This window comes from Rhinoderma darwinii, chromosome 1 (assembly GCF_050947455.1).
Source record: "Rhinoderma darwinii isolate aRhiDar2 chromosome 1, aRhiDar2.hap1, whole genome shotgun sequence".
Taxonomy (NCBI): domain Eukaryota; kingdom Metazoa; phylum Chordata; class Amphibia; order Anura; family Rhinodermatidae; genus Rhinoderma; species Rhinoderma darwinii.
The window spans coordinates 651,243,786-651,345,834 of record NC_134687.1 but is presented as its reverse complement, the minus strand read 5'-3'; the positions used below and the strand labels follow the sequence as shown (position 1 = coordinate 651,345,834).

The 102,049-nt window shown below is 43.1% G+C and overlaps 1 protein-coding gene and 1 pseudogene across 1 annotated transcript; both read right to left on the bottom strand.

Moving 5' to 3' along the window:
* Positions 1 to 19,005: 19,005 nt before the first annotated feature.
* LOC142677720 (uncharacterized) lies at positions 19,006 to 74,155 on the bottom strand (annotated as a pseudogene).
* Positions 74,156 to 76,220: 2,065 nt separating this feature from the next.
* On the bottom strand, positions 76,221 to 79,023 carry LOC142699697 (oocyte zinc finger protein XlCOF29-like). The gene is made up of 3 exons (XM_075848076.1): positions 78,613 to 79,023; positions 76,921 to 77,084; positions 76,221 to 76,454 (listed from the first exon to the last, which is right to left on the bottom strand). Exons 2-3 carry the CDS (start codon positions 76,996 to 76,998, stop codon positions 76,221 to 76,223), a joined length of 312 nt encoding a protein of 103 aa, XP_075704191.1. The 5' UTR covers positions 76,999 to 77,084; positions 78,613 to 79,023.
* Between the last annotated feature and the right edge of the window lie 23,026 nt (positions 79,024 to 102,049).

Here is a 102,049-nt window from a genome sequence, read left to right as displayed (position 1 = left end):
GGATCAATGAAGGAAAAGTATTGTGGGTAAAAGGAAGAAATGAAGAGCCTGGTTTTCTTACAAAGCAGAGAAGCTGAATTGTCACCATGAACATCGCATATTATTACTGTTTTTTAAAAAAATTCCCCCGCACTGCAGGAGAATCCAGAGTCACCGTACAGATGCCCCATGGGAATATTTGTATTTTTTAACATATATGGACATATCAAAATTTGATCTTCATTCAAATAATATAAAATGCTGGCCGTGATGGAATACAACAAAAAAGGAACTTTTCAATAATTTATTAAAATTAAAATTCACAGATGTTTTATCAGAGAAGGCAATATCATAAGTATATTTATCACTACCTGAAAGACCTAAAATTAGAATAAGCTGCTCCAGTTTTAATACAAATGATTAGAACTTTGTTTTGATATATTCACACACTGCAGATTTGTAGCAGAAAGTTTTGCAACTGAAATTCTGAGTGGTTATTTTTTCTGCAGTATGCACATGGATTCTACAAGCTCCATCCACATGAATGGGACAGTTGCATACATTTCTGTAACAAAACGGCTGTAGGTGAATATATACTTAGGCTGGAGACCCACATGCAGCTTAAGGTGCAGGGTTTTATTTATTTATTTATTTTTTTCCTAGCCAAAGTCAGAAGTGGATCTAGCTGGAAGGAAAAGTAGAAGTCCTTTATTTATATTTCCCATTTATTTTTAATACATTCTCGGCTTTGGCTAAAAACAACCTGCATGTGTGATTCCATCTTCAGAGAGGATCCAGGAGGAACGTGTCTTATTTAAACCTCTGACATTTGGTTTACCCTTTGTTGATGAAATGTGTGTTGAGATCCATAGTGCTGTGGGGCCTTCAGAAAGGTTTTAGATGTTTATAATTCAGGAAAGGGAAGGTCGTCAAACTATTAGATGTCAATCATTCCACTGTCCAGAAAACCATCTACATGTAGAGATTTCAGACAACTGCCAGTTGGTCCCGGCCAGTCTGTCTAGGTAAGATCAGCCTGAGAGCAGAATGCTACAAGAAGTCTCTCTGATAAATATTATGTAGTTCGTCAGAAATTCTTGTTCAGTATATACTAGGAGGACCACGATACTTCTACAAGTAATGTTAGTTTATATAAATCTTTGTGATCATTGTGGTAAAAGATACAGGAAATATGAACAGGAAAATCTAGAATAATTGCAGCAATTTACAAGAAAAGATACATTCCTACGTATACAGCTGTCATTCCCTCTCACTGCTGGAAGTCATGTTGAAGGTACAGGACCCCTCCCCCAGGTCTCTGAGTGTCCGTCTGTCAGTATCAGTTTGGAGTATCGTTTCAAGTCTGTCCCTATGTGTCATATGTACCCAAAAATACAGGCCTGTCTTAAACATCTATGTAGCTTTTGTGTCTACATATACAGAAGTTTACAAATGGCATACTCATGCACTTCTTCAACCCTCTTAGTGCACTGAAATATCTATGTGTTCAATTGTCAATGTCAGCTTATTGTATATTTAGTTCTTTTATATTGAATATCAATTGTGAATATTAGCAAAGTGATTAACACGGAATGTGAAGGTGCCCTATATTGTAACACTCATATTTAACATTTCCCCCTTTTGCGGAGATACATCAGTTGGAACCCTCAAAATATACAGATTTATCATCAGACCAGATTTGTCATTGGGTCTTCAGTCTTTTTTTTATTTCTGAATATTATTAAATGTCCTTTGCTCAAATAAATTGAATGCCCGTATGTGAATCACTACTTTATGATGTAACTCAATGTTCTAGTAAATAGTGATCGGATACCCATACAAAGTAGATTTTTAATTAAACCTTATATAAAATGATGGAATTTTCTTCTCCTTATTGTCTGGTTCCATTGAAGATTTGGTACTTATGTTGTTGACTCGTTCACAATAGAATAATCTATCATAACTTGTCAGCATAAACACAGTCTTTAGATTGTAGAACGATAGTCCATATGTTGAAGACATAGATTTAAAATCCATAGTCCAGAGTCCATATGTTGAAGACATAGATATAAAATCCAAGTCCGTAAACCATGCAGCAATGCACATTCTTCACCTTGCAAAGTCTTGGACGATCAATCCTTGAAAGGAATGTTGATGGATTAGGCTGCGCAGCCCTTCAAGTGTTTCCATCATCGAGTTTTCATAATGAAGTCATAGTCCAAATCACGTTGATATAAAAGCAAAGACCATGGATTAAATATATATCACTTCTGGGTTTCCTGAATACAGACTTCCCCCTATTCCAGGAATTCCATTCCTGGTCTGCCTAGTACGAAAGCCTTCCAGGCCCTTCCCAGAGGCGGGCCATAAAAGGCTTCCGGTACCGACGGCAAGATTGTGCTGACTCAGAAGCTGAGCCCGTGTCATCACCGGCGGGTGTCCACTGTATGTTACAGCTGACATTCTTCTGTAACGCAGGGACCTGAGCTAGCTCCGATGCCTGCCATTAACCCCTTAGATGAAGCAATCGCTGCGTCTTAGTGGTTTGTAGCAAATCGGCAGCCCTGCCATGCGATCACAGGGCTGCGGACTGCTGCTATGGCAACAGGAGGCCTAACAATGGCTGCCTGGTCTTCCTTCTGAACCCTACACTGTGCCCAAACAACAGTTTACTTCCACATATATGGCATCGCCATACCCGGGAGAACCCTTGTAATGATGGGGTAGGGAGACAGACAGGTGAGCCCTAATCTACCCGCCACTCAGTCCCTGCCTACTTGCACGACCCGTCCTAGGCGACGGCGTACAACTGGGCGACGGTCCCTATGCTTAATACGTGCACGACAGACAAACAGACAAGGGTACACAGAAGCTAAGGGAAAAGGGGCAGTTGCCCACGGCAACACCGTGAGCAACAAGGGAAGTGAACGAGCCGAGTCAAACCAGGAGTGTACGAGGTACCAAACGCAGAGCAGGAGCGTAGTCAGTAAAGCCAGGGTCAAAATGAAGCAGAGGTCAATAGTAAAAGCTGGAATAGCAGAGCCAGGAAACAAGATAGAATCACAGGCAAAGACAAGAAGCAAATGAAGGTATACATAGACCGAGGGCAGAAACTAGAACCGCCTGGCCAGGCTGTGACAGGTTCTCCCACTCCTCAGCCTACCAGCCTGAGTGGTAGCAGATCGAGTCACTCTATCAGACATAGGAGCAGATGCAGACTGATTAACCACGGGCGTCGATACAGAAGCTGTGTCTGGCAGATCCTTTACAACCCTTTTAACAATTTTTTGTTGTTTGTGTCTCCAGTGGCACAAGCTGGGCACAACATATTTGCCGCTGAAAAAGCTTATCTAGGGAAAAATTTTAATTTTTACTTTGCACCATCGGCAGCACATTTATTTATGAAAAAGACCTGTGGGGTGAAAATGCTCACTACACCCCTTAATAAATGCCTAGAGGGGTGCCGTTTCCAAAATGGGGTCACTTAGGCCTTTATTTTGCACTTGCACTCCTGAGCCCTGTCAAATATCCAGGCAAAAGATAAGTGCCCCATGTAGGGTGATTCTAAAACCGAGAAACACAGCATAATAATTAGGGAGCGGTCTTGTTATGGTGGCACAAGCTGGGCACCACATATTGGCATATCTATGGAAAAAATACAATTTTCACTCTGCAACATTGAGTGCACACTAATAAGGAATCAATCCAGCACAATCTGTGCTCCAAAAGCTAAATGGCGCTCCTTCTCTTCTGAGCCCTGCCGTGTGCCCAAACAGCAGTTTACGACCACATATTTTCGTACCCTGGAGTTGTTATTTATGGAAATTGTTATGTATTTTCTTAGCTAAAACGACATCTTCATTTTCACATCCAAATTCAAATAAAATCTATGAAACACCTGAGAGGTCAAAATGCTCACTACACCCCTAGATGAATTCCTTGTGGGGTGTAGTTTCCAAAATGTTTTTTTTGGGGGGGGGGGTGGGTGTTTCCTTTGTGTTGGCATCACAGGACCTCTTTAAACCTGACATGTTGCCTAAAACATAATCAAATAAAAAGAAGGCTGCAAAATCCTCTAGGTGCTCCTTTGTCCGCCTTTGATCCTAAATGGAGTCACTTTTTCAGCATTTTCAATTTTTTGGTCCCCTAGCGGCTTTGCAAATGCGACATGGCCTCTGCAAACCATTCCTGCTAAATTTGAGCTCCAAAAGCCAAATGCCGCTCTTTCCCTTCTAAGCCCTGCCGTCAATGTTCCCTCTAAGTCTCGGCAGCTCCTGAGCAGGGCAGTTAGGGAGCAGGGTGAGTCTCCATCAATGATGGGCGATCTGATGACCAAAACTAATATCCCCAGTAAACGCTAATATATCATGCTACATAAGAGAAAAAGAAAACTTATGTTAAATTAGTTATAAATTACTTTTTTAAGTACTATAATATTACAAGTCCAGCAGTAAAATAGACATTTATGAACACCAATTATAGGCATCCTCATTACACCACTATAGATAGCGCCACACAGACCCCTCGTAGACAGCTCCACACACAGCCTCCAGTAGATAGCGCCACACAGCCCCCTGTAGACAGTGCCACTCTCATCCTCCAGTAGATAGGGCCACACAGCCCCAGGTAGTTACTACCCCATGTTGATACTGTATATGCTGCCACACAGACCCCCACTTGTATACTCCCACAGCCCCCACTTGTATATACTGCCACACAGCCCCCCTTGTATATACTGCAACACAACCCCCTCTTGTTTATAGTGCCACACAGCCGCCTTGTATATACTGCCACACAGACCCCCCCTTGTATATACTGCCAGACAGATCCCCATATATACTGCCACACAGCCCCCCTTGTATATACTGCCACACAGCCCCCCTTGTATATACTGCGACACAGCCCCCTTGTATATACTGCCAGACAGACCCCCGTATATACTGTGTGAGGGTTTAGCATCACGAGAGGTTGGTACAGCGGTTTCTTTGTAGCCAGAGACAGGGACACCGTGCATTAAAGTTCATAACAGGGCTTTGCCTGTGTTTTATTCTTGTCAAAGAAACAGCCTCTTGTACAACAAGGCAAAATACTAAATAAATCCTGCTCGTCTGAGCACTAACTAAACAAGATAATATCTAACTATACCAAGTGCCTTCCTACCAAGCACTGGACACAAAGTAACACAGGTCTCTACTCACATAGAATACAGGCTACTCCAGACGTAGTAGTCTCCGGTCTGAGTCAGGAGTGAGACTCACACACACTGTGTCTGCACCTTTTTGTACACAGGCTGCAGGTGCAGCTAATTGAGCAGCAGCCTTGTCCTACAAACAGAGATGGACTAGGTATTGGGGAACCCGCCCTGCTCTTCCCCAATCCAACTTCAGGCCCTTTTTCCGGCTTTTCCTTAAGCCGAGATTGGAAAGCTAGAGCTTTCTTTTGCAAAAAATACTCATTCCCTGGAGCCTAGGATACATATGACAGGATTCTAGGGGAAATGTACCTTGCCTCAATGACTTTACCTGTCACTGTCTCACATACCCTCTTCCTCTGTTCGAGCCCGTGGGATCGGACACATTTAGCTACAAGGCAGTGTGTCCTAGACAAAGCGTCAGCATTGCCCTGCAGTTTTCCTGCTCTGTGTTCCACAGTTTATTTGAAGTTCTGCAAAGTAAGAAACCACCGTGTAACTCTTGAATTTCTCTCTTTAGCTTGAAACATCCACGTAAGAGGAGAGTGGTCTGTAACCAACCTGAACCGACGACCCAATAAATAATATCTCAGGGACTGAAGTGCCCACTTAATTGCCAAGCACTCCCGTTCAACTATGCTATAGTTTTTCTCAGCCGGGGTAAGTTTTCTGCTCAAATAGGTCACAGGATGTTCCTCACCACCCACCTCTTGTGACAGAACTGCTCCGAGCCCCACATCAGAAGCATCAGTTTGGACAACAAACTCCTTTTTGAAGTCAGGAGTGACTAAGACTGGTTGCTTACACAGGGCCAGTTTCAACTCTTGAAAGGCACTTTCAGCCTTCGTGTCCCACTTGACCATGACAGACTTACTTCCCTTGGTAAGATCCGTCAGGGGCGCTGCTGTGCTGGCAAAGTTTGGAATGAACCTGCGGTAATAACCCACAATTCCTAGAAAAGCTCTGACCTGCTTTTTGGTTGAGGGCTGGGGCCAGTTTTGGATAGCCTCAACTTTGTTGACCTGTGGCTTTATCACCCCTCTCCCAATTATGTACCCCAGATACCGTGCTTCCTCCAAGCCTAAGGAACATTTCTTTGGGTTTGCTGTTAACCCCGCGGCTCTGAGGGAGTTTAGTACTGCTTGTACTTTTGGTAAGTGGCTTTCCCAGTCATCACTAAAGATTATAATGTCGTCCAGATATGCCGAAGCATACCGACGATGGGGTTGAGGACTATGTCCATTAACCTTTGAAAGGTCGCTGGAGCCCCATGTAGCCCAAATGGTAAACAAATATATTGAAACAGACCATTCGGGGTGATGAACGCAATTTTCTCTTTGGCGCCCTCCGTGAGGGGTACTTGCCAATAGCCTTTGGTTAAATCAAGTGTTGAAAAATACCTTGAATGGCCCAGTCTCTCTATTAACTCGTCAACTCTTGGCATTGGGTATGCGTCAAACTTTGACATCTCATTTAACTTGCGGAAGTCGTTACAGAAACGTAATGACCCATCTGGTTTCGGAATCAATACAATGGGACTTGACCATTCACTTTTTGACTCTTCAATAATCCCAAGGTCTAGCATTTTCTTGACCTCCTCAGATATGGCTTGTCTACAAGCTTCAGGGACTCTGTAGGGTTTCAAGTGGACCCGAACCTGAGGCTCGGTCACAATGTCATGTTTTATTATACTAGTCTGTCCTGGCAGTTCTGAAAACACGTCTGTGTTTCTCTGCACAAACTCTTTTGTCTCCTGTTTCTGTGGCTTTGCGAGGGATTCAGACACATACACATCTGGGTTAAGACTATAGGGGGTACTTACTGCCACGAGGTTCTCTCTTTCTTTCCATGGCTTAATTAAGTTTACATGGTATAACTGCACTGTCTTCCTTTTACCTGGTTGGTAAACTTTATAATTTACATCCCCCACCTTTTCAAATATCTCATACGGCCCTTGCCATCTAGCAAGAAATTTTCTTTCTACGGTTGGCACTAAGACCAACACTCGATCACCAGAGTTAAAATTTCTAACTTTAGCAGTTCGGTTATGCACCCTGCTCTGAGCATCCTGAGCTTGCTCCAAGTGTTCCTTAACTATCGGCATGACTGCAGCGATTCGGTCTTGCATCAACGTGACATGCTCAATTACAGTCCTATAAGGTGTGGACTCTTGCTCCCAGGTTTCGTTGGCTATGTCCAGGAGACCACGGGGTTGTCTGCCGTATGCAAGTTCAAAAGGAGAAAACCCTGTGGATGATTGAGGAACTTCACGTACAGCGAACATCAAATAGGGCAGAAGACAGTCCCAATCCTTCCCATCTTTACTAACCACCTTCCTCAACATGCCTTTTAATGTCTTATTGAATCTTTCGACAAGACCATGAGTTTGAGGGTGATATATAGAGGTACGCAGGTGTTTAATTTTCAGCAGTTTACATAATTCCTTGGTGATTTTGGACATAAAGGGAGTTCCTTGATCGGTAAGGATTTCCTTAGGTAAACCAGTACGGGAAAACATGTAAAACAACTCTCTTGCAATGGCTTTTGAAGAGGAATTTCACAAAGGGACTTCCTCAGGGTAGCGTGTGGCATAGTCCAACACCAGTAGGATATATTGATGTCCTCTAGAGGATTTGACTAAAGGGCCGACCAGATGCATGGCAATTCTTTCAAAAGGGATCCCAATGATAGGCAAAGGCACCAGCGGACTCCTAAAATGTGGCATAGGAGCCGTTATCTGACATTCCGGGCAGGACTCGCAATATCTCTGAACTTCCGTATATACCCCCGGCCAGAAGAATCGTTGTAAGATACGCTCTCTGGTCTTTTCGCAACCTAGATGTCCACCCAGCACGTGTTTATGAGCCAGGTCCAACACCGTTCTACGATACGGTTGGGGTATCACCAGCTGTTCAACAACCTCCCCACGTACGTTATCTATCCGATACAGCAAATCCTGGTTAACCACCATGTGTGGAAACACCTTATCAGCCCCTGGATGTTGAGGCACTCCATTTAATACCTTAGTATTTTCCCTGGCTTTTACCAATGTGGGATCGCTAAGTTGAGCGGTCCCAAAATTGTTACATGATACATTTAACTCTGGTATCTCAGAAATTTCCTCCTGCTCATCTGTTTCACCAGCAAAAACAGCCAGAGGAAATTTATCAGGCTCAGTGGTCACCCCTACTGCTGGCACCTCAGCATCCTCGTTAAAGGGCTCTGGGCTAATCACAGCGCACACATTAATACCATCATTAACATTTACAGTGGAGGTTACATCTTTCTTCCTCCACAAGTCCCAGAACACTGGGAAGTCTCTCCCCAGGATCACACTGTTAATCAGGGACTTGACCACACCCACTTCATGGCAAGCGGTTCCACGAGAAGTCTCTAGAGTGACCAAAGCGGTGGGGTATTCTTTAGTGTCCCCATGAATGCACAGGACCCCTATACTATGTCCGCTGAATGTTCCAGGGTCTATCAGGCTGGCATGCACCAGGGTAGCCAGACTCCCAGAATACAGCAAGGCACTCACAGTACACCCTTCCACTTTTACGACACACATTTGTTGTTCAGTCTCGTAAACCGTCTCAGCAGAACAAACAGGACGTGCAAACAAGGATATTCGCCTTGCTGCATCACACTCTATTGGCTCAGTAGTCAGGGGACAATTGGCAGCAATATGCCCAGGTTCATAACACCGCCAGCACTGTATGCGGCCCCGGTCCCCAACTTGAGACCCTGGTCTGGCCTTCAGTGTCTCTCTGGGATTTCTTCCCTCCGTCTGCTCCCCTTCTGAGCCACCTCCCTTAAAGACATTTCTCACCCCTCTAGTAAATGGAACAGTCTTACCGGGTGCTCCGCACGATTTGCTGTTCCTGGGGTTAGAACATCCAGGCGGTACTTCTTGGAGTAGATCCTGAGTAGCTCTGTACCTTTCAATCAGGTTCACCAGCTGTTCCGCATCTGTAGGATCTCCTTGACCGACCCAACGCTGAACCTTCGGTGGTAAGAAGCGGATGTATTTGTCAAGTACCACTCTCTCCACGATCTGCGCAGGGGTTGATTCATCTGGCTGTAGCCATTTCCTTGCAAGATGGACAAGATCATACATTTGTGATCGCGAAGGTAGGTGTTCCACGAAAGTCCAGTTGTGCACCCGTCGAGCACGCACATTCATATTAACACCCAGACGGGCAAGGATCTCACCCTTCAGCTTTTAGTAATCCTTGGCATCCTGCTCATTGAGATCAAAGTACGCCTTTTGCGGCTCTCCGGTTAGGAAAGGTGCCACCACTGCTGCCCACTGATCTGAAGATAACTTTTCTCGTTCTGCCACTCGCTCAAACACCATGAGAAAGGCCTCAACGTCGTCGGTGGGTGTCATCTTCTACAGAGATGTCTGTACCGCTGCACGAGTGGTTTGGCGCAAACCATGAGGCCCCGCTGACCTCTCCACTGAGGCATGAATTTGGTCTTACAAATGGCGATTAATTTGCTGCTGTTCTTTTAAGGCCAGTCTGTGGGCTTCACCCAGCTGAATATTGGTTTCAGCCTGTGCACGCATGGCTTCCTCATGCACCATTCGCTGAGTTGCACTGGCTACTTGCAAAGCTGAGCTTATCTTCCCCTAGTTGATATTAGCCTGAATCAGCTGTTTAAGTATTTCATCCATTTTAACAGTCTCTTTTTCTAGCCCTGTTGCCGCTTTCACCCAAGACATACACTTCCAAGCACTCTCGGGGAGAAAAAAAAAATTGTGTTGTTGCCCCTAGCAACGATTTTCCGCTTGGAGCAGCAAAAGTCCTTTTAAATAGGTGTATGTCTCTTTAAGACCGTGCCCGCATCGGCCACCATATGTGAGGGTTTAGCATCAGGAGAGGTTGGTACAGCGGTTTCTTTGTAGCCAGAGACAGGGACACCGTGCATTAAAGTTCATAACAGGGCTTTGCCTGTGTTTTATTCTTGTCAAAGAAACAGCCTCTTGTACAACAAGGCAAAATACAAAATAAATCCTGCTCGTCTGAGCACTAACTAAACAAGATAATATCTAACTATACCAAGTGCCTTCCTACCAGGCACTGGACACAAAGTAACACAGGTCTTTACTCACATAGAATACAGGCTACTCCAGACTTAGGCGGGATTCACACGACCGGATCCCGCCCGAGCCCAAGTATCGGCCGGTAAAATCGGCCATTTTGCCGGGCCGGTTTGCATAAAGTTTTGCATCCGTTCCGGGCCGGGCAGATCTGGACAGTGACATCAGCGGCAACTCCTGAAGGGGAATCCCCATGTGTTCAGGGATTCCGCTTCAGGAGTTTCCCCTGATGTCACTGCCCAGATATGGACAGAGACATCAAGCGCTCTGTCCAGGAGCAGAATCCCCGAAAACACGGGGGTTCCGCTCCTTCAAGGAGCTAAAGTGGGGCTAGCACATAGCAGAGCGGGGAGATACCTCCCTGCTCTGCTATAGTGGCGTCGTTACAGTAGTAGCAGCCGCACCAGCAGCTGCTAGCGGCGCCATGGAAGGTGTCGCCGGGCCAGGGCGCTTTTAAAACAAGCAGGGGAAGGGAGCCAGCACAGTGCTCCCTCCACCTGCTGTACACCCCGGCCCTGCCACACAGTGTACAGCGTCCAGCCATTCGTCCGAATGGCATAAACTCCTCCTCCTCACATGCACTCTGCGCTGTGAGGAGGAGGAGATAGAGCGCAAGCGACGGAAAACCCGGCCATCACTCGGGACACATTCCGGTGATGGCCGTGTATTACCCGGCCCCATAGACTTCTATGGGAGCCGGGCGGCCGGGTAGCCGGCCGAAAATAGAGCATGTCCTATTTTTTGACGGCCGGTTTTCCCGGCCGTCAAAAAATCGGTCATGTGAATAGCCCCATTAGGGGTCTATTATTCCTAATGCAGCCGGGTGCCGGCCGATTTATGAACGGCCGGCACCCGGCCGGGAAACCCTGTCGTGTGAATGAGGCCTTAGTAGTCTCCGGTCTGAGTCAGGGGTGAGACTCACACACACTGTGTCTGCACCTTTTTATACACAGGCTGCAGGTGCAGCTAATTGAGCAGCAGCCTTGTCCTACAAACAGAGATGGACTAGGGATTGGGGAACCCGCCCTGCTCTTCCCCAATCCAACTCCAGGCCCTTTTTCCGGCTTTTCCTTAAGCCGAGATTGGAAAGCTAGAGCTTTCTATTGCAAAAAATACTCATTCCCTGGAGCCTAGGATACATATGACAGGATTCTAGGGGAAATGTACCTTCCCTCAATGACTTTACCTGTCACTGTCTCACAACTGCCACACAACACTTGTATATACTGCCACACAGACCCTTGTATATACTGCCACACAGACACTTGTATATACTGCCAGACAGACCCCAGTATATACTGCCACCCAGCCGCCACCCGCTTTGTATATACTGCCACAGCTCCTCCTTGTATATACTGCCACACAGACCCCTGTATATACTGCCACACAGACCCCTCTCTTGTATATTCTGCCACACAGCTTTCCCAGCATTCCAGCAGTAAAATATATATGCACCAATTATAAGCATCCATGAAAGAATCCATCTCTTGCACCACTGTCCCTATGGACAGCGCCACACAGACCCCTGTAGACAACGCCACACACAGCACCCAGTAGATAGCGCAACACAGACCCCTGTAGACAGTGCCGCAAACAGCCTCCTGTAGATAGTGCCACACAGCCCCATGTAGATACTACCCCATGTTGATACTGTATATACTGCCACACAAACCCCAACTTGTATATACTGCCACACAGACCCCCGTATATACTGCCACACAGCCCCCTCTCTTGTATATATTGCCACACAGCTCCCCCCCATACAGTGAAGGAAATAAGTATTTGATCCCTTGCTGATTTTGCAAGTTTGCCCACTGTCAAAGTCATGAACAGTCTAGAATTTTTAGGCTAGGTTAATTTTACCAGTGAGAGATAGATTATATATATAAAAAAAAAAAAAGAAAATCACATAGTCAAAATTATATATATTTATTTGCATTGTGCACAGAGAAATAAGTATTTGATCCCCCTACCAACCATTAAGAGTTCAGCCTCCTCCAGACCAGTTACACGCTCCAAATCAACTTGGTGCCTGCATTAAAGACAGCTGTCTTACATGGTCACCTGTATAAAAGACTCCTGTCCACAGACTCAATTAATCAGTCTGACTCTAACCTCTACAACATGGGCAAGACCAAAGAGCTTTCTAAGGATGTCAGGGACAAGATCATAGACCTGCACAAGGCTGGAATGGGCTACAAAACCATAAGTAAGACGCTGGGTGAGAAGGAGACAACTGTTGGTGCAATAGTAAGAAAATGGAAGACATACAAAATGACCGTCAATCGACATCGATCTGGGGCTCCATGCAAAATCTCACCTCATGGGGTATCCTTGATCCTGAGGAAGGTGAGAGCTCAGCCGAAAACTACATGGGGGGAACTTGTTAATGATCTCAAGGCAGCTGAGACCACAGTCACCAAGAAAACCATTGGTAACACATTACGCCGTAATGGATTAAAATTCTGCAGTGCCCGCAAGTCCCCCTGCTCAAGAAGGCACATGTACAGGCCCGTCTGAAGTTTTCAAATGAACATCTGGATGATTCTGAGAGTGATTGGGAGAAGGTGCTGTGGTCAGATGAGACTAAAATTGAGCTCTTTGGCATTAACTCAACTCGCCATGTTTGGAGGAAGAGAAATGCTGCCTATGACCCAAAGAACACCGTCCCCACTGTCAAGCATGGAGGTGGAAATATTATGTTTTGGGGGTGTTTCTCTGCTACGGGCACAGAACTACTTCACCGCATCAATGGGAGAATGGATGGAGCCATGTACCGCCAAATCCTGAGTGACAACCTCCTTCCCTCCGCCAGGACATTAAAAATGGCTTGTGGCTGGGTCTTCCAGCACGACAATGACCCGAAACATACAGCCAAGGCAACAAAGGAGTGGCTCAAAAAGAAGCACATTAAGGTCATGGAGTGGCCTAGCCAGTCTCCAGACCTTAATCCCATCGAAAACTTATGGAGGGAGCTGAAGATCCGAGTTGCCAAGCGACAGCCTCGAAATCTTAATGATTTACAGATAATATGCAAAGAGGAGTGGGCCAAAATTCCATCTAACATGTGTGCAAACCTCATCATCAACTAACAAAAACGTCTGACTGCTGTGCTTGCCAACAAGGGTTTTGCCACCAAGTATTAAGTCTTGTTTGCCAAAGGGATCAAATACTTATTTCTCTGTGCACAATGCAAATAAATATATATAATTTTGACAATGTGATTTTCTTTTTTGTTTTTTATATAATCTATCTCTCACTGGTAAAGTTAACCTAGCCTAAAAATTCTAGACTGTTCATGTCTTTGACAGTGGGCAAACTTACAAAATCAGCAAGGGATCAAATACTTATTTCCTTCACTGTATATATAGTGCTACACAGCAATCCCCCATGTATATAGTGCCACATAGCTCCCCCCAAAAAAAATAATATTCTACTTACCATGCCCCGTTTCTGCGACGAATGGAGCGCTGCACTGCCTTGTGGGTGGGAAGCATGCGCACATCGGCGTGATGCAGTGACATCATCACGCGGCCTGCGCATGGATACTTCCCAGAGCCTTATAGGCTGCAGCCCTAATGTGGCCTGCAGCGTATAATATTCATTTGTATCTGAGTCCTGAGGGTCGCAAATACAAGTGAATGTGGCTGCCGCTAGCACCGGGGCCCCTCCGGTGCTATCGACAACACTGTATCCGCCCGCCGCTCGTGAAAGTGCGCGGGCTTTAAAAATTAGTGAGCGGTCGGACTGTGGAAGGTGCACGGCTGCGCACCTTATAGGGAAAACTGCCTGCCATGTGTCCAAATAGCTGTTTATGACCACATGTGGGATATTGTTTTACTCGGGAGAAATTGCTCTACAAATCTTGTGGTGCTTTTTCTCCTTTAGTCCTTGTGAAAATAAGAAAAAATTAGCTAAACCCACATTTTCTTGAAAAAAATGTTGATTTTCATTTTCACGGGCTACTTCCATTAATTTCTGCAAAAAAAACTGTGGAGTCAAAATGCTCACTATATGCCTGAATAATTTACAGAAAGTTATCAGTCAGTTAAAGATGGCTACATCCGTATAACCACATGTGGGGTATTGTTTTAATTGGGAGAAATTGCTTTTCAATTGTGGCGGTGCTTTTTTCCTTTAGTTCTTGTGGAAACTTGAAAAAATTAGCTAAACCTACATTTTATTTTAAAAAATGTAGATTTAAATTTTCACTGCATACTTTCAATAATCTCTGCAATAAACCTGTGCAGTTAAAATGCTCACTATACTCCTGATAATTTCTTTGAGGGCTGTCGTTTTCCAAATGGGGTCACTTTTGGGGGATTTCCACTGTTTTCGCACCGCAAGAGCTCTTCAAAGCTGACATGGTGCCTAAAATATATTCTAATAAAAAGGAGGCCCAAAATCCACTAGGTGCTCCTTTGCTTCTGAGGCCTGTGCATCAGTCCATAAACACACTAGGGCCACCTGTGGGATATTTCCTAAAACTGCAGAATTTTGAGTAGCGTTTCTCTGGTAAAACTCTCTGTGTTAAAACAAAAAAAATGGATTAAACATGAATTTCTGCAAAAAAAAATAATGAAATGTGTAAATTTCACCTCTACTTTGCTTTAATTCCTGTGAAACGTCTAAAGGGTAAATAAACGTTCTAAATGCTGTTTTGAATACTTTGAGGGGTGAAGTTTTTAAAATGAGGTGACTTATTGGGGGTTTCTAATATATAAGGCCCTCAAAGCCACTTCACAACTCAACTGGTCCCTTAAAAAATGGCCTTTAGAAATTTTATTGAAAATGTGAGAAATTGCAACTAAAGTTCTAAGCCTTGTATTGTCCAAGAAAAATAAGAGGATGTTCAAAAAATGATGCTAATCTAAAGTAGACATATGTGGATGTTAATTAGCAACAATTTTGTGTGGTATAACTGCATGTCTTACAAGTAAATACATTAAAATTAAGAAAAATTCAAATTTTTGCAATTTTTCGCTAAATTTCAGTGTTTTTCAGTTAAATACTGAATGTATCGAGCAAATTTTGCCAGTAACATAAAGTCCAATGTGTCACGAGAAACCAATCTCAGAATCGCATGGATAGGTAAAAGTATTCCGAAGTTATTACCACATAAAGTGAAACATGGCAGATTTGAAATATGAGACTCTGTCAGGAAGGTCAAAAGTGACCAAAGCGGGAAAGGGTTAATGTAGATAAATGTAAAGTTATGCATTTGGGTACCAACAATCTGCATGCATCATATGTCCTAGGGGGAGCTATACTTGGAGAGTCACTTGTTGATAAGGATCTGGGTGTACTTGTAAATCATAAACAAAATAAAAGCATTCAATGTCAATTAGCTGCTTCAAAGGCCAGCAATATATTGTCGTGTATTAAAAGAGGCATGGACTCGCGGGACAGGGATATAATATTACCACTTTACAAAGCATTAGTGCGGCCTCATCTAGAATATGCAGCTCAGTTCTGGGTTCCAATTCATAGAAAGGATGCCCTAGAGTTGGAAAAAATACAAAAAAGAGCAACGAAGCTAATAAGGGGCATGGAGAATCTGAGGAAAGAGTAAAATAATTAAATCTACTTAGTCTTGAAAAGAGACGTCATGATTCATTTGTATAAATATTTGAATGGCACATACAAAAAATATGGTGAAATCCTGTTCCATGTAAAACCCCCTCAAAAAACAAGGGGGCACTCCTTCCGTCTGGAGAAAAAAAGGTTCAACCTGCAAAGCAACAAGCCTTCTTTACTGTGAAAACTGTGAATCTATTGAATAGTCATCACAGGAGCCGTCACAGCAGGGACAGTAGATGGCATTAAAAAAGGCTTATATTTCCAGGAACAAAAAAAATATCAGATCCTATGTGAATGTGTAGAATTTGTGTTTCATCCCTTCCTTTTTCCCCATCCTTTGGTTGAACTTGATGGACATGTGTCTTTTTTCAACCGTACTAACTATGTAACACTGTAATAGGCTAAATAAGGTGAATGTGTTGAATGCACTCATCCTGTGTAGCGCCGTTCTGTTAATTTTTTTTCCCTTATTACTATTTTTTATTTTTACCCTGGAACTGGATGGGAAGATTTCAGTAGTTCCTCCAAACCTTTATGACTTCAAGATATCTTTGGACAATTCTCTTCACATTTACAGTGTAGAATTTCTTTTTATTTTTTGTTCATGGCTTCAGACAGAAGAATCTTAACATAATCTCTACATTCCTGTGCAAATATGAAACAACCTTTAGGTCTTATTTTCGGGACAAATGTCTACAGGGAACTTGGCCTCAGGACATCTGGTTAAGATCTTCAAATTACCAGGATTTGAGAGCGGTCTGAAAAACTCTAAAATTGGCCTTTTCTACAATTAAGACATCACTATGTCAAGATTCTGTCAGACAATACTATTTATGCCATCTGGGCCAAGGAAAATCTGTCCCTCTTATCAGTCCATCTAAAATGACCAGAAAACATGGTTGCGGACCTTCTAAGCCGGAAAAATCTACATCTGAGGCCTTAAACGAATCCTTTTTTTTAGGAAAAGGGATCTAGTTTATGCCCATTCACGGTCACCTCTCAATTCATTCTCGCCATGATGCAGAAGCCTACTCAGGTTAGGGGAACCCTGTTTTTTACATATGTGCGGGGCCCCCACGAGACGGGACCGGCATCTACCAGACGTTTATGGCACATCCTATTTTGGAAATACACCTTTATTCTGCAGCATTCCCACATTGCAGCTTCCTACTTCTCTATGATTACGAGGTGACATGACACCATGCCTTGTCTCCAAGGGAGCCAATGCTCACCATGTGATGTGACATCACTGCCTTGTAAACAGACAGACAGATAACCCCTTTTAGGTACATTGATAAAACCCAATTCAACAAACACCAGAAATAAAATCATTGTGAGAATCAATCACTTTATTAAAAAATAAAATTCTAACAACACAACGTTACACATAAGGTTTAGTGTAAGATGATGGGAGATCATTGTGTGGCTGTGTCAGGATGGGAACAGTAGTTCATGTAAAACCTGCTCTGTGGATGGTAACACAACTATAATGTTTTCTCATGTGTAAGGTAAAACACTAATGTTGTTTTAGTCTTTGGCTGGATTCACACGAGGTCATTACGTCCGTAATTGACGGACGTATTTCGGCCGCAAGTCCTGGACCGAACACAGTGCAGGGAGCCGGGCTCCTAGCATCATACTTATGTACGATGCTAGGAGTCCCTGCCTCGCTGCCGGACCACTGTCCAGTACGGGACAGTTGTCCGGCAGCGAGGCAGGGACTCCTAGCATCGTACATAAGTATGATGCTAGGAGCCCGGCTCCCTGCACTGTGTTCGGTCCAGGACTTGCGGCCGAAATACGTCCGTCAATTACGGACGTAATGAGCTTGTGTGAATCCAGCCTTACTCACAATCATTCTCCTACCCATCCGACTACAGTCACGTAAAGACACCCCATGTAATATATTTTTTTTTACATCTGTTGACATGTGTATCAATATTTAATCTTCATTCATACAGTATAAAAAGATAAAACAAAAAATCATAAATTGAATTTGCAATAATTTTTTAACAAAAAAAAAACACCTCACAGATATGCCACTTCCTTGTACGGCTCAAATACCTGGTACTGCCCCTCTGGCAAAAACAACCTCCAGCAGGTGTTTTTTCTTTAATAAGGCCTCATTCACACTTGCGTATTTTGGTCAGTATTTTGCATCAGTATTTGTAAGCCAAAACTGGGAGCGGAACAAATACTGATGCAAAATACTGTATAAAATTTGCAAATGTGAATGAGGCTTTACAGGCTACTAGTCTCTTATATGGGAGATTTTGTTTCCTACTCTTTCATGTGGAGCATGCACAACCAGTTTTACATCTCCCCCAGCATCTTGATGGTAATTAGTACTAGGCTTTCACTTGAGTATTCAAGAATCCTCCATTTCTTTTTTTGGGCATTCCTTGGTGGGTTTACTGGTATTGCATTGTTACTAAGTCTACTTTAGGGCTTATTTAGACGAATGTGTAATACGTCCGTGCAACGCGCGTGATTTTCACGCGTGTCGCACGGACCTATGCTTGTCTATGGGGAAGTGCAGACTGTCAGTGATTTTTGCGCGAGTCCGCTGCGTAAAACTCACGACAGGTCCTATATTTCTGCGTATTTCGCGCATCACGTACCCATTGAAGTCAATGGGTGCGTGAAAATCACGCAACAGCAGTCAAAAGTATGTTTGCAAACAGAAAAGCACTGCGTGCTTTTCTGTTTACAAACATCTAAACGGAGTGTCATAATGATGGTGGCAGCGCGAAAAGCACGCAGCCGCCCATCCTATGTGATGACACACGGAGCTGTTAAGTGCCTGTTCCAGAAGTCATGTTAGGGTATGTGCACACACACTAATTACGTCCGTAATTGACGGACGTATTTCGGCCGCAAGTCCCGGACCGAACACAGTGCAGGGAGCCGGGCTCCTAGCATCATACTTATGTACGATGCTAGGAGTCTCTGCCTCGCTGCAGGACAACTGTCCCGTACTGAAAACATGATTACAGTACGGGACAGTTGTCCTGCAGCGAGGCAGAGACTCCTAGCATCGTACATAAGTATGATGCTAGGAGCCCGGCTCCCTGCACTGTTCGGTCCGGGACTTGCGGCCGAAATACGTCCGTCAATTACGGACGTAATTAGTGTGTGTGCACATACCCTTATTTGCCTAGGTGTTCACGAGCAAATTGCAGTCTTGCCCTGTTTTTTCTGGATAGCTAAGGTTTTGTTTTTTTGGCACACCCCCAAGTAGTTTTCATTTTGAAGCCTTTTTTTGCAATGGAAGACATCAAGAGTGGCAAAATCTGCAGTAGATCTTTAAAGAAATTCTGGGGTTCTCAGAAACTTCTCTCAGCATCTTTTGTTCTGCTCTCAGGCTGATCTTACTGAGACAGACTGGCCTTGACCATTTGGCAGTTGTCGGAAATCTCCACATGTAGATGGTTTTCTGGACAGTCGAATGATTGACATCTAATAGTTTGGCCATCTTCCCTTTCCTGAATCATAGACATCGATAACCTTTCTAAAGGCCTCAGAGCGCTCTGGATCTCGGCATGGTGATACCACACATTTCAATAACAAAGGGTAAACCAAACGTCCGAGGTTTAAATTAGACACTTTTCTCCTAGATCCTCTCTGAAGGACTTTTACACATGCCGATATTCGGCACGTGCAGAGAGCGCCGATCAACGAGACATCATTGATCAGCACTCGTTTGCTCCTGTCACAGGGAGCTATGTATGGGGACGAGCGGTTGTTACTCCAATCGCTTGTCCCCATAAATTATCACGCCGGCAGCACGTCTCCGTTTAGACAGGGAGATGTGCTGCCGACAACGATAATATTTTACTTTTTTAAAACTATACGATCAGTAGATGATCGAGCGTTTGTTCGTTCATCTGCTGATCGCTGCCCTGTTTACACAGGGCAATTATCGGGAACGAATACTCTATGAACGCTTGTCTGCCAGATAATCGCCCAGTGTAAAAGGGCCTTAAGGCTGGAATCACACATTCAGTATTTTTAGCCAAAGCCAAGAGTGTATTAAAAGGAAATGGGAAATATAAATGAAGCACTTCTGGCTTTGAGGTGCAGTTTTTGATGCACTTATTTTTAGGTAAACTGCATGTGTGATTCCAGTTTTGGTTCAAAGATGTAGGTGGCTGTCCCAATCATCTGTATGGGGCTTTCAGAATCCGTGTGCATGCTGCAGAAAAAGCCCCACTCAGAAGTATGGAATGATTTTGACATTTCTGCTACAAATCTGCCGCAAGTAAATATACCCTGATGATAAGACCAAACAAAGCAGCAGCCACAACCATACCCACATAGGTGACGAATGGACACGAGATTTAGATAGTAAATATTGTAGTATTAGCGCAAAATTCTCGTGTGGCCAAACGCTACCATATAAGGGTGTGAATTTCGGGCTGCGGGTATCAACTGTGTATTAGAGCTGACGCCCGGGTATAATGACAGTGATCGCGCTGTTCCTGGCTGTTTAACTCCTCAAATTCTGCGGTCAATACAGGCCCCCATGTCTGCCTTCACTCTGCCTATGTAAAGCCCTGCCTGTGGCATGGCTTAAAAGAAGCATGTAAAAATGACAATAGACTGCAATACGTTAGTATTCAATACGTTAGTATTGCAGTGTATTGCACCAGTTATCGAACGATCGCTGGTTCAAGTCCCCTAGGGCGACTAAAAAAATGTGTAAAAAAAGTTGAATAAAGATTTTATTAGTGGAAAAAAAAATTTCCTATTTTTTCTCTAAAGAAATGCTAAAATAATTTAAAAAGTTAACATAACTGGTATCGCCGTGTCCGTAAAAGCCCGAACTATTACCATATGGTGCTAATTAACCTTCTTGATGAATACTGTAAAAAACTAATTTTTTTAAAACGCCCACACCTTAACTACCCAAAAATATAGAATAAAAAGTCATCAAAAAGCTGCAAGTACCCCAAAATGGTACCAATAAAAACTACAGCTCGCCCCGAAAACATAAGCTCCTACACGGCTCAATCGACGAAACAAAATAAAAAAAAAGTGATGACCCTCAGAATAAAACAAAATATATATTTTTTAAATATTTTTTTTTTTTAAAACAAATTTAGTATCACCGTAATCATTTCAACCCATAGAATAAAGTGAACATGTCCTTTTTACGGCCCAATGAACGCCGAAATAATGAAACACACAAAGAGATGGCACAATCACAGATTTTTTTTTCATTTCATCCCACAAATATGTTTTTGAATACATTGAATGGTGCCATGAAAAACTACAACTTGTCCCTGCAAAAAACAAGTCATCAAAATCTTTTGTGACCAGTGAGGTATCTGTCTCCTCTCGAACTCATAATTCTGCAATATTTTGATGTCAATTCTCAAATATACAATTTTTTTTAGCTTGTTCAAAATCAGCCATACCTTTCTACATCTCAAACTCTTATCAGCAGACAATTGTTAGTTTACCCTTTATTCTCTTATTACAGATTGTATATGTATACCTTGTAACTCCTTATGCTCCTCCCTTCCTTTCTGTACTCTCTTTCCATACCATTCTCTTCCTATGTTTTAAAAGAAAAACTTAAATAAAGAATATATATAAAAAAAACAAGTCCTCATACGGATAGGTCGACGAAAAATTAAAAAAAGTTTGGGCTTTTAGAACGAAGGGAGGAAAAAACTAAAATGAAAAAACTAAAATGAAAAAAGTAAAATTGGCCATGTCATTAAAGAGGATCTGTCACTAGTTTAGTAATGCCCAATCTCCTATCTGATCTAATAGGTGCTGTCATACGGACCATGCTAGTGAAAATTGTGTCCCAAAAAGTTTATTTTAAAAGTTATGAGCTTTTTTTCTAGATATGTAAATGAGGCTTTATTAGAAAAGTGGGTATCAACATAGCAATTATCCTGAGGTGGAGCTGCCTAACAGCCTCTGACACTGTCCTATCAGCATGGAGCTGCTTTACACACAGTGTGAGAGACTGAGGCTGGAGGGAAGGAGAATCACATAAAACAGCCATATCTCGGGTTGTGAACAGCTGTTCTGGGGCATATGAAAGAGAAGATTCTAATCTTCTATATAACACCAGGATCGCAGTTCTAGCTGTGAAACAACCGGAGATATCGTCAGTTGAACACACAGTCAGTTATAGAAGCTGTATACTATATGATTACGCTGTGTTACTGGGCAGGGAAGGAGGAGAAGCTGTATGCTGATTGGACAGCGTTATACAGAAAACATTACACCGCCCGGAATGAAAAGATTCACCTCCTATTTGAAGAAAAAAAAAATCACACTGTAGTTATAAGCATCATAGCACCTATTAGATTAGTTAGGAAATAGGGAATGAATAAACTGGTGACAGCCTCTTTAAGGGGTTAAGGTAGTGATAAATACATTATGTAAAAAAAAACCTGAATTTTTATTTTATTCAACTGTAAAGTTAAATTTAGTGTTTTTTATTTTTATTTGGTTCAATTCCATAATTTTCATCTGTTTATACTGTTTTAATGAAAGTCAAATATAAAATGTCGATATATTTCAAAAAACAAAAAGTTTACATTGTCCTTACGGTCAGTCTGGATTCTCCTGCAGTGTGGGGGAATTTATGAATACAGTAATAAGGAGCAAGGTTCATGGTAACAATTCAGCTTCTTCTTTGTAAGTAAACAAGGCTCTTCTTTTCTTCCTTATATCCACAATATTTTTCCATCATGGATCCCGGTCACATTTGACCCATAATTTGAGTGTTTGGCAGATCCAGGCTAATTCCACCCAAAAAAAAAATGAACAAACACTCTTATTGGCTGTTTAATGTCTGTGAATAATCTGATGTGTTTAAAATCTTTTTCTGCTCTTATAGCATTTCCCACACTCTAAATGAGAATATGGTTTCTACTCTGAGGAGTTCCAAAATTTGATTTCTTTCTAAAAAATCTTCCACATAAAGAAAATCAAAATGGCTTCTCTCCTGTGTAGTTTCTCTGATGAGCCCTAAGTTTGCATTTATTCTTATAACATTTCCTACATTCTGAACATGAATACGGCTTCTCTCCTGTGTAACTTCTCTCATGTGTAACAAGACGTGATTTATGTGCAAAACATTTCCCACATTCTGAACATGAATACGGCTTCTCTCCTGTGTGAGTCCTCTCATGTGTAACTAGATTTGATTTATCTGTAAAACATTTCCCACATTCTGAACATGAATACGGCTTCTCTCCTGTGTGAATTCTCTCATGTCTAGCAAGACTTGATTTATCTGTAAAACATTTCCCACATTCTGAACATGAATATGGTTTCTCTCCTGTGTGAATTCTCTCATGTATAACAAGATGTGATTTGTCTGTAAAACATTTCCCACATTCTGAACATGAATACGGCTTCTCCCCGGTGTGACTTCTCTCATGTATAACAAGATGTGATTTATCTGTAAAACATTTCAAACATTCTGAACATGAATATGGCTTCTCTCTTTCGTGAATTCTCTCATGTCTAACAAGACTTGATTTATCTGTAAAACATTTCCCACATTCCGAACATGAATATGGTTTCTCTCCTGTGTGAATTCTCTCATGTGTAACAAAATGCGATTTATGTGCAAAACATTTCCCACATTCTGAACATGAATACGGCTTCACGCCTGTGTGACTTCTCTCATGTATAACAAGATGTGATTTATCTGTAAAACATTTCCCACATTCTGAACATGAATATGGCTTCTCTCCTGTGTGAATTCTCTCATGTCTAACAAGAAGTTTTTTATGTGCAAAACATTTTCCACATTCTGAACATGAATACGGCTTCTCTCCTGTTTGAATTCTTCTGTTTGTACAAAGACCTGAGTTTTTTGTGACCCGTTTACCACATTTAAATCTTTTACCCGCTTTCTGAGCTGTACTTGGGGTAACAATCTGTGATTGGTCAGGAGACTGCTCCTCGTGATTTGGGGAATTATATGATAAATCTGTACTGTGAAGTCCTGGATGTACATTAAGGGTAATGAGGTTTTCTCCTGAAGACTGCTGCATGATATCTTCATCTTCTACTTTATCATTTATCGAGAACATGAAATTTCCCTCAGACTTCTTACTGGGATTTTCTGTTAGGATTAAAAATGCAATTTATGATTTTGTTTCAAAACACATAAGTTGACAAACTCATAACATTTATATCAGGCTGGAAACACACATGCAGTGATCTGAGCCAAAGCCAGAAGGGGGATCAAGCAAGACGTAGAAGTTTTAGCCGTGCCTTTTGAATCCACTCCTGGTTTCAGCTCAAAAACCTGCCTCAAAAACTATATGTATGATTCTAGCCTTATAAACGCTTTGTTTAACACTACACCCAGTCCTCCACTTTTATAAAATTGACTTGATAATTTTTTTTTTTGAAAAGCAGGAACTTTGTCTGGCAATGAAGCCGGTCTTCTGCCAACACATTTGGCCCTTCAATACTAATTTGACATACAACTTAACTTAATAATGCTACAGACAATCTAATCTTGGCCACAGTCTACATTTAAGAAGATAATATGTCATGACACAAAGCACACATCTCAGGCTAAATTCATGGACATGACAATGAGGTCTGAATATCCTAATGGCTGATCAGTCACCAGATTTCAATTTTATAGAAGTACTTTAGGATGTAGTGGAATAGACAGAGTGAGGTTATCAATCAGAATCTGTAATAAAGGTTTACAGTACATTGTAATATCATTACACTTAGGGTCTGTTCACATCAGTGTTACCCTTCCGCTGAGGGTTTCCGTCGCTATAACCCCTTAATGGAAAGGCAAACAGAAACCCCCGCATCACCTCTGATCACAATGGTGACGGAAACGTTGCTAAAGGTGTCAGTTTGTCACCGTTGTGACAGGGTTCCCTTGTTTTGAGATACTCAATAGTGCAGTCAACTCAGGCTGTTCCAAGAGGGAAAAAAGGTCCTATCAAGTACTAATAAGGTGGACCTGATGAAGTGGCCTCATTCTAGTTTTAGCCATGTGATAATTTAATAGCAAATTATTGTTCTTTTCCTCTGCCGACCTATTTTTATTTGGTCTTTGTGATATATTTAACTCTGATGGAGCGGAAGAGGCGTATATGTGAAACTCTGCTGGACTTTTCAAACGTTCTTGCAGACATTGGTGTGGACCACCAGGATGTTTATAGTCTATGGGAAGTCAGCAACTGGATAAAATAGGTGCTTCCTAATAATCTGTTAGGTTCTGGGGTTTTTAATCCAATATAAAAAAAAAACGAAAAAAAACAACACACCACATCTTTAACTGGTTGCCGACACAGGACGAGAATTCTCGTCCTGTGTGATAGCCGTCTGTGCGCGCGATCGAGAGCGGGGCAACGGCTGTAATACACAGCCACGGCCCCGCTCTGACAGCGGAGAGGAGAGAAACATCTTCTCTCCGCCGTTAACCCTTTGAACGCCGCGATGAAAGCTGATCGCGGCGTTCAAGGAGAGGGGGCTGCACTTTGATCGCGTCACAGAAGATAACTGTGACGCGATCAAAGCCCACAACTCATATGGCCAGACAGCCCAGGGTCCATTGAAGGACCCCAGGGCTGTCTGAACATATTTCTTGTTGTTAGGGCATACTGAGGTATGCCCTAACAACTGCCTGTGTACAATCAGTACACAGGCTAATGTACGGGCATATAGATCTATGCCAGTACATTACAGTTACAAAATAAAAATCAAAATGATAAATCCCATTATGGGATTAAAAAAAAAGTTAAATGAATGTAAAAAAAATTTTTTTATGATAAATAAATAAAAAGTAAAAAAAATACACAGAAACACATTTTTTTAAATAATAAATAAACTTTTTAAAATATAAGTCCCAAAACATGAAATATAGACATATTTGGTATCGCCACGACCGTAACAACCTGTACAACAAATGTTTAACATTATTTATGATGATCGGTGTATGGTGTAAAAAAAAAAAATATTAAAACCGCTGCAGAACTGCTTTTTTTCTGCATTTTCGCCAAAATAAAAAATTTATAGAAATTAAACGATAATGTATTTGTACCAAAAAAAATTAAAAAGAGTTATGAGCGTTGAGATGCAAAGAGGGAAATCTAAAAAAATTGCTCTGTCCTCAAGGCCAAAATTGGCCGTGTCTTTAAGGGGTTAAACCAACCCACTTGAAAATTTCTTAAAATGTACCAAAATTTGGACGACTTTTCATAATAATCTGCCATATATGCGTGCAGGAGAAATATCACTATTTCTCATTACATGACTTGTATATGGCATTCGTTTAGCAGTCTTCCCTCTGCAAGTTATAACTATAATTTTCAGTTTTCCCTGAGGTAGTGGGTGGAGCCTAACTGCTATCATGTCTTGTATGCACTGGACACACAGAGCAGAGAGCCATCGTGGTCCACTATCTCTCTGTAGCACACCCTTAGAAGCTGCAGCAGCATGGAGGATATTATACAGCAGTAAGGAGCAGTGCAGCGGAAAATCCAGCACTGGGGTGAAATATAAAACTCTTACCAGCAGCCTATGTCTCCTCTCTCTGTTTCTTCTACCCCTCCCCCTTCAAACACTTCTATTGGCAACAGTGTTTATGTCTTTATGCTCCTGCTTCCCCTAGCCTCTCCATAGACTTCGATAAGCAGCAGCGTCCATGTGTCTCTCACCCAGTGGCCCTAACTTCACATAAAAGTTTAGAGGATAAAACGTCGAAATTTTAACCATAAGTAAATGACAAAGTTGATATGTATCAGGTATACTATTAGATTACCATAAGTTGTTTGAAAAGTTAGTGTCCATATAAAGCAGACGTTCCAAAATAGCTATTTAGTGAACAGTAGATTACAGCGGAGATCTGATTGCTTGTTATTGAAGCCTAAGGTACTACAGAAATTTCCTGAAGACAACATGTCCGTTTGTGACTTGTGCGCAGAGTTGTCATGGGGATCTTGTGTGTTTTCTAATAGTTTCTCAATTCTTATCCCCAGACTCATATTAAAAGGGGTTTTCCAGGGACGTAAAATTTTTGGACTAATACGAGAGAAGCGTTAAAGGGAGGTATGGGGCACGCTCATGGGCTGAGCGCGCTCCATACTCAGCGGGTGTCTGTTGTGCAATACGCATTTTGATTACACCAATTTAACCCCTTAGATGCTGTGCTCAATTGTGACCCGCATAGAAAACCGGAGTAAATTGCAAAACGCATACGTATTTTTTTAAAGCATTTTTTGGGTGTGGTTTCAACTGCAACTCAACCGCAATGTCTCCATACACCCCAAGACTACAAGGATATTTAAAGACCTTGTTTTAGTGCGATTCGCTGCATATCACGGCCCACACTTCATTGCAACGAGAGGGACCAGAGTTAAGTCCGATCCCACTCGTTTAACCCTTAGATGCTACATTCAATAGAGACATCTAACCCGTTAGAAAAAGGGGGAAGGGGACCCCTTCACCACCTCTCCCCATCCGCGATGCCGATGGTTGTCATAGCAGCCTAGGGGCCTAATGAGGTCTGCCATCTTTCTGCTCTTTGGCAGGGCTTAAATAGTAGGCGGTAAAAAACACAGTCGATCAGACGATCGGCAAAACCCCTAGGGAGACTACTAAAAAGAAATAAAACACAGCAAAATAAAGTCTTCAAAATACTCAGTTTTTTTTTTTAAAGTAGTAAAATATATATATATATATATATATATATATATATATATATATAATATATATATATATATATATAAAAAAAAGATATCAATTTATTATCACCGTAATCGTATTGTCCCATAGACTAAAGAGAACATGTTGTTTTTACCGCACGGTGAACAAAACATTTTTTCCAGTTTCCCAGTTGTACTATTATTTGGTTCAATAAATGGGGCCGTTCAAACTACAACGCCACAAAATCAAGCCCTCATACGGCTATATCGGCGGAAAATTAAAGTTATGGCCGGGTGGGGAGAAAAATCAAATAAAAAACTGAAAAATGGCTGCAGCGGGAAGGGGTTAAGATATATCGAAGGTATAACAGGCATTACAACATGGGGCCTTCAACCCCTTAATGACAAGGCATAAAAAGGCCTTAATGACCAGATATATATTTTTTTCATTTTTGCCTCGCATTAAAAATTCTTCCGCATAAAACAAGGCCTCATACACATACGGTGTATGAAGCCTTATATAATGCGGGAGAATTTTAAATATTTTTTTTGCGAGTTTTCGTGGTTGAAAAAAGTTACAAGTTACCTAATTTATTTTTGCAGCTAAAATATATGAAAAAGCGATTTTCAGCACGCTTTGTTTTGTTTATTTTTTATCCCATTCACCTAATATGTGTAGTTTTTTTATTTTTATGTAATGTCGGGGCAATAAAATGTATCTTATGATGCTAAATAAATACTTTTTTTAACATTTGATTGTTTTAAATATTTATTAATACGCAGAGCAACACAAACCAGAGGAGCAGAGGGATTTCCTCCACTCGTCTTTGCAATGGGGTTAGGCAAGTATGTATATTAATGTTTTTATTAGGCATTATTGGTGCTGTATGAGAATATTATACTGTGTGGGGGCAGCTATGGGGGCATTATATTGTGTGAGGGGTGGTGTCGGGGGATGTATTATATACAGCTGGCTAAGGGGATCTATATCCAATGGCGTGGCATGCAAAAGGAGATGTGGCCTAAAAATTGTCCATTAACCGTAATTGCGGTTACATGTTCATATAATCGTGATTTTGATTTAAATCATAATCGCCCAACCATAGCTGGCGCTCCTCAAAATCTGATACAAAGCCTAGTGCATGACAGGAGTCATATAACACCTTGTAGAGAACTTCTATGTGCAGTCACAGCTTCCTCTGGTCCTGCACTATGTATAACACATTGTCTGAAGTGTTACTGTAATGTAGAACTAAGGAGGAACTCCACCTCCCAATTCACTTTCTACATTCATTATTACTGACCTGTGGTAACACTTCCTGGAATTTCCTCCTCCACTTCACTGTTACACGGGTGATCGCCCCTCACCCGCTCTTCTTCTTCTTCATCCTCCACTTTATTATTAGTCAGATCTTCCCCCTGATTTCACATATGTAACAATTCAGTACAATACAGCAGAGAGTGCGAAGAATCTAACAGATCAACATACGAAACGACCAAAATCTATGACCACATCTATGACCGCAGGACCAAAAAGCTCCACACCCCCCCCCCTATATAGATCTGGTATAGGGCTCAGCTTCATCTACCTGATGATTCTCTGGGACATTGTGATTTTCCTCTGGACAGTCCTGGGAATACAGAGTACTGGGACATCTCTCTGGTGGATTTATCCTAATGGATCCATCTGTAGGAGACACAAAGTGACTGAATACATGACTACTGTATATCGGTCTATATATCAGACACCTCTCTTCACTTCTATGTTTACTGATCAGAGCCGAAATTACAAAGTTGAGGTTCTCACTACCGGTGTCGAGGTCCCTGTGCCTTGAAAGCCGCAGGCTTAAAGTTGAGACCAGAGTAGATGGTCGGGTGTCAATGGCTCCCTGCACTGCCGTAGTATAAAATTGTTTCCTTGACCTGAGGAAAAACAAGTCCGATCCATGGAGGCCGCACCTCACAACTTACAGGACTTGGAGGATATTCTGCTAAGGTCATGGGACTAGATACCACAGGAACCTTCAGAGGTCTTGTGGAGTCCATGACTCGATGGGTCAGAGAGTTAGACACATGAAGCCGAGGACGGTACACCTCGCTTTACTGCGCTCGTACAGTGTATTGCTCTTGGCTTCATTTGTACCAAAGGACACTTTTTTATAATCTGTCTGGTGAGTGGATCGCTCTGGATTTATTGGAAGTATACAGGAAACGTAAGGATTTAACGTGATGTGTAGAGACAAAGTTGTGGAGCTCCTACATTACATGTCAATGTACACACGTGTATATGTACTGCACATGACGCTATTAAGACTTCAACATGGCCGCCAGTCCAGCCTGTGCCCACAGTAATGCCAAACACATATCTGTCTCTTCTCACCTTGTGATGTGCGCGGCCGGTAGTTCTCCATCATGAACTCCTCGTACAGATCCTTGTGTCCTTCTAGATACTCCCACTCCTCCATGGAGAAATAGACCGTGACATCCTGACACCTTATAGGAACCTGACACACACAATGATACAGTCATCACCCAGACACCTCCAGTGCTGTTACTGTAGAATTTCCCAGCATTCCCAGCAGTGTCACCTCTCCAGTCAGCAGCTCAGTCATCTTGTAGATCAGTTCTAAGATCTTCTTCTCATGTATCCGGGAGTGAGGGGGAGGCTCTGTAATGGGGCTCTGACTACTGCTCCATCCTCCTGACTCATGGATGATGGGAGTTATACAGTCACCCAATGTCTTCTTCACTATTTTGTACTCCTGTGTATAAAGAGACAAGGCATAAAAAGGCCTTAATGACCAGATATATATTTTTTCATTTTTGCCTCGCATTAAAAATTCTTCCGCATAAAACAAGGCCTCATACACATACGGTGTATGAAGCCTTATATAATGCGGGAGAATTTTAAATATTTTTTTTGCGAGTTTTCGTGGTTGAAAAAAGTTACAAGTTACCTAATTTATTTTTGCAGCTAAAATATATGAAAAAGCGATTTTCAGCACGCTTTGTTTTGTTTATTTTTTATCCCATTCACCTAATATGTGTAGTTTTTTTATTTTTATGTAATGTCGGGGCAATAAAATGTATCTTATGATGCTAAATAAATACTTTTTTTAACATTTGATTTTTTTAAATATTTATTAATACGCAGAGCAACACAAACCAGAGGAGCAGAGGGATTTCCTCCACTCGTCTTTGCAATGGGGTTAGGCAAGTATGTATATTAATGTTTTTATTAGGCATTATTGGTGCTGTATGAGAATATTATACTGTGTGGGGGCAGCTATGGGGGCATTATATTGTGTGAGGGGCGGTGTCGGGGGATGTATTATATACAGCTGGCTAAGGGGATCTATATCCAATGGCATGGCATGCAAAAGGGGATGTGGCCTAAAAATTGTCCATTAACCGTAATTGCGGTTACATGTTCATATAATCGTGATTTTGATTTAAATCATAATCGCCCAACCATAGCTCATGGATGATGGGAGTCATACAGTCACCCAATGTCTTCTTCACTATTTTGTACTCCTGTGTATAAAGAGAGACACTTAGAGAACTGAACACAGTAATCTCCCCTCAGTAGCAAGAGGGAGATTGTGACCCCGCTGTATAGAGTTCTAGTGACCCCACATCTGTAATACTGGAGACCTCACCTACAAAAAGACATTGAGGAAATAGAACGAGGCCAAAACTAAAAAGGAAATAATATTGGGGGGACTAGATGGACCATGTTCTCTCCTCCTGCCATCATCTTCTATGTTTCTATATAGATGTCATCCTGATCCTCCTGGTTACTTGTCATTCTCATTGCTCTACAACATTACTATTGCTGCAGTGGTGACATGACACATAACTGGCCATATTGGTGGCTGATCTTCAGCTTTTCTGCTGTGGGCTTCTTGACGTCACTTGGAAGGTCTGGACGTTGTTATACAGGACACTGGATTCTTCCTATTACTTCCTATCATGTATTGTCCCTTCCCTATGTGTGACTTGTTCTATAATGTAGAAAAGTTTACCTCTCCGCTCAACATGTAGATGATCTCCAAGGTGAAGTCTAATATTCTTCTGCTCATCTCATCCCTGTCCTTGTCCATCCTTGGTGGGTCATTCAGGAGAAGGAACGTTGTGGAGGAGAAGATGAGAAAACTGCAGGAACTGGAGGATCTAGTACTGCAAACGTCTTTATGAAGAAAGGAGAAGATGGAAATCATACAGACGACAACATCATGTGTGACACACAGAACCTCACTTATTGATCATTGAGAGAAACATCTTCTCAGAGCCGTCACCACATGGAATAAAGGGGTATTCCCAACACGGACATTTCTCCCCAGGATATCCCAGAAATGTCTGATAGATGCGGCTCCACCTCTGGCCGTGCTCGCCTGTTTCTGGAACTCCTATACAAGTGAATGGAGAGAGTCGTGCACACGTGTGGTCACCTCTTCATTCATTCTCCACCTGGATGTAGTCATCACCTCACCAGGCGAGTCGGGGGTCCCCTGTTCTCCACATAGAGACAACCTGACACATGGTGGATACTGGGGAGACATTGCTCACATCTCACAAGACATGGTACAGTTTGTCCCACAAAAAACATCCATCCCCCACTCCGTTCCATCGACTGAAAAATAAAAAAAAAGTCCTGGCTCTGAGAATTTGGTGACACAAAACATTTTTTTTTTAAGAATTACGTTTTTTCTTTGTAAATGTCGCACATCATGAAAAACGATAGAAATTTGCTATCTCCGTAATCGTATTAACGGAAGAATAAAGTTATCAGGATGTTTTTACCCAAAAAAAATACATTGGAGGAAATCACAGATTTTCAAATCTTCCCCCACATAGAAGTTTTGAGGTTGCAGTGACATTATGTGATACTTTATAGGACGTCCTGAAAATCTACAACTCGTCCCGCAGAATCTAACCCTCACACCGCTGAACTGTCAGAAAAGCAAGACAGTTATAGATCTGAGAAGACAGGGAGGGGAGGGAATAGAAACTGTCCTGGTGGTTAAGGGGTTAACCTGCGGTGCGGATTATAAGCACGCAGGATATCGGATTTATACCGTGGATTCGCTGCGCATTTGTTGCAGAATTTCCCCATTAAGTTCAATGGGAAAGTCTAGTTCCGCGAAAAAAACGACATTGTTCCCAGAATCCTCTGCGGCTCCACCGCGTGTTCACAGCAACGCTGCAGGTTACATATATATATATATATATATATATATATATATATAAATATATATATAAAAAAGAAGGCATCAAGTGACCCCTGCAGCCAATCACAGGCTGGAGAGGTTACGTCATTATAGCGGTCACCTAGACACAGCCGGAAGAGCAGGGTCATGTTGCTATGGTAACGATGGGAGAGGTGAGGATCGGCCTTGTTGTATTTCTGTAGTAGATATTCGGGAGGATTATACGTCCACCATTTGGGGTGAATATTCGGGGAGATTTCCTTGCGTGTTGTGGGTCGTATTCGCTACGTGTGAACATTCCCTTAAACCGCACGGTGAACGACATTAACAAGAATTGTATCAAAGTCAGTGAATAAGTTGTATGTAGTGAATATTATGTCATTACAAAATACGACTCGTCCCACAAAACATCCGACCACTACAAAGACCAGAAATAACAACTTACCCCAAAGAGATGGGCAATGGAGGGGTTAAATCCTGGCTAGGAGTCCAGTGGGCGGGGTCACTCAATGATTGACAGCTCTCTGTATACACTCATACCGGGGTGACTGATAACAGAGAGAACACCCGACCAGCGCTGCTCTCTACCTCATACATGGAAATAGATGAAGGACCTGTGATGACGTCAACACCACGTGACAAGGGCAGGAGGGACGGAGCTTATCAGTGGAGAGACGTGGTGGATGAAGGACATGTAACAATATAAAGATCACGTGACCGCTGCATCTGGGGGCGGAGCTTAGAAGTGCAAAGAATGAGAGATGTATGAAGGACATATGATGATCACGTGACATGAGGGGGAATGGGGATCATGTGACCAGTGCAGGGGTGATCGGAGCTAAGCAGTGCAAAATATAAAGGGTTGTGGCTAAAGGACCTGTGATGACGTCACCACCATGTGATCAATGCGGATGGGGCGGACCTGTAATGTGGATCAAGTAACATAACAGGCTGGTCTATGTGAGGGGGCGGGGCTCCTGTGCTGTGCGGAAAAATGATGATGATGATCACGTGACGTTATAGCCCATAACAACAGTCCGGACATGCTGGGAGTTGTAGTTCTCTCCTCTTGTACCTCCTCCCTGTAATGTCCGCTATCACATAATAACAGTCGAGAAATGCTGGGAGTTGTAGACCTCACCATGTATACCTCCTCCCCGTATTGTCCTCTGATATCCCATAACAGCCTAGACATGCTGGGAGTTGTAGTTCTCTCCTCTTATACCCCTCCCTGTAATGTCCTCTAATATCCCATAATACCAGCCCGGACATGCTGGGAGTTGTAGTCCTCTCCTCTTATAACCCCTCCCTGTAATGTCCTCTGATATCCCATAACAACAGTCTGGACATGCTGGGGGTTGTAGTCTTCTCCACTTATATTCCTCCCTGTAATTTCCTCTGATATTCCATAACAGGCTGGACATGCTGGGAGCTGTAGTCCTCTCCTCTTATACCTCCTCCCTGTAATGATATTACATAATAACAGTCTGGACATGCTGGGAGTTGAAGTCCTCTCCTCTTATACCCTTGCCTGTAATGTCCTCTGATATCATATAATTACAGTCTGTACATGCTAGGAGTGGTAGTTATCTCTTATACCTCCTCATGTAATGTCCTCTGATATCACATAACAACAGTCTGGGCATGCTGGGAGTTGTAGTCCTCTACTCTTATACCCCTCCCTGTAATGTCCTCTAATATGCCATATTACCAGCCCGGACATGCTGGGAGTTGTAGTCTTCTCCTCTTATACCCCCTCCCTGTAATGTCCTCTGATATCCCATAATACCAACCCGGACATGCTGGGAGTTGTAGTCCTCTCCTCTAACACCTTGTTAGGAAAGTTTTATAAATGTATGTATCGGAAACTAAAATGTGTATTGAGCTATACAAGTTTCTCTGCAAAAGATTTTTCTGCTGACAAAGTGTTTAATATGTTATCAAGTAGACGGGGTGAGCAGCTGAATTCGTTTAGAGAGACAAGTGAAGTGTTTACGCAAGTGTCGAGGTCGAATAAAGAGATAAGAAAGCGGTCTAAGGACTGGTTGGAACAAGGGTTATCCCATGTATAAAAACCATGATACTCAAGAAAGCAGCAGACATTTGCTGATGGATTTTTGATCTACCTGTTACAATGTCTCCTTATCGATAAGAATAAAGACGCGCCATTTTTATTCAGATAACTCCTCGAATCTATTTGATAAGAACGAAAATTCTTCTATCATTTGGTCCTTCGAAGCTGGGAATCCAACATCTCCTGCCCCTCCTCTTCCCGACGACTGCTTACCGTGCACGGGGTGAGTTATTCTATGAGCTCACTAAAAGAAAGACCTCCAGCTGGGTTGGAGTGACAGGTTCTAAAAGAACGTAAAGAGAGGAATTGAGGATTCGAGTTTTCATCTGAATAAAGGTAATATAATTTTGTTTATATATGTTTTTATTATTTTTCATATTTCGATGTTATAAAGTTATGAGATAAAAAAATCAAAAAAAAACCTAAGGTGGATCTTAGGTACTAAGACTGGATCTTAGTGGGGGGCGTGGCTTAGCGGCGTATGTGAGTGGACGCATAAACCGGAGCTCCCGCTGCCGATATCCTGCAGAACATCCTGGGACTCAATTCGCCTACCGGAGACATACCTGTGGAGAGAGGGGAAACTGAGGCGATCAGGGAGATGCAATTCTGGACTCATCGGAGGCTGTAATGACACGGTCCAAGAGATCTAAAGCGGCAGAGGACGGTGAGCTGGGGGCGCAAGATGGCGCTGACATGTGCTCATATGCAGTGAGCAGAGATGTGAGAGGGGCGGCGGAATCTCGGCTGGAGCGCTTTGCCAGGAAGACCCCTGTGAAAGGTGCTGAGAGTGAAAGGATGGCAGAAGGAGGGAAGGAGCAGGCTGGCCACTCAGGATCAAGATTTGAGCCGTTGCGAGCGCAAATGGAGGCAGAAGAGGAGGAGGAGAACGGGGAGAATGTTTCGGACGACTCAGGAGGAGGATTAGATCGGGGCGCACGGACCCTGGACAAATCGGGCCCAACGCTGGTAGATGTCTTTTCGGCGGTAAGCCTGAGCAATACCACACTAGCTAAACTTACCTGCCAAGTGGGGGGAATTAAGGAAGATTTATCCATAATACGCCATGATCTGCAGAAAGTGTCGGAACGTACGACAGCGGTGGAGGGCCGAGTCAGTGAATTAGAAGACAGAATACTACCCATGAGAAGGGATGTAAATGCTGTGGATGTTACGTATCTTTTATCCAAAACCGACGATTTGGAGAACCGTTTACGTCGAAACAATGTAAGAATGGTGGGAATACCTGAAAAAGTTGAGGGGTCTAATCCAGACGCCTTCTTCGAAAAATGGCTATTGGAGGTTTTTGGCAAAGAATCTCTGACCCCATTGTTTGCGGTGGAAAGAGCTCATAGAGTGCCCACGCGACCGGGCCCGCCTGGAAGGCCACCACGACCTGTGCTAGTGAAATTGCTTCATTATGAGGACAGAGATGTGATCCTTCGACAGGCCCGGGAAAGGCAAGACATAAGAGTGAACGGGGTCAAAGTGTCGTTCTATCCGGATTTCTCTGCAGAGATACAGAAACGGAGGATGCAATTTCTGGACATTAAAAGACGACTGAGGAATCTTCGAGTTCAGTACTCCATGTTGTATCCTGCTAAACTTCGGGTGGCGGCGTTGGGATCCGTACAGTTCTTCGAAAACCCGAAAGATGCGTTACGATGGCTGGACAGTCACGAGGTTCGCCTACGGCATGATCCGGAGGAAGCGGCGGTGTGATCAGCAGGTGGATGGATGAAGTTGGGACTCTGCTATGGCGGGAGGAAGATGAATCGCACAGGAGAATAAGCCACTGTTTTCTACATTTGTATGATGGGTTTTTTGTTGAGATGATGTCTATATATCATTGTTGGCGGGAGGAGAGGAAAAATGCTGTCAGTTCAAGGGCAGAATTGGATATAGGAGTCATAAAAATGCTACTTGTTTATTGAGGAGAAGGTGGCGGGAGGTTCTTGGTTTTTAAGGTTAAATTGTGGAAACGGATGGATTTCTACAATGTGAATGGGAAGCTGTATGGTCATAGTGGTGAAGTTTTCTTCATCAGCCCGGGCCCTCTGAGGAGGGTATGTTTATGGAAAGCTGAGTGGGATAGGGTGGTGGGAGGGGGGATGTTTGGGAGGGACAGGGAGTTTGAAACGCAGTACGCTCTGATTGTCACTGGGAGTAACGGAAATAGCCACTGTCAAATGCAAGAAATGTTCAGATGGGGGGTAGGGTAAATCTTCTGTCCTGGAATGTGAGAGGTATGGGGGAGGTAACTAAAAGGCGAGCTATCTTTGACTACCTGAAGGGGCAGTCTGCTGGGGTGATGGGCTTACAGGAAACTCATCTTACTACTGACACGGTGCAACAGGCGCATAGGGTTTGGATCCGGCACAGCTTCCATTCCTTTCATTCTACATACTCAAGGGGGGTTAGTCTCCTGATCCATAGGGATGTACCGTTTAGCTGTATAGATTCCTTTAAAGATAGGGAAGGTAGATATGTTGGGGTGCATTGTAAAGTGTTTAACTGGGAATGTATAATTGTGGTGTTATATGTGCCTCCCCCGTACTCTGTGGGTCCGATAAGAGAGGTGCTGGAGAAACTGGCTGGGTGGCCTATGATACCGACTATATTGATGGGAGACTTCAACAACATAATGAATAAAGGGTGGGATAAATTTCCAAAAGGGGGGGGGTGGGGGATGTCGCCCGACGAGATTTGGAAAGTACATGATGGAAGTTGGGTTTACGGATATTTGGCGGGCAAAATGGCCCTCTACTACGCAATACTCGTGTGTATCATCTACATATGGATCATTATCCCGAATAGACCTAATGTTTAATAATGGAATGGGGATGGAATGTGTGGAAGGGGTGGAATACTTACCACGATCACTGTCTGATCACTCTCCGATGCTACTTAAGATCCGAACATGTTCGCAGATGGGGGGTTTGAGAATGCACTGGAGGTTAAATCCGTTCTGGATACGATTGGTGGGAGAGGAGATAATAAATATGAGTCTGCGAGAATACTTTGAGTTCAATAAGGGTACGGTCCCTACGGATATTTTATGGGATGCTATGAAGGCCAATATAAGGGGAGTGTATATACGGGAGATCACGCTCATTAAAACTAAGTCACGACAAGTGGGTCAACATCTGATAGATAGGGTCACAGTAACAGAGGAGAGTCACGTCACTAATAATACTGCGGAAACACTAGCCCAATGGAAGGTTGCTCAAAAATTGCTTAGGGAACATCAGCTGGAACAAGCAGCTAATAAAAGATTGTTTTTACAACAAAAATACTATGAGGAGGGCGAAATGGCGGGCAGACTGTTAGCGAATATTGCACGGCCGACGCGGGAGAGTGCATTCATTCACCAGTTACAGACAGCAAATGGGACTCTGGTTGGAGAAACAGGGGATATATTAGGGGTGTTGACATCATTTTACACAGAACTGTATCGCACTAAGGTGGACTATTCGGAGGATCTGCTGTCAGAATATCTGGCAGAAATAACATGGGTTACTCTGGGGGAGGAGGAGAGAGAGGGGTTGGAGGAGTCAATTACTTTAGAGGAAATACAGGAAGCGGTAAGTTCTATGGCAAATGAAAAGGCTCCAGGGATAGATGGTATACCCACTGAATTGTATAAAACATATGGAGGGACGGTTTTGCCGGAGTTACTGGAGGTGTTCCAGGATAGTTTCGCCAGGGGGCGCTTACCGCAGACGATGTACGAAGCCGCTATAGTCGTAATTCCCAAAGATGGGAAAGACCGGACGCAACATGACTCTTACAGACCGATATCTCTGTTAACCACAGACATTAAAATTTTAGCTAAAATACTGGCTAATAGGTTGTCGCGAGTAGTGACTAAAATTGTGGGGATGGATCAGTCGGGATTCATGCCATCGCGCTCTACAGCAGTTAATCTACGTAGACTTTTCTTGAATTTCCAGACAGATGCTCCGGATGTGCGGTGTAGAGCAGTGCTGTCTTTGGATGCCGCCAAGGCGTTTGATAGTGTGGAATGGGGGTATCTGTGGGCTGTCTTGGAGCGGATCGGCTTTGGAAGGAAATTTATAAAATGGGTACAATTATTATATAAGGAACCGGTAGCTAGGATTAGAGCAAATGGAAGAATGTCAGACTCTTTCAGGCTAGAGAGGGGGACACGACAGGGATGCCCACTTTCGCCGCTGCTATTTGCGCTGGCAATTGAACCCCTAGCAAATATGGTAAGACAACATCCGGGGATAGAAGGGTTTCGTTGTGGGGAGCTGGAGGAGCGCATAGCATTATATGCGGACGATATCTTGATGTTCCTGGGAGATAGATTATTCATTGCCAGTGATAATGAATGTATTGGAGCGGTTTGGTAGATTTTCAGGGCTAAAAATTAATTGGAATAAGTCGGTGTTGTTGCCACTCCAGCCAGTGGATACGCCGTTGGTGATTGGAGGAATTGAGGTACCGTGTGTACAGAAATTTAAGTACCTGGGAATTACGATATCGGCGAGGGTGCAGGACTTTATTGAGTTGAATGTGATACCATTATTGAACAAATTAACGGATAAGACCAAAGTATGGCTGGGGTTACCGCTGTCAGCGCTGGGTCGAGCAAATCTCATCAAAATGATTCTGATGCCCCAGGTTCTTTATGTGGTGCATAATGCCCCAGTGTGGTTGCCTAAATACTGGTTCAGGAGAATACATAATTTGTTTAGGGACTTGGTGTGGAAAAGAGGGATCCCCAGGATAAAAATGGAAAAGCTACAACTACCAGTGGAACAGGGAGGGTTAGCTATCCCGAATGCATGGATATATTATCTAGCGGCTCAACTACAACACTTTAAGGGCTGGAAGAATAGGGAGGAGTTGGATTCTAGTGGGAAACTGGTGTACTATTTGGGTCAGAGAACGGATGTACTAGAGGCCATGGAATCTCATAAATTAAGGAGGGAGGCGAGAGGGAAACCGACTTTGCTATTAATACATAGAGTTTGGTGGGAAAGTAAGGAATTATTGGGGGTTACAGGATGCTCCAATTATATGCTTTTATGGGACAATCCATATCTATGGGAATTTAATAGTCTGGAAGGATTTCAGGATTGGGAACAAGCAGGGATCAGATATGTACACCAGTTGTATGACGGAGGTACTCTTAAAGAGGCTCTGTCACCAGATTTTGCAACCCCTATCTGCTATTGCAGCAGATCGGCGCTGCAATGTAGATTACAGTAACGTTTTTATTTTTAAAAAACGAGCATTTTTGGCCAAGTTATAACCATTTTTGTATTTATGCAAATGAGGTTTGCAAAAGTACAACTGGGCGTGTTGAAAAGTAAAAGTACAACTGGGCGTGTATTATGTGCGTACATCGGGGCGTTTTTACTTCTTTTACTAGCTGGGCGTTCTGACGAGAAGTATCATCCACTTCTCTTCACAACGCCCAGCTTCTGGCAGTGCAGACACAGCCGTGTTCTCGAGAGATCACGCTGTGACGTCACTCACAGGTCCTGCATCGTGTCAGACGAGCGAGGACACATCGGCACCAGAGGCTACAGATGATTCTGCAGCAGCATCGGCGTTTGCAGGTAAGTCGATGTAGCTACTTACCTGCTGATGCAGAATCAACTGTAGCCTCTGGTGCCGATGTGTCCTCGCTCGTCTGACACTATGCAGGACCTGTGAGTGACGTCACAGCATGATCTCTCGAGAACACGGCTGTGTCTGCACTGCCAGAAGCTGGGCATTCTGAAGAGAAGTGGATGATACTTCTCGTCAGAACGCCCAGCTAGTAAAAGTAGTAAAAACGCCCCGATGTACACACATAATACACGCCCACTTGGACTTTTACTTTAAACACACCCACTTGGACTTTTGCAAGCCTCATTTGCATAAATACAAAAATGGTCATAACTTGGCCAAAAATGCTCGTTTTTAAAAAATAAAAACGTTACTGTAATCTACATTGCAGCGCCTATCTGCTGCAATAGCAGATAGGGGTTGCAAAATCTGGTGACAGAGCCTCTTTAAGCTCTTTGCTCAAATACAGGAGGAGTTTGGACTCTCACACCGGCTGTTCTACCAATATCTTCAGTTAAGGCATGCGGCGCAGGCTCAAGAGAGACTGGTGGACTTGAGCTGTTCCACCATGGGAGGGATGGAGCAGGTACTGGGGGCAAAAGACACTAAAGGGATTATTTCGGTGCTATATAGTACGCTACTCTCCAGATTCCTAGGAGATCCACTGGTGGAGATCAGACGTAAATGGGAAGAGGATGTAGGGACTATAGTGGATGAAGAATGGGAGGAGATACTTGGATCATCTAAAATACTCTCTATTAGTGTAGCACACAGGAGGTCACAACTTTTTCTATTACATACGGTGTATAGGACGCCTAAGGTGCTATGGCAAATGCGACTTAGATCAACTAAGGAGTGTCCCAGGTGTATGTTTGATGGGGCGGACATAAAACATGTTTTGGAGCTGCCCGCTGCTAGATGGCTATTGGAAGGAAGTTAAAGGAATGGTGTCTAGAGTATATGGTAGAGATTTCCCACTGGAACCTAAAATCTTTTTACTGGGCTGTATTGGGGAGGAAGGAGGGGATGGAGTGGAATTACTGTCTATTAAAAAGGTTTTGTATCACGCTAGGAAACTAATTGCAAAATATTGGCTGCAGGCGGATCCCCCGGAGGTGTCTGAGCTGGTTGGATATGTTAACCACACAGTATCACTGGAACATCGGATATATCTGAAAAGAGGGGCAATTCATAAGCATGAGAAACAATGGGGTAAATGGGTACACGCCTATGGTAATGCAGCTCACTAGATGAGATTTGGAGGGGGGCTGACACACGTATATGGTCAAGGTATGGTGGAATATCTGTTTACTATGCAGGAAGCATGAAGGAGGAGGAGTGGTTTGACGAATCAGGAAAAAAAGGGGGTACTGCGGGGGGGGGGGGGGGGGGAGTTAAGTTGATAGGGGAAGGGAGGGGGACGCATGTGGAGATGCAACCAAAGATGCTGTATACATGTCATAATGTACTTGAAGGGCTTTCGCATTAATCAAGAGATGCTATGTTATTTCTTTCAGTTATTTATTGTCGGAAATGTAAAGGCTGTATAACAGATGTTGTATTATCAATAAAAACTTGTTTGATTTAAAAAAAAGACTGGGTCTTAGTTATATTAAGCACAGGTCTTAATATAAAAACCTGAGAATAACGATTATTGAGGTTAGAAGTCCATAGTCTATGTGAGAAGGATACAGGTAATCAATAACTCTGTGCAGCACGTAAAAGATAAAGTACTTGGAGATTTGGAGGATCTCCCATAGATTAAAAGGAATGTGTCGCTAGTTAAACAGTTAGTGTATGAATGCTTAAACACTGTCCAAATTTTTTTAATTTTTTCACGAGTCAGGAAATATTATAAATTAGATTCTAATTTATAACATTTCCCAGTGCTGGTCACTAGATGGAGCAATTCCCAAAATTGCAGCATTGCATGTAATAAAGCAACCACATTGCTTTATGCTGCAAAATTTGGGAATACTCACTCGCTCTAGTGAGCTCACAGAATCCCCCCTCCTTTCTCCTGGCTAGTGGCAGGAGAAAGGAGGGGATTGAACGGTCAAACCTCCTACACTGTGTGTCGCCATTTTTTGAGCTAACACAGTGTAGTAGGTTTACATACAGTAGTAATCACACACTAAAACACGTACATACACAGACCTAACTTACCTGACCCCGTACGCTATAGTGGATGGAACGGCTCCCGTTCGAATTCTCTATGGGGATATGGGTGCCGTATTCCATCACTGTATGTGTCGTTAATCGACACATACAGGGATGGCAAAAAAAATGGCAGCCCCCATAGAGAAGAAAAAGTTAAAAAATATAAAAAAGTAAAACACAAAACACACACATAAATAAAAGATTTTATAATAAAACACTAAATGCAAATTGATATCAAATTTTTTTTTTTTCGTGACGCTTGTCCTTTAAAGGAACAGTGTCATCACAATTTTTTTTTTAATATGTTAAAGATGTTACTGCTTTATTAAAAACGTTTATATTTATTTGTGTGTTTGTGTTTTACTTTTTCTTATTTTTACACTTTTTCTTCCCTATGGGGGCTGCCATTTTTTTTTCCATTTCTGTATGTGTCGATTAACGACACATACAGACATGGAGTACGGCAGCCACAGTCCCATAGGGACTGCGAACGGGTCCCGTCCCGTCCACTTCTGTGTACGCCGTCTGTGTGGGAACTGCGCATGCGCCGCTCCCACACAGTCCAATTTGAAATGCGCGCCGTCCGGCGCCATTTTCCTGTGGACCGGAAGTCGCGGCCGGACAGTAAGATTACTACTTCCGGTCGCGGCTTCCGGACTTGTGCACTTGGACCAGCGGCAGCAGACGGAGCTGACGGGCCGGAGGGAGCCGCGGCGGCAGGAGCAGGTAAGAGATTTCTATGTATGTTCGTGTTTGTTTACTACTGTATGTAAACCTACTACACTGTGTGTTAGCTCAAAAAAAGGCGACACACAGTGTAGGAGGTTAGACCGTTCAAACCCCTCGTTTATCCCGGCACTAGCCAGGATAAAGGAGGGGGGGATTCTCAGAGCTCACTAGAGCGAGTGTTTTTTTCCCAATTTTGCAGCATAAAGCAATGTGGTTGCTTTACCACATGCAATGCTGCAATTTTGGGAATAGCTCCATCTAGTGACCAGCAATGGGAAATATTATAAATTAGAATCAAATTTATAATATTTCCTGACTCGTGAAAAAAATTAAAAAAATGTGAACAATGTTTAATCACCTACACACTAAATGTTTAATTTAAAAAAAAAAAAAACATGTTTTGCTGGCAACACATTCCCTTTAAGGATTATAGAGTATTACGATTATTTCTTAAAAAAAGAAAAAGTTGAATAAGGAATTGTGTATGGCCAGGTGTTAACTCGTTAATTGGGATACTTTAAATGACAAAGTAAGTGATTACAGGAGGTTACAGAGTAAGTTGATATGAGAGAAGAATTGTTGAAAAGGCTGGCAGCCATAAGATGGTCCTTTGCATGTGATGAATAGAATGGTTTGTGGAAAGTTGAAACAAGAGATGGTTAAAGATTAAACATATATGAGAAGAATACTTACAGAGTAAAATAATAGGATAATAAGCATTGAATGATTGAGATATGAGGGGAACAGCTGCTTGTCTTTGTAAGTGTCTGAATTGTGCTGTGCAGGGTAATGATGTGTATAGGTTTATGCTTCCATGAATGTATGATATGAAACATATATGAGACTCCTTGACTGTGAAGAATGAATGTATGAGGGTTAGGGCTGATTCAGACGAACGTGGCATTTTTGCGCACGCAAAACACGCGGCGTTTTGCCTGCGCAAAAGCCACTTACCTGCTCCGTGAGGCAGCATCATATGATGCGCGGCTGCGTGCTTTTCGCACAGCCGCCATCATTATGATACGCCATTTGGATGTTTGTAAAGAGAAAGGCACGTGGTGCTTTTGTTTTCATTCATCCTTTTGACAGCTGTTGCACGAAACAGGCAGTTCGCACGGAAGTGCTTCCGTGCGACCTGCGTGGTTTTCACGCTCCCATTGACTTCAATGGGTGCGTGATGCGCGAAATACGGCCAGATATTGAACGTCGCGCTTTTTACGCAGCGGACAAACGCTGAGCAAAAAGCACTGACTGTCTGTACCGCCCCATAGACTTATATTGGTCCATGCGAGCCGCGTGAAAACCACGCGGACTGCACGGACGCAATTCACGGTCGTGTGAATCCGCCCTTAAATACATAAAACCCTGTGTGTATAAGGGAGTCCAATTAGGTGTGGTCCTAGGTAAAACTGTTACCAGGACAAATTTGTAAGAAAAATAGTGTTAAAAACACCCAGGAACAATAAGTATATGACAGATCAGCATAATACTTGTAAATATTGGTGAGTGTGTAGGAAAAAATTAACAAATTTAACTTTTTACTAATGTATTAACATGGAGAACGATGACGTGTCTCTGTGGGAGAACAGAAGTGACTGATTCTATTGTGTGAGTTACCAGACAGGGAGTCATAGGAATTCCATCTGTTCAACTAACCATTGTATGTAATAAATTAAAGGACAGGTGTCGCGAAATTTTATTTTTTTTTATATATAAAATTACCTTTTAGTGTGTTATTAAAATACATTTTATTTGTGTTTTACTTTTACCTTACTATGGGGGCTGCCATTTTTTTTTCATCTCTGTATGTGTCGATTAACGACACATACAGAGATGGAATACGGCACATACATCCCCATAGAGAATGCGAACGGGAGCCGTTCCATTCACTATGGTGTACGCCGTCTGTGTGGGAACGGCGCATGCGCCGCTCCCACACAGTCCAAAAGGAAGGTCTGCGGCCGAGCTACATCCGGCGCCATTTTCATGTGGGCCGGAAGCCGCGGCCGGACAGTAAGCGGACTACTTCCGGTCGCGGCTTCCGGATATGCGTTCAGAAGCAAGGACTAGGAGCGGAGGAAGCCATATGATCATAATGATCTAGGCACATGGTAAGAAGTATGCAAAATGTGACATGTAGTACTAAGACTTAGTACGATGATATTGCCTATTAAAGGTGGTCTGACAAGATCCATATTGTGTCCCTGTAGTTTGGGACTTCTGTAGAGAGTGAAATTTGGGGTTATGGAAAAAACCCACCGCAGGGGACAAGGTGTGTGGCATATCCAGAAGGAAGTCGTATAATCATAATGATCTAGGCACATGGTAAGAAAGTATACAAAATGTGGAACGGGTGGAGAACTGTGCTTTCAGCCCCACATTTGGGAGTACTCTAGATATTAAAGTGCTGAAAACTATAGCTCTGTATTGTAAAAATGATGTAGAAAAGAAAATGTATTATAAATGGTTGGATTTAGTTAACACAAATATTAGAGTGATGCTTTTACAGCAAATATAACCGTACATGCTTCACCTATGTATTGTATGTCGCCTAACACGATGATGATGATGATGATCTACTAACCATGATAAGCAGAATGCCAAAGCCTACAACAGGGGAATATATCCAGTTGGTGAGTTACAGCAAGTAAAAGAAGGTTGGATGACTTTTGGTTACACTAATGTAGATATCTCCAATGTGATTAAGTCTAGGTGATTAGAGAAAGCTTTAAATTTGTACTAAATTGTTGGAGTTCAAGAAACAATGAGAAAGGTACCTTTTCTTTCTTTCTTCAATCCAGCTAATTGATTTACGGGAATAGCCGGATGGCTGATGATTATACTTCAAACTGTGTTCCAAATTATCTTGTTTTCCATACTTGGCTATATCGGCTTTCATTTGCTAATACGGCTAATGAACTGAAGTGTAAGGTTGTGTAAAAAGACAGTTTTGTTGTTGTTTTTATGTACCGTATCTATCAGGTTTTAGAGTTATGAATATAGCAGAAATTGAGTTTCATTATAGCATTTTTGGCTCGCTGAAGCTTATAGAGCTAAGAGAAAAGGTGGGGGCTGAGGGCACAGCTGAATGCAGTGTATGAGCATGCTGGAAGGAATGTAGAGAGCTGCTGCTGAATGCAGTGTATGAGCATGTTAGAAGGAAGGTAGAGAGCTGCTGCTGAATGCAGTGTATGAGCATGCTGGAAGGAATGTAGAATGCTGCTGCTGAATGCAGTGTATGAGCATGCTGGAAGGAAGGTAGAGAGCTGCTGCTGAATGCAGTGTATGAGCATGTTAGAAGGAATGTAGAATGCTGCTGCTGAATGCAGTGTATGAGCATGCTGGAAGGAAGGTAGAGAGCTGCTGCTGAATGCAGTGTATGAGCATGTTAGAAGGAATGTAGAGAGCTGCTGCTGAATGCAGTGTATGAGCATGCTGGAAGGAATGTAGAGAGCTGCTGCTGCTGCTCTCGCTCTCTGTTGAAATATTTAACTAACATGGTCTGCATAAATGATAGATTGATAAGTTATCAGGTAATAAACTGATAACTCCCATTGTGTCTCTCTATAATATCCGTTTTTTTCTCTATCCGGTCTCTGGATTGTTAATAATATTTTGCCTTTACACACAGAGACAAATAGTATGTTTGGATGGTGTTTCCTCAGGGTGCAGCACATTCCCCTGATATTGTCATCCGTGCAATGAAAGAGCTGTTGGATAGGTGGTCCCCCAAACACTCCACCACTTGTCTATCGCAATATGTTGATAATTTACTTGTGTTGTATCTCTGTTGATATATTTGCCCAGGAAACGGTCTCATCATTGTTATAATTTTCCCACGTAGGTTTACTGCTATAGAAGACCACCCAGTCCTGCACAACCATCACTATGCCTATGGTTGTAGAGAAAGGAAGGGAAGGGGTGGGATGCCAACAAGAGACAGCCGATGATTATCGGCGCATGCCCAGAGCCACGACCGGAAGCGAGGACTGCCCCACTTCCGCCTCCACATGCTGGAGCGCACATCCGGATACGCGACGCGTAGCGGGATTTCCGGGCATGCGCAGTGCATCACCAGAGACGGAGCGGGGACAGCGTCGCAACCCAGGTCGGATCCGGGCATGCGCACACATCGCACTGACAAGTTTACAGATCAAGTGAGTGAAGTAATGTTCATCTAGATGTAGTATGTCATGTGTATATCAACGATCATTTTTAGAGACATTAAAGGTATGTTAAATTAGAGTGTATGAATGCAAAGATAGAAACATAAAAATATAACGACATAAAGTGGCAGTGTAATGCCCGGAAATCCCGCTACGCGTCGGGTATCCGGATGTGCGCTCCAGCATGTGGAGGCGGAAGTGGCTCTGGGCATGCGTCGATAATCATCGGCTGTCTCTTGTTGAGTCACATAGTATAAAGGGCCCTTAGACACAGGACATAGACACACATCTGCCCCTGAGGAAGCAACACTATTGCGAAATGCGCGTTGGGGCTTTTGTGCTGGAGCACGTATCGGACTACTACCTCAACACAACATGGGTAAGCCTTGTCCAATGCATTCTCTCTCCCAGTAACTATTGTAGTTAGATATATGGAATTTATGTGTTATACTTAGTATGTAGATCTATACAATTATGCCTCTCTATATTGAGGCTATGTTACTTGACTACGTTTTATAAGAGGGATTTCCCTAACATATCTGAGAGATTTTGCTTCTGTGACAATACAGCCAACCCAATCTGTATATTGATAATTCCGATATCTACTTCCTGAAACTTTTTTCTAGAGTCTCGTCCTTTCAATATATTGTATCATATACATATATTTTTTATATAAATGTATTCTTGTATATGTTATTAATAAATTTTGTACGTTTGATATATTTCTCTGGTTACAAGCTCTCTTTCTTCTGTGTTTTTGATATACTTAAAAAGAGTTGCCTATTTGACTACATATGGGAGGTCGGTCTTTGATTTAGACCTAGCCCGTAGCACCAATGCTTTTGGAGTGCATATATTGATTACTATTTATTCTGTGTTGTTCACAGCTGTTGGCTCTTTGCATCAAATGGATTTCAGAGTCCGTGACCAATCATGGCTCGCACAACTTGATGAAATCTTTAAGGAGGACTCTAGTTTGCTTTTAAACGATAGTGGCAGGGACTGTAGGGAAGCTATTAAAAAATTAAGGTCATTACTACACCAAAGAATAAAAATTTGGTGGAATAAAGCCTTCTTAGAGAAATATTTGGCTAAAAAACTCATCCCCCGGGGTTTGAGGGTGCAAGTCTTCCCTTCCTTTGAAATGGATAATGAGGTGTTCAAAAATAAATGGGAGGAACTCTCTGACAACTGTTCTAGAGGTTTCATGGAATTACTTGTTAGCTCCAATCAGACTAGCCTGAGCCAAATTGAGAAAGAAATAGAGGACATTCAAGTGGGGCTTAGGATGGACCTTTCCACCATGGCATTAGATAAATTATCGGATGATCTTGACAAAGATTTTGGTAAATGGGAGAAGGAGATCTTTACGGTGAAAACGGGCAAGTTTCAGAGGGATACCAATGATTACCAGCAAGGGCGTGTGTATAAATGGCATAGAAACAAGGGAAGGTCTGGGAGCATTTCCCACTCCAGATCCTCCCCGGTCTCCTCCCGAAACTCGGCCGATGACCCCCCTAGATTTAGGGAAACTGGAAATATCCCAGAACCTGGGAATAGCCAGAGTACTCAGGGTCCACGATGGCGCTTTGAGCGACAGGCTAAAAGAAAGAACATATCGAATCATCTGCGGGACAAAAAATCAAGGAGTAATCTGGAGGTAATTAACCTTTCCACGCATGCCCTCTCTGATGCCCAACGTGATGTTCTGGGGAAGGGTCTGACATTTTCACCAACCAATGCTTTTAACTTCTTCACAGCCTTGAAAGATTTGCATCTATTCTCGAGAAAACTGGTTCTTAAGAAACTTCATAGCAATACATCTGTTGAGTTCACCAGTGAATTAGAAAGAGAAGCTCTAAAAGCATTGGAAGACCTTTTGCGTGAACAAACTATTGAATCATCAGGTACGTTTCCATCTACAGTTGTGCCTAGATCTACTAAATTTCCCCCTTTGTCACTTTGTCCGCAGATAGAGATCTTCACTAAAATGGTTGTGGATGATTTCAAGAAATTGTCCACATTTAGGACAAATGATAACATATCGAGAGATGAAAGAAATGCCTTTAAGGAACTTCAAACTTGGGAAGATGTTGTTTTTAAAGCCGCTGACAAGGGGGGAAATATAGTAATCTGGCCAACGGTCAAACGGAAAAAGAAGTATTTAGACAACTGCGCGATAGACAGACCTATTTGAAATTATCTTCAAGCCCCCTAGTTCGCTTCTCACAGGAACTACAGACAATCCTTGATATGGCCCTTGAACGAGGAGTTATTCCAAAAAAGATCTATGATGGTTTGATGACTGTTGATCCAAAGGTCCCTACATTATATCTCCTACCAAAGATACACAAAGATCCCATTGACACCCCGGGACGTCCGATCGTGTCCGGGATTAACGGATTATGTGATCCGATATGTAAATTTATCGACTATTATCTAAAAACTTTGGTAAACGATTTACCTTCTTTTGTTAAGGACATGACGGACGTCTTGTGTAGGATCAATGGGATCCAAGTGGAACCAGATATGTATTTAGTTTCAGCTGATGTGGAGTCACTTTATACAAACATCATGATGGAATAGAGGCGGTCCGCTTTTTCCTTGGGACTGGCAACCGGGATGGTTCTTTATGTGATTTGATTTTGGAATTGCTAAAATTTATCCTTAGTCACAACTTTTTTGTGTTCAGGGATTGTTACTATCTGCAACAACAGGGTACAGCTATGGGTGCGGCATGTGCGCCATCCTATGCGAATCTGTTTCTTGGCTTCTGGGAGAGGCAGATTTTTCATGGGGATGGCGCCTGTGCCGCGGACCATGTGCATCTATGGTTACGATACATAGATGATATTTTCTTTATCTGGCAAGGATCGGAGTCTGGGCTGATGAATTTCATGCAGCAATTGAATATAAATCCATATAACATCAGATTGACATATAAATATCACCAACAGAGGATTGAATTTTTGGATATACAAATATTTACTGATGACTCTGGCTTTTTGCACACTGATGTGTATCGCAAACCTATGGCAGTCAATTCTTTGCTGCATGCTTCATCAGCCCACACTCCATCCACCATTAGAGCCATCCCGGTTGGACAATTCCTTAGGATCAGGCGGATCTGTTCATCCAATACCCTATTTGAAAACCAATCCAACGATCTAAAAATTAGATTTAGGGAGAGAGGGTACAGTAATAGAGTGATTAAAACAGGATATGGGAGAGCAAGAAATACACCACGAAATGAGCTCTTGAGACCTAAATTGCATCAATCCAACGATCCAGAAATACGATTTATTTCTACATACAACAGACAATGGAACCAGATGAGGGCAATATTGGATAAACATTGGCCAATCTTAAGATCCGAGCCACAACTAGCTCGGACCTTGCCAGAAAGGCCAATGATGACGGCAAGGAGGGCCAAGAACTTGAGGGACTTTCTAGTCAAAAGCCATTACATACCTCGTCAGGTCTGCCCATTTGGCTCCCGTGGACCAAAAAAGGGTTGCTATCCCTTTGGTGATTGCAAGGCATGTAGCAATATATGTCGAGCGACTAATTTTGCGTCAGCTGATGGACTTAAACAATTTGAGATCAGGGACTATATCTCGTGTAGCAGTACACATGTGGTGTATTATGCCACATGTGGCTGCCAGAAAATTTATATTGGACTCACATCCAGGGAACTAAGAACCCGGACTAGGGAGCATGTACGGGATATTGCTAAAGCAGCTGAAATTGATGACCCTTTGAGTCTCAAAACCCTACCTCGACACTTTAAAAAGTACCACAACTGTAACCCCAAAACTCTGTCGGCATTGATAAAATACACTGTGGCATCAGAGGGGGCAACGTGAAGAAAATTCTGTCACAAAGGGAATGCAAATGGATCGTGATGATCGGATCCATGAAACCTCATGGCCTTAACGAAAACCTGAGCTTCGTCCCATTTCTATAGTCTCGGCCATTCCTTATTTTTAAATTCTTTTAACTTTGTTTCTTGTACTTTGTCTAACTGTCTGCTTTTATTTAGGTTTCCAAAAAATGTTCCTGTATGTCTTTTTGCCCGAAGACTGTGAATGATGTTCCTAATCCTTTCTCTACCATCTAGAATACCCGAATAACAAGAATGCCTAACCCATTGTACTGCATAATATGATCGTGTAATATAGTGACATTTTATGTGGCTAATTCTCTCTAATGTATTGTTTAGTTTGACTTTGTATTCATATATATGACAAGAATGTGGGGAAAGAGCAGACATGTGTCATCTGGACTCCCAAGTGTGTGAGGGTCTAGAAGGTTCTTAGTATTTTCCACTTCAATTTTTGTTACTAAGATTAGTGGACGTATGCATTAAACTTTATACAATGGCCTCTTGTTGACTGTAACTGTTTTAGATATTAATTTGAATCTTTATTGCTATATGTATCATATATCACTTCTCGATTGATTTTTATCAATATATTTTTATTTTTTTACGTTTTCTAATATTCAGCACTAATTATAGGATCGATACATCGGCTTAGAAGAATGTATCTTGTTTTGTCATGAACAATATAAATTTACTGTATAATATGGTCACTTCTTATATCAATAGTCTGCGCTATTGTCTTATTTTTCACGTATTTGTTGTAATACTCTTGTCGAGTTTCTGTCATCTCTGTAAATTGTCTTCTAACCACTATGTATGGTGATCAGTCCGTGAGTGCTGTAGATAACAACTTCCCCATCTAAACTAAGTACCAAGTACAGTAAGACTCTACTTATCTCTTATATTAAATATACATACAAGAAAATCCCTTTTTTACACATATCTCCACTTCACATATTTACTTTGAGTACGGTCAGCTATATGCCCCGCTCTAAAATAGTTTTTTAGCATTACACTGCCACTTTATGTCGTTATATTTTTATGTTTCTATCTTTGCATTCATACACTCTAATTTAACATACCTTTAATGTCTCTAAAAATGATCGTTGATATACACATGACATACTACATCTAGATGAACATTACTTCACTCACTTGATCTGTAAACTTGTCAGTGCGATGTGTGCGCATGCCCGGATCCGACCTGGGTTGCGACGCTGTCCCCGCTCCGTCTCTGGTGATGCACTGCGCATGCCCGGAAATCCCGCTACGCGTCGGGTATCCGGATGTGCGCTCCAGCATGTGGAGGCGGAAGTGGGGCAGTCCTCGCTTCCGGTCGTGGCTCTGGGCATGCGTCGATAATTAATCGGCTGTCTCTTGTTGAGTCACATAGTATAAAGGGCCCTTAGACACAGGACATAGACACACATCTCCCCCTGAGGAAGCAACACTATTGCGAAACGCGCGTTGGGGCTTTTGTGCTGGAGCACGTATCGAACTACTACCTCAACACAACATGGGTAAGCCTTGTCCAATGCATTCTCTCTCCCAGTAACTATTGTAGTTAGATATCTGGAATTTATGTGTTATACTTAGTATGTAGATCTATACAATTATGCCTCTCTATATTGAGGCTATGTTACTTGACTACGTTTTATAAGAGGGATTTCCCTAACATATCTGAGAGATTTTGCTTCTGTGACAATACAGCCAACCCAATCTGTATATTGATAATTCCGATATCTACTTCCTGAAACTTTTATCTAGAGTCTCGTCCTTTCAATATATTGTATCATATACATATATTTTTTATATAAATGTATTCTTGTATATGTTATTAATAAATTTTGTACGTTTGATATATTTCTCTGGCTACAAGCTCTCTTTCTTCTGTGTTTTTGATATACTTAAAAAGAGTTGCCTATTTGACTACATATGGGAGGTCGGTCTTTGATTTAGACCTAGCCCGTAGCACCAATGCTTTTGGAGTGCATATATTGATTACTATTTATTCTGTGTTGTTCACAGCTGTTGGCTCTTTGCATCAAATGGATTTCAGAGTCCGTGACCAATCATGGCTCGCACAACTTGATGAAATCTTTAAGGAGGACTCTAGTTTGCTTTTAAACGATAGTGGCAGGGACTGTAGGGAAGCTATTAAAAAATTAAGGTCATTACTACACCAAAGAATAAAAATTTGGTGGAATAAAGCCTTCTTAGAGAAATATTTGGCTAAAAAACTCATCCCCCGGGGTTTGAGGGTGCAAGTCTTCCCTTCCTTTGAAATGGATAATGAGGTGTTCAAAAATAAATGGGAGGAACTCTCTGACAACTGTTCTAGAGGTTTCATGGAATTACTTGTTAGCTCCAATCAGACTAGCCTGAGCCAAATTGAGAAAGAAATAGAGGACATTCAAGTGGGGCTTAGGATGGACCTTTCCACCATGGCATTAGATAAATTATCGGATGATCTTGACAAAGATTTTGGTAAATGGGAGAAGGAGATCTTTACGGTGAAAACGGGCAAGTTTCAGAGGGATACCAATGATTACCAGCAAGGGCGTGTGTATAAATGGCATAGAAACAAGGGAAGGTCTGGGAGCATTTCCCACTCCAGATCCTCCCCGGTCTCCTCCCGAAACTCGGCCGATGACCCCCCTAGATTTAGGGAAACTGGAAATATCCCAGAACCTGGGAATAGCCAGAGTACTCAGGGTCCACGATGGCGCTTTGAGCGACAGGCTAAAAGAAAGAACATATCGAATCATCTGCGGGACAAAAAATCAAGGAGTAATCTGGAGGTAATTAACCTTTCCACGCATGCCCTCTCTGATGCCCAACGTGATGTTCTGGGGAAGGGTCTGACATTTTCACCAACCAATGCTTTTAACTTCTTCACAGCCTTGAAAGATTTGCATCTATTCTCGAGAAAACTGGTTCTTAAGAAACTTCATAGCAATACATCTGTTGAGTTCACCAGTGAATTAGAAAGAGAAGCTCTAAAAGCATTGGAAGACCTTTTGCGTGAACAAACTATTGAATCATCAGGTACGTTTCCATCTACAGTTGTGCCTAGATCTACTAAATTTCCCCCTTTGTCACTTTGTCCGCAGATAGAGATCTTCACTAAAATGGTTGTGGATGATTTCAAGAAATTGTCCACATTTAGGACAAATGATAACATATCGAGAGATGAAAGAAATGCCTTTAAGGAACTTCAAACTTGGGAAGATGTTGTTTTTAAAGCCGCTGACAAGGGGGGAAATATAGTAATCTGGCCAACGGTCAAACGGAAAAAGAAGTATTTAGACAACTGCGCGATAGACAGACCTATTTGAAATTATCTTCAAGCCCCCTAGTTCGCTTCTCACAGGAACTACAGACAATCCTTGATATGGCCCTTGAACGAGGAGTTATTCCAAAAAAGATCTATGATGGTTTGATGACTGTTGATCCAAAGGTCCCTACATTATATCTCCTACCAAAGATACACAAAGATCCCATTGACACCCCGGGACGTCCGATCGTGTCCGGGATTAACGGATTATGTGATCCGATATGTAAATTTATCGACTATTATCTAAAAACTTTGGTAAACGATTTACCTTCTTTTGTTAAGGACATGACGGACGTCTTGTGTAGGATCAATGGGATCCAAGTGGAACCAGATATGTATTTAGTTTCAGCTGATGTGGAGTCACTTTATACAAACATCATGATGGAATAGAGGCGGTCCGCTTTTTCCTTGGGACTGGCAACCGGGATGGTTCTTTATGTGATTTGATTTTGGAATTGCTAAAATTTATCCTTAGTCACAACTTTTTTGTGTTCAGGGATTGTTACTATCTGCAACAACAGGGTACAGCTATGGGTGCGGCATGTGCGCCATCCTATGCGAATCTGTTTCTTGGCTTCTGGGAGAGGCAGATTTTTCATGGGGATGGCGCCTGTGCCGCGGACCATGTGCATCTATGGTTACGATACATAGATGATATTTTCTTTATCTGGCAAGGATCGGAGTCTGGGCTGATGAATTTCATGCAGCAATTGAATATAAATCCATATAACATCAGATTGACATATAAATATCACCAACAGAGGATTGAATTTTTGGATATACAAATATTTACTGATGACTCTGGCTTTTTGCACACTGATGTGTATCGCAAACCTATGGCAGTCAATTCTTTGCTGCATGCTTCATCAGCCCACACTCCATCCACCATTAGAGCCATCCCGGTTGGACAATTCCTTAGGATCAGGCGGATCTGTTCATCCAATACCCTATTTGAAAACCAATCCAACGATCTAAAAATTAGATTTAGGGAGAGAGGGTACAGTAATAGAGTGATTAAAACAGGATATGGGAGAGCAAGAAATACACCACGAAATGAGCTCTTGAGACCTAAATTGCATCAATCCAACGATCCAGAAATACGATTTATTTCTACATACAACAGACAATGGAACCAGATGAGGGCAATATTGGATAAACATTGGCCAATCTTAAGATCCGAGCCACAACTAGCTCGGACCTTGCCAGAAAGGCCAATGATGACGGCAAGGAGGGCCAAGAACTTGAGGGACTTTCTAGTCAAAAGCCATTACATACCTCGTCAGGTCTGCCCATTTGGCTCCCGTGGACCAAAAAAGGGTTGCTATCCCTTTGGTGATTGCAAGGCATGTAGCAATATATGTCGAGCGACTAATTTTGCGTCAGCTGATGGACTTAAACAATTTGAGATCAGGGACTATATCTCGTGTAGCAGTACACATGTGGTGTATTATGCCACATGTGGCTGCCAGAAAATTTATATTGGACTCACATCCAGGGAACTAAGAACCCGGACTAGGGAGCATGTACGGGATATTGCTAAAGCAGCTGAAATTGATGACCCTTTGAGTCTCAAAACCCTACCTCGACACTTTAAAAAGTACCACAACTGTAACCCCAAAACTCTGTCGGCATTGATAAAATACACTGTGGCATCAGAGGGGGCAACGTGAAGAAAATTCTGTCACAAAGGGAATGCAAATGGATCGTGATGATCGGATCCATGAAACCTCATGGCCTTAACGAAAACCTGAGCTTCGTCCCATTTCTATAGTCTCGGCCATTCCTTATTTTTAAATTCTTTTAACTTTGTTTCTTGTACTTTGTCTAACTGTCTGCTTTTATTTAGGTTTCCAAAAAATGTTCCTGTATGTCTTTTTGCCCGAAGACTGTGAATGATGTTCCTAATCCTTTCTCTACCATCTAGAATACCCGAATAACAAGAATGCCTAACCCATTGTACTGCATAATATGATCGTGTAATATAGTGACATTTTATGTGGCTAATTCTCTCTAATGTATTGTTTAGTTTGACTTTGTATTCATATATATGACAAGAATGTGGGGAAAGAGCAGACATGTGTCATCTGGACTCCCAAGTGTGTGAGGGTCTAGAAGGTTCTTAGTATTTTCCACTTCAATTTTTGTTACTAAGATTAGTGGACGTATGCATTAAACTTTATACAATGGCCTCTTGTTGACTGTAACTGTTTTAGATATTAATTTGAATCTTTATTGCTATATGTATCATATATCACTTCTCGATTGATTTTTATCAATATATTTTTATTTTTTTACGTTTTCTAATATTCAGCACTAATTATAGGATCGATACATCGGCTTAGAAGAATGTATCTTGTTTTGTCATGAACAATATAAATTTACTGTATAATATGGTCACTTCTTATATCAATAGTCTGCGCTATTGTCTTATTTTTCACGTATTTGTTGTAATACTCTTGTCGAGTTTCTGTCATCTCTGTAAATTGTCTTCTAACCACTATGTATGGTGATCAGTCCGTGAGTGCTGTAGATAACAACTTCCCCATCTAAACTAAGTACCAAGTACAGTAAGACTCTACTTATCTCTTATATTAAATATACATACAAGAAAATCCCTTTTTTACACATATCTCCACTTCACATATTTACTTTGAGTACGGTCAGCTATATGCCCCGCTCTAAAATAGTTTTTTAGCATTACACTGCCACTTTATGTCGTTATATTTTTATGTTTCTATCTTTGCATTCATACACTCTAATTTAACATACCTTTAATGTCTCTAAAAATGATCGTTGATATACACATGACATACTACATCTAGATGAACATTACTTCACTCACTTGATCTGTAAACTTGTCAGTGCGATGTGTGCGCATGCCCGGATCCGACCTGGGTTGCGACGCTGTCCCCGCTCCGTCTCTGGTGATGCACTGCGCATGCCCGGAAATCCCGCTACGCGTCGGGTATCCGGATGTGCGCTCCAGCATGTGGAGGCGGAAGTGGGGCAGTCCTCGCTTCCGGTCGTGGCTCTGGGCATGCGTCGATAATTAATCGGCTGTCTCTTGTTGAGTCACATAGTATAAAGGGCCCTTAGACACAGGACATAGACACACATCTCCCCCTGAGGAAGCAACACTATTGCGAAACGCGCGTTGGGGCTTTTGTGCTGGAGCACGTATCGAACTACTACCTCAACACAACATGGGTAAGCCTTGTCCAATGCATTCTCTCTCCCAGTAACTATTGTAGTTAGATATCTGGAATTTATGTGTTATACTTAGTATGTAGATCTATACAATTATGCCTCTCTATATTGAGGCTATGTTACTTGACTACGTTTTATAAGAGGGATTTCCCTAACATATCTGAGAGATTTTGCTTCTGTGACAATACAGCCAACCCAATCTGTATATTGATAATTCCGATATCTACTTCCTGAAACTTTTATCTAGAGTCTCGTCCTTTCAATATATTGTATCATATACATATATTTTTTATATAAATGTATTCTTGTATATGTTATTAATAAATTTTGTACGTTTGATATATTTCTCTGGCTACAAGCTCTCTTTCTTCTGTGTTTTTGATATACTTAAAAAGAGTTGCCTATTTGACTACATATGGGAGGTCGGTCTTTGATTTAGACCTAGCCCGTAGCACCAATGCTTTTGGAGTGCATATATTGATTACTATTTATTCTGTGTTGTTCACAGCTGTTGGCTCTTTGCATCAAATGGATTTCAGAGTCCGTGACCAATCATGGCTCGCACAACTTGATGAAATCTTTAAGGAGGACTCTAGTTTGCTTTTAAACGATAGTGGCAGGGACTGTAGGGAAGCTATTAAAAAATTAAGGTCATTACTACACCAAAGAATAAAAATTTGGTGGAATAAAGCCTTCTTAGAGAAATATTTGGCTAAAAAACTCATCCCCCGGGGTTTGAGGGTGCAAGTCTTCCCTTCCTTTGAAATGGATAATGAGGTGTTCAAAAATAAATGGGAGGAACTCTCTGACAACTGTTCTAGAGGTTTCATGGAATTACTTGTTAGCTCCAATCAGACTAGCCTGAGCCAAATTGAGAAAGAAATAGAGGACATTCAAGTGGGGCTTAGGATGGACCTTTCCACCATGGCATTAGATAAATTATCGGATGATCTTGACAAAGATTTTGGTAAATGGGAGAAGGAGATCTTTACGGTGAAAACTGGCAAGTTTCAGAGGGATACCAATGATTACCAGCAAGGGCGTGTGTATAAATGGCATAGAAACAAGGGAAGGTCTGGGAGCATTTCCCACTCCAGATCCTCCTCGGTCTCCTCCCGAAACTCGGCCGATGACCCCCCTAGATTTAGGGAAACTGGAAATATCCCAGAACCTGGGAATAGCCAGAGTACTCAGGGTCCACGATGGCGCTTTGAGCGACAGGCTAAAAGAAAGAACATATCGAATCATCTGCGGGACAAAAAAATCAAGGAGTAATCTGGAGGTAATTAACCTTTCCACGCATGCCCTCTCTGATGCCCAACGTGATGTTCTGGGGAAGGGTCTGACATTTTCACCAACCAATGCTTTTAACTTCTTCACAGCCTTGAAAGATTTGCATCTATTCTCGAGAAAACTGGTTCTTAAGAAACTTCATAGCAATACATCTGTTGAGTTCACCAGTGAATTAGAAAGAGAAGCTCTAAAAGCATTGGAAGACCTTTTGCGTGAACAAACTATTGAATCATCAGGTACGTTTCCATCTACAGTTGTGCCTAGATCTACTAAATTTCCCCCTTTGTCACTTTGTCCGCAGATAGAGATCTTCACTAAAATGGTTGTGGATGATTTCAAGAAATTGTCCACATTTAGGACAAATGATAACATATCGAGAGATGAAAGAAATGCCCTTAAGGAACTTCAAACTTGGGAAGATGTTGTTTTTAAAGCCGCTGACAAGGGGGGAAATATAGTAATCTGGCCAACGGTCAAACGGAAAAAGAAGTATTTAGACAACTGCGCGATAGACAGACCTATTTGAAATTATCTTCAAGCCCCCTAGTTCGCTTCTCACAGGAACTACAGACAATCCTTGATATGGCCCTTGAACGAGGAGTTATTCCAAAAAAGATCTATGATGGTTTGATGACTGTTGATCCAAAGGTCCCTACATTATATCTCCTACCAAAGATACACAAAGATCCCATTGACACCCCGGGACGTCCGATCGTGTCCGGGATTAACGGATTATGTGATCCGATATGTAAATTTATCGACTATTATCTAAAAACTTTGGTAAACGATTTACCTTCTTTTGTTAAGGACATGACGGACGTCTTGTGTAGGATCAATGGGATCCAAGTGGAACCAGATATGTATTTAGTTTCAGCTGATGTGTAGTCACTTTATACAAACATCATGATGGAATAGAGGCGGTCCGCTTTTTCCTTGGGACTGGCAACCGGGATGGTTCTTTATGTGATTTGATTTTGGAATTGCTAAAATTTATCCTTAGTCACAACTTTTTTGTGTTCAGGGATTGTTACTATCTGCAACAACAGGGTACAGCTATGGGTGCGGCATGTGCGCCATCCTATGCGAATCTGTTTCTTGGCTTCTGGGAGAGGCAGATTTTTCATGGGGATGGCGCCTGTGCCGCGGACCATGTGCATCTATGGTTACGATACATAGATGATATTTTCTTTATCTGGCAAGGATCGGAGTCTGGGCTGATGAATTTCATGCAGCAATTGAATATAAATCCATATAACATCAGATTGACATATAAATATCACCAACAGAGGATTGAATTTTTGGATATACAAATATTTACTGATGACTCTGGCTTTTTGCACACTGATGTGTATCGCAAACCTATGGCAGTCAATTCTTTGCTGCATGCTTCATCAGCCCACACTCCATCCACCATTAGAGCCATCCCGGTTGGACAATTCCTTAGGATCAGGCGGATCTGTTCATCCAATACCCTATTTGAAAACCAATCCAACGATCTAAAAATTAGATTTAGGGAGAGAGGGTACAGTAATAGAGTGATTAAAACAGGATATGGGAGAGCAAGAAATACACCACGAAATGAGCTCTTGAGACCTAAATTGCATCAATCCAACGATCCAGAAATACGATTTATTTCTACATACAACAGACAATGGAACCAGATGAGGGCAATATTGGATAAACATTGGCCAATCTTAAGATCCGAGCCACAACTAGCTCGGACCTTGCCAGAAAGGCCAATGATGACGGCAAGGAGGGCCAAGAACTTGAGGGACTTTCTAGTCAAAAGCCATTACATACCTCGTCAGGTCTGCCCATTTGGCTCCCGTGGACCAAAAAAGGGTTGCTATCCCTGTGGTGATTGCAAGGCATGTAGCAATATATGTCGAGCGACTAATTTTGCGTCAGCTGATGGACTTAAACAATTTGAGATCAGGGACTATATCTCGTGTAGCAGTACACATGTGGTGTATTATGCCACATGTGGCTGCCAGAAAATTTATATTGGACTCACATCCAGGGAACTAAGAACCCGGACTAGGGAGCATGTACGGGATATTGCTAAAGCAGCTGAAATTGATGACCCTTTGAGTCTCAAAACCCTACCTCGACACTTTAAAAAGTACCACAACTGTAACCCCAAAACTCTGTCGGCATTGATAAAATACACTGTGGCATCAGAGGGGGCAACGTGAAGAAAATTCTGTCACAAAGGGAATGCAAATGGATCGTGATGATCGGATCCATGAAACCTCATGGCCTTAACGAAAACCTGAGCTTCGTCCCATTTCTATAGTCTCGGCCATTCCTTATTTTTAAATTCTTTTAACTTTGTTTCTTGTACTTTGTCTAACTGTCTGCTTTTATTTAGGTTTCCAAAAAATGTTCCTGTATGTCTTTTTGCCCGAAGACTGTGAATGATGTTCCTAATCCTTTCTCTACCATCTAGAATACCCGAATAACAAGAATGCCTAACCCATTGTACTGCATAATATGATCGTGTAATATAGTGACATTTTATGTGGCTAATTCTCTCTAATGTATTGTTTAGTTTGACTTTGTATTCATATATATGACAAGAATGTGGGGAAAGAGCAGACATGTGTCATCTGGACTCCCAAGTGTGTGAGGGTCTAGAAGGTTCTTAGTATTTTCCACTTCAATTTTTGTTACTAAGATTAGTGGACGTATGCATTAAACTTTATACAATGGCCTCTTGTTGACTGTAACTGTTTTAGATATTAATTTGAATCTTTATTGCTATATGTATCATATATCACTTCTCGATTGATTTTTATCAATATATTTTTATTTTTTTACGTTTTCTAATATTCAGCACTAATTATAGGATCGATACATCGGCTTAGAAGAATGTATCTTGTTTTGTCATGAACAATATAAATTTACTGTATAATATGGTCACTTCTTATATCAATAGTCTGCGCTATTGTCTTATTTTTCACGTATTTGTTGTAATACTCTTGTCGAGTTTCTGTCATCTCTGTAAATTGTCTTCTAACCACTATGTATGGTGATCAGTCCGTGAGTGCTGTAGATAACAACTTCCCCATCTAAACTAAGTACCAAGTACAGTAAGACTCTACTTATCTCTTATATTAAATATACATACAAGAAAATCCCTTTTTTACACATATCTCCACTTCACATATTTACTTTGAGTACGGTCAGCTATATGCCCCGCTCTAAAATAGTTTTTTAGCATTACACTGCCACTTTATGTCGTTATATTTTTATGTTTCTATCTTTGCATTCATACACTCTAATTTAACATACCTTTAATGTCTCTAAAAATGATCGTTGATATACACATGACATACTACATCTAGATGAACATTACTTCACTCACTTGATCTGTAAACTTGTCAGTGCGATGTGTGCGCATGCCCGGATCCGACCTGGGTTGCGACGCTGTCCCCGCTCCGTCTCTGGTGATGCACTGCGCATGCCCGGAAATCCCGCTACGCGTCGGGTATCCGGATGTGCGCTCCAGCATGTGGAGGCGGAAGTGGGGCAGTCCTCGCTTCCGGTCGTGGCTCTGGGCATGCGTCGATAATTATCGGCTGTCTCTTGTTGAGTCACATAGTATAAAGGGCCCTTAGACACAGGACATAGACACACATCTCCCCCTGAGGAAGCAACACTATTGCGAAACGCGCGTTGGGGCTTTTGTGCTGGAGCACGTATCGAACTACTACCTCAACACAACATGGGTAAGCCTTGTCCAATGCATTCTCTCTCCCAGTAACTATTGTAGTTAGATATCTGGAATTTATGTGTTATACTTAGTATGTAGATCTATACAATTATGCCTCTCTATATTGAGGCTATGTTACTTGACTACGTTTTATAAGAGGGATTTCCCTAACATATCTGAGAGATTTTGCTTCTGTGACAATACAGCCAACCCAATCTGTATATTGATAATTCCGATATCTACTTCCTGAAACTTTTTTCTAGAGTCTCGTCCTTTCAATATATTGTATCATATACATATATTTTTTATATAAATGTATTCTTGTATATGTTATTAATAAATTTTGTATGTTTGATATATTTCTCTGGCTACAAGCGCTCTTTCTTCTGTGTTTTTGAACACTGGTTTGCCCCATGATTTCAGAACGCAGCTGCTCGACATATAGAGGGTTGCCTGACATGCGTCAGACACAACCCCGGTAAAATGATAGAAAACACCCAGTAAGCACATGCCTCGCCGTGATTACTCCTTCCAGTGACTGCAGGTGGACTACATACAGCTATCCCTGCGAGGTGTATATGAATATGTCCTCGTATGTACTGACGTGTTTTCAAACTGGCCTGAGGCATGGCCAGTAACCAAAAACATAGCTAAAAACACTGCTAAGAAAATACTTGGTGAAGTAGTATGCCGATATGGGGTCCCTGAAGTAATTGAGAGTGACAGAGGAACCAATTAACCAGGAGAAGTATTAGGGCATATAATAACTAGCCTCGGTATCACACAGGCATTCCATACACCATATCACCCAAGAAAGTAAACATCTAGATGAAGGAAGAAAGTCAGCAATACTCCAAGCACCGAAACCTCTGACAAAAAGACAAATTATGTCCTCTCTGGGTATGACTAATTTCTGCAGAAGTTGGATAGCCAATTATGCTGATATTACAGGACCATTAATGTGCTTGATTTATGAGGAACCCCGACCAGCCCAGGATTCCATTAAATGGACTTCTGAAGAGGAGGAGAATTTTTTTCAGATAAAACAGGTTCTTGTAGGATCTTCAGTGCTTGGACTACCTGATTATTCAAAAACCCTTTATTCAACCTGTAAGACTGTAAAAATGGATACATGACTTCAGTACTAACACAGGTGTATGGAGGAATGGATAGACCTCTAGCTTACTACTCATCAGAACTTGACCCAGTAGCTAGAGCCTTACCTCCCTATGTTCAATAAGTTGTAACCACTGCAGAAGATATAAGAGCTTCCGCCACATTAGTGTTATTAATGATAGAAAGATGTACCACTTTAAATTCTTCATGCCTACTGCTGAGGGTTGTGAACCACATGATTGTCTATCCTCCAAAGCAGAAAGGGTATTACCAAGATCAGATCTTAACCCCTTCGCGCAATTTCACGTACAGTTACGTCATGGGAGATGGCCTTTTCGCGCATCGCCACGTAACTGTACGTGAAGGAGATGGAGCTGGCTCAGGAGCTGAGCCAGCGACATCACCGCCGGGTGACAGCTGTATGTTACAGCTGGCACCCTGAGGTATTGGCCAGGACCGGAGCTAGCCTCCGATCCGACCGATTAACCCCTCACATGCTGCGTTCAATAGAGATCGCAGCATGTGAGGAGTTTATAGCCACCGGCACCCCAGCAACGTGATCGCTGGGTTGCCGGTGGCTGCAAAGGCGATCGGAGGGCTAATACTTACCTCCCGGTCCGCCAGTAATGGAATCCTCCTATGCCCCGTCATCGGCGGGGCCCAGGAGGCTTCCGGTACCATCGGCAAGATGGCGCCGGCTCAGAAGCTGAGCCGTCGTCATCAGCAGTGGGTGTCCGCTGTATGTTACAGCGGACACCTCGATCTATCGGCAGGAACCGGAGCTAGCTCCGATTCCTGCCATTAACCCCTTCAATGCAGCGATTCAATGCAATCGCTGCATCAAAGTGGTTTGTATGCGATGGCAAGGCTGGCGACTGCTACTATGGCAACAGGATGCCTAACAATGGCTTCCTATCTGCCATTACGTTAGCCGATTAGGCCCCGCCCGGAGGCGGAGCCTGATCGGCTTGCTGTCAGTGAACAACTGACAGTTCTAATACATTGCACTACATAGGTAGTGCAATGTATTAGAACATCAAACAAAGAGTTGGACCTTCAAGTCCCCTAGTGGGACTAAAGAAAAGTGTAAAAACAAAAAGTAAAAATAAAAGTTGTAAAAAATACAATAAAAGTTTCAAATAATAACACAAAACACAAATCGCCCTTTTTCCCTTATTATTGAAAAAAATAAACCATACATATTTGGTATCGCTGCGACCGTAACGACCTTAACTATAAAAATATTATGTTATTTATTCCGCCCAGTGAACGCCGTAAAAAAACAACAACTAAAAAATACTGACATAATTGCTATTTTTCGGTCACTTTGTCTTCCAAAAATTGAAATAAAAAGTGATCAAAAAGTCGCATGTACCTAAAATGATACCTATAAAAACTATAACTCGTCTCGCTAAAAACAAGCCCTCATACAGCTCCGTCGACGAAAAATGGTACCAATAAAATGGTACCAATGGTACCAATAAAAACTACAGTTCGTCCCACAACAAACCAGCCCTCATACCACTACGTCTATGAAAAAATTAAATAAGTCAAGGCACCAATAAGCCAGGAAATAAAAATATGCAGTTGTGCCGGCCCGAGGGGAACGTTTCTTCTGTTTCAAGTGGCGAATTATCAAGGCCCCTAAAATTAGGGAACCAGGAAGGGGAGGGTCAAAAACATATCTTCTGGAAGCGAGGGTGCCCGTATTATACCAGGACAACACTTCCCAGCAAAATTCCCCAAACTTCAAAAGGTGCCGAGTGTGGACCAAAAGGGGAATAAGTAAAGACCATTTATTAGTGCGACACCGGCCTGTGCAGAAAGGATTGTGTCACAGCATAACACACAGCTATGGATTATTTTATTGTTTTTTTTTACCCAACTATACCACCTGACTATGCCCCTTATTTACTCCGCCCGCCTTACATGTACCCCCACATTATAAACGGAAACACCAGTAAGACTCAAAACAAAACTACTACAAGCAAAATCCACGCTCCAAAAGCCAAATGGTGCTACCTCCCTTCTGAACCCTACAGTGTGCCCAAACAGAAGTTTACTTCCACATATATGGCATCACCATACCCGGGAGAACCCTTTTAACAATTTTTGGGGTGTGTGTCTCCAGTGGCACAAGCTGGGCGCCACATATTGGCATATCTATTGAAAAACCATTTTCACTCTGCAACATCGAGTGCACACCAATTTCTGCCAATCATCTGTGGGGTTAATATGCTCACTACACCACTAGGTGAATACCTTGAGGGGTGTAGTTTCCAAAATGGGGTCACTTCTGTGGGGCTTCCACTGTTTTGGTCCCACAGGGACTTTGCAAATGCGACATAGTGCCCAGAAACCAATCCAGCAAAATCTATACTCCAAAAGCCAAATGGTGCTCCTTCCCTTCTGAGCCCTACTCTGTGCCCAAACAGCAGTTTATGACCACATATGTGGTATTGCCGTACACAGGAGAAGTTGCTTTACAAGTGTTGGGGTGCTTTTTTTCATTTATTTGTTGAGAATATGAAACATTTTCAGCTAAAACTACGTCTTATTGAAGAAAAAGGATTTTTTTTATTTTCACTGCCCAATTCTAATAAAATCTATGAAACACCTGTGGTGTCAAAATGCTCACTACACCCCTAGATGAATTCCTCAAGGGGTGTAGTTTCATGAATCAAGTCACTTTTGGGTAGTTTCCATTGTACTGGTACCTTAGGAGCTTTGCAAAAGTGACATGGTGTCAAAAAACCAATCCAGCAAAATCTGTGCTCCAAAAGCCAAATGGCACTCCTCTTCTGATCCTTGCCGTATGCCCAAACAGCAGTTTATGACCACAAATGGGGTATTGCCGTACTCCAGAGAAGTTGCTTTACAAATGTTGGGATTCTTTTATTCCTTTATTTGTTGAGAAAATGAAAAATTTTGAGCTAAAGCTACGTCTCTATGAAACCTCTGTGGGTTCAAAATGTTCACTACACCCCTAGATGGATTCTTCAAGGGGTGTAGTTTCCTAAATGGAGTCACTTTTTTGGCGTTTTCACCTTTTTGGTCCCTTAGGGGCTTTGCAAATGTGACGTGGTCTCCGCAAACCATTCCTGCTAAATTTGAGCTCCAAAAGCCAAATGGCACTCTTTCCCTTCTAAGCACCGCCGTGTGTCCAAATAGCCGTTTATGACCACATGCGGGGTATTGTTTTACTCGGGAGAAATTGCTTTACAAAAGTAGTAGTGCATTTTCTCCTTTTAGTCCTTGTGGAAATTAGCAAAAATTAGCTAAACCTACATTTTCTTTGAAAGAATGTAGATTTTCATTTTCACGGCCTACTTCCAGTAATTTCTGCAAAAAACCTGCGGGGTCAAAATGCTCACTATACCCCTAGATAATTTCCTCAAGTGGTATAGTTTCCAAAATGGGGTCATTTTTGGGGGATGTTCACTGTTTTGGCGCCGCAAGAGCCTTTCAGACCCGACATGGAGCCTAAAATATTTTCTAATAAAAAGGAGGCCCCAAAATCCTCTAGGTGCTCCTTTGCTTCTGAGTCCTATGCTTCAGTCAATAAGTGCACTAGGGCCACATGTGGGATATTTCTAAAAACTGCAGAATCTGGGCAATAAATATTGAGTTGCGTTTCTCTGGTAAAACTTTCTGTGTTACAAAAAAAAAAATAGATGAACAATGCATTTCTGCAAAAAAAATAAAGAAGAAATTTGAACATTTCACATCTACTTTACCTTAATTCCTGTGAAACATCTAAAGGGTTAAGAAACTTTCTAAATGCTGTTTTGAATACTTGAGGGGTGAAGTTTTTAAAATGGGGTGACTTATCGGGGGTTTCTAAATATATAAGGCCCTCAAATCCACTTCACAACTGAACTGGCCCCTGTAAAAATAGCCTTTTGAAATTTTCTTGAAAATGTGAGAAATTGCTGCTAAAGTTCTAAGCCTTGTGATGTCATAGAAAAATAAAAGGATGTTCAAAAAACGATGCCAATCTAAAGTAGACATATGGGTGATGTTAATTAGCAACAATTTTGTGTGGTATTACTATCTGTCTTACAAGCAGATACATATAAATTTAGAAAAATGCTAATTTTTCGCTACATTTTGGTGTTTTTCACAATTAAATACTTAATGTATCGAGCAAATTTTGCCAGTAACATAAAGTCCAATGTGTCACGAGAAAACTATCTCAGAATCGCTTGGATAGGTAAAAGCATTCCGGAGTTATTACCACATAAAGTGACACGTCAGATTTGAAAAAATAGGCTGTGTCCTTAAGGCCAAAACAGGCTCAGTCCTTAAGGGGTTAAAGATACTCCACTACCAAATCGTGATCTCATACTGTTTGTAGATGGATCTTGTAAGAACAAATACATCCTACCAAGCAACTTATTCAGATATGAAGCTATACTGAGCCATGGGACAAGCCATGTCTCAACAGGGGGGATGGTAGAGATCATATCTACAGTGTTCACAGCATATGGATTTACTAACTCCTCTAAAAATGTTGTTTAACCTGTATAACATGCGCCAAATATAATCCACAGGGGAATGTAAGACCAAAAAGAGGAGAGTTCCCAAGTCCACAATATCCATTCTAACATATTTTGTATGGATTTCATTGAATTTTAGTTTCCTAAGATATTAGGTATATGTATAAGGGTGTTAATTTGGATCTCAGAGTAGGTAAGACAAAATTTGGTTTGAGACACTTGTCAGATAAAATATATGATATTTGTGAATATTTCTGTGAGTAGAAGATGTTACAGGTAATCAGCTCAGATCAAGGTGCAAATCCAGCTGAGAAGATGAACACCAAGTGTGACATAAAATGTACCCAGTAACTACATATTATCTATGTGCCCTGTCCAGAGGGACAGAGACGTTTTTCTTATATAAAGGTGTTTGTTTGACTTGATGTACAGGACTTGTCAATGAACTGATGGGACCCAAACCTGAGGGTGATAGCATGAGATTGGTGATAGTATTCTTTTCTTAGTTGAGACCCTATTGTTTATATTTTCTGAGGATTATAATTATAATGTGTGTAAACATGCCACGGTATTGTGAATAACAACTTGAGGTGTTTTATGTGGAGTTATGAGGTGAAGGTCACTGGTTGTTGTCACTCGTAAGAAGTACATGGCAGCAATGAGAGCCCAGAGGTTATGTTACCCGGGTGTCTTTAGGTTTGGGGAAGATGCTGCCCATGATCTGTTATATCTGCAGGGGTAAAAGTCCCATTAGGACAGTACGACAATTATGACCAATATGTACAATGGAGAAGTTTAGATTATTGCCAATATTAGTAGGTTTAGCAGTAAAGAATATAGAGAAAGTGGCCTACAGATAGCCGAACGTCCCTCTTGGATACACTTATCACACTGTAAGGTAGTTAGGGAACTGCCACTATCCTCCTAGGCTATAAAAGACTGATTACAAAGAGTGGTCATTTGTTAGAAGTAACTGGTCTCAAACTTCAGCGAAGAAAACATCCAGAGCCTGGGGGGAGACAGGGCAAAATGTTATAAATTATTCTAGGTATCCTATGGGGGTCCAAGGTGGGTCAACCTAATGTGTGGGATCCCTGGAAAACAGGGTCAGGATTCCCTAAGGACTTAGATTGGAGGGGTTAAATATTTTAATTTCACTGAAGGTGAGATGGCAATATAATGATAACAAGAGATGGGATCCCGCAGATAACATTAATTCAGTAACTCCAGGTCAATGGAAATGTGGTTAGCCTTAACTTTAGTGAAGGACAAACAGCCATATTGCAGGTAGACTTTTATGACCTACTGAGAACTGGAAACAATAGAGGTTCAAATATAGTCTAAATAGAGGAGAAGTAAACAAGTTCAGGCAAATACATCTATGCTATACAAACTCATATAAAGCCAGGATGTGTAGTCATGGACTTTGGCTGGATGGATTACGGCTATGCCTGACTATGGATATTATGTCAGAAATCACTCTTTAAAAGAAAGGTTAATTATTATTAAGAAACCTACTTCTCCCTGTACAAATTCCACCAAATGTAACTAGTTATTTTTGATAGGAGCGGATGTTTCAGGTACGGACCTGTAGTGCATTTTATTGATGTTAAGGAAAAGGATGCAATTGAAAGTCCTTTAGCCCCGAAGATAGACCTACCTTCTATAGTCTATCTGGCCAACTTCACGTATGAAAATAAATTGGCATTAGAAACAAGTTACAGTTATAAAAATGAATGATTCGTCTGGATAGGATACACTGAAATCTAAAATTATAGAACTAACTGTATCACTTGCGCAAAAGCTAGGCCACATCTGGCTACTATACCTTTCAGGCTATCAGATAAGGAGAACCCACAAGGTCTGAAATGCGTGTTATCTTTATATAATGCATCATATAATCCAGGTGATCAATTATGTAAGACATTCTCTTTATTGTACCCACCTGTGGGGAGAGATGAAATCCCTCTCTTAGTAGTTGCTTACCCAGGCAACTACACCTGCATTCTGAGGAATGGGCAAGGTAAGAAAGTAGATCAATAATAATGGAAGCAAGACCAAGATAGTTGGTGGGCTAATTAACAATCAATAGAAATATTTGCCTGCCGGCAAAAGGCCCTTTTTAACAACTACAAGCAAGATAAAATAAAAATTTTTTATTAGGCTATTATAGCAAAGACACACTACATAGAAATTGAAAGTTATGTTCACTGCTGATAGTAACCAGCATAGTACAATGTGTGCCAGTAGCAAGATTCAAAGTGTCAGCGGCTGCAGCACGCTGCACTCTGACCAAGGTCAAAGTCAGTATCAGAGATCAGCAGTATCAGAGATCAGCAGTATCAAATTAAAAATTTCAAAAGAGCCCCCCCGACATGTTTCACTGCAGATGCAGCGTCTTCAAGGGTATCGGGGCTAATGATAACGCGCCGCAAAATTCTGAGAGTTATATGCAGGAAGGATTGCCTTCAGCTGTTACCTAATTAACATAGTGGCCAATAGAAACAGATATTGAGGGTCGAGCCTCCACAACAGTGATGGACAGACGACAGAACAAATAGCACACTCAGCATGCAAGAACCAATGAAACGTAGCGAAAGTGTCACATGTGCACTAGACCACAGCGGGGAAATAGAATCCCACAGTCACTAGCACAGTAGCGCGTGTGCAATTGTTCATTTTAGCGAGATAGAATGTGGAGCCTCTGCAGTAATAGCAGAAAAAAGGACCAGTGATAGACTCGACATGCAGGGACCGTTAACACATAGCGGAGTCAGCGCATGCGCAAAAGGCCATCGCAGGGAGATTGAATCTCAAGTCAAAAGCACAACAGCGCACGCACAATGGTTCACTTTGCTAGATAGAATCACATAGTTTTGGATTAAGAAACCACTGGAGCGCTTGCGTGAGGATAAGTATATTAGTGCTGACGTGCTTTGTTATTTTATCTTGCTTGTAGTTGTTAAAAAGGGCCTTTTGCCGGCAGGCAGGTAAGAAAGTAGGGAACCTCACTGAAGAGTTTTGTGACCGATAATGGTAATTACTCCTCTAAATGATTTACCAGCCAGACAAGGGCAAGGACTGATCTCTGATGGCTATGTGGAGACAGGAATCTGAGACCTAGGCTACTGGCCAAGTGGCAGGGAAGCTGTACTCTGGTTCAGCTTCTGATGACATCCACTTGTTTTTAGCCCCCGAGTTTCCCAGAATGAGAAATAGCCCTGGAGACGATCTGAATCGCTATAAGCGGTCTATCCCTGGAGGTTCCTTTGACCATAGAATATACATAGATGAAATAGGAGTACCCCGAGGGGGGCAAAATGAGTTTAAGGGCCGAAATCAGATTGCATCAGGCTTCAAGTCTGTACTTTTCTGGTGGTCTACGATAAATAAGAATGTCGACTGGATTAATTATATTTATTACAATCAACAGAGATTTGTTAATTATGCCAGAGATGCAGTAAAGGGCATTGCAGATCAGTTGGGACCTACATCTTTAATGACGTGGTGAAATTGAATGGCCCTGGATATGTTACTAGCAGAAAAACGGGGTGTCTGCAAAATGTTTGTATCTTCTGTTGTACTTTTATTCCCAATAATACAGCTCCTGATGACAGTATTACCAAGGCAATGGAAGGACTCAATTCCCTGTCCGAAGAACTTGCGGAAAACTCTGGAATAAATGACATCTTCACTAATTGGCTTGAAGGATGGTTTGGAAAATGGAGTAACCACATATCCAGTCTATTGATTTCCGGAGCAACAGTGGCAGATATACTTGTGGATGTTGTTGCATTTCTTGCATTACGGGACTAATTCAGAGACTTATTGACACTTCAAATACTAAAATAATGTACCACGAGATTCAAAATGAAGATTTATGCGATGGCTTGGAAACACCCCATGATGGCGGTCAAGGTTCTGAAGGACTGGTGAAAACTTAAAGGACAAAATCTGTTTTGGATGTCTCAGAACACTTCTTAATAAATTTATAACAGGAGGGAATGTTAGGAAAGTTTTATAAATGTATGTATCGGACACTAAAATGTGTATTGAGCTATACAAGTTTCTCTGCAAAAGATTTTTCTGCTGACAAAGTGTTCAATATGTTATCAAGTAGACGGGGTGAGCAGCTGAATTCCTTTAGAGAGACAGTGAAGTGTTTACGTAAGTGTCGAGGTCGAATAAAGAGGTAAGAAAGCTGTCTAAGGACTGGTTGGAACAAGGGTTATCCCATGTATAAAAACCATGATACTCAAGCTAGCAGCAGACATTTGCTGATGGATTTTTGATCTACCGGTCACAATGTCTCCTTATCGATAAGAATAAAGACGCGCCATTTTTATTCAGATAACTCCTCGAATCTATTTGATAAGAAACAAAATTCTTCTATCACACCTCCTCCCTGAAACGTCCTCTGATATCCCATAACAACACCCTGGACATGCTGGGAGTTGTAGTCCTCTTATACCTCCTCCCTGAAATGTCCTCTGATATCCCATAACAACACCCTGAACATGCTGGGAGTTGTAGTTCTCTCTTGTACCTCCTCCCTGAAATGTCCTCTGATATCCCATAACAACACCCTGGACATGCTGGGAGTTGTAGTCCTCTCCTCTTATACCTCCTCCCTGAAATGTCCTCTGATATCCCATAACAACACCCTGGACATGCTGGGAGTTGTAGTTCTCTCCTTATACCTCCTCCCTGAAATGTCCTCTGATATCCCATAACAACACCCTGGAAATGCTTGGAGTTGTAGTTCTCCAGCCTTGTACCTCCTCCCTGTAATGTCCTCGGATATCCCATAACAACACCCTGGACATGCTGGGAGTTGTAGTTCTCTCCTTTTATTCCTCCTCCCTGTAATGTCCTCTGATATCACATAATTACAGTCTGGACTTTCTGGGATTTGTTGTTCTCCAGTCTTATACCTCCTCCCTGTAATGATATAACTTAATAACAGCCTGGACATACTGGGAGTTGTAGTTATCTAGTCTTATACCTCCTACCTGTAATGTCCTCTGATCTCTCATAATAACAGTCTGGACATGCTGGGGGTTGTAGTTCTCCAGTGTTATACCTCCTCCCTGTAATGATATCACATAAAAACAGCCTGTACATGCTGGGAGTTGTAGTTTTCTACTCTTATACCGCCTCCCTGTAATGTCCTCTGATATCACATAATAACAGACTGGACATGCTGGGAGTTGTAGTTATCCAGTCTTATACCTCCTCTCTGTAATGTACTCTGATATCCCATAATAACAGTCTGAACATGCTGGGAGTTGTAGTTCTTTCCTATTATACCCCTCCCTGTAATGTCCTCTGATATCACATAATAACAACCTGGACATCTGGAATCTGACACTAAGCCTAGTGCATGACCGGATTCATAGATCACCTTGTAGAGAACTTCTATGTGCAGTCACAGCTCCCTCAGGTCCTGCACTATGTATAACACATTGTCTGACGTGTTACTGTAATGTAGAACTAAGGAGGAACCTCACCTTACCAAACCTCCCAATTCACTTTCTAATATCATTATTAGTTACCTCTGGTAACACCTCCTGGAATTTCCTCCTCCACTTCACTCTTACACGGTTGATCGCCCCTCACCCGCTCTTCTTCTTCTTCATCCTCCGCTTTAATATTAGTCAGATCTTCCCCCTGATTTCACATATGTAACAATTCAGTACAATACAGCAGAGAGTGCGAATAATCTAACAGATCAACATAAGAAACCACCAAAATCTATGACCACATCTATGATCGCAGGACCAAAAAGCTCCACACCCCCTATATAGATCTGGTATAGGGCTCAGCTTCATCTACCTGATGATTCTCTGGGACATTGTGATTTTCCTCTGGACAGTCCTGGGAATACAGAGGACTGTGACATCTCTCTGGTGGATTTCTCCTACTGGATCCATCTGTAGGAAACACACAGGGACTGAATACATGACTACTGTAAATCTGTCTATATATCAGACACTTCTCTCTACACTTCTATGTTTACTGATCAGAGCCGAAATTACAATGTTGAGGTCCTCACTACCGGTGTCGAGGTCAATGTGCCTTGAAAGCCGTACGCTTAAAGTTGCCTACCAGAGTAGATGGTGGGGTGCCAACGGCTCCCTGCTCTGCCTTAGTATAAAATTATTTCCTTGACTTGAGGAAACAAAAAGTCTGAACCATGGAGGCCGCACCTCACAACTTACAGGACTTGGAGGATATTCTGCTAAGATCATGGGACCAGATACCACAGGAACCTTCAGAGGTCTTGTGGAGTCCGTGCCTCGATGGGTCAGAACTGTTATGCCGGTGCCTACACAATATTAGGCAGGTGGTTTTAATCTTATGGCTGATTAGTGTAGATCTTAGTTTTGTGAACTACCAGTCTAAAGCCGGCCATACACTCTAGATAGCGGTCAGGTGAACCATCGCTCCTCCCCTCCTCCATATACATGAACGCTCGGTCGGGTGTGTATGTGTTTTCAATAGGGAGAAGACGCCACCAGACTTCTCTGATAGCGACTTATCTATTAGCAAAAGGAACCGGCATGTTGAAATTCCGCAGCCCGATCCTTCTCTCTCCCGACATCTGACATCCGGGGAGAGTTGGGAAGTCGCCATATACATTAGAAAATCAGCAGGTCCGGTCTACATACATCTAATGTGTATGACCAGCTTAGCACACTGGCGCAGATTGATGACTGGCAGGAACATACACCTGGTACGACTGCCCATCCTCCACACTACAGATGAGCGGCAGGCCATGGAATATGATTTTCCCTCTCCACAAATGTTTACAGAGGTGTAAAGTAATGGCCCCACATCACAGATTTCCAGCAGCTGATCTCAATGTCTGTGGGGGGCTGATAATAACCCTTCCAGCATCGCTCCTTACATGGTCTGCACGGACAGGCGGTAGAGCAAGGAACGTGTGTTTAGAGCTCCGGCATCGGCCCCATCAGGAACGTCTGTCACACCCTCATATTTTATGAGCAGGATTACAAAGGAAAAGCTGTCAATCATTCAGTGTGGGCGGGGGAAGCAGGACTCACAGGCTTTCTCTAGGAGTCCTGGCAGCATTTAGTAGGGAACCGGTCAGTAGGTTTGGAGCCACTAAACCCCCAGCACGTCGCTATGTAGATGGAGTTTAGTGTTCCAAACCTGCCCACCTCAAAACCCTCCGTTTTAGCAAAAGAGCTTACAAGTTACTGAGAGGAGTCCAGGAGAGAAGTCCGGCGGGAATGAGAGCATGAACATTACACACATGAAGCCGAGGACGTTACACCTCGCTTTACTGCGCTCGTACAGTGTGCTGCTCTGGGCTTCATTTGTGGCAAAGACAAAATCTGTCTGGTGAATGTAGCACTCTGGATTTATTAGACGTATACAGGAAACGTAGGGATCTAACGTGATGTGAAAAGAGCAGAAATTGTTGAGCTCCTACATTACACATTATTGTACACACGTGTATATGTACTGCACATGAAGATATTAAGACTTCAACATGGCCACCAGTCCAGCCTGTGCCCCCAGTAATGCCAATATATATATATATATCTGTCTCTTCTCACCTTGTGATGTGCGCGGCCGGTAGTCCTCCATCATGACCTCCTCGTACAGATCCTTGTGTCCTTCTAGATACTCCCACTCTTCCATGGAGAAATAGACAGTGACATCCTGACACCTTATAGGAACCTGACACACACAATGATACAGTCATCACCCAGACACCTCCAGTGCTGTTACTGTAGAATTTCCCAGAATTCCCAGCAGTGTCACCTCTCCAGTCAGCAGCTCAGTCATCTTGTAGATCAGTTCTAAGATCTTCTTCTCATGTATCCGGGAGTGAGGGGGAGGCTCTGTGATGGGGCTCTGACTACTGCTCCATCCTCCTGACTCATGGATGATGGGAGTCGTACAGTCACCCGATGTCTTCTTCACTATTGTGTACTCCTGTGTATGGAGAGAGACACTTAGAGAACTGAACACAGTATTCCCCCCTCAGTAGAAAGAGGGAGATTGTGACCCCGCTGTATAGAGCTCTAGTGACCCCACATCTGTAATACTGGAGACCTCACCTACAAAAAGACAATGAGAAAATAGAACAAGGCCAAAACTAAGAAGGAAATAATATTGGGGGGACTAGATGGACCATGTGCTCTCCTCCTGCCGTCATCTTCTATGTTTCTATATAGATGTCATCCTGATCCTCCTGGTTCCTGGTCATTCTCATTGCTCTACAACATTACTATTGCTGCATTGGTGACATGACACATAACTGACCATATTGGTGGCTGATCTTCAGCTTCTTGACGTCACTTGGAAGGTCTGGACGCTGTTATACAGGACACTGGATTCTTCCTATTATGTATTGTCCCTTCCCTATGTGTGACTTGTTCTATAATGTAGAAAAGTTTACCTCTCCGCTCAACAGGTAGATGATCTCCAAGGTGAAGTCTAAGATTCTTCTGCTCATCTCATTCCTGTCCATGTCCATCCTTGGTGGGTCATTCAGGAGAAGGAACGTTGTGGGGGAGAAGATGAGAAAACTGGAGGATCTGGAGGATCTAGTACTGCAGACGTCTTTATGAAGAAAGGAGAAGATGGAAATCATACAGGGGACAACATCATGTGTGACATACAGAACCTCACTTATTCATCATTGAGAGAAACATCTTCTCAGAGCCGTCACCACATGGAATAAAGGGGTATTCCCAACACGGACATTTCTCCCCAGGATATGCCAGAAATGTCTGATAGATGCGGCTCCACCTCTGGCCGTGCTCGGCTGTTTCTGGAACTCCTATACAAGTGAATGGAGAGAGTCGTGCACATGTGTGGTCACCTCTCCATTCATGCTCCACCTGGATGTAGTCATCATCTCACCAGGCGGGTCGGGGGACCCCCGTGCTCCACATAGAGGTGGGACCCCCATATATCAGACATTTATGGCATATCTCTCAGGTGAGAAGAGTAAAATGAAGACATTTCTGCCCCAGACAATGAATACCTGACTCCTGACAACCTGACACATGGCGGATACTGGGGAGACATTGCTCACATCTCACCACAAGACATGGTACAGTTTGTCCCACAAAAAAACAACAATCCCCCACTCCGTTCCATCGACAGAAAAATTAAAAAAGTTCTGGCTCTGAGAATTTGGTGACACAAAACAATTTTTTTTAAGAATTACGTTTTTTCTTTGTAAATGTCGCACATCATGAAAAACGATAGAAATTTGGTATCTCCGTAATCGTATTGACGGAAGAATAAAGTTATCAGGATGTTTTTACCACAAAAATACATTGGAGGAATCCCAGATTTTCCCCATTTCCCCCACATAGGAGTTTTGCAGTTGCAGTGAGATTATGTGATACTTTATATGACGCCCTGAAAATCTACAACTCGTCCCGCAGAACCTAATCCTCGCACCGCGGCACTGACAGGAAAGCACAAAAATGTTATAGATCTGAGAAGACAGGGGGGGGGGGGGGTGAATAGAACCTGGCCTGGTGGTGAAGGGGTTAACCTGCGGTGCGGATTATAGACACGCAGGATATCGGATTTATACCGCGGATTCGCTGCGCATTTGTTGCAGAATTTCCCCATTAAGTTCAATAGGAATGTCAAGTTCCGCAACAAACGCCATTGTTCCCAGAATCCTCTGCGGCTCCACCGCGTGTTCACAGCAACGCTGCAGGTTACACATATATAAAAGAAGGCGTCATGTGACCCCTGCAGCCAATCACAGGCCGGAGAGGTCACATGTCATTATAGGGGTCACCTGGACACGGCCGGAAGAGCAGGGACGTGTTGCTATGGTAACGCTGGGAGAGGTGAGGATCGGCCTTGTTGTATTTCTGTAGTAGATATTCGGGAGGATTATACGTCCACCATTTGGGGTGAATATTCGGGGTGATTTCCTTGCGTGTTGTGGGTCGTATTCGCTACGTGTGAACATTCCCTTAAACCGCACGGAGAACGACATTAACAAGAAATGTATAAAAGTCAGTGAATAAGTTGTATGTCCCGAATATTATGTCATTACAAAACACGACTCGTCCCACAAACCACCCGACCACTACAAAGACCAGAAATAACAACTTACCCCTAAGAGGCCGGCAATGGAGGGGTTAAATCCCGGCTAGGCGTCCAGTGGGCGGGGCAATCAATGATTGACAGCTCTCTGTATACACTCATACCGGGGTGACTGATAACAGAGAGAACACCCGACCAGCGCTGCTCTCTACCTCATACATGGAAATAGCTGAAGGACCTGTGATGACGTCCCCATCACGTGACAACGGCAGGAGGGGCGGAGCTTATCAGTGGAGAGACGTGGTGGATGAAGGACATGTAACGATATATAGATCACGTGACCGCTGCATCTGGTGGCGGAGCTTAGAAGTACAAAGAATGAGAGATGTATGAAGGATATGATGATCAGGTGACATGAGGGGGGAATGGGGATCATGTGACCAGTGCAGTGGGGATCGGAGCTAAAACGTGTGAAATATAATGGGTTCTGGCTAAAGGACCTGTGATGACGTCAGGACCATGTGATCACTGCGGAAGAGGCGGAGCTTATCAGTGAGGAGGAGACGTGGGGGGTGGACCTGTGATGTGGATCACGTGAAATAACGGGCTGGTCTATGTGAGGGGGCGGGGCTCCTGTGCTGTGGAGAAATGATGATGATCACGTGACGTTATAGCCCATAATAACAGTCTGGACGTGCTGGGAGTTGTAGTTCTCTCCTCTTATAACCCTCCCTGTAATGTCCTCTGATATCCCATAATAACGTCTGGACATGCTGGGAGTTGTAGTTCTCTCCTCTTATAACCCTCCCTGTAATGTCCTCTGATATCCCATAATGACAGCCTGGATATGCTGGGAGTTGTAGTTCTCTCCACTTATACCTCCTCCCTGTAATGTCCTCTGATATCACATAACAGTTTGGACATGCTGGGAGTTGTAGTTCTCTCCACTTATACCTCCTCCCTGTAATGTCCTCTGATATCACATAACAGTTTGGACATGCTGGGAGTTGTAGTTCTCTCCTCTTATACCTCCTCCCTGTAATGTCCTCTGATATCACATAATAACAGTCTGGACATGCTGGGAGTTGTAGTCTTCTCCACTTATACTCCTCCCTCTAATTTCCTCTGATATCCCATAAAAGTCTGGGCATGCTGGGAGTTGTAGTTCTCTCCTCTTAGACGCCTTCCTGTAATGTCCTCTGATATTCCATAACAACAGCCAGGACATACTGGGAGTTGTAGTTCTCTCGTCTTCTACCTCCTCCCTGTAATAATATCACATAATAACATGCTGAACATGCTGGGAGTTGTAGTCCTATCCTCTTATATCTCCCCCCTGTAATGTCCTCTGATATCACATAATAACAGCCTGGACATGCTGGGAGTTGTAGTTCTCTCCTCTTATATCTCTACCTGTAATGTCCTCTGATATCCCATAATAACAGTCTGAACATGCTGGGAGTTGTAGTTCTCTCCTCTTATACCCCTCCCTGTAATGTCCTCTGATATCACACATAATTACAGTCTGGACTTGCTGGTAGTTGTTGTTCTCCAATCTTATACCCCCTACCTGTAATGATTATAACATAATAACAGCCTTGACATGCTGGGAGTTGTAGTCCTCTCCTCTTCTACTCCCTGTAATGTCCTCTGATATGTCATTATAACAGTCTGGACATGCTGGGAGTTGTAGTGCTCTCCTCCTATACTCCTCCCTGTAATGTCCTCTGATATCCAATAGTAACAGTCTGGACATGCTGGGAGTTATAGTCCTCTCCTCTGATGCCTCCTCCCTGTAATGACCTCTGATATCACATTGTAGTTCTCCAGTGTTATACCTCCTCCCTCTAATGATATCACATAATAACAGTCTGGACATGCTGGTAGTTGTAGTTCTCTCCTCATACCCCTCCCTGTAATATTCTCTGATATTACATAACAGCAGGGACATGCTGGGAGTTGTAGTCCTCTCCTCTTATGCCTCATCCCTGTAATAACCTCTGATTTTACATAATTACTGTCTGGACTTGCTGGGAGTTGTAGTTATCCAGTCTTATACCCCCTCCCTGTAATGTCCTCTGATATCACATAATAACAGCCTGTACATGCTGGGTGTTGTAGTCCTCTCCTCTTATACCTCCTCCCTGTAATGTCCTCTGATATCCCATAATAACATCCTGGACATGCTGGGAGTTGTAGTTATCTCCTCTTATACCTCCTCCCTGTAATGTCCTCTGATATCCCATAATAACAGCCTGGATATGCTGGGAGTTGTAGTTCTTTCCTATTATACCCCTCCCTGTAATGTCCTCTAATATCACATAATAACAACCTGGACATGCTGGGAGTTTTAGTTCTCTCCTCTTATAATTCCTCCCTGTAATGTCCTCTGATATCCCATAATAACAGTCTGGACATGCTGGGAGTTGTTGTTCTCCAGTCTTATACCTTCTCCTTGTAATGATATAACATAATAACAGTCTGGACATGCTGGGAGTTGTAGTTCTCTCCTCTTATAATTCCTCCCTGTAATGTCCTCTGATATCCCATAATAACAGTCTGGACATGCTGGGAGTTGTTGTTCTCCAGTCTTATACCTTCTCCTTGTAATGATATAACATAATAACAGCCTGGACATGCTGGTAGTTGTAGTTATCCCGTCTTATAACTCCTCCCTCTAATGATATCACATAGAAACAGCCTATACATGCTGGGAGTTGTAGTTTTCTCCTCGTATACCCCCTCCCTGTAATGTTTTCTGATATCACATATTAACAGCCTGGACATGCTGGGAGTTTTAGTTCTCTCCTCTTATACCACCTCCCTGTATTGTCCTCTGATATCATATAAAAAACAGTCCTGATTTGCTAGGAATTGTAGTCCTCTCCTCTTCTTCCCCTCCCTGTAATGTCCTCTGATATTTCATAATAATAGTGTTCTGGAAGTCATAGCTCAAATTATATGAGACTGAAATTTAGACGAGTGTTCCAACAGACACTCACTCTAAGAATTTTATCCAGATGCTAATCATGTATTAGATCAATATGTATGGAGAGGAATAAAACACACAGACAATGTGTTAAGGCTCTGCCAGGCACAGCTTCTGTTAGGCTGGGTTCACACGACCACATTAACGTCCGTAATGGACGGACGTATTTCGGCCGGAAGTCCCGGACCGAACTCAGTTCAGGGAGCCGGGCTCCTAGCATCATAGTTATGTACGATGCTAGGAGTCCCTGCCTCTCCGTGGAACTACTGTCCCGTACTGAAAACATGATTACAGTACGGGACAATTGTCCTGCAGAGAGGCAGGGACTCCTAGCATCGTACATAACTATGATGCTAGGAGCCCGGCTCCCTGCACTTAGTTCGGTCCGGGACTTCCGGCCGAAATACGTCCGTCCATTACGGACGTTAATGTGGTCGTGTGAACCCAGCCTAACTACGCCCATAGGTAATCAGTCTGCACCTGCTTCTATGTCTGTGAGACTGACTCCATCTTCCACCACTCAGGAAGGCAGGCTTAGGAGTGGGAGAACCTATCACAGCCTGGCCAGACGGAGCTAGCTCCCGCCATCTGTCTATTTATACCTGCCTTTCCTGTTCCTCCTTTCTTGTGATTTCTTCTCTGTTGGTTTCCTGGCTCTGCTGCAGCTTCTTGATCTACTTGTCCCTGCTTCGTATTGACCCTGGCTTTCTGACTACTCTTCTGCTCTGCATTTGGTACCTCGTACACTCCTGGTTTGACTCGGCTTGTTCACTACTCTCCTGCTCTACGTTTGGCACCTCGTACTCTCCTGGTTTGACTCGGCTCGTTTACTACTCTTGTTGCTCACGGTGTTGCCGTGGGCAACTGCCCCGTTTCCCTTTGTTCTGTGTTTCCTTGTCTGTTGTCTGTCGTGCACTTATTGAGCGTAGGGACCGTCGCCCAGTTGTACCCCGTCGCCTAGGGCGGGTCGTTGCAAGTAGGCAGGGACTGAGTGGCGGGTAGATTAGGGCTCACTTGTCTGTTTCCCTATCCCTGTCATTACACAATGATCGTATGTTTAAAATACTCCTCTGAGGTTTATTGCCAAAATCAATTACAATAATATCATTCAAGAGGGGTGTAGGCTTGAGGTTACCCAATCAGAGGCAATGTGACAATAACTCTGATTCAGCCAATAGCAAACAATGAGAATATTTCAAATTCAGCCAATCACAGGCATATATTGCATTTTAAATATATTATAATTCTTCATTAGATGCGGATGTCAGGGTTTCATCTGGACTATTTCTCTTGGCAAGAATATAATAGTTTTGTTCTTCTAAGATGGAGGAGTTTTTGGGACGTACATTCCCATACATAAGAAATGTTGCAATAAGGAGAAAAACTTGCAAATCTGATAGATTTACGTCTGAGTGTTCAGCCAAACTGCTAGCTGTTACGTATCCAAGGTCGTAAGAAGAATACACAGAGATGACATATTTCTTGCAGACTCAAACAGAAATAAGTGGGGGAATGAGAGGGTCATTACAGGCGGAATAGAATGTGGCCTCTGGACACACGTCACATCCCCCATCAGACTGACTCCAGTTGCCTTAACTCCTAAGTCATCACCCCTATAACCTCAGTTTTATTGCCCCGGCTTTTCTTAATGATATATCACCTCATGTACTAATTGAGAATCTAATTACACTCACATATCGTATTAGTGTGCTATTTTTCTCTACCATGCATCGTACCTGTTGCATGCTCTCCCACCATTTAATACCAGATAAAGACTACAGCGAGGTCCAGTTGATGATCTGCCTTAATTGATGTCGACAACAATATTGGTGCCGAAACCCGGGATGAAGACAACGCGTAACAGACTGAACACAGTGGACGGATTCGGGAGGAGTCAGTGACATAAAATCGTGGTGAGTCACACTGTTAGTGACTTGAAAATTGCTTCAGCCACTCCACTACCCGATTCTGTCTCAGGTCAGTCAATGACTCTTACATTTCCATCCCGAAAAAAATTATTTATCTGTTTGTTAAGGATCTACCAGACACAGCTTCTGTGTTGACGCCCGTGGTTAATCAGTCTGCATCTGCTCCTAGGTCTGACAGAGTGACTCGATCTGCTACCACTCAGGCTGGTAGGCTGAGGACTGGGAGAACCTATCACAGCCTGGCCAGACGGTTCTAGCTCCCGCCCTCGGTCTATTTATACCTTAATTTGCTGCTTGTCTTTGCCTGTGATTCTTTCTTGTTTCCTGGCTCTGCTGTTCCTGCTAATACTATTGACCTCTGCTTCATATTGACCCTGGCTTTACTGACTACACTCCTGCTCTGCGTTTGGTACCTCGTACACTCCTGGTTTGACTCGGCTCGTTCACTACTCTTGTTGCTCACGGTGTTGCTGTCGGCAACTGCCCCATTTCCCTTAGCTTCTGTGTACCCTTGTCTGTTTGTCTGTCGTGCACATATTGAGCGTAGGGACCGTCGCCCAGTGGTACGCCGTTGCCTAGGACGGGCCGTGCAAGTAGGCAGGGACTGAGTGGCGGGTAGATTAGGGCTTACCTGTCTGTCTCCCTACCCCGACATTACACTGTGTTTGTATAAATGTTTGAATGAAAGGTCTACAATAGAACTCAGACTCTATAGACAGATAAATTGAATTGACATTGAACAGATATTGAAATACCAACTATTGTTTTTTGTATTTTGCTGTATGTAATCTTTATTATATGGTTAGTGTTTGAGATAGTAAAGGATCAACGTAAAGTATACCCCACCGCACACTTAGTATAGTGTAAAATATGTATACTTTTCGAGTGCTATAGGCCTGGGGAAAATATATCATTTTGTCCTAATTGTAAGGATATATTTGAATCTGATATAGTCAGATTTCAACAGAGGGTGACTATATACCAATTCCGTTTGAGTGCTGTAGGCCTGGGGACGGTATATCACTATATCCTGATTGTTTGGATATAGAAAGGTTTGACACAGTCAGAATAAAAAGGAGATGTAAAGGATCTGCCAGGCACAGCTTCGGGGTTAACTCCCATAATTAATCAGTCAGCACCTGAATCTACATCCCTGAGACTGACTCCAGCTTCCACCACTCAGGCTGGCAGGCTTAGGAGTGGGAGAGCCTATCGCAACCTGGCCAGACTCAGCTAGCTCCCGCCCTCGGTCTATTTAAGCCTGCCCTTCCTGTCCCTCGGTGCTTGTGATTCTTTTCGTGTGGTTTCCTGGCCCAGCTACAGCTCCTTCTATTTTGATCCTGCTCCATACAGACCCTGGCTTACTGACTACTCTTCTGCTCTTCGTTTGGTACCTCGCACACTCCTGGCTTGACTCGGCTCGTTCACCACTCTGGTTGCTCACGGTGTTGCCGTGGGCAACTGCCCCTTTCCCTTGCTTGTATTCCCTTGTATGTTTGTCGTGTTGTCGTGCAATTACTGAGCGCAGGGACCGCCGCCCAGTTGTACCCCGTCGCCTAGGGCGGGTCGTTGCAAGTAGGCAGGGACAGAGTGGCGGGTAGACTAGGGCTCACTTGTCCGTTTCCCTACCCCCCGTCATTACAGGAGAGTAGTCCTTCGAGGTCTGATACAGCTGACCTGGGAACCTGCTTAGAAACTACCGACATGGGGTCCGGAGACCGTGAACCCGACAGTGGGTGTGTGGAATCATTGGTGTAGAAGTTGATATAGTTAAACGGTTGAAAGATGAAGAAGCAGTCAAAAACTGTAAAAGAATGTTTAAACAAATGAAGATGAGAAGTAATGGTACATTAGATAAAGGAGGTTGTTTACATAGTTCAATATGTAAGACTAACTGATCGTAAAAGCAGAGCTATAGAAGAGTGTGTCATTGAATGTTGATATAAATAGTATGATTTTGATAAGAGTGACTGTACTAGTGATCTAAAGATAAATACAGCTAGATACATTGCAGTGAGTAATGTGGATTATGATGAGAAGTTGATGTAGACATGTATACAGTGTGTGTGTCCGTGTATACAGTGTGTGTGTTGTGGACTAGTCTGAGGAGCGACTGGAGCAAATTAAAATGTGTACTGTTTGATGTGAGATGTTTTTCTCAATCCAGATTGAGAACTGAATTTATTGAACTTTAAATTATTCTTATTATATGTAAAAATATTAAGTTCAATGTTCTAGGACTTTTTACACAAGTACAAGGTTGTGTAAATAGATTGGTGTTTATTTTAACGTACCTTATCTATAAGGTTTAAATAATTAAAGTTAGCTGTGTAAAGTCAGGTTTTAGAGTTATACATACAGCAATTTCCTCTCAGCATTTTGGCTTGCTGAGGCTTCTAGTTCTACAAGAAAGGGGAAGTTGTAAAAAGTGGGGGTGGGGCAGCAGCTGGTTGAAGTGTGTGAGAGTGTTCGAAGGAAGTAAATTGCTGCTCTCTCTCCCTCAAGTGAAATATTACAACAAGCACAGTCTGCATAACGGACATTGCTAGTTTATTAGAAAAGAAACTGATAACTATGTATTTTTTCCTCTATCCCTCTGTCTCCAGATTGTTACCAATATTTTGTCTTCACCCACAGAGGCAAACAGTATGCATGGATGGTGCTTCCCCAGGGTACAGCAAATTCCCCTGACATTTTCACCCATACAATGAAAGAACTGTTGGATAAGTGGTCCCCCGAACACTCCACCACTTGTCTATTGCAATATATTGATGATTTGCTTTTGTGTTGTGTCTCTGCTGACATATGTGCTCAGGAAACAGTCTCATTATTCTTGTATCTGTCCCATACAGGTTGCAAAGTGTCCAGGAACAAATTACAGCTTTGTAAGCCCATTGTTGTTTTCCTTGGTCATTGCTTCTCTGCTGGTATATTGCACCTTACTCCCTCCAGGCTTCCTGCTATCCAAGACACAGCCAGTGCTCTCTTAGAGCCTTCCTGGGATTAGTGGGTTATTGTAGACCATGGATTAAAAATGCGCCAATATAAATGCAGCCCCTGTATGATTGCCTACAGACTGACCCCTTCGAACTCTCGTCTGACCCTCAAGTTGTCTTTGATCTCAGCCCCAGGTTTGGGCATCCCTAGCTACCTTAAAGGAACAGTGTCATGAAAAAAAAAAAATTCATCAGTTTGATTGTAGTGTTTTATTAAAAACTTTTATATTTATTTGTGTGTTTGTGTTTTACTTTTTTTTATTTTTGAACTTTTTCTTCCCTATGGGGGCTGCCATTTTTTTTTCCATTTCTGTATGTGTCGATTAACGACGCATACAGACAAGGAATACGGCAGCTACAGTCCCATAGTGAATGCGATCGGGGCCCGTTCCATCCACAATGCTGTACGCCGTCTGTGTGGGAACGGCGCATGCATTTTCCTGAGTTTTCTCAAATTTTGCAGCATAAAGCAATGTGGTTGCTTTACCACATGCAATTTTGGGAATTGCTCCATCTAGTGACCAGCACTGGGAAATATTATAAATTAGAATCTAATTTATAATATTTCCTGACTCGTGAAAAAAATTAGAACAATGTTTAATCACCTATACACTAATTGTTTAACTAAAAAAATAAAATAAATTTTTCTAGCGTCACATTCCCTTTAAGCCTTTCCACCTCTATTGTCACGAACAAGATGGTCACTCTTCAGGTGTGCTCAAACAAGACCATGGTGGTCGTATGCGCCCCATCATATATTACTCGGCTAGCATGGATCCCATTTCACAAGGTGCTCCCTCTTGCCTCAGGGCTATTGCAGCAGCCGCCCTCCTCCTTGACAAAACTGCAAACATTATTTTACAACATGATTTAGTGCTTCATGTCTCACACGCAGTTGCTGAGGTCATGCAAAATATTAAGACTAAGCACTTCACCACTTCTTGTATCACCAAACTTGAACTTGCCTTGTTAAATCCCTCCATCACTCTGAAAAAATTTATTACGCTCAACCCTGCTACTTTGATACCTATGGTTGTAGCGAAAGGAGTGGAAGGGAGGGATGCCAGACCATTAATGTATGAACTTGCAAATGACAATGTCTTGTTTAATATGGAACATGAACATTATTTTCACAGTTTAATGAAACTTGAATCCCAAGGGTTACCAGGTGTCACTGACGTACCTTTAACTAACTATGATGTTCAGTATTTTGTAGACGGATCCAGATACTGGAATGAGCAGACAGGACATTTCACCACCGGGTATGCAGTATTCCAGGAAGGTAAGACAGTGCTGCCAAAGTCACTGCCCTCCAGCAGCTCTGCCCAAGAGGCATAACTCATGGCACTCACAGAAGCATGTAAGTTGGGCACAGGTAAAAGAGTGAACGTCTATACAGACTCAAGGTACGCCTTTGGAGTCGCACATGATTATGGAACAATATGGCGAGGAAGAGGCTTTCTGACTTCAGCAGGCAAACCCATCAAAAATGCAGATGAAGTGCAATAGCTACTTGAGGCTCTAGCATTATCTACAGAGGTAGCCATAATTAAAGTGCAAGCGTACACAAGACTAGAGACCCCTGAAACAAAAGGGAATGCACGGGCTGACCAAACAGCAAAAGTAGCTGCAAACCCTCCTCGTGTTGGTAGTCCAAGATGTGGGCCCAGTCACGGAGGAATTGCTGTGTGCCTTCCAGACCCAAGCGTCGGTCCCTGGACTGAAATTGTGGCAGGAGGCAGGAGCTGTCAGAGGCGAAGGAGAGCCATGGCATGTAAAGGGTAAAACGTGCTTACCACATAGTCTTTTTCCAATGATGTGCGCCCTAACGCATTCCCCTGTCCACCACTCAAAAGGAGCCATGATAGCTGTGTTACAACCTGTGTACACTGGTCTGCCCCTGGATTCCAGAACGCAGCTGCTCGACATGCAGAGGGTAGCCTGACACAACCCCGGTAAAATTACAAAAACACCCAGTAAGCGCACACCTCGCCCTGATTACCCCTTCCAGTGGCTGTAGGTGGACTACATACAACTACCCGATATGAGTGTGTATGAATATGTCCTAGTGTGTATGAATATGTCCTAGTGTATATGAATATGTCCTAGTGTATATAAATATGTCCTTGTGTATATGAATATGTCCTCGTGTATATGAATATCTCCTTGTGTATATGAATTTGTCCTCGTGTGTATTGACTTGTTTTCAAACTGGCCTGAGGCATGGCCAGTAACCAAAGCCACAGCTAAAAAACACTGTTAGGAAAATACTCAGTGAAGTAGTATGTCAATATGGAATCTCTGAAGTAATTCAGAGTGACAGAGGAACCCACTTCACAGGAGAAGTACTAGGACATATACTTACAAACTTCGGCATCACACAGGCATTCCAAACACCATATCACCCCCAAAGTAGTGGTACGGTAGAAAGACTAAATGGAACCCTGAAGTTAAAAATACAGAAAGCCATGGAGTCCTCAGGTTTGCCATGGACTGAATGCCTACCCTTGGCATTGTACTCTGTTAGAACCGCTCCTAGGTGGCCATTGAAACTCAGCCTTTATGTAGTACTGTTTGGGTCAGTCCCAAAGACGGGTTTGTACTTCCCGCAACAGTTGTTTAACGGACTAACAGCCGATGTTATCCAACTACACAGGCATTTAACTGAAAGGCATAAACAAGTGTATTCTTCTATTCCACATCACCATTCCTTAGAAGGTACCCATCAACTGCTGCCCGGTGATTGGGTAGTCCTGAAAAGACACATAAGGAAGGCTTTGGAGCCAAGATATACTAAACCGTAACAGGTGCAACTGGTCACTGCAACTTCAGTCAAGCTCGAAGGCAAAGACACCTGGATCCACGCCAGCCACTGCTAAAAGATTGTAAAACAGGATGTCAAAGATGTCGCTACTTGATAATGTTGCCACTGGCGGGCACCCTCAATGATGTACTTGAGGACGATTGGGACAATAAGTTTATCAAACATCACCAGGTTTTGTATCATGCTCTGAGGGAGCAAAACAACCTGACTGATTGTTGGAGTTTCACACACAGCCCTGTCAATGCCAAAAGCATGCCCTACCTCACTATCCCTGTTACTTTATATGAAATAAGGGAGCTGTATAATAATACTGTAATTACCACCCTAACAGGGAAAAACAAAAATAAAAATGTACCATTGCCCGTAGCTGCATGGATGGAAGAGCCTTGGATGTTATTTAACAGGAGGGGCCCACCCCTTAAATTTGCACAGATGCCTTGGGCTTCTGCTCGAGGGGACCTTGCCTGTTATCCGAGCTTCTCATCCTGCAGCTGCAGTCAGATTAAAGGGATTGTGTCTCAAATTAAACCTTTTTGTTTAAGTGTCGTTACTTATTTCTATTATATGTTTTAAGTTTTTGCTGTAATATTTTTTTCTTACATATGGTGGAAAGTATTAAAAATTAAATAATAATTTGATAGGTTTTTCTATGTTGGCCACCAGGGGGAGCACTTCCTAGAATTACAGCAAGGTGAATAAGGCAAAGCAACCTGACTCACAGCTGCTGTAAATGTGGGAGGGAATCTCACCCCCCCCCCTCCTACAAGCCAGGAAAAGGTGTCTTCAAATTGCTAAGCAGTGTCCGGCAGCTATTTTGGGTGGGATTCTGCAGCTGGCAGAAGTTATAGGACACACCAAAAGGCTATGGGTATGTTCACACGCTTACTAAACAAAGGGAAACCAGATCCTGATTTTAAGCCATTTTTTAATCAAACTCGCGTTTTTTTACGGCCGTTCCTGGAGCTGTTTTTCTATAAAGTCAGTGAAAAACGGCTCCAAAAACATCCCAAGAAGTGATGTGCACTTCATTTTGGCGGGCGTCTTTTTACGTGCCGGTTTTGGAAAACGACCACGTAAAAAACGCCCTGTCGGAACAGAATGCCGTGTTTCCCATTGAAACCAATAGGCAGATGCTTGTAGGCATTCTGCTTCCGATTTTTCAGCTGAAAACATTGTGTGTGAACATACCCTTAGAATGAAGAAAGTGAAGTGAATGACTTTTCAATTGACCGGTTCACACGCCGTGTATTTGACACGTTTTTTTTGCACATTTTACGTGCCAAAAAACCACATAAAAAAACGCTTGATTAAACTTGATTTTGCGTGTTTGGGTGGGATTTGTGTGAGTGTGGGGGGGTGCTCGCCGCTGATTCTTCAAAACAGCTGATAAGCGGCTATGAAGTATCAGCAGCGTCCGTGCATGCTCTGCTACACACACACACACAAACACACACACACACACGGGGAAAGTCTTAAAGGGGTTGTCCAGGTAAACATGGCGCTGCACCTGTCCTTAGGTCGTGTGTGGTATTACAGCTCTGTCCTATTCACTTCAATGGAGTTGAACTGCAATACCAGACACAACCTGAGGACAGATGCGGCGCTGTGTCTCCAATTCGGACACCCCTTCTGTACTGAGATGACCCGACGGGGGAGGCGGGTGTCAGAGCCACCCACCGCCATCACTGCAGACAGATCCACACAACTACGGCATGAGGGCAGGGCTTGTCCTGAGTGCACTGTCTCTTATTATGGACAGATTTATAGTCACATGAACCCCGTCTGCATCAGAACTGGTAACCTAGGTTCAATCACATGACAGAGGGGGATCACCAAAAACCCTGTACACCCTCAGCCCGTCCATCCAGCCCTTTCCTGGTTATATCTGATTCTGGGAAAGCTGGGTGACCATCATTACCCCTCCTACTGGAGTGTGTTTGGGGATGTCACTAACGAACCTCTTACACTCCAGTAGGAGGGGTAATGGTGGTCACCCAGCTTTCCCAGACCCCTGAACGGTAAATCTCTCTAGTTGTACTGAGACTGTTTGGGAATGTGACTAATGAACATCTCCGTCTCAGCACAACAAGAGAGATTTATCGTTCAGGGGTCTGCAAAAGCTGGGTACCACACTAACAGCGGGCATATTGTTTATCACCCAGCTTTCCCAGGACAGTTACATCATGTGTCCTTTATACAGAGTCTCCTGCACGACTACAGGGGGGCCCGTCAGGGGGGGGTGCATCAGGGGGGGCCCGTTGGGGGTCACGAGAGCGGCGGTCTGTGAGAGAGAGAGGGACAGAGACACACACTTTACCTGCAGTGCAGCTGGTCTTCATAATGGCGCCTGCTATCTCCCTGCAAACAGCTGCTCTGTGACTCTGACCTGCGTCTGCGCAGTACAGAGCCAGATAGCAGAAGTATGCATTGTAGCTGCCGTATTCCATCTCTGTATGTGTCGTTAATCGACACATACAGAGAGGAGAAAAAAAATGGCCGCCCCATAGAGAAGTAAAAGAAATAAAAAAATAAAAAGTACAACACAAAAACACAAATAAATAAAATTAATTTTAATGACATATTAAAAGCAATTTGATAAAAAAAAATATTTTTCGTGACACCTTCCCTTTAAATCTAAAGGAGTACCCTTCTCATTAATGAATTACACAGAGTGCAATGGAACCAGTTCCATCGATACTCAGTGTGTAGGAATTTATGCTACTTGAGGTCAGATGCCCCCCTGCGTAAATACTACTGTACAAATACTTGGGGAGGCCTTGCGATTAATATGTCAGGAATAACACCAACATCACAGTGTTTTCCTCCATATTAGAAGGTAATATGATGGTGTCGTGGAAATCAATGGCTCAAAATATATTAGACTGAAATTTAGACAAGTCCAACAGACTCTCAGGCCAGGCTCCATTATTCAGCATCCTAATCAGGATATTACATACCGATATATATCTAGAGAGGAGAAGAAAACACGCAGACGCTGCTGATATGCTCAAAATACTCCTCTGCCGGTTTATGTCCAAACTCAAACTATAATACTATCATTCAGAAGGGGTGTAGGCTTGAGGTTAACCAATCAGAGACAATGTGACAATAATTGTTATTCAGTAAAAAGCAGACCATAACGTACATCCCAGATACATCATTATAATTCTTCACACATCAGGTTTGCAGGTGGCCTTATCTCTCTTGGGCAGAATATTCCCGTAGGATGGCTATCAAAGATAAAACATATGAAATCAACATTACTTTCGTTAAAGGAATAATGTCTTTCTTATTCACTACAAAAGAACCAAGATGGGAACTCCAGAGAAGATGGCGGCTGCACAAAATGAAATCATTTAAACATTATTATAATCACTTTCACATAATACATATCTTAGTAATTCGGCATCCTGCTTGATAATTCATAATGTAATTTCATACAGACAATATAAGCAAATAAACCGTCCTTCACAGTGGCTAAATGGGTGACCAGTTTGTTTAAGGGGTCAGTCATAGGGGTACCGAAAAATATGTATATTGTATGTGAACATCAGGTGTATGAATGGCTCCCAAGTAATTTCACAGGTACATGTACATTAGCCTAACACCTGCAACTTTTATTATACCACATGAGAATGTATATGTTAAGGCCGTGCCCAGACACACATTGTATAAAAGAAGGGCAGACGGGCGCCCCCATATTGTACATATGAGAAGTGCTAACGCAGTCATGAGTACACTATTTATCTACCCTATCATAATGCAGATGTAGGATAAACTAGTAGAGGCTACAGACTATTTGGATTAACAAATATTTGAGATACTCAGCTTACACAATGCCACCAATATAATGCCCAAGCAATTGATTGTAGCAGCTAACCAACACACCATAGTACGTGATTACTTAACTGCCTCACAGAAAGGAATGTGCCAGATTGTGGGCCCCGCCTGTTGCCATTATATTGATCCTGCGGGCAACCTCCGTGTTAAAGCTAGCCTAACAAAAATACTGATTTCAGAGAAAAATGGCTAAAAGAACATGAAGTTAACAAAGACTCCTGGTGGGATAATACCTTTTCTTTCTTAAACCCAGCCAATTGGTTTAAGGGAATAGCAGGGCGGCTGATGGGTAAACTTCAAACTGTGTTCCAAATAAACAAAAAAATGTTAAATTCTTGGCTATATAGGTTTTCGTTTGTTAATATGGCTAATGACATTTTTATGTAAGAGAACTAATACGGTGATACATCATAGGCCGAAACCCAGACCCTTCCATGAACAATATATTGTGAGAACGCAGCCTGTCACTGAGCCCTAGGTGGCGGGGCAGAAGCAGCAATGAAGTCCCCCTCATCCGGTCTAGCGGGTGAGGATAGTAGCTTGGGGATCAGTAACTAGGTTTTATGAATGAGAAAAAGGAGGGTCTAAGATGGAAGCCGGGACTTCTATCCTCCATTTTATATATTATTCTCAAGTTTTAAAACTACTGATATTGTTCTTCCTTTTAGATGTCTCACCGCAAGCTAAAATGATACTTCCTCTTTCTTAGACAGACTATGAATCTGCTGGCATAGCTAAAATATATAATGACTCTGAGAACGTAGCTAAAATATGCTGATTACAATGACAACAAAACATGTGATATAAAATGATATAATGTGATATAATGTATACGTGTTCTTTTATGATGACTCCAAGATAAAATCCCTTGTGATTTAGAGGAGGAGACATGGTCAATATTGATTGGATAGACGGAAGGCCATGGCCCCTCTTATGTGATTGGAGGGGGAGACATGGCCAACACCCCTTTTAATTATATATAATCTATGTATTGTTTGCTAATAAACTAGAGAATCTGATTGCACTTACAAAATGTGTGAAGTGTGACGTTTCTCTCCGATTCATCGTCAAGCTCTCCCACATATTTGAAACCAGATAAGAGACATTGATGACCTGCCTAAATTGATGACCCTTAATACGCCCCACATAGAAGTTTTCCAGTTGCAGTGACATTATGTGATATTTTATATGACGCTCTGAAAATCTAGAACTCGTCCCGCAGAATCTAAGGGAGAAGACGCGGAGGGAAAATGGAAACAGAACCTGTCCTGGTGGTTAAGGGGTTAACCTGCGGTGCGGATTATAGACACGCAGGATATCGGATTTATACCGCGGATTCGCGGCGCATTTGTTGCAGAATTTCCCCATTAAGTTCAATAAGAAAGTCAAGTTACACAACAAACGCCATTGCTACCAGAATCCTCTGCGGCTCCACCGCGTGTTCACAGCAACGCTGCAGGTTACACACATATAAAAAAGAACGTGTCATGTGACCCCTGCAGCCAATCACAGGCTGGAGAGGTCACTTCATTATAGGGGTCACCTGGACACAGCCGGAAGAGCAGGGACGTGTTGCTATGGTAACGCTCTGAGAGGTGAGGATCGGCCTTGTTGTATTTCTGTAGTAGATATTCGGGAGGATTATACGTCCACCATATGGGGTGAATATTCGGGGTGATTTCCTTGCGTGTTGTGGGTCTTATTCGCTACGTGTGAACATTCCCTTAAACCGCACGGTGGACGACATTAACAAGAAATGTATAAAAGTCAGTGAATAAGTTGTATGTAGCGAATATTGTCATTTCAAAACACGACTCGTCCCACAAAACATCCCACCACTACAAAGACCAGAAATAACTACTTACCCCAAAGAGACCGGCACTGAAGGGGTTAAATCCCGGCTAGGTGTCCAGTGGGCGGGGTCACTCAGTGATTGACAGCTCTCTGTATACACACTCATACAGGGGTGGACATGCTGGGAGTTGTAGTCCTCTGCTCTTATACCTCCTCCTGAAATGTCCTCTGATATCACATAATAACAGTCTGGACATGCTGGGAGTTGTAGTTCTCTCCTCTTATATCTCCTCCCTTTAATTTCCTCTGATATCACATAACATTCTGCACATGCTGGGAGTTGTAGTTCTCTCCCCTTATATCTCCTCCCTGTAATGTCCTCTGATATCACATAACAGTCTGGACATGCTGGGAGTTGTAGTTCTCTCTTATACCTCCTGTAATGTCCTGTGATATAACATAACAACTGTCTGGACATGCTGGGAGTTGTAGTTCTCTCCTCTTATACCTCCTCCTGTAATGTCCTCTGATATCACATAATAACAGTCTGGACATGCTGGGAGTTGTAGTCCCCTCCTCATATACCTCCTCTTGTAATGTCCTCTGATATCACATAATAACAGTCTGGACATGCTGGGAGTTGTAGTTCTCTCCTCTTATACCTCCTCCTGAAATGTCCTCTGATATCACATAATAACAGTCTGGATATGCTGGGAGTTGTAGTTCTCTCTTATATCTCCTCCCTGTAATGTCCTCTGATATCACATAACAGTCTGCACATGCTGGGAGTTGTAGTTCTCTCCCCTTATATCTCCTCCCTGTAATGTCCTCTGATATCACATAACAGTCTGGACATGCTGGGAGTTGTAGTTCTCTCTTATACCTCCTGTAATGTCCTGTGATATCACATAACAACTGTCTGGACATGCTGGGAGTTGTAGTCCTCTCCTCTTATACCTCCCCCTGTAATGTCCTCTGATATCCCATAATAACAGTCTGGACATGCTGGGAGTTGTAGTTCCCTCCTCTTTTACCTCCCCCTGTAATGTCCTCTGATATCCCATAACAACAGTCGACATGCTGGGAGTTGTAGTCCTCTCCTCTAATACCCCCTCCCTGTAATGTCCTCTGATATCACGTAATAACAGCCTGGACATGCTGGGAGTTGTAGTTCTCTACTCTTATACCTCCTCCCTGTAATATCCTCTGATATACCATGATAACACTCTGGAAATGCTGGGAGTTGTAGTTTTCGCCTTTTATACTACTCCCTGTAATGTCCTCTGATATCAAATAACAGTCTGGACATGCTGGGAGTTTTGGTACTCTCCTCTTATACCTCCTCACTGTATATCTACAGGGGGCTGTGTATGGTGCTATCTATAGGGGGAGCTGTGTGGTGGAATCTATAGGGAGGCACTATCTACAAGGGGGGTGTGATACCCAGCGGAGGGGGGGCCCCAGTCAAAAGTTTGCTATGGGGCCCAGTCTTTCCTAGTTACACCCCTGCAGAGAACATTACTGAGAGGAGGTATTATGGGAGAGAACTACAACTCCCAGCATGTCCAGACTTTTATAATGTGATATCAGAGGACATTACAGGGAGGGGTATAAGAGGAGAGGACTACAACTCCCAGCATGTCCAGGCCGTTATTATGTGATATCAGAGGACATTACAGGGAGGAGGTATAAGAGGAGAAAACTACAACTCCCAGCATGTCCAGGCCTTTATTATGTGATATCAGAGGACATTACAGGGAGTAGGTATAAGTGGAGAGAACTACAACTCTCAGCATGTCCAGACTGTTATTATGTGATATCAGAGGACATTACAGGGCGTAGTATAATAGGAGAGAACTACAACTCCCAGGATGTCCAGACTGTTATTATGGAATATCAGAGGATATTACAGGGAGGAGGTATAAGAGGAGAGATCTACAACTCCCAGCATGCTCAGACTGTGATTATGGGATATCAGAGGACATTACAGGGCGGATGTATAAGTGGAGAGAACTACAATTCCCAGCATGTCCAGTCTGTTATTATGAAATATTAGAGGACATGACAGGGAGGAGGTATAGGAGGAGAGATCTACAACTCCCAGCATGTCCAGACTTCTATTATGGTATATCAGAGGACATGACAGGGAGGAGGTTTAAGAGGAGAGAACTACAACTCCCAGCATGTCCAGATTGTTATTATCTAATATCAGAGGCAGTGGCGTAACTACCACTATAGAAGCCGGCACGGGCACCCACCATGGCCGGAGGCTCCGCTAGCAGCCGCTATGGCTGCTACAGCGGGACGCCACTGAACACTACGGCAGAGCAGGGAGGTATCTCCCCGCTCTGCCATTAAACAAAAGACATGTATCCCCTATCCACAGCATAGGGGATACATGTGTGATCGCTGGCATTGATAGGGAGAACGGGGGACCGAAAGTCCCCCGAAGTTCTCCATGACAGACCTCGGACTTCCGGCGTCTGCGCAGTTCAATAAAAATGAAAGGAGCGCTGGCCACGCATGCGCACAAGCACGACCGGTGCGCAAGTAATATTTATGGAGCTGCAGACAGACCCCGGAATACCGAGGTTTATCATGGAGGACTTCGGAGAGAACTTCTCCTTATCGCTGGGCATCCCAGCGATCACACATGTATCCCCTATCCACAGGGGATGCATGTCTTTTGTAGGAACAACCCCTTCAGTGGCGTCGCGCTGTAGCAGCCATAGGCCGTTACGGCAGCTATAGCGGTAGTTACGCCACTGGTTCTCTGATATCCCATAAGTCTGGACATGCTGGGAGTTGTAGCCCTCTCCTCTTATACCTCCTCCCTGTAATGTCCTCTGATATCAGATTATAAAAGCCTGGACATGCTGGGAGTTGTAGTTCTCTCCTCTTATACCTCCTCACTGTAATGTCCTCTGATATCCCATAATAACAGTCTGGACATGCTGGGAGTTGTAGTTTTCTCCTCTTATATCTCCTCCCTGTAATGTCCTCTGATTTCACATAATAACAGCCTGGACGTGCTGTGAGTTGTAGTTCTCTCCTCTTATAGCTCCTCTTGTCTTGTCCTCCGATATCCCATAATAACAGCCTGAAAATGCTGGGAGTTGTAGTTCTCTCCTCTTATACCTCCTCCTGTTATGTCCTCTGATATCCCATAATAACAGCCTGGAAATGCTGGGGGTTGTAGTCCTCTACTCTTATACCTCCTCCCTGTAATGTCCTCTAATATTACATAATAACAGTCTGGACATGCTGGCAGTTGTTGTTCTCTACTTTGAGGTGGAATTACAGTTGAAGTTCTGAGACTTGTGTAACTTTCTGTCTGATCTTTGTTCCTCTTTCCCGGAAATGGACGACCACAAACTCTGAGCACACGACTAATCTACACGGTCGAGTCCCATTATTATGAACTGAACAGCAGCAGCGAATATCCTAAGTAACCGGCGTGTGCAGCACGGACAGCAGCGAGACGGGCGGGGAGTGACTCAGGTATGTGGAGCCATTACAGGGAGGAGTATAAGAGGAGAAAACTACAACTCCCAGCATGTCCAGGCCGTTATTATGTGATATCAGAGGACATTACAGGGAGTAGGTATAAGTGGAGAGAACTCCAACTCTCAGCATGTCCAGACTGTTATTATGTGATATCAGAGGACATTACAGGGAGTGGGTATAAGTGGCGAGAACTACAACTCCCAGCATGTCCAGGCTGTTATTATGTGATATCAGAGGACATTACAGGGAGTGGGTATAAGTGGCGAGAACTACAACTCCCAGCATGTCCAGGCTGTTATTATGTGATATCAGAGGACATTACAGGGCGTAGTATAATAGGAGAGAACTACAACTCCCAGGATGTCCAGACTGTTATTATGGAATATCAGAGTATATTACAGGAAGGAGGTATAAGAGGAGAGAACTACAACTCTCAGCATGCCCAGACTTCTATTATGGGATATCAGAGGTCATTACAGGGCGGATGCATAAGTGGAGAGAACTACAATTCCCAGCATGTCCAGTCTGTTATTATGAAATATTAGAGAACATGACAAGGAGGAGGTATATGAGGAGAGATCTACAACTCCCAGCATGTCCAGACTTCTATTATGGTATATCAGAGGACATGACAGGGAGGAGGTTTAAGAGGAGAGAACTACAACTCCCAGCATGTCCAGACTGTTATTATGTAATATCAGAGGCAGTGGCGTAACTACCGCTATAGCAGCCGTAGCGGCTGCTACGGGGCCCGCGGCATGAGGGGGCCCATGTCGCCCGCCGGCACGGGCCCCCACCATGGCCGGAGGCTCCGCTAGCAGCCGCTATGGCTACTACAGCGGGACGCCACTGAACACTACGGCAGAGCAGGGAGGTATCTCCCCGCTCTGCCATTAAACAAAAGATATGTATCCCCTCTCCACAGGATCTCCACAGGATAGGGGATACATGTGTGATCGCTGGCATTGATAGGGAGAACGGGGGACTGAAAGCCCCCTTAAGTTCTCCATCACAAACCTCAGACTTCCGGGGTCTGTGTCGGCAGCTCCGTAGAAATGAATGGAGCACCAATCGCGCTTGTGCGCATGCGTGACCAGCGCTCCTTTCATTTTTATTGAGCTGCGCAGACGCCGGAAGTCAGAGGTTAGTGATGGAGAACTTCAGGGGACTTTCAGTCCCCTGTTCTCCATATCAATGCCAGCGATCACACATCTTGTGGATAGGGGATACATGTCTTTTGTCTTCTCACACTGTAGGTTGCATTTTTTTGGGGGGTTGTGTACGCTGTATGGCGATCCCTACAGGGGGGGCTGTATGGCGTTCCCTACAGGGGGGGCTGTATAGCGTTCCCTACAGGGGGGGCTGTATGGCATTCCCTACAGGAGGGCTGTATAGCGTTCCCTACAGGGGGGGCTGTATGGCATTCCCTAGAGGGGGACTGTATGGCATTCCCTACAGGGGGGGGGCTGTATGGCATTCCCTACAGGGGGGGCTGTAAGGCGTTCCCTACAGGGGTGGGCTGTATGGCGTTCCCTGTAGATAACGCCATACAGTCCCCCTGTAGATAACGCCATACAGCCCCCTCTGTAGAGAACGCCACACAGCCCCCCCTGTGGATAGCGCCATACAGCCCCCTGTAGATAACGCCATACAGCCCCCCTGTAGATAGCGCCATACAGCCCCCCTGTAGATAACGCCATACAGCCCCCCTGTAGAAAGCGCCATACATCCCTCTGTAGATAACGCCATACAGCCCCCTCTGTAGATAGCGCCATACACCCCCTCTGTAGATAGCGCCATACAGCCCCATCTGTAGAGAATGCCATACAGCCCCCTCTGTAGAGAACGCCACACAGCCCCCCCTGTGGATAGCGCTATACAGCCCCCCTGTAGATAGCGCCATACAGCCTCCCTGTAGATAGGGCCATACAGCCCCCCTGTAGATAGCGCCATACAGCCCCCCTGTAGATAACGCCATACAGCCCCCCTGTAGATAGCGCCATACAGCCCCCTCTGTAGATAACGCCATACAGCCCCCCTGTAGATAGCGCCATACAGCCCCCTCTGTAGATAACGCCATACAGCCCCCTCTGTAGATAACACCAAACAGCCCCCTCTGTAGATAACACCATACAGTCCCCCAGTGGATAGCACCATACATCCCCCCTGTAGATAACGCCATACAGCCCTCTGTAGATAATGCCATACAGCCCCCTCTGTAGATAGCGCCATAGAGCCCCCTCTGTAGATAGCGCCATACAGCCCCCTCTGTAGATAGCGCCATACAGCCCCCTCTGTAGATAACGCCATACAGCCCGCTCTGTAGATAGCGCCATACAGCCGCCCTGTAGATAGCGCCATACAGCCCCCCTGTAGATAGCGCCATACAGCCCCCTGTAGATAGCGCCATACAGCCCCCTCTGTAGATAGCGCCATACAGCCCCCTGTAGATAGCGCCATACAGCCCCCCTGTAGATAGCGCCATACAGCCCCCCTGCAGATAGCGCCATACAGCCCCCACTGTAGATAACGCCATACAGCCCCCTCTGTAGATAGCGCCATACAGCCCCCTCTGTAGAGAACGCCATACAGCCCCCCTGTAGAGAACGAAAAACTGCCCCCCTGTAGATAGCGCCATACAGCCCCCACTGTAGATAGCGTCATACAGCCCCCTCTGTAGATAGCGCCATAAAGCCCCCTCTGTAGATAACGCCATACAGCCCCCTCTGTAGATAGCGCCATACAGCCCCCCTGTAGATAGTGCCATACAGCCCCCTCTGTAGATAACGCCATACAGCCCCCTCTGTAGATAGCGCCATACAGCCCCCTCTGTAGATAGCGCCATACAGCCCCCTCTGTAGATAACGCCATACAGCCCCCTTTGTAGATAGCGCCATACAGCCCCCTCTGTGGAGAACGCCAGACAGCCCCCTGTAGAGAATGCCATAAAGCCCCCCTGTAGATAGCGCCATTACAGCCCCCACTGTAGAGAATGCTATACAGCCCCCTCTGTAGATAGCGCCATACAGCCCCTTCTGTAGATAGCGCCATACAGCCCCCTCTAGAGATAGTGCCATACAGCCCCCCTGTAGATAGCGGAATACAGCCCCCTCTGTAGATAACGCCATACAGCCCCCCTGTAGATAGCTCCATACAGCCCCCTCTGTAGATAACGCCATACAGCCCGCTCTGTAGATAACGCCATACAGCCCCCTCTGTAGATAGCGACCATACAGCCCCCCTGTAGATAGCGCCATACAGCCCCCTGTAGATAGCGCCATACAGCCCCCCTGTAGATAGCGCCATACAGCCCCCTCTGTAGATAGCGCCATACAGCCCACCTGTAGATCGCGCCATACAGCCCCCTCTGTAGATAACGCCATACAGCCCCCTGTAGATAACGCCATACAGCCCCCTCTGTAGATAGTGCCATACAGCCCCCTCTGTAGAGAACACCATACAGCCCCTCCTGTAGATAACGCCATACAGCCCCCTTTGTAGATAGTGCCATACAGCCCCCTCTGTAGAGAATGCCATACAGCCCCCTCTGTAGAGAATGCCATACAGCCCCCTTTGTAGATATCTACAGAGGGGTCTGTATGGCGTTATCTACAGGGGGGACTGTATGG

Excerpts from the sequence above, each read along its gene's own strand:
- LOC142699697 (XM_075848076.1), bottom strand. The coding sequence starts at position 76,998 with ATGGACATGGACAGGAATGAGATGAGCAGAAGAATCTTAGACTTCACC. Across the intron at positions 76,455-76,920 it reads TCTACCTGTTGAGCGGAGAG|GAGTACACAATAGTGAAGAA; the intron begins GTAAACTTTTCT and ends CTCCATACACAG.